The following is a 137983-nucleotide window of genomic DNA, read 5'->3' as shown; positions in this document are numbered from 1 at the left end:
GACACACTGGTACAGTATGTCAAGTCACTGACTCATTTCATCAACCCAGGATCTTCAACAGACCAGATTCCAGCATTGCTATATCCTCACCTTCCCTCCCATCCACTCCCTGTCCATTCCCTCCCCTCTTTTTTTCTCTTGACTGACATACACAGAGGTAATCATTGCCAATCTCCTAGGTCCTTCCAACCGAACTGACAAGCAAGATTAACTTACAATATTTTATTGTGACTGGTTGCTGTTGTTCGAGACAGGGTCTCATGTATTCCTGGTTGGCCTTGAACTCACTGTAGTCAAGTACATCACTGAACATTTCCCCTTTCTTTTCTTCCTTTCTTCCTTCTTTTCTCCCTCCCTTCCTTTCTCCATCTCCCTCTCTTCTTTTTTAAGAGACTTACTTGTGCATTTTATGCATATGGGTGTTTTCTCTGCATGTATGCACACCAGAAGAGGGCATTGGGTCCCATGAGTCTACAGTTATAGACATTGATGGTCATGGGTGCTGGGAATTGAATTCAGGAAGAGCAGCCAGTGTTCTTAACTGTTGAACTACCTTTCCAGACCCCAGACCTCTAACTTCTGATCCATCTGCTTCTACCCCCCAAGTGTTAGCTTGGGATACCACGCCTGTTTTATCACCGTGATTTTAATTTGTATTTTCCTTAAGGCTAAAATTTGAGCATATTTTATGTGCTTATTGGCCACTTATTTATCTTTCTTTGATAAAAATGTATTTAGATCCTTTATTTTAAAGGTCAGGAGTCCTTTTATTGATAAATTGTAATTCTTTATATATTCTGAATACCAGATCCTTATTAAGTATACTGTTTTAGATATTTCTGTAGGTTTTTTTTTTTTTTTCACTTTGTTTTTTTCTGAGACTCTGCCTCCTGAGTGCTGGGATTAAAGGCGTGCAACACTATGCCCAGCAGCTCACTTTCTCTCTTTAAAAAAAAAAAAAACTTTCTCTCTTAAAAAAAAAAAAAACTTTAGAATTTTTTATTTATTTATTTATTTTATTTGAGACAGTCTCTCTGTGTAGCTTTTGGAGCCTGTCTTGGAACTCACTGTGTAGATCAAGCTGGCATTGAACTCACAGAGATCTGCCTGCCTCTGTCTCCCGAGTGCTGGGACTAAAGGCATGTGCCACCACCAGGCTTATCTACTTATTTTTATGTGCATTGATGTTTTGTCTGCATGGATGCCTGCATGTTGGATCCCCTGGAACTGGAGTTACAGTTGTGAGCTACCATGTGGGTCCTGGGAATTGAACCTGGGTCCTCTGGAAGAGCAGCCAGTGAGTGATCTTAACCACTGAGCCATCTCTCCAGCCCCACTTCCCCATCATTTTCTTAATACTATCTTTTGTCCAGGCAAGGCAGGCACTATGCCAACCTGTCTTTGAGAGTGTTCTTTAAAAACAAAATAAAACAAAACAAAAACAACCTTTTTTAAAGGTTATTTTTTTCCAAAAGTTTATTTTTATTTTTATGCGCACGCGCGCACGCACGTGTGTGTGTGTGTGTGTGTGTGTGTGTGTGTGTGTGTGTGTGTGGTGTTTTCTTGTAGCCCAGGCTGGTTGTCTCACTATATTGTAGAGCAGCAGCTCTCAAACTGTGGGTTGCTACCCCCTTCGGGGGTCAAACGACCCTTTCACAGGGATCACATAGCAGATATCAGGTATTTGCATTATGATTCATAACTAGCAAAATTACAGTTATGAAGCAGCAATGAAATAATTTTATGGTTGGGGGTCAGCACAACATGAGGAACTGTATTAAAGGCTCATAGCATTAGGAAGGCCGAGAATTGCTGTTGTAGAGGATGACTTTGAACCTCTGATCCTCCTGCCTCTACCTGCTGAGTGCTGTGAGTAAGGTGAGCACGACCATGCCCATTTATATTAAATCCAGGGCTTGTACATGCTGGGCACTCACTCTACCCATAGATCCTTAATTTTTCTTCTTTTCCCTTTTTCTTTCCAAAGCCTGAGACCATTTTATTAGAGTTTAAAAGAGAAACCGCAGGCTAGGCAAATTGTAAATCCAGCAGCTGCCCATAGGAGGAGAATGGAGAAGAGAAGGGATAAAAAGCACAGGTTTCTGAGCTAAGCTGGCATGGAGTCAGCCACAGGCAAGGCAGCCTGTGCTGGGAGGGGAACTTAGGAAAGGAACAGGTAGCCCAAGGCACCTGAACCTCATGCTTAGGCTCTGGCCAGGATTGGAGAGAAAGAGAGGAAGAGGAGACTTGGCAGGATTTGTATGGCTATTAGGAGGCCCGCTTTCCAGTTTTTGATGTCCATATCTAAGACACCATCAGCTAGTCTAAGGTCATGAAAGCCACGTCTCTCAAAATTTATGGTATGTATACTCATATGTATAAACACAAAAACTCACCGTTTAGACGGTGCACTTTTTGGCTATCGATGGTGGCATACACCTTAGATCCCAGACAGCAGAGGTAGGTGATCTGTGAGTTAAAAGGCCAGCCAGGCCTACAACATTTAGTGACATTTCATCCATTTACCACCTTGCAGGACATCACTTCTATCTAGCTCCAGAAAATCATGATTCATTACACCATTGCTTCCCATTCCTCCTTTTGCTGCCACCCGGTGACCACTAACTTACTGTTGCCTGTCTCTCTTCTGGGCATTTTACACGCAATCCTATAATAGGTCTCCTTTTGTGTCTGACTTGTCACTTAGCATGAGGCTCTCAGAGTTAAGCCCATGCAGCATGTGTTCACATTTTGTCACCCCCCCCCAAGACGGGGTTTCTCTGTGTAACAGTCCTGGCTGTCCTGGAACTCACTCTGTAGACCAGGCTGGCCTCGAACTCAAGGGATCAGCCTGCCTCTGCCTCAAAGTGCTGGGATTAAAGGTGTACACCACCACTGTCACTTTTTATGGCTGTATAGTACTTATGATACAGATAACGCTACATTTTGTTTGTACTTCAGTCAATTGACAGGACTGGGGGTTGTTTCTAAACCTGCTATTTTAAGTGAGTGTTCCAACACCTGGATTCTTATCAACTTTTTCTTTTTCCTTCCTCTCTTCCTTCCTCCTTCCCTCCCACCCCCTCCCTCTCTCTTTGGACAGGGCTTCTCTGTGTAATCCTGTGTAGATAGACCAGGCTGGCCTCAGACTCAGAGATCTGCCTGCCTCTGACTGTTGGTTTTGTTTTAAATGGGGCTTCTGGGGAATTGAACTGAGGTCCTCATTCTTCTATAGCAAGCACTTATTGACTGAGCCATCTCCCTAGGCCTGCACATGCCCTTCACCCAAGGTTCTCACTATGTAGCTCTGGCTCTCTTAGAACCTCAAACTCAAAAGAGATCTGCTTGCCTCTGCCTGGGTGCTGGGAGACAGGGTTTCTCTGTGTAACAGTTCTGGCTGTCCTGGAACTCCCTCTATAGACCAGGCTTTCCTGGGCCTCACAGAGATCCCCCTGCCTCTGCCTCTGCCTGGAGTGCTGGATTAAAGGTGTATGCTCCACTTCCGGATACATCTTCATTCTTATATTTAGGCCTTTCATCTATTGTTAATTTTTGTGTATATTGGAAAGAAACAGATCGAGTGTATTTCTTTGCACATGGATATCCAGTTGTCCTAATATTCTTATTCTTTTGAATTGTAATGCATACATTTTGCTTTAACATTGGGCAATATGTGTGGGCAGCAGATGCTATAATAGTATTTATGTCTAGATATGGGTATGGCCCCCTGATGGACTAACTGCCTGGGAAAATTAGGTAACTTAGTGAAGAGTTGATCTGGATATAGGTTTTACTGTTGCTATGGTTACTGTAATAGAGGAGACGAGCCAATAGAATCGATATATAATTATAAAGGGGGCTTATTAGATTGGCTTACACAATCAGAGGCTGGGTAGCCTCCCAACAGCCATCTGCAAGCTAGAGATCTAGGGAAAGGAGTAGCTGCTTGGCCCAGGAATGTGGCAGCCTCAGAGCAAGGACGACCTGTGACATAGCCCACAGCGAGGCTGGAGGCTGAGAAACAGCATGGGTGGTGGACTCTGATGTCTGCAGACAATGGCAGGGCCAGAAGAAAGTTAAGAATTGGACTTACCCTGGCAGACAACTTCCTATTTATTGATTAATTGGTTTGTTTATTGATTTATTGATTGGTAGGGATTCAGGGACCTATAGCACCTGATAACACTCCAAGTCAGTATGGTAACATTAAACTATATCTGCAGTCCTTAAAAATTCCATTTTCCTCTTCCCACCTGTCTTCTTCCCCCTCCTCCTTCCTTTTGTTTTTTTCGAGACAGTGTTTCTCTGTGTAACAGCCCTTGCTGTCCTGGACCTCATTCTGTAGATCAGGCTGTACTCGAACTCACAGAAATCCCCACTGGCAGCCTCTGCCTTCTGAGTGCACTACTACCACCACCTGGCTCTCTCCTTTCTTCTTGAAAAATGATTTTGAAGCACTGGATCCCTGGAGCTGGAGTTACCGTGGTTGTGAGCCATCCAACCTGGATGCCGAGCAACTGAACTTGGATCTTCAGTGTTCTGGTGGAAGTTCCACCCCAAGCCCCCTCCCCTATCTCTCTCCAAATCCTGCCAATATCAGAAAGCATGACAAATGATGGCCCCTCCCCTAGAGATGCTCAAGACCACTCCCACAGGGTATTTAAACTATGACCCAGAAAATAGAGGTGTGGTTTTCCAGTCTCTCTTTTCTGTCTCCCCTCTGCGGGACTGGAAAATCATCTGGGAATATTTTAATCCATTAAACCTGGTCTTTTTCTAATTTGGTTTGCTTTGGACTTGTGTTGTTGGCTTATCAGGGTGTAGAAACTTTTCATCCAGACCCTTTAATCTATTATACAAATGACAAAAATTTCCTCCTGTTCTGTGGGGGTACTTTTAAACTATTTTTTTTAGTAATTTTTAAAGATTAATTTCTTCATAGTTTATGTGTATTCATGCTTTGCCTGCAGGTTTGTGTGTGCAACATCTTTGTACCTGGTACCTATAGAGGCCAGAAGGGGGCATTAGATCTCTTAGAACTGCAGTGACAAGACAACTGTGAGTCACCAAGTAGGAGCTGGGAACCAAACCCTGGTCTTCTTCTAGAGCAGCAAGTGCTCTTAACCACTGAGCCATCTCTCCAGCCTTTACTTTTTTCCTGTGTGTGTGTGTGTATTTTTTTTTAAGTCAAGAAAAGGCATTACATTTTGTCAGTTCTTTCTCTAATGAAGCAAGATGATCACGTGGGTTTCTTCCCTCTTGGCCTTGTCAGTGTGGTGCAGTGAATTGACAGACTCCTCATGTGAATTATCTTTGCATTGCAGGAATAAATCCTACTTAGTGACCACATGTAATCCTTTTTATATGCTACTGAATCTGCATTCCTCTTGCTTTGTTGGGATTTCAGGCACGTGTTCACAAGAGACATTGATGTAGTTTTCTTCTTGTGTCTTGTCTTGCCTTTGGTATGGAGGTAGCCTGGTCTGAGTCTGAGTTAGGAGTGCATCTTCCTTTCAATTTTTTCTTTTTTAACTCTAGGATTCTTGTTTGTTCTTTAACTCTTTGGTAGAATTAACTAGTGAAGATATCAGGTGTAGGGATTTGCCAAGACTTTTTAAAATAACTTAATTACTTTTATTTCATGAGCATTTGTGTTTTGCCTCCACATGTCTGTGTGAGAGTGTCAAATCCCCTGGAACTGGAGTTACAGGCAGTTATGAGCTGCCATGTGGGTGCTGGGAATTGAACCTGGGTCCTCTGTAAGAGTTGACAATGCTTTTAACTGCTGAGCCAGCCCCTTGGCAGGACATTTTTGATTACTGATTTAATCTCCTTCCTAGGTGCTATGGTTTAAAAACAGATATTGACTCTACTTTTTGCAAGACTTGCTCACCAAGGTTGTGGCAGTGGAAGGTGTTGTGGACCTTCATGGAGGTCCTTAGATCACAGTCTCTTCCGCCCAGTGTCGATCCTCTAACAATTACCATGCCACCACCTGCCACTCTGACCAGAAGCGCCGTGCTGTGCTTTCAAACTTCCAATACTATGGGTAAGTCCATTTATTTTCTCTACCCCCACATTTCATCTTGACAGATTTTTATTTTATACATATGAGTGTTTTGCCTGAATGTATGCCTGTGCACCACACAGGTGCCTGGTGCTCCAAGAAGCCAGAAGAGGGCATCAGATCCCCCTGGAACTGGAGTTAAAGCCATCATATGGGCGCTGGGAATTGAATCCAGATCCTCTGGTGGAGTACCAAGTGCTTTTAACTGCCAAACCATCTTTCCAGCCCCCATTTTGACAGACTTTAAATTTCTCTAGGCTATCCATTTGTTGGGGCACAGTTATTCATACTAGAAATGCCCCACTGTTATTTCTGACTTTAGTATTGTTTTTGTGTGTGTGTGTTTGTTTTGTTTTTTTAGACAGGGTTTATCTGTGTTACAGCCTTGGAACTCACTCTGTAGACCAGGCTGGCCTCAAACTCAAGAGATCTGCCTGCTGCTGTCTCCTGAGTGCTGGGATTAAAGGTGTGCACCACCATGGCCAGGGTGACTTTAATAAATTGAGTCTTTAATCTTCTAGAAACTAAATTTTTTTCTCTTTTGATCTTCTCATTTTCATATTACTAATTTATGTTCTAAGCCAGGCATTGGTGGTGTACGACTTTAATCCCAGCACTTAGGAGGCAGAGGCAGGTGGATCTCTGTGAGTTAGAGACCAGCCTAGTCTATAGGAGCTAGTTCCAGGACAGGCTCCAAAATGACACAGAGAAACCTTGTCCCTAAAGAAAAACAACAACAGAAAATTTTCTTCTAATCTTTATTCCTTTTCTGATAGCCTTGGGTTTAGTTTCCTTTGCTTGTTTCTTAAATTGCAAGTTAGAGTTGCTGTTTTCTTTTCTTTTTTTTAATATAAGGTCTCACTTTGTAGTTTTGGCTACCATCACACTCAACTTTTTTTTTTTTTTTAATTCAAGAAAGGGTTTCTCTGTGTAGCTTTGACTGCCCCAGCCTGACCTCAAAGTCAGAGATCTGCCTGCCTCTTCCTTCTCGGTGCTGGGATTAAAGATATGTACCACTACTACCTCCTTGCTTCAACTCTGTTTTTAACTAAGAAAATATCTATATGACTGTATTTGCTTATGCATTCTACTGCTCATGTGTGGGTCTGAGAACCAATTGTTGGAGTTGGTTCTCCCCTTCCATAGTGTGGCAGCAAGCATCTTTACAGTTTTTGTTGTAGTTTAAAGCATGTTGGATTTATCAGCTCACTTCCTCCTGGTTAAGATTTTGACCAAAAAAAAAAAAAAAAAAAAAAAAAAAGCCCCCAGTGTTACTTTAGATCCTTATACTTGTGAGTTGTTTCTCTCTTGCTGCCTTCAAGACTCTTTCACAAGTTTGATTGTTAGGTGTAGTCCTACTTTGACTGTGTTGCTTCACACCCCAGGGCATGCAGAGTCCATCATCACAGTCCAGGGTGAAATGGAGACGTTGGGGGACTGTATTTTACTGGCTTGCTCCCTGTGGCTTTCTTATATAATCCAGCACCACCACCCCAGCGGTAGCATTGCCCACAATGGGCCAGGCCTTCTCACATCAATCATCAAACAAGAAAACGGCCACAGTCCAACCAGATGGATGGAGGCAATGCGTCAATTGGGCTCCCTTTCTCCAGGTGACTTGTTTGTGTCAGGCTGACATAAAGTAATTAGTTTATTATGAACTCATCTTACATGCTGGGATTAGAAGTGTCCATTGAGCTGGGCAGTGGTGGTGCATGCCTTTAATCCCAGCTCTCCGGAGGCAGAGGCAGGCAGATCTTTGTGAGTTCAAGTCCCTCCCAGCCCCCACCCCCCAAAATGTGTTCATTGAATCTTTCAGACATTTATATTCATGTCCTTCATCAAACTTAATGTAGTTTTCAGCCATTATTTCCTCTCTTCCTTCTTTCCTGTCAGGACTGAAATATAACTCAGGGTGGCCTCAAGCTCACCAGAGTTAAGAGTGCATTACTACTCCTGTCCTCCTGCTGAGAACTGAGATCACAGGTGTTCACCTGTCTGTCCTTGAATCATGCCCTTCCTGCTACAGTCTGTAATGCGTGGGAATCAAGATTCACTAGACTCAGTGCTGTTAAAGTGGCTTATTTGGGGGAGAAGTCACTTACACAACAGGCAGGTGATCGTCCCAAGTCCAGCTCTAAGCATCCACACCGGGTTATGTCACATCTGCACCTGTGGTCAGTGCTGCAGGTGTGGACAGGGTGGATATCTTACTACAAACCTGTTGAGCATTGGGATTACAGGCATGCATTACCACATTACCTCAGGCTCCTGTGTGTGTGTGTGTGTGTGTGTGTGTGTGTGTTAGGGCTCAAATCCAGGGGCCTTATTCATGCTAGGCAGGCATTTTAGCACTGGGTTACATGCCTACCTTAATATTTACACTTCGTTCACACAGTATTTAACTTTATTCATGTCTTCCATTGGTTATTTGAGCATCTTTAAGTCAGTTATTTGAAAGATTTTACTTAATTGGACATGGTAAATGCTTAAATCCAAAAATTAGTGCTGAAGAGATGGCTCAGTGGTTAGACGTTTATTGCTATTACAGAGGACCTGGGTTTGATTCACATCACCCACAAGGTTTCGCACAGCCTTCTGTACCAGTTTCAGTGAGGCAATGCACGTGGTGCACAGACACATAGGCAAAACATTCATATACATACAATAGAAATAAATAAAACAAAACATTAAAGGGATCCCAGGACAGTGAGGGTTGAGCTAGGAGCAGTACTGTTTCAAGTTTGAGGACATCCTGGGCTACAAAGTAAGTGAAGACCAGCCAGGGCTATCTCATCTCAAAACAAAACAAAAACAAAGTTAAAAAACCCCACAGTGTCAGGTGAACCTGATATACCTCTTTCAAGGATGGGTTCCGTTGACTTATTTTCTCTGAATGGGACACAATGCATCCATCCCCAGTTAGCCTTTGGAGTCTCTCTTCTGAGGTTTGCAGATTTTGATTGCTGCAGGCTGCTTATGTGACAAGGACCAGACTTAGTTTCTCCATCTCCATCACACTCAAGAGAAAGTTTTGGGTGACGATAAGGCTTAGAACTTGCTCATGTAGGTGAGGCCTGAGCCTGGGCTCCACACAACAGGCAATCACACCGCCAGCTGAGCTACATCTCCAGTTTTTAAAGTTTGTCAGATCTTGTTCAGTGTTTTTCAGTTGTTAAATTTCATAAGACTTCATAATATTGAGCAGGTAGCACATTAATATGGTTTAAAACTTAAATAAGTGAGTATTTTGTCAGGCGGTGGTGTGTACCTTTAATCCCAGCACTTGGGAGGCAGAACAGGTGGATCTTTGAGTTCAAGGCCAGCCTGGTCTACAAAGTAACAGCGAGGGCTGTTACACAGAGAAACCCTGCCTCAAAAACAAAGACACAAAGAAAGCAAATATCTTGACACTTCCTTTCCACTGCCTCCCTTTGTGTGGTGGATTATGAACCCCTGAGGAAATATACCCACCTGTCTGATGCAACTGAGATCCTAATGATTTTGTCCTCATGGCTTTTTGTTACTGGTTGTGATGGTCTGAATGAAATGTCCTCTATATTCTAGATAATTTGAATGAATACTTGGTGCCCTGCTGGTGACACACACTTAGGTGTGGCCTTGCTAGAGAAAAGCATCACTGAGGTGGAGTCCGAGGTTTAAAAGCCATTCATGGTCCTCAATTCATTCTCTACGTCCTGTTTATGGTTGAAGATGTGATCCCTCCTTCTGCTATTCCTGGCAGTGATGGTGATGGACTCATCCCTCTGGAACTCTCAGCCCCAAAGACACCTTTTCTTCTATACATTGCCCCGATCATGGAGTTTTACCACAGCAATAGAAAAGTGACTAATACGATGGTAGAATAAAGAGATTTTTTTTTTTGTACATTCAGCTTTTATTTAGCCACTCACCAAAAATACCTTTAATGCTGATAGGTTTACAACTGCCCTTTGGATTTTCTACATACACAAGTGTACATCACAACAAGAGAATTTACTTTCGAACATTTGTACCAATTTGGTATTCTCCCATGGTTTCTTTCTCTAGAACTTTCTAAACAATGTCTTACTTACTTAGTACTTACAAGTAAAACATTTATTAGTTTTTTGGTGGTCTATCATATACAAATAATTTTTCTTTAACTCAGGGTTAAAGAAATCCCACTCAAAACTGCATACACTGATGTTTTATTTTTCACTTAGAAATCTTAATTTTGAAGTAGTTCAAAACTCTCAGAAAAGTTTGCAAAAATAATAAAGAGTTTCTGTATTCCTTCCTACAGCTTCTCCTCAGAGTGTAACTCAGAGTGTACAAGCATGCATGGCAAATTAAGATCCCTGAAATAGCTCATTGCCTTTATATTTTCTAAAAATAAAGGCATTCTCTTTAATATTCCTAATTACAAAATGAAACAAACATTATCCTTCCATAGATGACTAGCTCTTGCTCTTGTTGTGGTAGATTGATGGCTTTGCTGACTGGGAAGAAGCTTCATGCCCTCATGAGACCAGTCTACAGTTTAACTTACTTGGAATTTCTGCATCTAGTTAGTCAGAGGTGAGACTGGGGTTCTACCATTCAGTTTTATCAAGTCTGAGTAGATGTGGGTCTTCTATTTAGTTTCATGGGGTCTCACATAGGTCAGGCTGGCCTCATGTTCCCTAAACAATGATCCTCCTTCCTCCACCTCCCAAGTGCTAGGATTATAAGAATGAGCTCCTACCTCGCCCCCCCTTAGGCTGGCCTTGAACTTGTAGTTGAGGGAAGCCAAGTCAAGAACTTGAAGGCAGAACCTGGAGAGAAGACCACAGAAGAACTCTGCTCACTGGCTTTCTCCTCCATTTTTGCTATACAGCTAAGTCCACCTGCCCAGGGATGGCACTGCCCATACAAGGCTGGGTACTCCTAATTAAATTTGCAATTAAAAATGCCCCACAGACTTGCCTACTGCCCAACCAAACGGAGGCAGTTCCTCAGTTGAGGTCCTCTTTCCCCAAGTGACTTGAGTTTGTATCAAGTTGAAACTAACCTGCACATATGTACATATATATTTCAATACAAAAGTTTAATTATGGGGGGTGGAGAGATGGCTTAATTGGTAATGGCTTGCTACATGAGCATGAAGACCAAAGTTCAGTTCCTAGCACCTACATGAAAAGTTTAGTGTGCTGGCACATGCTTGTAACCACAGCCCCAGCAAGGGAGGCAGGGAGTTCCCTAGCAGTCAGCTCAGCCTCCACTCCAGTGAGACTGTGTCTCACAAACTCCAGCCCAATGGGATTCAGCAGGTAAAGGTGTCTGTCTTCAAGACCTCCAAGAACGGATCTTTATATGCATGCCATGGCATACACATCCTCCTCCTTTCTACACACCAGTAGTAACAAAGCCAGTAAATGTAATGTACTAATACAAAAATCCAAGGCAAATGGCTGGGGAACACTTGAGGCTGATCCCAGACCTTTACACACCCCCTTTACACACAAAAGTTTAATTAAAGTGCTTTTTGTGGTGAGGTGTGGTGGTGTATGCCTTTAATTCCAGCAGTGGGGAGGCAGAGGCAGGTGGATCTCTGAGTTCAGAGTCAGTCAGGCCTACACAGTAAGAGCATATCTCAATAAATACAAACACATTCACACAAAAGCCCACTGCCACCAAAACCCCCCCCCCCCCCAAAAAAAAACAAACACAAAAGCAAACCAACCAGAAACTCTCCTGTGGTGTTAGTGACAAGTTCAGCTGTCACTGAGCTACACCCTAGCCCACAACACAGACTGCACCTTTAGCCTGTTTTCTAGGGAATTGTCATTTACCCCGTTTTAAAATTTGTCGCTATGAAATTATAAAAATTATTTCCCCATTCTGTGACTATATCTAATTCCTTACTCCTAATCTTGGATTTTCATTTTTGTTATTTATTTTTTTTTTTGGTTGCTGTTGTGTAATGTTTTATTTTTATTTAATTCTTTTCTCATACATCCTGACCACAGCACATACACTAAGACTGGAACAATACAGAGAAGACTAACGCGGCTCCTGTGCAAGGATGACACTCATTTTTAGCTTCTTCTGGGCTCCTTTTTCCCTTAGCTAGTTCAGGAAATTTTTACCTATTTAACTTACCCTTTTAACTAATCAAAAAAATCTGTCTGCTTTAGCTTCCTGAGTGCTGGGATTATTGGTGTGGGTTACTACATCTGGCTAGTTAATTTTTTTAAAAAAAAATTTTTTTAATCTCCTAAACTTCAGCTTTGATTGACCATTTTCTGCTTATTCTTGAGGTCTAAATGTCTTTACATTTATTAAAATTTTAATGTGTGTATGTATGAGTTTATGTGCAGGAGCCCACAGGGGCCAGAAGGTGTAGGATCCCCTGGAACAGGAGTTACAGGTAGTTGTGAGCTGCTATGTGGGTGCTGGGAATGGAATCTAGGTCCTTTACAAGAGCTTAAATACTCTTAGGCACTCTTAATGGCTGACCCATCAGTCCAACCCCTAAATGTCCCTCCTTCACGAGTCTAAATAATCAGTACATACTTTAACCTCACAGTCCTTCTGGTTCTCCTGCCAGAGTGCCCCCACCCCAGGGACCAAGCATGACAGGCCCCTCCTTAGGATGCCTGCTGTCACCTTGCTCTGCTTGCTCAGATCTTAAGCCCGGTGCATCCCCCTTCCTGGGTACAAGTTCATAACAAGTAAAAATATATGGAATGAATAAACAATACTGTCCTATCCTAGGGCCACCCCTCCCCCATCTAATGTTCCTGGGTGTCTGTGACATGCTGGCACCATGGCAGGCTCTGTGTCTAGTAAGCCAGATGTGTCAGCATCTGCCCTCTTGGAGCTTATGTTCCAGTGACAAAGACCGACCACAGAACAAGTGGTGCACGCACGCTGAGCAAAGCCAGGTGTGCTCCCAGCACAACCAAGGGGCCTGGCCTCCTGATGGAAGTGACAGCCTGAGTCTCTACATCAGGAAGATAGCCTAGGGGTTTCCAGAAATGATCTGGTTTTGTGTTAAATGCCAGCTATTTTTGGCCACAATTGACTGTCTAATAGGAATAAGGCATAGGAGTGCACTGACCAGCTGACTTAGAGCATCTAAGGCTGTGGTTCTCAACCTCCCTATGCTGTGATCTTTTAATACAGCTCCTCATGTTGTGGTGACCCCCCACCATAAATTATTTTTGGTGTTACTGTCATAACAGCAATTTTGCTACTGTTATGAATCATAATGTAAATAGCTGATATGCAGGGTGGTTTTAGGCAACACCTGACAAAGGATTATGTGACCCCAGAGGGGTCACAACCCATAGGCTGAGAACCAGCGCTCTAAGGGCAGACTGACATCACACAGGAAGAAAAGGAAAGAAACAAAAGAGGAAGAAGCAGAAAAGGTTTAAGAAGGCCAGTGCATATGCTGGAGAGATGGCCCCTTGGTTAAGAGCACTCACTGGCTGCTCTTTCAGAGGACCTGGTTTGAAATCCCAGCACCTACGTGGTGGCTCAATAGTGCCTGTAACTCTAGTATCAGGGTATAAAACACCCCCTTCTGGCCTCCAGGGGTACTGCACGCATATATACACTCCTGCAAAGCACTCAGACACATAAAACTAAAAAAAAGAAAAGAAAAAAAAAAAAAAAGAGGCTGCCACACATTCCAGTATAAGTCTGGACTATAGGCACCAATTTGAACACAGATGAAGAGGTAAAACCAGACGTGTGTGCATGCATGTGTTACTAGATCTATTTACTTTCCTGGTGCATCAGCTGGGAGGGCCCAGAACACCATCGGGCATACCTGGTGTCCAGATCTTACTCTTGTAACATCAAGAAACCATTGGTTTATACACTGAAAGGAAACAGGACAGTGTTGGAGAAAGGGGAGCTGTGATATGGGGACTGTGAGTGAGCGCAGAACAGTCTATGGTGCTAGAACACAAGGCTGGAAGCAAGGCCAAAGCATGAAGGAGCCTGCAATGTAAGTAGGGCTGCACTGTGCAACACATTTCCTACTACATTATAACCAACAGAATAAATTAGAATACATTATTGAATAAATGAAGTAAAAGGTTTCTTTAGAAGAGAACACCAATTAATAAATACAGATCAACAAGGAACAACAAAGTCTTCATAATTAATACAGTAAACAGAACAGTAAATGTCTAAGCTAAGATGGATTCTTAACTCTAAGAAAAATTCTAAGCATGTGACATTTAAACAGCTTCAAGTATCTTCTCAGAACATTTTCATTCCTTTTTAAAATCTATTATTAATATTACTGTGTGTGTGTGTAGAACAGAGAACAATTTTTTTTGAAGTTGGTTCTGTCCTTCCATCTTTATATGGGTTTCAGGGACTGAATTCAAATCTTCAGGTTATGCAGCAAGCTCCTAAGCCATATTAGAGGCCTTAAAAAAAAAAAAAAAAAAAAAAAAAGATAGGAGCTTACTATGCTCTGGCTGGCCTGGAGCTCCCTCTGTAGACCAGGCCAGCCTAGAATTCATAGAGATCTATCTACCTGCTTGGTTCTTTTTATTTGGAGACAGGGGTTTACTATGTAGCCTAGATTGGTCTAGAACTCACTAAGCAGCATAGGGTAACCTCAAACTTGTGACTTCTGGGAGTCCAGACATAAGCCAGTATGTCTGATGTCTGGCTTGATTTCATTTGGGGGGGGGATAAATATATATAAATATTACATATATTTATTTTTGTGATGTTGGGAATCAAACCCAGGTCCTCATGCATGTTAGGCAAGGTCTACTACTGAGCTACACTCCAACCTGAAAGTTTACAATTTTACAGTAGGGAACCCTTATACAGACAACCCTAGCCTCATGATTACAGCTAACAGTTCAGGTGCTGGGAGGCAGCAGAGCAGATGGTGTCTACAAGAACACAGACCTCAGTCTCATCAGTGACAGCAGTAGACAAACCCGAGCTAAAGGACTTAAATGTCCAGACTGTAGAAGAGCAAAGAGGACACAGAAACTGCCTCAGGCAGACAGAGGAGAAGGGAATGGAAAACCAAATGCAATGTGGGATTTCTGGGCAGGTCCTGGAGCTGAAAAGGGACACCAGGGGAAAGCTGGTGAAACCCAAATGGTTGCAGACAGAGCAGGAGCATATGGCGATGCTCATTCCCTGGCCCTGGCTTTGTCATTCATTACCCCTGGTTTTATGCTGTCTGACATTAGGAGAGGCTGAGTGAAAGGCATGAGAATTTTACTTTTTTTTTGGGGGGGGGGTACATTTCTGTCAGTCTAAACAATTTCAAAGTAAAAATACAGTTATTGAGGTAGAGAGCAGCAGGCTGCCTGAGGGGCTGGGTGGTGCCATTCAGAGCTGTGATCACGTGCTGGCTTGGCCATCGCATCATGACATTCTTTTATGACCCATGGCACTGGTTTCAGCCCCATCTCTGCATCCTGACAGAAGCTAGGTAACACACAGAAGGGCTCTACTCATACCCTGTAGGTATCAGCGGCACCTGGTGGCTTCTGCAGATGATGCACAGTGACTTGCTAAGCCTTGATGTATCCTGCCCAGCAGCCGGGTTGAAACACATGGTAGCCTGCTGTCCTTAAGGGTATGCCATGCTGAGTTACAGCAGGCTTATTCCAGACCCACTTGGCTAGGAGAGAGTCAAGAGACAGGGCTGAGGTGCACTCCATGTCCACCTACATGGAGCCTGACCCCACCCTTGCTCCCATATAACTTTTCAATCCTGTACTGCCAGCCTGAACGAGCACCCCCAGGCCCTCAACTCAGAGCTGAATCTGGTCACGAGGGACCAAGATTCCATCCAGTGGAAGGCAGGAAAAGGAACCACTCAGACCTATGGGTGCCCTACAATGGCTTAGTCATAAGGCTTGACTCCAGGGTGGGCATGATGGAGAGTTGTAGGGCATGGGAAAGAGATAGCTGTAGAATAAATTACAGAGCCATCTGTGCTTGGGGGCTTGCCTTCCTCCAACCCATGGAGACATCATGGGGATGACCTGCATTAACACAAGCAGAGGGGGCATACCGCTGCCTGGTCCCTGTCTTCTTCCAGCCAGACTTTTCTGTTGCCACACTTCTGGCAAAATGGTAATGTTCTAGTGACATCACAGGATGGAGTCCACACTGAAGTGCAGACCAGGCTTCCCATTCCTTGCCTTGAAGATCATAACAGACTATGAACCTCACAACCTAGAAGGCAGGGGAGGGCACCAGGCCTTGGGGAGGCATGAGGGGATGGTAGGTCAGTTGCCATGCCACAGCAAGGGGCCTTTATTAGATGTTCAGGGTACATACAGGCAGGTGGCTTCTAGATGGTGTAGCACACCTTCTCGGGGTGCAGTGGTGCCCGGATGTCCAGTTTGCGAGTCTTGCTGTCCTTATCAATGATCTCCAGACGCAGTGTGGGTGGACGCTTCTCAACCTCAGGTGAGGGCAACTCTGGGCTCTTGAGAAGGTGCTTGTCTGAGTCCTCCACAGTGATGCGCAGGGTACAACCCCCTGGTAGGAGGTCCTGCTCATAGGCTGCTGCCAGCTGGTTTACCACACGGCGCTCTACCTGCAGGTGGTGGGAGGTGACATGGCCATCACTGCCTTGGCCTGCACCTGACCTGTAGCTTAAGCCAAGAGCTGGCTTTTGTCACTTACTGTTTGGGCAAATCAGAGCCCAACTCAGAGCCTCATTTCTTACTTACAAATCGGGCTTAATGGCAACTAGCTCACCAGTTACTGCTAAAGGGTCTATGATGTTAGTTTATGAGTCTCTCAGCCCAGGTTCTTCTAATGAGGGGTCATACTTATTCACCCTGCTTAGAGACTAATGTTTTGTTTTGTTTTTTGAGATAGGGTTTCTCTCTGTAACCCTGGATGCCCTGGAACTTGCTCTGTAGACCAGGCTGGCCTTGAACTCAGAGATCTGCCTGCCTCTGCCTCCCAAGTACTGGGATTAAGGGCACAAATCACTAATGCCTGGCTAGAGACTAATTTTAATTGATCATCTTTTATTTTTAGTTCTGAAGGGGTTTCTCTTCACTGTTGTATGGATAATTCTAGCAGCTGAACTACAGGGAGACCAGCTGAGCCTGAAAGTTGTGTCTGGGTGCACCAGGAAGGTGTAGAGGTACTACGCTTGTCTCAGGCCTCTGTGCTTACCTCATGCTTGATGGAGCGGGCACCATAGTGGACATTGTAGCCATCAACCAACACATCTGCCACCTCGCGGTCCCACAGTAGTGTGATGTTGTGCCTCTGCTTGGCCTGAGGTAGGTCAGAGAGAGGCCTGTCTGCATGTTGCCCACCTAGTACCACCCAGCTCTAGGCACACTGGACCAAGGGTGCCTTGAGAGGCTGTGCCCCCAGGACCACTGGTCCCATACCAACTTTAAGGGGAGTCATTCTTAAGAGTTCCAGATATCTTATCCCCATCCATGGGTAGTCAGCCCCGTCTTACTCTCTTGGCCCAGAAGTTCAATTCCTTGTTGACCAGCTGAATGAGCTCTGAATGGCAAAAAGGGAGGAAGTAGACGATCTCATTGATCCGTCCCAGAAACTCATCTCTTCGGAAGTGAGCCTGCAGAACCAGGTTAAGGGTAGAGGCACTCAGTGATGGTGGGTGGGAAGTTTCTGGACCAATGGGGAAGAGAGGAATTTCCATGTTTCTAGTGTGGTTCCTCTGTCCCCAAGCCCCAGCAGGAAGTCAAAAGAAAAACTCAAGTCAAAAGAAAAACTCACTTTCAGGATGGGGCGGATCACATTCTCCTTAAAGTTCTTTGAGATGGTGATCTTGTCACTAATCTGGACATCCCCTGTGAAGACAGATCAAAAAGGACTTACCCATCACACTCAGGAGCTCTGGCTTGCTGTTGAGTGCATGCAGCCATAGTCTAAGGTCGTAGGCTTTGTCCTGAGCATCTCGGCTAACTTCTGAGGCTCTTTGGCTCTTGTGGCCACAAACCACAAACTCAGATTTGATTGGGTTGAGGCAGAAGACTCATGATGAAGACCGGAGTTCTGACTCAGTAAAGAGGCTCAAGGGCTCATCCTGAGGAGACAGGCAGATGTAGTCTCTCTCTAATGCCATCTCCAAGACCCTCAAATGTAAGGCCTTGCCCTCTTTCTCTAGTCCCTGGGGCTGGATTGTAGGTCTGAAGCCATCCTATAATCCAGTGGACCCAGGCTTTACTGAGGGAGGGGGCACTCTCTCCTGTCCCCACTGTTCTCTGGGATAATATCTACTTTCTGCTCTAATGATCTCAAGTCCTTTTCTGCCCCTAGGTACACCAGTTGTCAGATCATCTCCTGCAACAGCCCAGGTCATACATCATACCAAGGTTTTCAGCAATTCGATTTCGGCTCATCTCCAAAGCTTCCTGCCTCAGCTGCAGTGCATGCTGGGCGATCTCATCACTGGCTACATTGGAAGTCATGATGAAGATAGCATCTTTGCAGTCAATGGTCTTCCCCTTGCCATCTGTCAGGCGGCCCTGGTAAGGATGAGGGATAGCATGTTTAAGAAGCTGGTAGTTGAGTAGGCTCCATCAGACAGCTGTTGCCCCCTGCTCTAAGTTCTCTGGGCATAGGCCTCACATCCTGACAAGGGCTCTACCTTTAGTGAGGTGTACCTGCTTTTGGAACCTCAAGGCACCCAGAATTCCTGGCTTCCGATGGTCAGTCTGACTTCCAACCAAACACCTTCTTTCGGAGGATCACTCTGGGTTGGAACTCTCTGAGCCATGTCATGATCCTGGTCTAGAGGGTCAGTGAGACCAGGAAACAAATGATGATGATGAAAGAAAGCCTGGGCTACTGTGTAAGTGCATCTTAGAGGATGTTATGAGGACCACAAGTAGTCACTGGTAAAAGAGATTCAGGAAGCCATACTGGGCAAATAGATAGCTGTTACTCCTATGGCTAATGAAATCTAGTAAATTCAGTTCTACATCTTTATTTCTTTTCTTTTCTTTCTTTCTTTTCTTTTTTTTTTTTTTTAAAGACAATATGTAGCTCTGGCAGTCCTGGAATTCACTATGTAGACCAGGCTGGCCTCAAACTCACAGAGATCCACTTGCTTCTGCCTCCTAAGTGCTGGGATTAGAGGCATGTACCACTGTGTCTGGCTTTTTGATAGTGCATTCCATGAACGTGTGGGTGCCTGCAAAGGTGAAGAGTGCACTAGATCCTCTGGAGTTGGAAATACAGGTGGTTGTGAGCCACATGACATGGCTTCTGGGAATTGAAAAGCAAGCACTCTTAGCCATTGCCTCTAGCTCTCGCCCTCTCCCCCGCCTCTCACTGAATGAGACAGGGTCCCATGTAGGCAAGCCTAGCTTCATACTTATTGTGTAGCTGATGATGATCTTGAACTCTTGAATCTCCTGCCTCCATTTCCCTAGTTATGGGATTACAGGAGTATGCCACCATGTTCATTTTATCTAGCTCTGGAGCCATCCTCCATCCTGACAAAGAGGGATAGATGATGAAGTTCCTCCTTTAATCACTTTAGGAAATTTTCTTGGAATGTTTTGTTCTTTCCAGAAGTAACATTGAGGAAACCATCTCTCCTGTCTCTCTTGGAGTCAGTCATGCCAAAGAATAGGAAAAGGAACAAATGGCAGAAACAGAAGAATAAAAGAACAGTGCTCTGAAAGCAACCAGGTCATACATCAAACCTCAAGGTATACCAACAAGACAGTTGTGATGGCAGTGAGCAAGGCCTCAATAAGAGGGATCAATGGAGTGAGTGTCAAGGGTGCACATGGCGAGGGCACCACTTCTGTCACCTGTCACCACAGTACTTCACTCCGCTGGACTGAGGACAGGCTGCTCGTCACTGTCCAGGACGAGGGGCTGGCCCAGGGGTCCAGCACTCATTTGCTGTTGCTTGAGTCTTTACAACCACAAAGAACTCAAGCTCAGAGTCTTGCAGCCAGAATACAAGACAACAGCCACAAATTGGCCCCAGAGTTATGCTGTCCTCTCTGCCCCAGTCTAGAGAGCATCCCAAGGGTGCCTTGTGTTTTCCTCACTGGATTTCCTTCTAGGCCAAACTTAGTTTGAATCTTTGCTTCTTACTGGAGACAAGTGTGAGGGAGAGGGAGACAATTTCGCCTGGGGTTGTCTGAGGTATGACAGAGCTAGAGAACATACCCTGGGGACAGATCACTGAGCCATGGTGGGCTCCTGCCCCAACCTAAACCTGTCACCATGTTTAGGTCAAACTCTTTCCCTTTTCCTGATGGCACCAGTGATAGCCTAAACTCCATGCATTAGCGAGTGCATGGGCATGCTGGGCATGCTTTTCAGGCTTGTTTTGCTTAGCCCAACAAAGGGGTGTGGCACTCCATGTGTTCACCTCTGTCCTTGCATTGAGGTGGGAAAGGGAAGCAGGGTCAGCTTTTGAGCTGTCTGCTCTTGTCCCTGCTCACTGTCTCTAACACCACAGAATCAGTGGGGACAGCTTGGACTGGGAGCCAAGTCTGGGTGCTTGTGTGATGTGACCAAGCATGTGCATATGGCACTTCACTCTGTTGTGTGTTCCACCCCGGCCTTCTGAGCCCATCTCTCATGACTGGGTTCACGCATTGCTGTCCTGGACAAAGCAATAACCCAGCAGTAATTTCAATGTGAGAGAACAAAGCTCTGGTTGTAACTGGGCCTCAGGATGGTTCCATGTGGGCCAGGGGAGCAGGTGCAGGACACAACTGACCCCAAGGGTAACTTTCAGTACTCACAACTCAGTTTTCTTGGCAATTAAGATGTGTCCCAAAGACGAAACTGTCCTTGTCAGCTATCCTGGCTGGGGTGCAAGCTCACCCCAGGCTTTTGGGCTGCCTGTCCGCTCTGTCAATACTGAAGGTTGGAATCCCTATGACTCCTTGGTGGGAAGAGGAGAAGGTAGCTCTCCAGGAGCCAGGCTTTTCTGGGGCTTTTACGCTTGGCTATAGCATGGTATTCACTGGAGATAATCCAAGTATTCATGGTGCTTTGGTGACAGCTTGGTTTTCTCTATACAGGCCTGGTGTGGTTCAGGGACTTCCATAACCTCCAAAGTCTGAATCACGCACCCTTATAACTGCTGTACTCGTTACTTTCCCTGAGCATAACAACTACCTCAGGTGTCCTTCTCCACTCAGCTTATCATTAACACCACAGGCTGTGCCCCTTCTGCCCTGTATAATGCCTCATGAATAAACACATGAGCTACACTCTGTGGCTTGCCTATCACTGTAGTGATTTCCTCTTTGAATCTTTTCTGATCTGTGCCAGGCTCCAAGTTTAATCTCTGTTAGCCTCTTGTGCTAAAGGCAACATGAATAACTTTTTACCAGAGTATTCCTAAGTTCTGGAGTTATCTATGGGCTGGTCCATAGGCATCTTATTCTCAGCAACTACAATTCCCCAGGTGTCACCTTCCTACAGATGGGGACCTGAATCTGCTGCTTGGCCTGTAGATTTCCTTGCTTCAGCTCATGGCTCAGCTATTACTCTGGCCAGAAATCAGCTCATGTGGGCACCTCTCTCTCCTCACAGGCAAATGTGCTTTAGACCAGGCTGCTGCAGCTACAGATGGATTCTTCTGTTGTCTCCTCACTGGGCCTCCTGTTAGGTCTCCCTTGCAGACCTGCCTTCAGGGTTTTTATAGAGTAAAATTCTAACCCTGTTGTTTAAAGATCTTTCAATATTGTGTGTGTGTGTGTGTGTGTGTGTGTGTGTGTGTGTGTGTGTGTGTGTGTCTCCTTCCTAGCTGTGTTTCACTGGCTACCTCATCTGTACCACTTTGCTCTTGCTTTCTGTCTGATGACACTAGTCAAGAGCTGTAGAACCCTGGGCTGTGGGGTGTCAGCTTTCTCCCTTCTCTGTGTTCGCCTCATAAACATATAGTCATATACATACTGAATACCAGTACTTGGAGGCAGATGCAGGTGGGTCTCTGAGCTTGAGGCCAGCCTGGTCTATATAGAAAGTTCCAGGATAGCCAGGGCTACACAGAGAAACCCTGTCTCAGAAAACAAAAATTACAGTTAGTCAACACAGCGTTTTGTGGCTTGGAGGGCTTGGGGGAATGGCTGGAGTGTACCAGTCAAAGTCCCACCCTCAATATGCATGTATGTTTAAATTTGGCTGAGTAAACTATTAACTGCAGCTTTGGATCAAGAGCATCACAAGTTATTGGGCTGGGCTGCCTGTTGGAGGAAGGAATCATGAGGCAGGACCGGGGTAGACTGGCTTTCATGGGAGGTCATTAGCATGTTCTAGATGGGCTGGCTGTCAGCAGCCACCTTACCTCTCTTGGGGCCAAGGAGGCCACCATATGAATCTGTACAGGAAGGCCAGAGGCCAAACAGGCTGCTAGCTCACCTCCCTGAACTGGCCCTCCCCTCCTGTGATGCTTCCTTGCGGACTAGCCTCCTTCTGGCCCTAGATGAAGGCAGTCATGGAGCCTGTAAGCTTTGGAGTGGCCTTCCTGGGTTAACCACCTTTAACTCAGTGTTACTTTAAGGATGGGAAGAATCGATTCATGTGCATTTCTTAGAATGGTGTGTGGTAACACACACAGTGCAAAGTCTCCAACTACTACCCTGCTCCCTTTCTACACACTTCCTAGGTTGGCAGGGATAGGTGTGACCCACAGCTGAGCTCCTGAGTCCTACCAACAGATCCTGAGTACATGTGTGTGTGTGACTGGCCCTTCTTCCTCTGCAGGCCAACTGACTGGGAAGATGGCAGCACACCTGGGGAAAAGGCAAAAACTCTGGGCCAGGAAAGAAGGAGACCGTTGCAGCTGGTGAGGACATTTAGATCTTGTGACTTGTTGCTTAAATTATTACTGTTCCCTGTGCCTCATGTGACATGGGAAGCAAAGCAAATCTTTATTTCCCCAAAGCTGGGGGGGGGGGGACCAAAGAAAAAAGTGACCCTGTCTGGCACACAGTGCTAGCTAGTACAGCTCTTAGCAAGAGAAAAGGCCCTCATCTCCACTCAGCCTTGGTCCTCACATTCTCCTGGTAGGGCAGGAACCATGGGGTGGGTAGAGGCTATCCCTCACGGTCCAACCCTGTTTCTACACAGAAGCTCAGTGGCCATGCAGTTATCATTTATACCTTCTTTTAATTTTGGTGTTTTCATCTGTAGCAATGGTGTAGGCCTGGAAAGATGGCTCTGTAGCTAAAGAGCACTGGCTGCTTGTCCAGAGGACTCAGGTTTGATTCTCAGAACCTACATGGTATTTACTATCTGTACCTCCAGCCCTGGGGGATCTGATGCCCTCTTTGGCCTCTGTGGGCAACACACACACACACACACACACACACACACACACACACACACACACACACACACACACTCACTCACTAATGCAAACTCCTTTTTTTGTTACTGGAGAACTTTTCTAGCTAGAGTGATGGTCACAAAGTCAGGAGCAAGGCTAGACCTAAAACTCTTGTCTCCCTCACCCCTACTCAATGGCACCTCTAGAAGGCAGTCTGGGAGACCATGAAATCTAGCTGGTTTCCCTTCAAGTGCCTCACCTGGGTCCTGCCTAGAGAGGGGATTTTCCAAGTAACTGAGTATATATGGGAGGAGAGGAACAGTAAACAGAGGACCAATCAATCAGACAGGTGCTGGGCCTTGGGCTCCTATTGCCTGCAGCCCCCATTAATGCTGACCACTTCTCCACCTTGGCCCAGCCTTCTTTTACCTCATCGAACAGCTGCAACATGATGGTGAGCACATCTGGATGGGCCTTGTCCACTTCATCAAAGAGGACTACTGCATTGGGGCACTGCTTTAGTTTCTTGGTCAGCTGGCCACCTTCTTCATGGCCGATGTAGCCTGGTGGAGACCCAATAAACTTGGCTACCTGGTATAGGGCAAGAACATGTTAGGAAGGGTTTTTTTTTTTTTTTTTTTTTTTTTTTTAACCCCAAGACAGGGTTTCTATGTATAACCATATAATCTTGGACGTCCTGGAATTTGCTCTTTAGACCAGGCTGGTCTCAAACTCAGAGATCCACCACCTGTCTCTGCCTCCTGCGTGCTGGGATTAAAGATATGTGGCACCACTACTCAGCTTTTTTTTTTTTTATGCTTTTAGCCTACAATATGGGGTCAGTGTGGGAAGATGGCTATATGCATATAGTATTAAGAGGGCCAGTCTCAGCAAGGATAGCCAGCTACAGGTCAGGAATCCTGCCACACTGGGAGAATAGATGGGTCAGTTACTTCAGAGCAAATTTTAAGCAGAACACAGCAGTGACTGTATTATGCATGTACCTGCCCCTCACAGGACAAATCCTAGGGCTGCTAGAATTATTGGAAGCCTAAAGGCTCAAATGACAAATCATACAAATCACCAAAGTAGCCATGATGGCAGACCCTGTGAGCCACACTTCCCTGAAGACTATCTCACCTCATGTCGTTCCTGGAACTCAGACATATCCAGTCGAATGAAGCCCTGCATGGAAGAAAAGCAGGTCTGTCAATATGAGACAGGAAGCAGAAGAAGGGCCCAGGCCAGAGCCCTCAATTATCCTAGGCCTTCAGGCCACAGCAGCTTGAGATGTCTGTCATATTCTCAAAAGTCCAAATTTTTCCTACTCTGGGCTTCTCTGCCCATTTACTTTCCCACATACCTTCATTTTCTACCTTCATAAGGCCAAATCACATCTCTGCCCTTCTAAATATGATTCAGGATGTCCCTTCCCTCAGGTAGCTTCTATTGGTCTCATTACTACATTATTTATAACTCCCATTCCCCTCTCTCACGCATTCCCAGAGGGTGTTCTACATGTGCCCAGCACTGAAGTTCTTGTCCTTGAGGAGTAGCTATTTGAGTGGTGCAGGCAGGCATGGTTGAGGTCAGCACCACCAGTGTAGATGGTGAAGAGATGAAGGACAGGATTCCGCAGTACTCCTCAACTCTGCAAGGCTGTGGGAGGCCTATGTCCTTTTGTTTTTCTGCTACAGCACACAGCTATTATTTTACATTTTTTTCTTATAAGGTACTAATGATGACTCTGTAGATCTCTCTCCACCATGGGCATATTTCTCAAAAAGTAGCCCTTTAGGGAGAAGGCCACAGTTAGTGCCAGGGAAAGAGGTGCTAGAGTGTGTGATTTAGCAAAGGTAGAGAGCCCCTTTTGAAATGGATACCTGGAGCTATGTATGAGGGCATCAAGGGTACCTGGCTACCAAAAAATTCTGCTCCTCTTTCCTTACCAAGCTCTTATAGAATGTACAGTACTGCTGTTCCCAAGAGCTGAGGGCAACATGGCACCAGGACACTCAGAAGGAGCCAGGCCACTGTTCAGGCAGCTAATTAGTGAAGTCTGAGTTGCCTGTCCTGTCACTGCATACAGGTACAGGCTGGAGGGAGGACTTAAATTCAGTGTCTCTCCCTGTGCAACACTGAGCTCTTGGCTCTTATCCTTGCCTCAGCAGAGGCCCGAGGAGAGACCTAAGCCAATAGGAAGGAAAGGGCTTAGAAAGACTACGTGGCAGGTGGTGAGTTCATGTGGCATGAGCAGCATTTTCAAGAGCATCTTAGCAGCTCATTCACAGAAGCTTCTAGAAAGGTACAGAACAACTGTGGGAAGTTCAGTGCTAACCAGAGGGAACAAAAATCTGCTAGAGTCACAGACACATTTCTGATGATAACAGTTGACATTTGATATGCTTACTACTTGGCCTGACAATGTTCTGAGAAAGGTACTAAAGCAGGACATGAAAAAGTAAGTCACAGACTGGAGTATCTTGTGTAAGGTCATGCAGGGTCTGCTGTTATGACAAGTACTGCCTTTCATTTCCCCCTCTGTCAACAAGCTGGGTTCTCAGACGTCTTCATTTGAGAGCTTCAGAGGCATGTGCTCAAAGGGACTGCCACAGGATCCAGAAGGTAGAGAATAGTGTTTTCTTACAGCAAGTGACCTCACCCCAGGTATTCTAGAGTCTATTTCAGAGTCTTGCTAAACAGCTTGGACAAGTTTTGGGGCTTAATATTCTTGGCTGGAATCTTTTGGTTACATGCAACTTTTTCCTCCCCTTCTAAGACAGGGTTTCTCTGTGTAGCAGCTCTGGTTGTCCTGGAACTCACTTTGTAGACCAGGATGTCCTTCAACTCCCAGAAATCTGCCTACCTCTGCCTCCCAAGTGCTAGGATTAAAGGTGTACACCACCACTACCTGGCTGGTTACATTTGACTTCAGCTTGGGGTTATATATAGTGAGATAACAGCAACCAAGGGCTCATCCAACATGCACTGACTATGCATTGTGGGTAGTATGTAATGTTATGAGTAATGGAGTTCAATATTTTGTATCACTGTCTCAGTAATCTAATGGGATAAGCAGCATTATGGAACTTACAACTTAGAAAACTGGTGAAAGCAGTCCCAGCCAATTCCACAGGGGAGGAGACCACATACTTGCTCTTAACCTGTAAACATACTGCCACTAAAACTCAAAAGTCTTTTGGGCTCTAGTACCTGACCTTATGATGACATCACAGAACAAAGGTTCTTTCCTAAGGATTATTAACTCTGATGAGAGTTAATAAGGCTGTCCAGTTGGGGAGAAATAGTACAGAAGCTGAGGGGAAGAAAAACCAATAAGCTTACAAACAGACCTGCTAAGAAAAATGTGCAGCTATAAATAATGTCTTGTGAGGCAATAAGGCATTAGTGTCTCTTCACAAACCAGTAAAATGAGGATCAGAGAGGCAGACCAGCGGACTCCCAGGCAGTGCTCAGCTCAGTTCATGAGCCACCTTGGGAGGCACAGGAAGAGCATTCCCATTTGTGATGGCCCGTGTGACACTGGGCTCAAACCTAACACTTTTTGCTCTATGGAGTGTCTTGAGGTATCAGGAGCACTGGCATCAGCTTATAGTCCAGGGTTTTTTTTTTTTTTTGAATTTTTGAAGGCATGTTTCAAACATGAATATCTATGGGCAGACAAGGTCCATGTAAACATTCTGTAATGAGTTGGCCCAGGGGGCTGGACAGAAGGTTTTATAGCAGAATCACCCATGATTTATTAAGTAAGCATTTTGGAGGGCCTGTCATGTAACTCATCTTTCTCTGGGAAAGAGATGAATCAAAATGTCTATATCCTCACCCCTAGAGCAGTTGAGAATAATGGTACTAAGAAAAAAGTGGAAAGCTGGACTCTGGGTTCATGCCTCCTCCTAACAAATGACCTTGAGCAAGCCTCTTGCTACTCTAGGGCTTCAGTTTTCTCAACTAAAAAGCAGATCTAACTTAGCATTGCTAAGTTCCTCATAGGATCAAGAAAGAACATATAGCAGGTGGGCATTGCTGGGGACAGGGTAAAGATGAGGGTGTAGTCTATGCAGCGTGCTAAAACCTGAGCAAACTAATGCTCACCACAACCTCAGATACCCTAAGTCAAGAAAGCTGATTTTGCAAGGAAGGAGCTTGGTGTACGAAAGCTCACTGTTAAACAGGAGGTGTAAGAAGGACATGGTGATACTTGCATTCTTAGGGAGGCATGTACTGATGGAAGACACCATCCCACTTGTGGGACACTCTGCACGAGGGTGGGGTGGGCTGGGGTGTTCTCCTGTTTAGATATACCACCTAAAAAGTGCCTGTATCATCAGTCTTTTATAGGGCCCCTTCTTTCTACAGCAGCAAGTCAGCAGATAGTCTCCTATTTCTAATGTGTATGAAGATATATTAAGACAGCATGGATAAGGAGATTATAATTTGTAATTAAATATTAACCTTTCTGACAGTATTAAAATTAAACCACTCAGAATTCTTCATCCCTAATCAGGTGGTTCCTGCCCGTAACTGCATCTTTCCTAATAGTCTTGCTAGTTTATGGCCCTTTCCAGAGTGCTAATTGTTTCAATCGCTGCCAACCTGATGAATTGTCCAAAGCTGCTATTTCGGTTGGAGCACATTAGCATGCTACACACTTTTTGCCTGCCTGCCTGCCTGCCTGTCTAGTAGGTCTGCAGTGGGTCTGGCAGAGGTTGAGCACAGCTGCTAGCAGACAGGAAGAGTTAAGTTTTCTGTCAGCCGACCCATAGAAGGGGCCCACACAGCCTGGGCTACCTTGTTTCTGTGGATTCCATGGATTCTTAGGGAGGTGTCAAGGGAGCAGGTGGTTGACAAGGGAATAGGAGTTCTAGACTCTACTGTTGGGTTACTTGGCTGGAAAGGGCCTTAGCACCCCTTCTTTGCCTGTTGGGGGTAGGGAAGATGTCCACAAAACCAGGCAAACAGTGGAATCTTGGGCAACCTCCTGGCAAATGGGGAACTTAGCCTTAATGTTGGTAAGATACTTAGCTTTTACTGAATATAGTATTGTCACCAAGGACTGCTTTCTCAAAAGTATCTCCTGTCACTCAAGGTCTTTAAAAGCAGGCGTGGATAAATGGCGCTGGAAATGGCTCTTTGCTGGGGAGAACCCAGGGCTGTGGGCTACCGGAAGGAGCAGAGCAGCAGTCCCAGTTGAGGGCAGATGCTAGATAAATAAGCAGCTGACATCATACTATTCCTACTTGTTTTCTCCAGGACCTCCCAAGTTTCTCTGCAGCACAGCTCTACCTGACTGGAACACCTACCTAGTTAGCCTTAGCTCCTTCAGAAGCCTCAATAAATACTGTATTAGCTGTGAGTACATCCAGCAAGGTGCTTGGCATGGACCACATGCTCAGCTATGTGTGGGTGAGTCTCATTTAGTTCTCCGAAATGCCTTAACTCAGGCTGGCTAAGGATGATCATTTCTATTTCATAGCTGAAGAAACTGAAGCACGGAGAGATTTAATTCCTCGAGCAATTCCTGGCTAGACCTGAGGCCTGCTTCTGGGGCTGAGCCCAGTTTTTTGACTGGCTGCTGCTTAGATTTCAGGACAACAAGCATGAATGGCAAGGTCTCCCTGGCTTGTAGACTAGACATTGGTCTTAATTCCTTACCTTTTTGGCATCTTTGTGCATATACTTGGCAGTCTGCTTGGCCAGCTCAGTTTTCCCTAGGAATAAGGGAGATGAGGTGGATCAGGATCAGATATCAATCTTTGGAGTAAAAGAACACTAGGGCTGGGAGTGGTGGCTCACATCTTTGATTCTAGCATTCAGGAGGCAGAGGCAGGAGGCAGGAGGATCTACATAGTCAGTTCCAGGACAGCTAGGGCTAAGTAGAGAGCCCCTGTCTCAAAAACAAAACAAACAAAAATAAAACCCCAACCCAAACCCATTAGAAATGCATGAACACTGACAAGCTCTTCTTCTGTTGATAGGGAGCCTCTCCCAAGGTCACCCACGGAATGAATTGTGAAGCCAGGGCCACAATGAAAGTTGGCATTGACTCCCAATTTTCCTGTAATGGAACCAAGGACTTTTTTTGTGTAGCAGCACCCTCAGAATGGTGGCAGGAGGACTCATAAGCCAACTCATCCTGTGAAGCTTAGCACAAAGCTCATCTCTTCTAGGAGTGCCCTGCTTACTTTACTGCCTCATGCTGTGCATTTTCCTTCCTTCCTTCCTTTTTGGTTTTTCGAGACAGGGTTTCTCTGTATTGCATTGGGGCCTGTCCTGGAACAAGCTCTGTAGGCCAGGCTGGCCTCAAACTCACAGAGCTCCACCTGCCTCTGCCTCCCAAGTGCTGTGATTAAAGATGTGCACCACCAATACCCAGCTCAGCCATGCATCTTTCTTAAACATGCAAGGTTCAGTCATTCAGCTAGATGCTGAAACCTCAAGCCAAGACAAGGCTAGAAGAGGATAGAGTACGTCCCACTGGCTCCACAGATCTTCTTGTGACAAAGAGGACAACTCCCAAGTGGTAGTTTGGAAGGGTTATCCGGAATGATGGTAAAGCCACTATGTGGTACATACAGCTTCATGATAAGGGTTACCAACTTTTTGTGATCTGAGGAGAGTCAGATCTATGAAGGTGCTGGGAGGGGAAGAAGCAGTAGTTAGACCATGGGGTGGGGGTGGGAGGGTAGGTAGGGGTGGAGCAAAAGCCAAGAATTATTTCAGAGGATATAGCACGACTGACTAGAAAAGTGCCCGCTTCCCACCACCACTGCAATTAGCTGTGCTGCGCACTGTGCACAGGAGTTTCCTGAGCCTCCCAAGGGTGAGCAGCCCTGAGTACAGCTCATGTGCCAGGTAGTAAAGGTGGTTCAGCTGTCCCCAGAGATGAGCCTATGGTGACATACTATACCTGGGCCAAGGCTAAAAGGCCCCAATGGCTTGGTACACCAAGTAAATTCACCCAGTTCTTGGTAGCATGGCACAGGATTAAGACACCCAGGTCTTCTTTCTTGGTTGCTCTGTAGCTGGGGCAGCTGTTTCTAGAGTTGTCAGGCTGAAGCCAGATGCTTTTCTAGCTCTCCTGCCCCAGTGCCTGATTTGCCTGTGATTACCTATTCCAGATGATCCCAAGAAGAGGAAGACCAGAGGGTGCTCCTCATCGTACCAGCCATTCTCCTTCCTCCGGATCGCTACGGCCAAACACAACACGGAATGGGGAGGGAGACAGATAAATCAATGACACAAAAGGCAGGATAATTATCACTAAGTATACAATATGTTTTACTGCTCTGCGCCCACTCAAAGTCCTCACTACCATTAGTGCTGCCTAATCTGATTAGCTGGCAAGGCCCCTAGAGATACCTAATCAGGTTAGCATGGATTTGGAAAGCTGCCCAGAGCAGATTTCGGATAAAGTTTTCCAGGATGAGCACTCAGCGTTGCCAGGGAAACCAAAAGGCGGGTGGATGGTGAATGGAGGTGAAGGGGGTGGGGGATTGGTGAAGGAGAATCTGAGAGGAGTATTAACTCTCCCTGGTCACCCCTCTCTTCACCTAGGGAAACAGTAGAGGCATGATTTTATGATGACATCTGGGGACCCAGGGAGGTGTAAGATTTGGGCTCTTTCTCATTTGGGGAAGCTAAGGACTGCTGTGTTGTGTGGTTTAAGAAGTGGAAACAGCCAATCTGGTTGCCAGTCAAGGGTCGTGTAGAGCTTGGGGTCTATCTCTGCTAACTATGGCTTCTTGAAGGCTGGGGGTGAGAAGTGGGACAGAGCCCTTCTTTAAGAGGAGATAAATGGTCAAGAGCTATGTATGAAGGCGAGGAAATTGAGTCTCAGCTATGGTGTGGGAGAATCAGGCCTCAAGTGGAAGAGCAGGGAATGGAGTTAGGCAGAGTTAAAAGAAGAGTCATTTATTGAACACACCATACACCAGGTACAACTGGAAACTACCAACAATCTACTTATTCAAGACCCACAGAAACACTGAAGGGAAAGAATTTTTAACTCCATTAAGTGGAACAGAAAACAGAAGAATGGATAAAGAAACTTGTTTAAGTTGTGTAAGAGTTGCTTCTTTCCCAAAACTTACCTTTATTAAAAAAAAAAAAAAAAAAAAAAAAAAAAAAAAAATCACAATACAGCCACTTAAGAAGTGAGTGCCAATTTGGGTCACACTAATGGAAATATGGTGCCTAGGAGCAGGAAGAGGGCAGAGCCCTGTGCAGTGTCAGGGCCTGTCTGCAGATGGAACAGTGTCTGGACTGGTCCCCAGAGTGTCAGAGGAGAATAAGAAAGGGATATATGTCAGAGCACAAGGCCTGGAAACTTACTCAATGGAGAAGGAGTCAACAGTCTTAGGGATGTGCCTGCCAATGGTGAGGAGTCAAGCTCCCCGATGTTATGCAGCTGAGCTTTAAAGCAGCTGCAGGACTAATAACAGATGACAGGGCACAGAGGCTGACAGGATCTGCAGAGGTGGCCATCACAAAGCGGGGGTTAGGGGATGGGGGAAGGACATGCCACACAAACATAAGAGATAGGTAGGAGTCTGGGCCACTTGTATAAGGCTTTCAGCCTTATACTTGTCATCTTTTTCACCTTCTAGAAACAGATGGAAGCAGTACAAACTCATGGAACCCACACTAGCCACCTGTGCTGCCAGGAGTTGCTCCTGGAGAAGGGCCTGGGGAAACAGCCTGATTGCTCCCCTGGGCTGGCATCTGGCTGGCTGGGGTTCTCTGAAGGGCGGGTTAGGAGGAGTACTCAGAGACCTCATGGGCCTGAACACAGGGATAAAGGGGAAAACCCCAAGCCTGTCTGAGGAGTCCCTGGTGATAACAGAAACATGTAGCTGGGGTGGGGGTGGGGCGGTATTCTGGGACAAGTTCAGGTAGTAAACTGGCAGAAGGTAAGACTTTGTGGATGCTATGTGTAAGCATGTATCTGTGGGGGCAGGCCTGAGAGAGGGTCAGCTGGAAGAGGCACATTCTTCCAAAGTTGGCAGATTTAAGAATCTATGTTGGGAACAGAGGAAGCCTGAAGCAGGTTTAGACTTTGTATATGTGGGGAGGCAGAAGGACCCAGCATTACTCAGACAGGTGGTATCTCTCCCCTTCCCTGCAGGGTATCACATTTGTGAGGTTCTGCTCTTGACTGTTCTTTTGGGGTAGCATCCTAGCCTACTGAGAGCTGCACATTGCTGGGCTTTGCAGCACACACACACACACACACACACACACACACACACACACACACACACACACACACGGGGGGGGGGGGGGGAGGGGAACACACCATGGAGAATGTGGAATTGAATTACGCCTGGGGCCATCTTTCCCCTTCCTTTCTAATAATGCACCTGGGAGAGAGCTCTTTATAATGCCAGGCAGACTCCACTGCACAGCTGTCCCTGGTCAATTCTGCCAGACCCAGGGCATGAGTTTGGGGTGGGCCTGCTCTAGGGTCCCTGTGAAACAGGCGAAATGCCAACCATTAAACAATTATAACTCTGGATATTTCTAATAATATCTGAAGAGAAAAACGGCCAAGCAGATGGAGTCCGACAGAATGAAAAATGAAGGCAGCTAGGAAAAAATGGGGAAGGCAAGCCCTAGGGTGTATATGGCTGGTCGGGTGGCTGAGGACTGATGCCTGGGGAGCCTGGAAGAGTCCAGCCAGGCTGGGAAAAAGGTTGGGCCACATGCATGCAGTCATAGTGCCTGCTGATACTCTCCTGTGGCTCAGCACACGTGCAACTTACATTTTATTGCACAACTTACTCTGTATCAGTAATGTCACATTTCCTCATTCTGATTATATGGGGCAAAATGGCCAGGGAACTTGATTCCTATTTTATAGGTGAGAATATACACAGACATTAGGAAACCTGCTCAAGCCACAGGAACATAATCAGAAGAGCAGGGCTTTAACCCCACCGTGGCTAATCCCTGAACATTCAGGGTCAGGAGCATATAGCAAAGGGAGGCAATCTCCAGCCCGACTCATTCTCAAATTTTCCCTCTATAGTCCTCCAATCTGGTGCACTCAGTCGTCTAGATCCTGTCCTCCCCATTCTTGGCTTTTCATAGTGTAGGGGGATGGGGAGAGGCTTCTACAGGGCAACTCAGCAGCATCCCCCTCAGTAAGCCCCAGCTCCTCAAGTTCCAACCAGGTGCCCCTTCTCTCATAAGCTGCGCTGGTGAGCATCTGGCTTGTGTCCTGTCGTGTCCCTTTCTAGATGCTTTCTCTTGGCCATGGCTGTTACTGTGAGACACCACTGAAGAGTACCTCTGTACCAAGTCTGCAGGATTAACTCCACCATAATGGCCTTAGCCTATCAGTTCTCTCATGTGAATTCCTTTACAGGGTGGTGTGGAGGAGAGGTAGGAGGAGGCTCGTTGGCTGACTAAGTAAAATACCTATTCCTTTATAGTCTGCTTCTTCATTTCTAAAATAGACAGTCTCATATGCTGTCAGCTCCCCCATGAAGATGAAGTGAGTTAATGGTTAGGAAAGCATGAAGAAAAGCTGTAAAGGGAGGGGCAATGATGAGGGTGAAAGTCATCGGAGTCATAGTGGTAGCAACGGTGGCAGTTAGTGTCGGCATTTTAAAATTTTGTTTTTTATTTATTTACGTACTTATTTATTGTGTGTGTGTGTGTGTGTGTGTGTGTGTGTGTGTGTGTTTGTTTTGAGACAGGGTTCCTCTGTGTAGCCCTGGATGTCATGGAACTCACCCTGTAGACCTAACATTCAACCTGGCCTCAAATTCAGAGATCTACCTGCCCCTGTCTCCCAAGTACAGGATTAAAGGTGTGAGCCACCACAGCACCACAGCCCAGCTCAGTATCAGCATTTTTGGTTTGTTTTTGTTTTTTGAGACAGGGTTTCTCTATGTAGCCCTAGCTATTCTAGAACTCACTCTGTAGACCTGGCCTCAAACTCACAGAGATCCACCTGCCTGTCTTCCAAGTGCTGGGATTAAAGGCATACACTACTCTACCTGGCTGGTATCAGCATTTTACAATCTTTCCTTCAACAGTGTAATAATCTCAAGAAGTATGAGGAGGAAATTAAGGAGCCAGACATGGAAAATCAATGTAAGGTGTTTTCTTCTTACCTGTGCCCTTATATCTGGGAAAGAAAGTGCCCCAACCTGAATTTGTTCTGGGGAGGCTGGTGCTGGGCAATCTAATTACTTAGGGATTATTTCAACTAGGTCTTCACTGGTTTGATTGTTTAGTGTTTGTTGATTAAATGAATTCTTGGTATTTCTGGGATGGTAAAAAAGAAGGCTGATTCTCCAATTCCCATTTTACAGAGGACAGTGGCTGGGAGAGACTCAGTCCTACGGGTGGTTTCTGCCACTCTGGGGAAAGACTTCTGGTCTCTCCTGAGCCTTCTAGGATGTCTTAGGCATCCTTTCTGCAGACAAGCTTTGCCATTTACTTGGCATGCACCCCTGAGGGAAACCCTGCCACGGAGACTGCGGGCTTGAGATGGGATGGTGTGCTGGGAGTATGGCAGAGCATTTGTACCTGGATGACACTCATGCTTGAAGCAAAAGGTAGACTAGGACATCCTGGGAAGGCTCTGGTGTACAGAGGCAAAGAGAAGAAACAGCTACCTACTCTCAGCCCAGGGCTCTGCTTCCGTCCAACTGAAGGTTCTGGGGCAGCCTGGGTAGCTGATATCAAACCACCAATGTAATGACAGGTGCTCACAGGAAGCCCAGGGGAGGGCTCTAAGTCCAGGGGAGAACTGGAAAGCGTGCTAGGGAGGGGCATGTGGTAAGGCCCTGGCAGATGTGCTGTGGAAGGATAGAGTTGCATGAGGGAGGGAGTACAAGGAATTCTGAGGATCTACTGGGACCTGGGGGAAATGTCTGTAATGCCTGTGTCCTTATACAGACACAGTTCTGAAGCTGCAGGCTAACCTGCTGCCCACTCACGAGGTCAAAGGCCAAGAGTATGGCTATAATTAACAACCTCACAAGAGTTCCCTTTCCAGTAGGCTTGTGAGCTACCAAAGGGCAGGTGCTGTAGCTTGTCTTCTTTCCTCAGAGCAGTTGACAGGGGCAGACAAGGGGCCATACCACATAAGTGAATTTCGCAAACTGCTTCAGCACCTACTGTGGAGAGTGGATAACACAAACATGTCCTGGTTTCTTACAAGGAGCCTGAAGTTCATTGCTCCTGAATTGGGTTAGCTAGTGTGTAGGGCTGGGCTGGACCCTAGGGTGACAGGAAGGCCTAGGCTGAGAGGGCAGCAGTCACGGACTCAGATGGGGAAGGCAGCATCATGTGTGTGGGAAGGCAGGGGCAGGCTGTAGTGGCTGGTGTGAGTGCAAGCAGGGGCAGTGATGGAGGGGGCAGCAACACCAGCAGTGGGCCCTTTGTGGCACATCAGGACAATAAGGACCACTCAAAGCCTTCAACAAGGGAGTAGTGTTTAGATTTGTGCTTCTAATGATCACTCTGGCCCAACAGGAACACCAGGGGAAGGAAAGGAGGCCAATGCATGGCTGGATCAGAGAGTATCAGGACATAATGGTGCATGCTGTCAACATGTCAGGTTCTAGAGTCATCTAGGTGACAAGACTCTGACCATGCCTGTGAGGGATTATCTAGACTAGGTTAATTATGGTGGAAAACCCACCTAGTTCGTGGGTGGTGCCACTTCAAGGGCAGGGTGCCAGACTCAATAACAAGGAAAAAGTGACTAAGCACCAGCATTAACTGCTTGCTTTATTAGCAACTGCCTGAAGTTCCTGTTACCATGGTTTCCTGCTATTATGGACTATATTCTTGAACTATGAGCCCAAATAAAATCTTCCTTCTGTAGACCAGGCTGGCCTCGAACTCAGAGACCTACCTGCCTCTGTCTCCCAAGTACTAGGATTAAAGGCCTGTGCCATCACCACCTGGTTACTGTTAGGTGTTTTATCACAGCAATGAGGTAAGTAAAAATTGTATAGGAAAAGTAAGAGAAGCTAAGAGTGAGAACCAGGGAAGGGAATGGCAGAACTTGATACTTTAGCTGTACTGTGTGAAAAGGAAGGCGGAGCCAAGGAAATGTCTACATGTTTATCTAGGAGATCAGTGAATGGAGGCCTAGATCTGAATATGCTCAGCAGACAGCCTTCCAAGGTGAGTGGGGCTTGTCCTGAGCTCCCAGGAAGTCTGCCAGGCAGGATGACATCTTCCATCCCTTGACTGGGTTCTGGAAGGCAAAGCTTACTTTCCATGCCCATGTAGTATATAGTTTGGCCTCATGGATCTGGTGACCCAAACAGACAAGAGCAGCCTTGGGGGCCTGGTTTGCAGGGCTGGTGCTTTAGCTCCTCCATTTGTAAGGCAGTAACTGTGCGCCAGCCTTGCTAGAAGCCCCGCAGCTGGGGATCACACTGATAAATTCACTGTATTACTTTGCACAAATCAATATCCCAGCACTTACCAGGGGTTGATGTGACCGAAATTGGTTTCAGCCAATTCGTGAGGGTAATAAATGGCCATTTATCAAATCAATTCATTCTGCAGCACTTCTCTGGATGCCCATCCTCATGGTACCCATGGGGTGCCAGGCTATGTCCCCATCTAGACAGTCCCTAACACACATGTGACACTAGCTTGGAGAATCCAGAAAGACCTGACATGGTCTTTGGATCTGCTCCACCCTCCTCTGCCTGCTGGAGTTCCTGGGTAGAAACACCTCATGCTTTGACCAGGCTTGCAGCTGTAGCCACTAGGCTGCTTACTCTTTTTTCTGGGCATCCAGAAGTTCTGGGATCTGGTCACAGGAATGAACATGGCGCAGGGCATTCTGAGTGTGATCCAGTGGCAGGGCTCCTCAGAAAGGCAGGTGTACAGCAAATGAAATAAAAAAAGGTAAAGCTCTGTACAACATGGGTCCCAAGGGCACTGTCATGTGGTAGGGTCACCAGAGCCATAGCAGGGCCAATCTATATACAATGGGGCAAGAAGTGGGCCTTCCTGGCAGCTAGTTTACTGCTGACCTCATGCAGAGTTCAGAAGACAGAGAGAGGCTTTCAGGGAATGGAGTTCCCAGGGTGCATATTCTGACAGCTCTTGGAGGTGGAGAGTAGATCACCCAGTCTGAAGCAATAGCAAAGGATGACATCAAGACAGGCACCAGAGGTCAGCTCAGTGCTGGGGAACAGGCAAGCTGGGACTGGGTGCCCAGTTACAGGTGAAAGAAATCAGCTCTGGCTTAATCAAGAGTACAGGACCCAACACAAAAAAGTATTTCGAGGACAGGGACTACTTTGTGGGCTGTATGGCAGATAGAAAAACATGGGCTTCAGAGTCATGGGGTGTTGGTCTTGGCACCTCACAACAAAAGTAAGCAAAATGATTCCAACAAAGGAAAACAGCATCTCAGTGCCCCTGTAAAATGCTGTTTCTGGGCTTGAGGGTCTGCTGAGAAGTGACGGTCAGAGGTTAAGAGAAAGTCGAAGGAAACAGATATATAAGAAGCAGAATCATTGTTAGGGTAGCTGTAGTCCAATCCGTGTGGAAGTGAGACTCCAACAAGTGGTTTGTTCTATTACGTCTTCATGTGAGGCTCCCATCTTGAAAGTGGCAGCTGGACACAGATGTGCATAACTAGAACCCAAGAGCATCCAGGTGCAGATTGGGCCCAATTGGTGGCTCTTCCCAGCATTGATAGAACCTTGCAGGTCACCTACTGACTTCTAGATGGGATGGGCGGCTTTGGTCCCTAGGCTCCATTCATCTGCTAAAGGAGTCAGGCCCCTGGTGAAGGGCTCATGAGCTCTCCTGATACATGGGGATGATGGAGAGAAGGTTAGGCTCAACATGTCTTGGGGTAACGCCATCATTTTTCAATTACTCCCTAACTTGTCCCCAAAGTGGGCAGTCTGGATTCCAGCCTGATGGCTCTTTTCTTAGTAGGCAGAGCCTGGTGAGTACTGAACAGACACTGGGCAGCATGTAATGGGATGAGATACTTAGAGACTAGAGGGGCCAGACAGTAGGACTGACTGACAGTTTAGGCATAGACAGTTTAGGATAGAGGGTTCACACTCTAGCTGAGTGGAAGATAGCCTAAAGGGCCTGTTCAAAATATAAAGACTAGGTTGTGACTTCACAGGTGTAAACCGAGGCCTGAAACTGGCTGCTGGTGCAGAGAACATCCTTGGACAATCACTTGTCTCCAGGGGATGACCCCCCTGTGTTTAGTCTGGCACATGCAATTGTTTCCCTACCTCACCTCCCTCAAGTCACCCTGAAACAGGCACAGGTCTGAGTTGTAGAACAAAGGTGAGGCCCCTCCCTTCACCAGCACCCACTGTACACACCTGCCAAGAGAGAGAGCTGTTGGTAGGAAGCCCTCAGGATGGGAATGAGCTCTTTATCAGTGGGGGAGAAGGCATTTTTTGGGATGTTTTCTGATGATCTGGCCATGTAGTTGCTGGCAAACCACTCTCAAAGTTTGGGAATGAGTCCTGAGCTGGCTGGCATATGGGAACTTAAGTCTTATCCTAGCTCAGCTGCCACCCTCTCTGAGTCTCAAGTGTCCCAGCTTAAAAGTAGGGGGTGGGGTAGTGGACCAGATAATGGCAAGAATTCAATTCCAAGCACAGGAAAGTAGCCTGGATCAGATTTCTTAAATGCAGCACCATGCCTCTGTAAAATGGTATTTGATGATGCCCATCTCATAGCATTGCTATAAGGACTAAATGACCTAAAAGATGCCAAGAGCTAAAGACAATGCCTGGCATACAGATGGTACTTGGCAAATGATAACATGAATATAAACCGCATCTCTCTGGCGTTGGGGCGGCTAGATTTGCACCTCTGTGGTGGAGCACAATCTGCCCTGACCCTTTCCCACCTGACTAGTGTTGGGGACTCACCAGCACCCACGGTGGCAATGGCACTCTCCTGGCCAATGATGTGTTCCTTCAGTCGCTGCTCTAGTGGGAAGCGGCGCCGCTCTTCTGCCTCACGCTTCCTCTGCTTCTCCATGTACTGGGGGAGAAAGAGCAAATGGTTCAGGGAGGCTGGGAAAACTGCAGATGTTGGGGCTCCAGGGGCTCATGACCATTGAAGGCTGGTCCAGATCATCCCTGTTTAGGACCCACTGTTTAGGACAAGCAGGAGGGCCAGGGCCTATTCACAAACACTTCTTGGACAGAACCAATCATGCTCCTTGGGGTTTGACAGCCTTAAGTGCTTCCATCTATCCATTTATTCACTAAATAATGCTCCTGGAAGATTTTCTGAATGTCGTAAGCCTATCCTGACTCCATAGAGCTCTTCCTAAGGGCAGGCTCTGGTTGCTTCTGGCATGGACTTTGATCCAGCAGCAGCATCTGGAGAGTGTAAAAATTAATGTAATGTGCTGGTCCAGATCATCCCTGCACACCTTTAATCCCAGCACTTGGAGGCAGAGACAGGCAGATCTCTGAGTTTGAGGCCAGCCTGGTCTGCTGAACGAGTTTCAGGGCAGGCTCCAAAGCTACAGAGAAACCCTGTCTTAAAAAAAAAAAAAAAAAAGAAAAATTAATGAAAGGGTAGACACAAAAAAGAAGATTAACAGGTGCTGGAGGAGTGGCAACTGGGCAGAGGGGGCTGAGGGTGTGGGCCTGAAGGGGAATCATTTACTGAAACAGAAATAGGCAGATCCTAAACTGAGACACAGATGCCAGGTCTTAGGTGGCCCTAGTAACTAGGGCATCTTTCTTGGGAGAGAGCTGACAAGGTAAGGCCCTGTCACAGAAGTTGTGGTTGCAGATTGTTCTTGTGGGCAGAGTGGATGAAAAATACCTGCTGCTTGGGTAGTGTTTTCCTGTTATAGTAGTGACCTTGACAGAAGTTAAAAAAAATAAATAGCAAACAATCCAATTTTGGCTGTTGCTATCAGTCTGTAACTGAAAGCTCCCATCAGTCCTCGGTTTCATATGGAGCAATAATTCGGCACCGATCCCAGTGGAGTGACGCTTGCCGGCTGGAATCCAGAGTGTCACTGTGCAGCTCCCTCAGGCGCCACATACATCACCTGGCTCTGCCAACTCCAGCCATATATCTGCCTCTTCCTCCTCCCTGCCCACAAGCCCATTCAGCACTCAGGCCCACTGGGCTGGGAGGTGCTGATGGCAAGACACAGACTCTCTCTCTCCTCTCTCTCTCTCTCTCGATGGAATAATGTCAACTTTGGACAGAGCCTGAAGGAGCCTGAAGATGAACTTGGCTTGCCAGGATTTGCTGGGCACATTTACACACAGCCATGACACTGCTGAGTTCCAGGCACTGTGCTCAGCACTTCATCCGGTGCCTCAATTTTTCAAGTCACCTCCTACCTGGGGCTCCTCTTCTGGTTGATAGTGAACCATTATGTGGCAGAATGAACAAGCATCTCTGTAGACAGATATGAACGCCAATGACCTCGTCCATTTAAGAGCTAGTGACTTGGGTAGTGAGTTTTCCTCCCACGATCTTAGCTCCCTCACCACAACACAGAGATAGTGCTCATACCTACCCTGTAGGATGCTTTAAGGAGGAAACGAGATAAACACTTGGCAAAGCCTGGCAGACAGAAATGTGGGTGGATACTAAGTGGTAGTCAGAGTGACTCAGATGTCTTCGTTCGAAGCACCTACCCTTATGAAGCATTTGAGCATATTTTTCTCTCTACCTTTCCTTTTCCTTCCAGGACTGGGGTTTGCGCCTTGGGTTCTTCCTCATGTTAGGCGAACATTTAATCCTGAGCTATATGCCAGCCCTGGCCTTGGATAATTACTACTTCCCTTTAGGCCATCCCGTAACTAACTGGCTAATCTGTCCTCTGTTTTTTAGTTTTTGGTGGGGGGCAAGTTCAGGATCCTTTTTAATTTATTTAGTCACAGGGAGAGGACCATAGACTGAAAGAAGAGGTCCTCAGGCTTAAGCGGAAGCTGGAACCAAGTCCATCTGGGTGTCCACTGTCTGGGAAGCATTTCCTGTGGCTCTCTCTTTTGGAACCTCATTCTGCAGGTGCTGTCTTCACATGGTCCACTTCTGGAGATTCCTTGATGATCTGAGGCAGCTGTCTCTGGCCACCAGTTTTCCTTACATGGTATTGAACTCTGTATCTGCATTATTTTCCATCTATGGGACCTTACAGAACACACCTTTACCTTTTGTGCCAGGCAAAGCCACCTAGTGAGACTTTTTATTCCACTTTGTTGAGTGAGGTATGACTATCGTGGTTCCCCAAGTATTCTCCAGAAAACCTTTCTTCTTTCTTTTCTTTGAGGTCAAGATTTTATGTAGCTAAAATTTCTTAGACAAAGGGCAAGAGTCTCTAATTACTATGGAAGTGTGCATGGGGCAACAGGTATGAATGACTGGTTGCTTTCTTGGCAGTTTCATAGATGGTTTTAGGAAAGGTTCCGATGAAATTAACCCCTAGATCACACTGGGATCCTCCCAAGCTCTTGTCTCAAATAGCTATTTATTTAGAAAACAAAACAAACAAACAAAAAACCAACAAAAAACAAAACTGGAAGTATATCAGATTTCTTTGGTAAAAATGTACAAGAGGGCTGACAAGATGGCTCACTGGGTTAATGTGCTTGCTTTGTAGACCTGACTGCATGATTTTAATCTCCTTCCATGGGAGGGCAGCACAACTTCTGAAAGGTGCTCTTTGACTTTTACACACATGTGCACCATGGCATACACAAATCTGAATTTATATACATGTATTATGCAAATCACAAACATGATAGAAAATGTGCAGCATGTTGGGGGTTAAATGAGGCCACATGTTACTGCTCTGTTTCTTTGCCAAGGTGTAGAAGGGTTTGAACTAAAAAGTGTACTAATTACTTTTTAATTTGTATTGTTCTACACTACTAGGGATTGAACACTTGGCCTTGTCCAAACTAGGCACGAGTCACTTTTTAAAGGTATCTGTCCTGAGCCGAACCTTGTAGAAAGTCAGTTGAAGAAAAACAAAACAAAACAAAAATCTAAATAACTGAAGAAGGAAAACACTTGATTTGCATTTGTTCAACCTGGGGGAGAGGAAGCAGAAGGAGAGGAGCTCTGAGGGCTCCATGGATGCAGACTATTGCTGTGCCTGGCTTTTTGAGGGGACCTGGAGGAAGGCTATGGGACTGAGTTCAAGGGTCTGCTTTAGTGGGGCTCCACTTATCTAAAAGTCATGGCAGGTAAAGAGCCAACAGAAGCAGAGGGTGCTGGACTAAGGTCCTGTGAAGGGACCGTCAGGAGAGCAGCTGTGGGGAGTGACCATTCTCTTAATAAAAGCCGGGTACAATTAACTTCAGACACTCTCACCTGGAGCTGGCAGCAGCCAGCTTCCCATGCTGCATCTTGGCTGGATAATCACAGCCCCTGGTTTCCATCAGTCTTGATTTAATATGGCACTCCTCCTGGCTATGAGTGCATTTACAGGAAAGGGCTGGGAGGCCTAGCTAAACTTGCTCCACTCAGAGCTGAGTGGCAAGGCTGAGTGGCACGGCAAGGGAGGGTTAGGGTAGAAGGAGTGTGACAAGCATCTTGATCACTAGGCACGCCTGAGGGGACAGGCTTGCCAATGAAGCTGGTAAGGCAAGGGCAGCTGAGGTGTTGGTAGCAGGTGGGCAGAATAAGTCCCTGGACAAGAGTGGGGTTGTGAGGTATAGAGGAAGGAACAGGAGAGGCCAGGCCAAGCTTGCACTTTCTCTTGGAGGAGAGGCAGCCAGAGACACTGGCTGCACCCATACTCTCAGGTATGCCCTAGACTTTTGATTCCTAATGCAGATCTGAACTTAGGTCATGGTCAGGAGTCTATGAGTCCCTGAGATGTGGCGATAGGAAGAACTACACAGGAAGGTCAGCAGTGGGGACGGAGGAGACGGGTAGGAGTGATGATAGCTGAGGAAATCCAGGGAATCCAACACAACAAAACTGCCTTATTGAGTTATATTAAAAAATATAGTGAGTCTGAGGGATGCCAGTCAAATGGGAACAGGAGTCTAGGGGGTGAGAGAGAGAGGAAGGGACCTGAAAGCCTCTTGAACTAGCCCATAAAATGCACTCCATGTGAAGAGGGCTGCCCACAGGGCAGGCTCCACGGCCCGTTTTTTCACTTTTCCAGTCCCTCCTCTGTTTGTGCTAGAGATGTGTTTTAAATCTCATCTCTCTGTGGTAATCCTTCTTGGGGCTGGGCCTTTTTTTGTAGGCTCCAGAGCCATCCTGACAGGGGTAGGCTGTTTCTCCTGATGCTAACAGACCTGGCTGGAATTTACTTATGTGATTCTGACCGTGTCACATCTCTGTAAATAGCTGTGTTGTTCCGAAGACAAGACTGGTGAGAGAAGGTTAAGGGCAAGTAAGTGGCTATGGTGAGGAAAGAGTTGGATGCTCTCAGATCCAGGTTGTGTGGTGCTGACTATCCCATGGCTCTTGATCTCCCATCCCCTGGGGAAGGTGGTAACTGCCAGGCTTCTCCTTTTCACTCTCCCCTTTGTAATTCCTATTTTTCGGGAGGGACTTTGACACTGTCACTATGCAAGCTTTCAGGCTTTAGTTTCTGGCATTCACTGATGGGTCTTGTCTGATCTGTGGTCAGGGTTTTGATCCTCATAGCTCAAGGAAGGCTGACTGTGTCACTGTCTGGATTGGAGAGATAAGTAAATTGAAACCAGGTCCACTGGTGGCAGGAGAGACAGATCATTAACCCTGGAAGGCTGCCTCTGGAGCCTGCACTTTCTACCTGGGGATGAGAGAAAGCCCCCATCTTCAGTGAGTTTAAGGTCTAGTTATGGAGATGGAATTTTGTTTTTGTTTTTCGGGTTTCTCTGTGTAGCTTTGGAGCCTATCCTGATACTCACTCTGTAGACCAGGGTGGCCTCAAACTCACAGATTTGCCTGTTTTGGCCTCCAAGTGCTGGGATTAAAGGTGTATACTGGCTGGATATGAGATTTAAAACACAAATTTGCTCTCATGCGTCTACTACAGGATTAGATAGTGAATTTATTGAAAATAAACACCAGTGGATGTTCCAGTCAGAAATATCTAACAAGTTGGATCAGAAGGAAACAGTAGAAAAACTCAAAATGAAGGGCATTTTACAAAATCACCAGCCTGTACTTGTGACAATGGCAAGCTCACAGAAGACAGGAGAGACTGAGAAACCAGTTCCTATCAGTAACATGACGACTGGATGCGATTTAAGGACCGCAGACTTTTTTCTTGCAAAGTGATCCTGCAGAGCTGGGGAATCTGAATACCATGGGAAGGTTATTTATTATCAATATCAGTTATTTTAATTTGATTTTGATAACTTTGCTGATAGTACATAAGAAAATGTAGCTATGTTGCTCACTGGTTTTGCACATTCTTAGTTCAATCTCCAGCTACAGAAAAAAAGCAAATCTCCAAAATACAAACAAATCCTTGTTTTAAAACAAACAAGCAACCCCCCCAACCACAGGAGAGTAAAGAATCATCATGAATATAACCTTAAAATAATTCAGAAAAATTTACCTATATCTTCATGTATAATTATATAATTATCTACGTGTGTGTGTGTGTGTGTGTGTGTGTGTGTGTGTGTGTGTGTGTGTGTTAGCAGCTTGGGGGGGTCTGATAAAAAGTTTACTGAAACTTGTTACATGATTTCTAAAATTGGACTAAATTAAAGCAGGGAAGCTAGGAGCTAGACAGGCCTGTGGGATTATTTCTTTGTCTGGAGTGTTTGTGAAAACACACAAACCATGTTTCTGGTATGTACGCCTTCCTTACACAGACATATTTCAACAAAAAGTTTCTGAAGGGGCAGGAGGAGAGATCTCAACAGAAGCTTATTCCCATGAAGCTACCAACTATGTGACCCACCGTAGGCCACACAGAGAGAGGCAAGCAGGTACCTGGGCTGAGACGTACACCAGAGAACATGGGACACTGAGCATGATGCTGGGAGGAAGATGTGCTCTCCTGCACTCCCGGGTGCCCCACCCCACCACTCGTGCAGAGCTTCACTCAGGTCTGGTGGGAGCACCCAGATTCTCAGACTGGGATGTTGGCCCAGGGGAGTATCACATCCCCAGCTACCCTGAAGCAAATGAGAAAATATAGAGATCGGAATTGTGCTTGTGATGCTGTCACTGGGATATGCAAATAAAATATATAGGATGGGCCTATCTGCCTAATATTCCTGCCAATTCATTCTCTGGGTGTGATTAAAATGAGCAATAAATTCCTAGAGAGTCTCAGTGGAGTGAAGATCGGGAGAGGAGCTGCGGCTGAGCTGCGGCTGGCATGCGCAATCCCCCTCAGCTGAATATTCATCATGGGATAGCTCCCCATATTTTTGTTTTATCTGCCATCATGTGCACAGAGATATATTTCTACCTCTCTTTCATCTCTTAGTTAGGACATGAAAATGGTCTAGGCGTTAAGTATTAAACTCTCCATGTACTGAAATCATTCACAGTGAGATCTAGGCTAACCTCTTCTATGAAGCCTGTCCTGCCCATTCTGCCAGGAGGTGGGCAAGCCACATTTTCCTAGTGCCATCCCACCCCCAAAACTCTATACATCCCTGAGGCACCTGCCAGTTCTTTCCATAATGGAGGCAAGAATGCCTGTCTCTCCCACAGTGGGACAGCAAGCCAGAGACAGTGGCTGGGCCTCTCCACTTCAGGTCTTCCAGGGGTTAAAGTAGCTTAAGCCTGGGGACTGCTGACTCAGAGCCCGAGAGCTCATTGCAAGAAATCACTTGATCCAGTTAAGGTGACAGAGATTCTGAGAGCCAGTGATATATTTTAAAAGGAGGAATAAGGTGAAAAATCAGGATTATGAATAATTTTAAATATGCAGAAATCACAAGTAGTGTGGGGGAAAGGGAGATTTAGAATCACCTTCTGGGTCAAGCAGGGAACACAAACACCTGTAGGTGATGACATAATATAGCAGAGACATGACAGCAGAGTCTATCCTCCAGCCCCTTCCTATCACTGTCCCGTTTGCCATCTGGCTGCCGAAAGTCCTGTGTCATTAAACTCACATTTTGGGGGAACTCTGGGTTGGTATATAAGAAGATTGCCAGTAGGTTTAGGTACCTATGTAAAGAGATGTGGGTAGGTCTCAAAAGAGTTCATGTAGTACCACTGAGGTACACCTGTTTAAAATCCTAAGACAGGGTTATTCCTGTGTGTCACTGCCTTCTCTCTTATCTGTTCAGTTCCCCCTGAGGTTTGTTACAGAAAGAGAGAAAGTGCGCGTTAAGCATGCAGCACAGTGCCCAGATCACTCAGTAACTGTTAGGAACAACATGAGTAGCACCATACACAGGCAGTAGGCACCATACTTCCATTGAGATTGGGCTCTGGTGACCTCTCTTGCAGGAAGTCTCTCTTGACTAATCATCCACTGATTCATTTGCATGACTGCCTGTCAGACTGTGAACTCCTGGAGGGACTTACTCATCTGATTTCTGCTATCTAGCCCACAGTCCAGCATAGACCTGCCATTCATAAAAAGGCTAAATAACATTAAATTCTCTTTATCTTATTACTAAAAGTTTCCATAATCAGACATATGATGCTAATACTCACATATTTTCTACAATGAGTGTAATTTGACTAGAGAACGGTGGGTCAAGGTGGAAGAGGCTTACTGGGTACTGAGCACTGCAGGAGGGACAGAAGGGGAGCAAGGTAAGATCAGACAAGTAGTAACTCATACTGTGCTGTTGCTGGAGTTTCTTGTCCTGCCAGATTCTGCTTATCTTCAGCCTCAAATGAACACACGTAGATGCTGTATTAATTATAAAACTGTTGGCCAATGGCTAGGGCTTCTTACTTACTTCTGCCTTAATTATTAACCCATTTCTATTAATCTATATATTTCCATGTAGTCTTATCTTACTAGAGAAGGGTCCGGAACTGTTACTCCTTCCTCTGCTACATGGTGTCTCTTCGAGCACTCTTTGCCTCTCTCTCCAGCATTCTCATCTCCTAGCCCTGCCTATCTTCCTGCCTCTACTGCCTATTGGCCAAACAGTATTTTATTCATCAACCAATAAGAGAAACATATATACAGAAGGACATCCCCCATCACCGTGCTGGACAGTCTTGTGTCAACTTGACACAGGCTGGGGTCATCTGAGAAAAGAAAATGCCTCCATAAAATTGTGCTATTGTATGCTGGGCAGTGGTGGTGAATCTCAGCTCTCAGGAGGCAGAGGCACACAGTTCTTTGAGTTCTAAGCCAGCCTGGTCTACTGAGTGAGTTCCAGGACAGCCAGGGCTACACAGAGAAACCCTATCTTGAAAAATAAAAAACAAAACGAAGAGTCTGTAAGGCATTTTCTTAATTAGTGATTGATGGAAGAGGATCCAGACCATTGTGGATGGTGCCATTCTTGGTCTGGTGGTCCTGGATTCTATAAGAAAGCAGGCTGAGCAAATCAGTAAGCAGCACCTCTTCATGTCCTCTGCATCAGCTCCAGCCTCCAGGTTCCTGCCTGCTTGAGATCTTGCCTGCACTGCTTTTGATGACAAATTGTTATATGGAACTGTGAGTGATGAGATAAACCCTTTCCTTCCCACACTGATTTTGGTCATGGTGTTTGTTTCATCACAGCAATAGAAACCCTAACTAGATACACACCTAGACACAACCAGGAGGGAAGGTCTGAACTGGAACTCCAGTACCTTCCAACTCTAGAGATGTCAGGGCCTGAACTCTGAGGGGCAGCTATTGCTTACTACCTGGCAGAGGGAGAGAGATCAGGTCAAAACAGAGCTTCTCCCACAAAAATCTGTCTTAAAGAGCTAGATCTGCTTGAAAACAAGCAGAGAAAGGAGTAAGGAGAGACGGAACAACAAACCCAAAGACAATGTAGACATCAGAACAATGAGGTGGAGATGCTGAGGGCACCTGGTACTAGGCTGATACTGTGGCCACCTCCCTTAGGTGACCATATTTTGTTAAGTGGCATTTAGTACCTCTAATGACCTGTGCTGACACTAAGATGCTTATTCGCTTTGAAAGAACCTTGGCACAACCAGCACCAGCCCACAGGTGTTCTTGGCCAAGTCTAAAGAGGAGGTGATGGGATACAGTTCCTGAGGAGATCTGGAACCAGCAGGGACTTCATGAAGGCAGTGGAGAAGCTGACCTGAATGGCAGTGCAGCTGTTTCTAGGGTGCCTTGAATTTAGCAGCTATTTTTGGTCCCAAGAATCAACTTGGGTGGGCTGTGAAAAGCTAGCTACTGTTTCTTAACCCACCCCCTCTCTTAAGAAATTATCCTAAGACAATGACTAAGCATATCAGAGATGCCCTCTTTGTATCTGAGGCTGATCACCAAGTTGTTCCAACTCTCCTAAGAATTTGGCAGGATTACTTTCTTTGCCCTAGTTTGATTTGGTAGGATTCTGTGGTTAGTTCTGGACAGTGACTTGTAGGAAGTAAAGGGTTCTACTTCCAGACTGAGTAGTCAACTGTGAGTGTGGCCATGAGTATAGAGGTCAGAGGGCAATTATGTGGAGTTGGTTCTCTCCTTCTACCTTTTACATAGGTTTTAGGGATCCAAATTAGGTTGTGAGGCTTGTATGGTAAGAGCTACATTGCCTGCTCTCAACTGAAAATTTAAGACGCTTCAGAGGATACTTTACTCTCTGGCAAGCAATCAGCAACTGGGGACAGGGTAGGATGGAGGGAGAGGGTACTGTAAAGTTGGGATCTGCGTGCCCTTGATGAGCACAGCCTGCCCTTGTTCTGCAGCAACAGTGAACATTTGCACAAGGCAAAAATAAGTGATCAAACCACTGAAATTCTGGATGTTTACAGCAGCACAGTTCAGCTTTTCCTGATATATATGTAACAATATACCTGGTTGAACCTTAGGTTCAATATTTTTCTCTCCTGGAGCTTCATGGAGGTTTCAGTGAGGAAAATGCTAGTCCCAAGGTCATATAGGCAGAGTGATGACACTAGGGTAAGAACCCAAATCTTTGCTGTCCCAGACAGGCAGAGTATCTGCCACTAGGTGGGACCCGTCACATTGAATTATCTCTTCAAACAAGACAGTGTTGGAAAAAGCAAAGACGAGGGATTAGAAGCCTGGCATTCCAGGCTATGTCCCGCCACAAAACTCATCGGATACCCTTGTGGTCAAGTGTATTAGTTTCAGTTTTGACACTAACTCACTATGGGACAAAGGCAAGCTGCATCGTAACACTGGCTTTGTATCTCCAGGAGTAAAAACAAGTCAGCAGGTGCACATTTCAGAAATTTATATCCACATCTACTGCAGTGGCTGTAGCTGCATCTCAGCAGCTGCCAGGAGGGAAGAGTGTGCTGCACGGGCAACAGTCGGGCCATCGTCCCTTCAACCAGAACAGTTCCATTTCTTTCTAATTCATCTGTTTTGCTTTTGTAAGATTTCCCATCACAGGATCTGATGACTGTCCTGGTTCCTGCCAGGTCTGAGATTTGTGAGTCTGGTTCTTGGATTCTACCCAATTGCTCCCAAATTGTAAATTCGGTAGCTGGGCAAAGCAGGAGCCTTACTCTTAATTTTTTAGAGAGTTTGGAAGTTTGGTTGAGAAAATAACATTAGAATGGAGATGGTTCTTACTGAGATTGTGTGGAGGGTAAGGGTGAAGGAGTGACAATTGGAAAGGACACTGTAGGAGGCTGTAGGGTATGTGAGGCCCGAGGAACTTTTTTTCTCCCGGTTTTTTGATATAGGGTTTCTTTGTGTAACAGCCCTGGCTGAACTTGCTTTGTAGACTAGGCTGGCCTCGATCTCACAGATATCCATCTGCCTTTGCCCCCCAAGTACTTGGGAGTAAAGGTATGTGCCATCATCACTCAGCTAGAAACTAATATTTTACTCAAGACTTCATTTGGTTAGTACCTTCTGCTGAAAAGAAGCTGGGAGGTTGTCACCTTAAAAATAAATGTGACTGCTAATTCTCTGAAGCCAAATGGCTTGGGCCTCTTCCTCTCCATGTTTATGAAAGGAAATCTCCCTATTCTTGGTAAGACCAGAGCTGGATGTGAATCTAAATAGACAATAACCATTAAGGGTTGGCTGAATGATGCATGCCTGCAATCACAGCACTTTAGCCCGTCTACAGACAACAGACTGGCTAGAAAGAGAACACGACAAAGGTCAGAAAGCCAGGTCTTCTGGGATCATCCCTACATGGAAACACACACACACACACACACACACACACACACACACACACACACACACACACACACACCTCCTTGTGATCAACTACATTTGCTTTAGTCTTGATAACTTACTGTGGGAGTGCCAGCCTTGGCTATGTAGTAAGACCAGTTGCCAGAAAACAAAAGATCATTTAAGTGATTTTGGTGTGGAACCTGAAGTAACTGAAAAAGTGGAAGGTTATGAGCTGGAGAGGTCTTAGAGCACTGGCTGTTATTCCAGAGGACCTGGGTTCTGTTCCTGGCACCCATGTGGCTGCTAATAACTGTCTGAACCTCTTGTTCCAGGGGATCTAATGTCCTCTTCCAGGTACTGCATGCACATGATGCACACACACACACACACACACACCCTTAAAAAAAAAAAAAAAAAAAGAGTAGAAGGTTAAATGACACAGTCTCCTTTCTTTACTCACCTTGGTCTCAGAAGTTTTCAGAAGCTTCATAACTTCCCCTTCCCGGGCATAATCCAATGGTGTGTGTCCCATCTCATTCCTCTGAAGGGGGTTGGCTCCTGGCAGAAAGAAAAGGATAAATGTTCAGGGCTATATGAATGATTAGCAGGTCCTCAGTATTCACCTACTGGTAGCTTGGGAGCCTCAATTTCAGTATGAATTCTCATGGAAATTTATGAGATATCAAAATGACAGCAAAGCATATTAAGTTAATCTGGAAGAAGAGAATATGTGGCCCTCCCTGATGGAGGTCAGGCCTTCATATATATGTATATGCAGCTAAACATGCTAATAAAACTCAGCAAATAAATTCATAGATTTATACACCCAACATAAATGCCAACACATGTATTCACATATATACATACACAATACATTCATTAAAATGTTCACATTTTCCAACATAACTGCATATAAAGGAACACAAAGCCATATAAAGAGTTCCTTTCTAAAACAGAATAGCCTAAATAGGAACTGAAAGGCCCTGGCACTTGATATGTAGAGTAGCTTGCCTCAAACTCAAAGCAACCTTCCTATCTCAGCCTCCTAAATGGGATTACAGGTCAGCCAAGTCCTCTGGAAGGGTGTGGACATCTCAGGACTGTGGTTCTGCCCTGCTAGCTGATGACAAAGGTTAGCTTAGAGCCACGAGACTACCTTCTAAATGCTGACACAGAGCCGTCAGTGTATGGTGTGTACTTAGAAAGGCTTGAAATCACAAGGAAAGACTCCTCTCACCTCAGTGCTACCAGAATCTTATTGCCACAGCTCAGCTCTGGGCAACTCTCTTTCTAACCCTAACCAATGCCAGCTATCTTGTTTCTGTTTTTTGTTTTTCCAGGCAGGGTTTTTCTGTGATGGAACTAGCTCTGTAGACCAGGCTGGCCTCAAACTCACAGAGATCCTCTGTTTCCCAAGTGTGTGACATGGCAAATTTGCTGTTGTGGTTCTTTTTGTGCCAGCTATCTTACAAACTCTGAAGCAGTGGAACCTGAGGATAGAGGTAGCCTTGCTTCATGGGCTCGCCTTCCAATACTATCAGAAAGGAAGCCTAGCAGGCTTAGCTATGCACGAATGTCAGTGGCAGCACTTCCTACGCTCCTTTCTTACTAGAGAAATTTACAGAAGGGGCATTTAGTCTAGTTGCTGCCATAAGAACCTTACGAGGGTCCACGCAGCACAGGGCCTGGCTCAGAGTGCGATCACTGGGGAAAAGGAAGGGCAGAGGAAACTTTTAAGTAAGAAGAAATGAAATCAGGCATATACCTTTAGTGCCAGGACTTGGGAGACAGAGACAGGAGATCCAGGGTGGTTGAGGCTACATAGTGAGACGCTGTCTCAACAAAACAAATCAACAACAACCTCCCCTACTAAAATGAAAAATAAGATCATATGTAATCTTATTTTCAATTAGTATTAAATGTTCATGTATTTTATAAATATAGAATTCATATACCATAAAATTACTGTTCCCTCTTTATTTTTAAACAGTGCTAGGAGTAGGGCCTCATACATGCTAGGCAAGTGACCTACCATTGTGCCATCTTCCTAGGCCTAGGCCCCTAAAATGCCAATGCCTGGTACATGAAGAGGCCAGGAGAGCATGTCTGATCCCTTAGAACTGGCATTATGAACCACTGTGTGGATGCTAAGAATCAAACCCAGGTCCTTGGGAAGAACAGCCAATGTTCCTAACTGCTGAGCCATCTCTCCAGCCACAAACCAATTGTTTTAAAGTATAGCATTTGGTGTTTAATCTCAGGTTGTGTAACAATCAATACTATATAATTTACTCCTCTCCAGGGAGAAACCCCATATCCATTACAAAACAACAACAAACAAACAAAACCAAAATAAAAAAAATCCCACAATGGTTGACTCTCTCTTTCTCTCTCCCCCTCCCTATCTCTCTCAGGCAGGATTTCTCTGTAGCTTTGGAACTTGCGCTGTAGACCAGGCTGTCTTCAAACTCACAGAGACCTGCCTGACTGTCTCTTTTTAATGGGTATTTCATGTAACTGGAATTATGCAACATGTGACCATCAATGTATGGCTTTTTTCATGGCACATGTTTTCAAAGTTCCTTCATGTGGAAGCATGGTTGAATAATATTCTGTTCTGCAACATCACATTTTCTTATCTACTAACTGGTCACATGTATGAACTATTCCCCCCCCCCCCTTTGGCTGTTTGGAACATTTAAAAACTGTGTAAGTCTCTATGGCATTTGTTGTTGCCTTTTGTTTTCCTGAGACTGTGTCTTACTATAGAGCCCAAATAGATCTTGAACTCAGGATTTAGTTTTCTGGGCACTTCATAGGTGTGGGGCACAGAGTATAACACCCCCCCACACCTCAAACTGGCTTTGAATACCTAGGCTCAACCATTTCTCCGGCTTCAGACTCGGAGGAGTACTGGGACTAGCTGTGTACACCACCACACCACACTCTGTTGTATGTCTCCTGTCTTTTCAGTAGATGCCCTGGAGTAACAGTAACAACCGTCTACTGGTCACTATGTTCCTGCTTGACTCTGCACTTACTAAGTGGTTTGTTTTTCCATTTAATGTTCCAAACCCTGAGGAATTAAAGTCACCAAGATACTGACATGGAAACTGGATTAAGCATAGTCAGTAGCCATAGGCCTCTTGTCTTGAGCCAGGAGTCCTACCTAGCCCTAAGTTTTCCTAACTCCAGTTCTCTATACCCTCAAGAGAGCGGCAATGCTGCACCACTGCTGAAGTCCCTCCAGTGGTCTACAGCACCAACAACAGCCAGCCTTCTTAGTGAGGTGGCTGTCTCAGCAAGGAGGGATCTTCTTAGCTCAATACTGGTGTTTACTGAGTGCACCAGTAAGGTTCACACCTCCTGCATAGCTGGCTGAACAAGAGATATGTTACCAGCACCACTTAGCTTCTAGTTTTTTAAGAACACAGAGCCTCATTCTTTGTTTTACATCAGTTGACACTCACTGGGACCTGCACACCAGCAGCACTGTGTGTGCAGGACTGCCAGGGCCAATGAGCAGTTTCTTTATATAGATTCCTCCTGGCCCATATTTACTTAATGTTGTGTGTGTGTGATATTTATTTAATATTGTGTGTGTGTGTGTGTGTGTGTGTGTGTGTGTGTGTGTGTGTCCGGGCGTGCGCTCGCCCAGGTGCCTACAGAGGTCAGAAGCATAGGAGCTGGAGTTACAATGTTGCCTCTGCTGAATTGAAAGCATGCACTCTTAACCCAGGAACCCATCCCTCCCAGCCTCCCCACACTCACTTTGTGTTTTTTTTTTTTGTTTTAGAGACAGCTGGCCTTAAGCTCACTACATAGCCCACCCCATCCTTGAACTTGATGGAGCTACCCCCCCCCCTCCAAGCACCCTGGTTTCCTGAGTGCTGGGAACCTGTTTTTTTTTTTTTTTTAATTCTTCCTTATTGTTCTGTGGTTACTGATAATCTGGCCATTGACTCTGAATTTTTTAAGACCTCTTTTCAAACCCTCCCCTCAATCCTGTGACCAGTCTTTTGTCTCTTTGGCAGACACCTTTTCCTGTTTTTATGAACAGGTCTCCTTTGAGTTTGAGTCTAGCACAGACTCAGATCTTCAAGAGCTTAAGGGGAGATGATGAGCTCATGACAGTAACGCCGAGACTGGGCTCTGTGCTGAAGGACAGGCAGATAGACAGAACCACAGAGTTCAAGAAGGACCAGAGCGTTTGGGGTTTATTGTCCTGTTTTCTGGGTGCGGGGCACCAAACAGGGTCCTGCAAGGTCCAAGGGGCCAGTGCCAGACAGCATCTTTCTCATCCTCATAGCACGGCTAGGCCAGGAGCCTCAAAGGAGTGATGGAGAGGCCTCTCCTTTTTCTGGCTGCCAGGAGGGGAGCTCTGCTATTAGCTATGTGCTCTGCAGAGGGGGGAGAAGTGAGAAGAAGGAAGTGGGAGAAGAGAGGAGAGGGTGAGATTAGCTGCTTCAAACAAGTGCTGTCAGTGATCTATATTTGCTTACAGAATGAAAAATGTGTGCCATAAACATTGGCCACTGAGTAATTTCTAGTAGGAGTCGTGTCACTTCTCATAAAGCATGGGGTGGGGACAGGTAGGACATGTCTGCACCTGGGCCAGCCAGCACAGGGGCTTCCTTCTACAGTGGTGCCAGGCCTTGGCTCCAGTCCAGCAGACTCTCAGGTCAGGCGGGGTTCTCCAAGGTTCTGGAGCCTCAGGGCAGCACATCTGCCCCACTTTAGGAAGGCTGAGGCGGGGGCACCTGGATAATGTCCATCCAATATTACTCCCCCCAGACTCTGACCCTCCCTCTGACTTGACTAATTGCTCTAATAATTGATAGAACCTGACTTCTACCACTGATCGATTTCACCTTCAAGACCAACGGCCACAAACCATTACACTCCAATAAATAACCACGCTGGGCCTCACCCGGCTGCCCTCTCCGGGGGCATCAGGATGGCCCGTGCCCTGGCCTGACCTCCCCTTGCCTCCCACCCAGGGCCCCTCCAGGCCAAGCAGCTGGTCTAGAGGGCCAGGCTTCTGGGAGCAAGTGAGAGGGCTGAAAGGAGGTGGGAGCACTAATCGCAGGCCATCCGTCACCTCCCACTGGCTGTCTGGGGCTGGGGCAAACACCTGGAGCACCCTAGGCAGTGTGGTGCAGGACCCCTCCTTCTCCTGCTCCAGATTAGTTGTCCCAGCTTATAATATTTGATAAATAGCAGCCTGGCTTCCTGGCAGTGCGGCTGCGGCTGCGCCTGCCCGCTACAGCTGTGGAAGGTCACTCATTGGGGAAATATGTTTCTGTCAGTGGTATTGAAAAAAGTTTAGTGGAGTGACAGGCCTCAATTTTTCAAATTTTATTAACTCCATCCTCTTAACCATTTGTCTTGAATTCCTTCAGATTCTGGGGGATCTGTCAATAAGGATTGGGCCCAGAAAGTAGGGTAGGGGTGCTTGGGTGGGTAAGGAGCTGGTGCTGGTTGGTGCTGCTGTGACTGGCTGGGATCTCTCTGCTCAGGTAGATGAAGATAGTGGAAGGGGCACTGGTGGGGAGGCCTGGCTCACTGGCGCCCAGAGAGCCCACTGCTCTTCACAGGTCAGTATTTGCCTTTGATCTGACATCATCACATATGCTCAAATGGGGAAACACCCTCATGTGAGTTCTAATCTCCATCTTTAAGACTGAGTTTGTCTTCTCCAGGAAGGCTTCCTTACCACCTCCCACAGGCTGTTTGGGACTGGAGAAGAACTCAGAAAAGGCTGGGTACCATCCTCTACACGCCATAGCCTTCTGCTTATCTTCATGCAAGAAAGAATTCTGTTAAAGGCTATCACTATACATGTCACTACCTTGCTATACACCAGTGCAGAGCCCCAGCACAGATGCTTATTCATATTTGCCAGAAAAAACTATCATCTTCTCAGGAGCTATCTTTTGAGACCGAGAGAACATGTCAGTTGTTCTCCTGTCTGTTGGAAAAGCCTTCCTGACAGCAAGTGTGTGAGCATGTCCTTGTTCCTGTAAGGGAGAGCCCCTAGACTCTTTGCTGGTCCCAGATGTCAATCAAATGTAGGTGAAGAGAAGCACTTACCCTCCTAGCTAGGGGCAGTAGGCTGCCCTGCCTACTTCTATGGGTTTTATGAGGATTGAATGAGACAAAGTTTGAATATTGTTAGGAAAAAAAGATTACAGTGATCTCTGCAATAGCGTTCTCATCCACTCTTCCTTTTCCACATTTACCTCTGTGCCTCTGCTCCCGTCATCCTGATGTTCATTCACGATCCTGGCGGTCTCTTTCCTGTCTCCAGTGAGAGGCTCTGATGAGTATTAGAGACGACCTTCCATGATTGGAGGTACCCATGGAGACTAGTATTTTGAGTAGTTAAGCTCCCTATCAAGGAAGCATTCAGAAAGATGGTGGAATAGGCGGTGTGCCTTCCCTGTCACATTTATTCTGGCACAGTATCTGTGCAGCTCCTTCTGACCAGAGTCCTGTTTCTTATCTTGGTAACTATCTAGATCCTACATTCTTCAAGGCCAGTGGTCAGGAATCCCCTCTCTGGGTTCTTGTTCTCCTCATTCCCTTTTCTGGTCATAGCCTGTCACATTTCAGTTGTCACTGTCAGTCTCCTTAACTCTTGAAGCCAGGCCCTCTGCAAGTCTTCTCTGTTTCCCAGAGTCTGACATCTAATGTTGAGAATGACAAAGGATAACAGTGGAAGGGCAAGAAAGAGAGTCCCCTCATTTGCAGTGTCCTCCATTGACCACTGCTCAACATGTGCACACACTAGACATATACTCTTAGAAATGTGCTGCCTCTAACCAAGAACAGTTACAAGGCATGTATCCCATGCTGCATCTCCTGCTGATTATACCCATGGTTTTAATCCTTACCAGTCTGGTGAAGGAAGCAGGGGAGGTTTTTTTTTTTTTTTTTCCCCTTTCACTTTACAGATTGCCTGGGTCTGGCAGAAGAGTAAGAGCAGAGACACAGGCTAACATTTTCTGGGTATACAGTCTTTACATACTATACCTGAATAATTCATCACATGAAGAGAAAACAGGCTCAGAATTGAAATAATTTGCCCCATGGTCATATAGCGGCAAACAGTGAAGCTAAGATTTAAAACGGGTTCATTTCTCTTTCATAAATGTTTGAAATGTTACAATTTTTTAAAAAAAGACAATAGCTTTTCCCCCATCCCACTTCAAAGTGCCACCAAAGGCCTGATGACTCAAAATGACAGAAAGATCATCTTTTTCCCCTTTCCCTTCCAATGTGCTTAGATGCTCCAGGTCCAACCAAGACAGAGGTGGTTCTCACTGTGGGTGGGGACAGATATCTCTGTAGAAGGGGTAAGGCAAAGCATTTCCTATCTTCCCATTTAGGGTTCCCGGTCTAGGGCAAAGGAAATGTTGAGTCAATTTCCTGGACAGCACCCAGAAACCTTTCCCCTGATGGAGAGCCAGAGGGGCTCCACAGCCTTCAGGAGTTTGGGGGATAGAAGGCCACCTCCTTGTGGCCTCACTCAGACATTCCATCAAGTCCCACAGCACAAATAGGCCAAGGACACGGTGAAAGCAGTGGCCTTATCTTCCAACAGGACCCAGACTGGAGGGAGATGGACATGAGAGAAACTAACACTGTTGGATGGAGGAATGATGAGATGGGTAAAGGGTGCTTTGTGAACCTCTAGAAAGAGAAGTGACTATTGGGCAACTGATGGTCTGTATTAATCATAGGAGACTAGCCTCTGTTCCTATATCAGGACTTCCTGAGAGCTCAATCAGGTAGTTAGGGCAAAGGATGACTTCATCAGACATTTGATGGGATGTCTCAGGAAAACCCTATGGTCACAGCGAAGAAGCTGGATGCCAGTAACATATGGAATGTCAGTCAGTGACTGATGACAACCAGACCCTAGGGGGACAGGATAAAAGACAGGCCAGAATAGTTTCCAATGACAGTAAGTGGGTTTGGTGGTGTTCAGCATGTTTATTTCTGATATGGCTATCATAGGGTTGGGCTACTCATTAAATGTGCAGATGTAATTAGGGTGAGAAGGGCACCTAATACATCTGACAGAAGATTGACACTAAGAGGTAAAGTATAAATGAGGAGTCATAGGTTTTGGAAGAGTGACAAAGTAGAGAGATTGTTCTGGGAAATACAGCTAGTGTGGAAATAGGTTTAGAAGCCATGTGAGAAAAATGGCTCAAGGAACTGGTTGGTGGTTTGGGCTGGAGGGGATAAAAAGTTCAGGAGACCAAGTCTGCCACCATGCAGAAGTGGGAGGTTAATAAGACGACCCTTGGATGCATTCCATGGCTGACTTGCTAAGCATCAGAATTCTGAGGACAGATTATGGCACAGCAAAGTTTCCCAGCACCAGAAGTGCTCATGTACCAAATGGGTAGCTACTTGTAAGTATACTGCTGAAATGTCATTCATATTTTTATATGAATGGGTATTTTCTTTGCATATATATGTCTGTGCACCACTTGTGTACCTGATGCCTAAGATGGCCATTTTCCTCTGGAAATGGAGTTGTATGTGAGCCAGCATGTGGGTATTGAAACTCAAACCTTGGCCCTCTGTAAGTGACCTTAATTACTGAGCCATCTTCCCAGTCAGCCCCTATTTTTTCAGTGTTAACTGCTAATGTCTCTATATATACACTCATTAATTTAAAGATACCGTCTGAGAGTCCTTTATACATCTATCAGTGTGCTAGGTATGAGGGATACAAGTGAGAAAGAAGGTGCCATTTCTGCTCCCAGGGAGCTCCTGATCCTGCAGGGAGGAGAGGGGACACACCTGTCTCCAACAGTAGCATGAGCCTTGACTGCAAGACTCAGTACAAGGAAAGTTCAGATTAAGTCAAAGAGTTCTGGCAGAAATTCTCACACATTTGGCTGCCAAATTCCCCAAGAAACTTAATCAGGACCAAATCACTCACCTTAACTCAGCACACTGTCTGTGGGAATAGAAGCGCACAGAGAAACTGCATTTGTGAAATTCTGTGCTTGATAGTTTGCTCTTGCAGCTTGAGTTGTGGTCTTTGGCTGGGACTTGTTTATGTACCTACAGCTTGTCTTACAAGTGGCTGCGGTGTCAGGGTGAAGTGATTTAGCCAGCAGGGCTACCCAACTCTCCATTTCTTACCCACCCTATGGGGACTGCTTCAGCACAGACATAAACATGCTCCTGCCGTTACCTTATTGCACTCGTCACATGGGGAGGCTAGAAGGCTTGATTCAGGGATATGATTGGATTTTAAATCCCAGTCTCACAGGATTTTAATTACTGGTCTGGGGCAGCAGGGATAGGCGCTGGCTGCCTTTGGATGGAGGAGGTCGATACACCAGTCCACAACATATTGAGCCACAATGCCTGCAGACTCTATTGCTCTATTTAATCATCTTTTGCAAAATTTACAGTGGAACAGGAGGGATCAATACGGAATTTATCACATTCTCTTGTAAATATGAGCCAGGAAAGAGTTCCAGGCAGTTTGTTACTGAGTGGGAGGGAACATGTCTGTGTACAGCTGGGCATTAGGAGATGAGACAAAATCCATACTTCTTGGCATAAGCTACAGACACTCAGCCAAGTTCCTCTTAAACCTGAAGGCAAGTTCAATGGGAAGAACACTGACCCACTCAACCCACCAATCAGCCAATCAACAGTCCAGTGTACCTACTTTATCCTGTAGAAATTCCGGCTGTTGACTGTGGAATTTGGCTGTTGAAATCTTAATCAAGATATAATACAGTGATCCTGCCATTTCTTAGAGTGAATCTGTGCAAGTTCCCAATCTGGTACCCTCTTTACACACATGGGAAATGTAGATGATAAGAGTCTGTACCTTGTGGTTAGTTAGTTATTAGAAGAGATAGAAGCCTTGGCATGTAGTGAGATTTTAATGAGTGACAGCTACTGTTATGTTTCCTCTAATTGCCATTTCTAAGCAGTGCTTCCTATAGCGAGTGCCACCTATGAATATGTGTGGATCTGTGTGGTGAGCAGGGAGCTGGCTACTTCACTTCCACAGCAGACAGAAGGGGGACTGAGTGCTCTTCCTTCACTAATAACCGGCCAGGGTTGTTAGTGGCAGAATGTGTGGAGCCAAGAGAAGGAGTGTAAGGAGAGGATGTACAGGGACCTGTTTTTCAAATCTTAACTGCGATCTTTAAAATCTGTACATTTTAAGCATTCTCAAACTGCTGTGGGGGAAGAGGGTGAGAACTGAGTCTCCTCCTGTAAGCACACCAGGGAAAGCCTGAGAGATGATGTAAGGAGTGACCTCTTGAAAGCTAAGCAGACTTGGATAGCCAGAGAAGTAGGAAAGGGCTTCCCATAGGGAAAAGTGAATGAGGAGGCTTGGAGAAGGAAAGACTACACTACTAGGGCATGAGTGGTTTAGCAGGTCCTTGAAAACAGCAGCTGCTTATTTCACAGACATCTTCCTGTGGGCCCAGCAGGTACTGGTACCAGTCTCAATGCAAACCATCACCCCTGCATCTTAGAGAGACAGAATGGACTGCATTGTACAGGATGCACGGTATTGACCTTGGGAGTGATGGAAACTGCTGAAGATTTTAGAGCAGGGGAGCCAACAGTTTTGCAGGGCAGAGGCTGAATTGAAGGAGATCCTAGTGGATGGGAGGGCAACACTGAGGCTGCTATACTGCTTTCAGCTCTTTAAGGGGTAAGAACTAAGGGGTGAGTGGGGAAACAGGAGAGATGGATCGGAGAGGAAATTCTCAGACAGACAGGGCTTGCTAAACACTGAGGCAGAAGGCACCAGACTTATTTATAATGTCTTCTTGTTGAGGCTAGTAGATGGTGACAGTGTCATTCACTAAGCATGGATGGTGGAAAACAGTACGAGGAGGGCAGGTTTGGACACACCATATGAGTTGTTTACAGAATATTAACATCAGCAGAGCTACTGGCAATATGACAATGCCTTGTTTGTTCTGAGGAAAATATGCAGGTCGGTGAGGTCAGGAGAGGAGGTGAATAACCAAAGGACTGAGTGCCCCAAAAGAGCACTGCAAAGGCAGTCTCCTGCCTCAGACGCCCGCTCACTGCAAACCCATGGGACTTTGCACATGTAGATAACACTGTGAGCAGCGTGTGATGGCACCGGGGCCCAGAAGCTCAGCTTTCTTTTTTTAAAAATTTTAGGCAAGTTTTCTAAAGTTATGAGTTTCAGACCAGCCCTATCCCCCCCCCGCCCCCCCACTCCATCCAACACATTATACCCCCAAAGGTGTCAGCCTGTTCTGGATAAAGCAGAGCTCAAAGCAGACTATATAAGAGCCTGGGTCCCTGGGCTTTGTCAGCCTTGGCTCCCTTCCCCTCCCCCTCTTGCAAATAACAGCTGAGACTAGGAAGCCAAGCTCAGGTCTAGGCTAAATTCAGCAGTTGTAATTATACTGTTGACGTTTGAGGCAGAGCCACAGTCTACAGGAGGCGGCATCTTTTGTTTATGCACTAAAACCACATCATCTTCAAACATGCTAATCGCATGTCTGCTTTTATCTAACAACATTGGAGGAGGCTGAGGAAAGGGCACACAATGCCCACACATCTGGCTAATTCAGTTAGAAGGCCAATCAATCTTGATGGGTTGTCTATAAAACACTGCTCACCCCAAAGGGCTGAGCTGACCAGATGTTTAAGCGTCTGTTGACCAATCCCAGCTGAAGTCCATAGCAGTGGAGAGAAGGCTTCTACTCCCAAGTCTGTTTCCCAAAGCTCAGTCCAGACTTTTGCTTTGAAAAGCATCAGCAGTTAAAACAATGGATGGAGCTGGCTGGGGTGGTTCATGCCTGTCATCTCAGTACTGAAGACTGAGGCAGGAGGACTGGTGTAAGTCTGAACCAGCCTAGGCTAGACATCAAAACAAAACAACAAGCAAAACAAAACAAAACAAAACATAAAAGCACCGAGTGAACCTCTAGATTCTAGAATAAGGCACATTTGCAGACTTCTGCCTTGCAGTTCAGGAAGACTTATTCATAGTTGACTTTGCAAACAAGTGCAGGAATATCCCAGGGGGATCTTCCTAGCTGTACTTACCAGTGTGAAGAGCCACAAGTGTGGAAGAGGTGTCTGTAATATGGCATCAAATGTCACAGGCAATGCCAGGGCAAAGGGGTCATTTATCTGGTGCTTCTCAGCCTCCCAGCAAGGCTGAAGGAACTACTCATCTTCCTCATAAAACTGCTGCATTTTTCCAACACAGAGGCTGCTGCCAACAACTCTTCCAGTTCATGCTCCCTCCTCTACACCCAGCAGTTACTAGGTGACCATCTCAAACATAAACACACAAAGGTGGTTGGAAAGGAGGAGTGAGGAGAGGGTGGAGAACAGGCACAGATGGACCTCCTTGCCTGGGCTGGATTATTACTCAAAGATGCTTTTCCTTAATGAGTTCTGAGGACTTTACCAAGTCTGTCCTGAGCTGAGGCTGCAGGAGAAACCAGATTTGTGACACCAAGTAAAGGACAAACTAAAAATGATGCCTTTTTCTAGTTTCCCTGAGCAGCAGCACACACATGGCACACACTTATCCAGACAATAAAAAATAAGTCTTTTAAAAAGAGAGAGAGCGAGAGCTGAGTATTGTGTATATCTATAATCCCAGCATCCAGAAGGTTGAAGCTGGTGTACTGCTATAAGTTTGAAACTAATCTGGGCCTTAAAGGCCAACCGGGACAGCATGACAAGACTCTGTCCTAGAAAACAAACAAACAAAAACCAAAATAACAAAGAGAAAAGCAAAGACCAAAATTTTGTCCTACAGAAAAATGGTCAAGATGTGACAGATAATTCACACACACAAAAAAAATCAGAAACAAGGAGATCTCTTAAGCTTGCTGGCCAATCAGTGAGATCCAGGTTCAACAAGAGATTCTGTTTCAAAAAGTAAGGTGGTGAATGGTTGTGGAAAATACCTGATGTCCACCTCTGGTTTCCATACATGCACACACACTCACACATTCTCCCCAACCCCCCCTCCCCAACAGAAACCTGAAAATGCTGGTTGTTAACAGAAAGTACAAGAAGTGTCCCCAGGCCTTCTTCCTCCATGTTGCCATCTCCGATGGGGAGTTATGGCTATTCTCTGATTTCTAGTGAAGTCCAAGAACATTAAAAACAAACAAACAAACAAACAACCCAAAGAAATTCATCTGGAACTAGTTAGATGTCTCACTGAGGAAGAGCCTTGAGGTTTTAAAAAGCCCAAGCCCTTCCCAGTGAGCTCACTGTCTTGTGCTCAGACAGAGATGGGATTCTTAGCCACTGCTCCAGCACCACACCTGTGTTCTGCTGCCATGCTCCCCAGCATGATAGTCACAGATTCTAACCTTCTGCAATCTTAAGCCCCAAATTAAACATTTCCTTTTATAAGATGCCACTAGAGACACCAATCTCAATAGCACCGCACTGAGCAGTGGAGGAAGAGATTTCTCAGAGGCATATTCACAAAAACTGCAAAAATGAGGAATAAAAGAAGCTCAGTACTAGCTTTTAGTTTCTAAGACTAAGGCAGGCACTGAACTGTCTTGCTAATGCTAATGCTAAAAGAATAAAAAGAAACATGGTGGTGCACACTTTTAATCCCAGCACTCAGGAGGCAGAGGTAGGAGGATCTTAATTCAAGGGCAGCCTGGTCTATATATAGAGTCTCAGGACTGTCAGGACTCTGTAGAGAGACCCCATTCCCCCACCCACAAAACAAAACCCCAAACCAACCAAACAATAACAACAAAAGAAAGGAGGGGGAGGGATGGTACCCTGGTAAAATCTGAGACAATTGTAGCACTAATATAATTAAAGACAGCAATGAATTACAGACATTAAAACAGTATGTATCTGTGAGTACACTCTGAAAATATATCGATATGGGGGGGCTGCATACCACAGAAGGCCACATGCTAACTGGTCACCATAGGGTGAGTGCCGGGGTTAGAAAATAGGGGAAACATCTCAAAAGTTTTGGATACAGACTGGTTCTAGCAAGAAGTTCAGAGGGAAGTCTGAGGGACTAGGGTATTTGCTTGGGATTAAAAATGTCTGTGCTGATTAACTGCAAGGAGGAAAAAGAAGAAATACAACAGAGAGACTGGACAATACTTTGGTTGAAGCTGGGGTGAGAGTAAAACTTTTATCACTGAAAACTCATTTGAAGTTCGTGATATGTGCAAATATTAACTTTAAAAACAAGAATAAAAACAAAGTGTGCATAAAATATCTCTGAGTGTTCTAGGCAGAGTATGCCCACAAAAATGTTCTTAAGTCCCGTGAACCTGTGACTATGTTATGGGGACAAGAATGAAGACATGAAGGCTGCAGACACAATTAAGGTTGCTTATCAGGTGGCTCTGAGATACCATATGTTATCCAGGTAGGCCCAACAAACCTCAGGGTCTTTACAAAGGGAGGAAGAAAGGACAAGAACGTCAGGGCAATGAAATACGAAAGAAACTCAATTGGTCATTGCTATTTGGAGATGGATAGGTCCAAAGCATGGAATGAAGGCCTCTATAACCTGGACAGGGAGAGACAACAGGGTCTCTGCTAGAGTCTCCAAACAGGAAGGCATCTCTGAGGACATTTCAGACTTACCCCTGAACGCCATGATAACACACTCGTGTGGTTCTTTCCTGCTAACAGCAACCATGGGGAGGATCATAGGAAAAGTTACAAGGCCTGCGCTAAGGAGGACCAGAGATGTGGCAGGAGCACCTCTTTCCCAGTAAAGTGCTGCATGAAACTTAATATTGTACCTTTTAAAAAGTAAATATCAGCACGGACAAGCACACACACGTGGCAATCAATTCAAAATTATTCTGATTACAAATTTACCCTGGTTGCCTCATCCCAAAGATCTTCAGCACTCAAGTCTCCTTAGCAGTTCTATGGGTGCCGTTTCCTATATTCTCTATAGGGCGTACAGGTTCAAGGCTTGTTTCATTTCCACCTCACAGAGTGACTTTGTCCTTTCCCTTTGCCTGCTTGAATTCTGTGTGGCTTAAACCTGCAGCTCCACCTCCTTGTCCCCAATTATCATGAAGGATGACAAGAGAAGGGCCTCTATATCCACTGTTATTCTCTATATTGCCTGTGCCCATTTATAAATTAATTTAGTCAACAAATACTTATTGTCATGTGCTAAGAGCAGGTGAGACGCTGGGAACATAAGCAACCATATCCATACGCTGCCTTCTGAGAATGTGGTTCAATGGGAAGGAGATACTGCAGTTCTGAATAAGGGTGGAGAAGAAATTAAACAGGATGCTTGAAGAGCACACTGAGAAGCCTAAGAGAGATGGTGGTAATCACTTGCAGAAAAAGTTAATAGTTGCTAAATAATTATGAAAATTTAGATTTGTATGTACTTGGGTAAATAAGGCAAATGTTCATTCATTCAAAGTCACAAAACATCATAATGGGAGGTTTGGGTATCACAAGCTAACTTATTTTAGGATGGGTTAACTGATGCTATGTGAAAGGGAAGGACTCAGGTCAGATAGGGTCAGTGTCAGAATGATGTACTTGCCAGTCTCCAATGCCCAGTCAGCCCTTCCTGCCACACAGGAATTCATTAGTTCAAAGAGGGTCCCTGAAGGGTTTCTTAGTAGCAAGTTCCCTTCTGTTATAATGAAAAGAATTCATTTTCAACATGCAGTTTAGAAAGGAGCGAGTGGCTCACACAGAGAACATTCTTGCTGAGTTCTTCCCAGGACATGGCCAGGCTTCTGTCCAGAGGAAAGAGCACAAGCATGCTAGAATCAAACTGCTTTTGGAATCTTGGTTCTGGCTCATCTCCAGTCTGCCTTTTTGCTGGCATTCTGTAGGATCTGACCTTCACCTTGATACCCTCACCTTGATACCCTCCCTTCCTAAAGCAGGATCTCTCTTTCCTGGGCTAAGACACATGCCCTAGAGGGTTATGAGTAAGCTGGCAATGCGAAGCTGGTCTTGGGAGCTGTTTCCAGGTACAGTGCAGGTGAATGACATGGAATGACCTGCCTAGTCAATGCTGACCTCTCCTTCACCCAGGGGAGCCCTGGCTTCCAGCTGCTACTGTTGGTGGTGATGAGCTCATGCCGGATGCCAGCCAGGCTCATCTGAGGACTGCTTGGAGCCCATTAAAGTCTTGATGAAATGCGGGTGCCTGGATGGCAGATGGTTCTGGAAAGCATGGCGACCAGACTCGTCTCCAGCTCAGCACTCAATGATGCCACAGGCCATGGGGTCCAGAAGTACCTCATCCTGGGGATGAGCAAGGGAAGCTGCATTCTGAGCTGGTTGAATGCTGAGGGCAGGACTTAGGCTCATGGAGATCCTAAATTGCACCTAATCCAAGATATGGGCTGCAATGACAATACCATAGAACAGTGGTTCTCAACCTGTGGGCTGTGACCCCCTTTGTGGTCACATATCAGGTATCCTGAATATCAGATATTTATATTATGATTCATACCAGTAACAAAATTACAGTTATGGAGTAGCAATTAAATAATTTTACTGTTGGGGTCACCACAACATGAGGAACTGTATGAAAGGGTCACAGCATTAGCAAGGTTGAGAACCACTGCTGTCAAACATCACTACTTTCTACTGCCCTAGACCCATGATTGCTGGTCCCTAAGGGTGACTAATGGCTATCTCCCTCCACGGGGCTGTCTCAAGCTAGATGATGGGTTAGTATCTTCATTTCAGATCTCAATACACATGGATTTGCTCAGAAGACTTCCCTCAGCCCCCCTGGACTAAAATAGGTTCCCATTATTCTTTCATAGTACCTCCTACTCTTTTGTAATAGTACTTATATTATTAGTTAATAATTTAATAATTATTTGTCTAATGTTTTGTTTCTTACAGACTAAGCATTGCAAGGGTGGGGTATGTAATAAATAACATAATAAGATGAAATCAATCAAAACACCATTAAGAGTAACAGAATGTTTACAGTTAAATTTTAACAGCATTCTTTAAAAAATTTTTTATTTATGAGTGTCTGTGTCACATGTGTATAGGTGACTGCGGAGGCCAGAAGAGGATGTTGGATGCCCTTGAGCTGGAGTTACAGGTAGTTATGAGTAGCCCAGACTGGGTGTGGGAATGAACTCAGGTCTTCTGCAAGAGCAGCAAGTGCTCTTAGGCGGCAAGCCATTTCTTCAGTCTCTCAATAGCACTCTTGAAAAGGAACTGACTTATATTACTGACGGTTCATCTCATCTGCCATGCTAGCTGAGGAGCTGATTCCAGTACTCTTGGCTTTCTGACTTGCTTCCAAGCAACCAGTCACCCACACAAGCCAGTATTGTTCAGTTTGGAATGGCATGAAGAATTTTTTCTTTTTCAACAGCTTTACTGAAATATAATTTACATGCTATAAAATGTGCCCATCCTAAGTATACAATTTAGTGCTTTTTAGCATACAGACAGTACCATACAACCATCATCATAATCTACTTTAAAATATTTTCATGCAAACCTTGTGCCCATTAGCAATCTCTCCCCACTACTTCCCCTAGACAACTGTTAGCACAAAGGTTTTGTATCCGTGCCAAGCAAAAGGAAGAAACTTTTTTGTTAACAATATGATCTCTTCATTTTACAGATGAAAAAATGATGCCAGAGAGGTGCTGGGATTACAAAGATGAGACGGTGGCAGAGCTGGGGGGCCTGCAGCCTCTGAACCCTCTGCCATGCAGCATTATTATGTGTGTCCTGAACCAACTACTCGAGGGCAGAGGCTATCTTATCTTCTGCTCATCTTCTCTGCCCAGAGGCCCAGTATAGCAGTGATGCTTAATGTGGGGTCCATGAACTAGTGCCAGTCAGTGAACCTCGCTACTTGTCCTCTACAAGACACTTTCATAGTGACTTTCAGAGACATTTTATGTCTATGGGAACTCATAACAAATACGGGCATGTAGTTGATATTTCTTTTGAAAACATCCTTTTTTTTCTCTAATAATTTGTTTTGACTGCATTTAAGAAAGTATTGTTTCTCAGCAAAGTTTTGGCTAAAATCTTGTATAGAAGATAGTGGTTTGTGGTAAACAGATTAAAATACAGACCAATCTTTTGTAATAGTGTGAGATGTACTGCCTTAATGTAAGAGCTTCCTTCTCCTTTCCAAGTTCCTTAGCTCCTTTTCTTGGGCTTACATCAGAGCCTTTGGGGCTATTCAGATGTACTATCCTTGAACAATGTGAGCTTTAGCTATCCCCAAGAAAATGACCACCTCCAGTCTTTCTGTTCAAACCCACCCATCCAACTGCCTGCCCTGCTAGCCATCTTGACCTGGAGCCATGAGGTTCTCTGTCAGTAACTATGAGTCACCTTCTTTATGCTCACTGTGGACTGTCGATCTAGAAGTGGTAACTGAGTAAGGTCTCTGAGGCCATGTGCTGGCAGAAAAGAGACATAATAATAATACAAACAGATTTGCAGGTGCCAAGTAAAGTGCCACGAGGAGGGCAAAGTAGGGTAACGGGATAAAGTGGCATTGGAGCAGCTATTACTAGGGTAGCTTGGGAGGTCCCTGAGAAGGGACATTTGAATTAAGACCTGAATGACAGGGTGGCCATCCTTTGGAGAGACAGGAAGGGCCACAATTTATCTGAGAGACAATGAGGGCTAGTGTTTCTGAAGACTGACATTGAGGGAGAATAGTGATATGAGGCTGCAGAGGTCTAGGTGACAGAGGGACTTCTAAGGTTCTGATAAAGTGTTGTCAATGCAACAACATGCAATGGGGTTAAAGTTTTGTTTTTTGTTTTTTTTTTTTGTAGGAAACTTTGTTTGTTTGTTTGTTGGGTTATTCCAGACAGGGTTTCTCTGTGTATCCCTGGCTGTCCTGGAACTTGCTCTGTAGATCAGGCTACCCTCAAATCACATCTGCCTGCCTCTGCCCCTTGAGTGCTGGGATCAAAGGCGTGTGCCACCACTGCTTGGCTGAGGCATGACATATTTAAGGAAAATTCCTTTGGCTGTGATTTGGTGGGAGGCTTGAGGGGGACAGGAGTAAACTGTGGTCAGGAGAGGTGATGGGGCCAGGGACAATTGAGAGTACTTACTAAAGTACTGTGCATGAAGTGGATGACTTAGGTTTTGGATCTGAACACCAAGGCAATGATGGTACCACTTAAGCCATGTTTAACACCGAGGGTCAGGAAACAAGAGAAGCGGAGGAAGCAGAATGATGAATGATTGGGTGGCGATCATTTCTTTGAGAATTTTAGTCATCATGGCATGCAAGAAATGAGGTGAGCTCTAGAGGTAGCTATGGGGCACATTTTCACACTAATGAAAATGAGCACCTAGGGAAGGAGAAAGAAGTAATGCAAGAGAGGAAGACATGAATGGGGGAGCCGAGTTCTTGAGACAGCGGAGGAAAGAGGAACCAGATCCACTGAAGGGCTGGACTTAGGAATGGATTTCATTGTTGGAGGAGGGAAGGTACCCTTCTAGAAGAGGCACGATGAAGGCAGGCAGGAAATGGAAGTGATGGTAGCAGCAGGAAGTTTCCTCCTGTCTACAGTCTACCTTCTTTGTAAAATAAGAGATGAGAACAGCTTGGGAGTTCACAAGGGTGGAGCTTAGAGATTTGAGGAGTGAAAAAAAAAAAAAAAAAAAAAAAGGCTAAGAGGCTGTCTTGGTCTAGAATGAAAGTGCTTTTACTCATGAAGTACGTGGGGGGGGGGCAAGTCCAGCCCCCATGATGTGACATTTATGTTTATACATGTGGAGTGAGTTCAGGCATTGCAGGGCTCACGGAGGAAAAAAAAAATTAAAAACATAGAAGGGTGTAGTTCAAATAGGGACCCTGGAAGTCCTTGACTGTCCTCTTCTAGTCACTCCCAGTGTCCTAGAGATTGTCACTATGCTGACTTCTTACACCACTGATTCACTTTGTCTGTTGTAAACTCTAAGCGCAGGTATACAGTTAAGGCATGTGACCCATGTGTGTTGACAGAATACAGGTCCATTCATTCCTACTGGTGTGAGAATTATACAATTTAGTCACCCATTACAGAAGCAGATAAACATTTTGGACACTGGAAAGAGGATCAGAAGTTCAAGGTCATCCTCTGCTACACAGAAAATTCAGGCAAGCCTAGAACACATTAATATCATGTCTCAAAACCAAACAAATACACACACATACACACACACACACACACACACAAATCCACAAAACCAGAAAAGTTTCTCCTCTAAACTGTCATCATTTGCCACTGGAGGGAAAGTTCAACATTTTTAGCCAAATCTTCCTCAACCGGCTTTTGCTTTTCCTTCTTGCCCTCTGACACCTCACTCTTCTAAACTACCTGTATTCTATGGAACAGTCCATCCAGCTTCATCTTGCATGCTCTGAACATATGCCCCCTCTAGTTACCACCTTTGCCTACTGGGGGACAGGACATCCATCCTTCAGAGTAAATACCATCTCCTGAACCAGGCTTTCCTTGCCCTATTGAGACTTAGAAAATTCTGTTTTGTGACAGGGTCTCATTGCACGGCCTAGACTGCCTTTGAATTCAATATATAGTCCTGCTGGCCTCACACTTGGGATTCTATTGCCTCAGGCCCCCAGGTGCTGTGATTATAGGTATGTTCAGGCTAGCCTCAAACTCTGAATCTTCCTGCCTCTATCTCCTAAGTCCTGGGATGAGCAGTGTTCCATTATTTTAATATGTAACATTCAGAGTCATTGTTAAATGTCTGTGGTTTTTTTTTTTTTTTTGGTAAACTATAAGTTCCATAATGGCAACACCAGGTCTATTGGCCTGGTGCAGAGGTTGGGGTCTGTGACAGGAGAGATGCTCAGCAAATTTTCACTTGTTACCTTGATTAGGCCAAGAAGCATCGAGTAAACTGCTAAAACATCCATAGATGTGCCTGTGAATGAGTGTCCACAGAGGATTAGCTAGAGGGGAAGACATATTCTGAATGTGACTAATGCCATCACATATACTGGGGTTCTGGTAGAATAAAAGACGGAGGGAGAAGGCCCACTAGCAGAGTCTGTTGGGGAATATTGTTTTAAGGTGTGTGACTTTTGTTTATGCTGCATTCGTTTAACTCTGTGAAGCTGTGTTACTGTCCCTGTCTAAATGCCTAGTGGCCCTAAGAAAGAGCTGAACAGCCAATATCAAGGCAGGAGCAAGGATAGGCGGAACTGGCAAGCAGAGAGCATAAAAAGGAGAAAGAGGAAGGCGGGGCAAGAGAACAAGCAGAGGAGGAGGTCAGCCACCCAGCCACCCAGCCACACAGCAATCCAGGAGTAAGACTAAGATTTACAGAAGAAAACAGGGAAAGCCCAGAGGCAAAATGTAGATGGGTTAATTTAAGAAAAGTTGGCTAGAAACAAGCTAAGTTAAGGAGGGACATTCACAGCTAAGAATAAGCCTCCACGTGTGATTTATTTGGGTGCTGGGTGGTGGACCCCTCAAAAAGGGCTAAAAGCAAAAAGAATAAAAAACATTTCATTCTACAATAGTCTCCCTCCCTCTCCTGTCCTTCCTACAATGCTTCGTCATACCTTCCCCACCATGATGGTCTAAAACCTCTGAAACTGTGAGTAAAGTGAATCCCCTCCCTTTAATATTTATACAGGATATTTTCTCACAGCAATAAAGAGCTTGACTACCACAGCAAATGCTTGATAAATGATGGAAAAGACTTGTCCAGAGGCTTCCCAGAATACCAGGCCTGGAAGAGGTCCTTGAGATCAGCTTCGGTAGCTGCTCTATTTTATGGAGAGTGAAAAGGGGTTTGCACAAAGGAGAATTTGTAGGTGGCAGAAGCAGAACTTCTGATCCTTCTCTGCACTGCTGGGTGTGAAGTTTCAACAGAGGGCAGACAGCCTCAGGCAACGAAAGCTGACGATGCAACATCTGCTGGTATAGACAGATGGACAGACAGTGAAGTGGAACAAGAAACGGAAGACTAAGTTTTGGTCCTGATGATGGGTTAACAACAGGCTGCTACAGGGAGGATGGCAGCACTGGAAAGGCTCTTTGCCTTAGGCGAGCTGTGGGAATTTAGGAACTCAGTGGATGCTGGCAGGTTAACACTGACAATTCAACAAGGTACTGAGAGTTGGGGTCAAAGAGAAATCTTGAAAGTGGGAAGGAAAGGCTGAGGGAGGCCCAGGGAAGGATAGATTAGGTTTCAGAAGGGCCAGCCATTTCTGAGTTAAGGAGCACTAGTGAAGAAACAGGAAGAAGCAGTAGGAAAACAAGACATAGAAAGAGGTGGCTCAAATGGAAGGCAGCAGGACACTAAGAATGGGCAGGTCGGGAAGCCATGCAGGGCTTTTGGAGATCTGTTAACATATCCATAAATGTACTCAGTAGGGCAGCAGTGTATAGCTAGAGGTGGAGATGAAAGGCTAGGTATACTGTTGGTGTGCACTCTACCTGAGTTTAGTAGGTGATGCTGTACTCTAGTTCCAGGGGCAGGGAAGATGGCATCAGGAAGGTGGCCCAAGAACTGGTGATTGGCTGTTAGAAAGAAGTCCATCGGCCTGAGAAGGCCTCAGGACACAAAGGGCAGAAGCAACTGCAGGAGCAGAGGGGCAGCACTAGAAACACTGGATGGGTGCTAGAGGCTGGCTAGAGCAGCTAAGTGTCAGGTTGATAAAAAACAATTTTATCACTCCTCCCAAGAGTGGCATTTACCTTGTACCATTTAGATGCCTCCAAGAAAAGTGAGTTCCTTATATACAATGAATGCCTCAGGGATTTAGGGCTTACTTCTCTGAAGGAACTAAGTAAAAATACCCATCATGATTAGAGGTGTGCTTTAGGCAGACAGAGCTACCCATGGGAGGATGTCCCTGAGAGGAAATGCAGCTTAACAACACTGGGTGCACTGAGATAAGGCAGCTGTAGCCACCTCTCAGTGACTTCTCTTTCCAGGTGTGCTGCCCACCTGTCCTCCTCCAGCTTTTCTTGTACTTACAAGTCAAATATGGAAGCAGTCTTCCTGCTCTAAGCGAACAACAGGCAGAAGCAGCAGCAGCAGCATCAAGGATGAAAATATGTACCATTAGTGTACTTCTTGTAGGAAAGTAATAGACTTGACACCAGTTAATTCAAATCCCTACAAGAAAACTGTCTTCCTATTACTCTTCCTGGAAGGGGACCACCCATTCCTCCAGGAGTCTTTCTGTAACTTATTCCACCTCCCTGCTCAGTAACAAGAGGACATTTCCTCTTTCACAGCCACAGAGCCCCCATTGCCAAGATCTGTTTACACATCTGTCAGCATGAGGCTGTCAGAGTCAGGGTGCCTGATCCTTAAGATGTCCTGAGGTTCATAATCTCAGAGACAGCAAATAGTTTAACATATGCTATAACAGTGACGTGTTTTAAAGGCAAGCCTGTCTCCAAAAGCATGTACCTTTTCATGTTTATGGGGTCGCTTGAAGTAGAAAAATGATCCTGAGCAATCTGTGGTAAGCTCTGGCACATCATGGTCCAAGTTCACAGGAGGAAGTAGGTGAACGAGTAGGAAAGGCTTCCCAAGAGAGGGAGATGTCTGAGTAGTCAGGTGAGAAGTGAGGAAATACAAAAGCATTATAGGCAGTGTGGGGATGCAAAAGGCAGAGATAGAGTTAAGAGTTATGGAGTTATAGATGCCCACATGCAGAGTATGATTCCATATCCAAGTCATAACATAACTGCTACAGAAAACATGTTTGTCTTTCAGTTTGGGTCTGAGAATCATACAGGCACATAAAATCATTTCATACACGCCATGAAAGTAGAAGTGAAACTGAGGGAATGAGGCAACTAGTAGGACAGCAGGAGGGAGAGAGAAAGGCACTGGGGGGGGGGGGCTATGGTCAAAGCACATGAAAAATGAAATCCACTACTATATACAATGAATATACCCCAATAAAGATGGGGGGAAGGTAACTACTTGTCACAGAGCATTCTACCATGTGCCTGCCAGGGACTTTGCACCTATTATTCATCTTCACATACTCCTATGAAGGGGGTGTTATCTGACATAAAACAACCACAGTTGGGAGAGTTAGGATAACCTGTCGGTTATTGGAAGCCAGGATCCCAACCCAGATTATCTGATTTTGAAGCCTGTGGTGTCTTTTCTACTGCTCCATGCTGCCTCCTACAGGCTGGAGGGTTTCCACATCCTCAGCTTGATGCTGTTGCCCGAGCCTCTTCATAGCTCAGAGAGCAAAAATGGCCGCTCCCTCTACCCCTAACCATAGATTTAGGAACTTAAATCCCTGTAGACCTTGTGAGCAGATGGTCTTTGTGCCTAGGCCTGCCTTGGGTCTTGCAGAGAGAACCTCCCTCTAGGTTGCTACAGCAAAGCTGGTGGCCCGAGCATTCTGGTAAAGCTGATGGGCAAGAAGGCAGACTCTTTGGTAAAGGTCAGCAGAGGTCAAAGACTTTGGAAATGTTACAGACAACAGCCCCTAGGACAAGAGAGCAGGATACTGCCTCTTGGTTGGCTGGTCACACACACTGGTAGACTAAGGGAGGTCAAGAAGGGGAGAGGGGTCAGAAGTTGGCAGGCCTGAAGGCCCTGAGTGACAGCAACTTGTTCAGGTCTAGAAGGGAGAAACAAGTGGGCTAATGGTTTTGACCCTTGAGGCTGGGAAACTGTGGCAGGGGTATAAATGGATGACTCCTAAAAAAGCAGGTGGGAGAAATGCAAAGATGGGGGCTCAGGGCATCCGTTCCAAGTCAGTGAGCAGGAAAGCGTGTCCCGGGAGCAGCTCAAAGGGCTAGCCTTGGCCTGGGGGGCTGAGGGTGGAGGGAGCCTCATAAAAGGTCCTTGCCTCTTCATTTTAAAGGTGTTTGGTCTGGATGAGCAGTGGTGAGGGCCCCTTGTAGAGTGAACTTTGACTGTGCAGTGGCTGGAGGAAGCAGGGATATGAACCAGGAGATAATGACTGGGCATATTGATTTTAAGGCATGGGAGAGAGAAGCCCCGGGTGCATGCTCTGATGCTTAGCTCCAAATGTCTCACTAGAGAGCTTTCTAAAGGACAAAGTCAGAAGCAGCCTCTGCTGGGAGCAGTAGTCCTAACTCCAAAAGTATCAGTCACCCCAGGCACAGTTCCACACTGCAGAGCGGTTTTGCTAGTTACAGTTACAGAACAAGGCATATTTTGGGGCTGGCCCCTTGAAGGTTGAGGGTACTGGCTGATTATGAAACCAGTGTGCCTATGGCTGATTGGCAGTGGCAAGGCTGAGTCCCTGGTAATTGTCCCAAACCAAAGGACATGACATGGGCTGGAAAATGATTGGGATCCTGGACCTGGAAGGCCAAGACTGTGACAGAATGAACTTCTGTGAAGGCTGATTGTGTGATTGTGGAAAAAATGGTTAGGTTGCAAACAACAGACAGTTGGTAGAAGACACAGAGCGATCACAGTTCATTAAAAAGTGTTCCCACCAGTCACTATGAAGCAAAATGGAGCTGACCACCCAAGGAGGGAGTGGGGACCCTCAGGCCCTGACAACCCACCCAAGGGAATGCCTACCAATCTTGGAGAGATTTCTTCTGTGAGGGAGGAAAAATCATTTGAGTGACCCAGAAGCCTTTGAAGGAACTGTCTAGTTCTCATGGAGAAAGAACCTTGACAAGGAGAATCCCAGGTTCCAGCTCCAAAACTGGATCCCTGGCCTTCAAAAACCAGCAGGGAGTGAGTGAATAGGTATTCTTATGCCATTATGTCACACAAGGACCTGGGTGCTCCATATGCTGGCTCTATTCTTCCAGAAGCTGGATAGGGATAAGGGAAACTAAGAAGGAAATGGCCACCTGAAGATTTCTGGCAGCGAATTCTACCAGACTTGGATAGGACCAGCTCAGCCAGAGTCTGGCATTCTCTGTCTCTGAATGAAACTGACGGTCTCAAAAGGGGGACATTTATTCATTCAGAGACTAGTTTCGGAACATTCACTAAGTACCAAGAACTATGCTGGTCCTAGGGATACTTAATATGTCAACTCTCAAGTCAAAGGAGAAGCCCTCCACTTTGTTACTGTTGCTAGTTTTGGAGATAGGATCTCAGTTCTATAGCTCAGGTTGGCTATAGAACACTATGAAGCCCAGGTTGCCTTCAAATTTAAAATCTCCCTGTCCTATCCATTTAAGTTCAAGTATGAATGTGAACAGGACACCATGGCTTAGAGTAATAAAGAGGCCTAAGTGAGCTTGCAGTGGGGCAGAGATCCAGGGGAACAACTGTGATATGGGTTAGTAGAGCTTGACACAACTTCCCTTGCCCCCCTGGTCCTGCTTTGGATGTCACAGGAGAAAAAGAGGGCACTTAGGGGAAGAGCTATCAATAAAGAAAACTGAAGTGTGAAACAGCTCAGTAATTAATGGCACTTCCTGCTTTTCTAGAGGACCTAAGTTCAGTTCTTAATACCCATGCTGCTTCTGTAACTCCAGCTCCAGGAAGATCCAGTGCCTCTCACCTCCACAGACACCTGCACTCACATGCATATACCTACTCCCCACTAATTAAAAAAAAAAATCTCACAGCTTAACACACACACACACACACACACACACACACACACACACACGTACGCCCACAAACATACACCAACCGCCCGAGGGCAATCACACACTGACAGTTATTTTTGGGAAACATGTCCACTCCCTTAGCTCAAGGAGACACTAAAAGTGTGGACTAGTCTCCCCTACCAGCTACAACTTACAGCTCTCACCTCCATCCAGAAGTTCTTTGACAATGCGGTAGTCGTCAGCCAGGACAGCATAGTGCAGGGCTGTGCAGCCCTTGAAACTAGCACGGTTGTTTAGTCGGTTGTTGAAGTCATCCTCTCTAGTGACTAGGACTGAGGGACCAAAAACAAAAACAAAACAAACCTTCCATTAGCAACAAATAAGTCTGTGCATGCTTACGCGCCCCCTTCTACTTTCCCTACTCCCATCTTCCTTTTGTAGGGGTGTGTGTGTATGTTGGTGTTGACAGGGTCTCACTATGAAGAGCAGGTTGGCCCAGAGCTAGCAGAGATCTGTCTGCCTCTACCATTCAGTGCTGGGACTAAAAAGCATGTATCACCCACCTTTTCCTTTCTTTGGCCTTGTGTTTTCTTTTCTTTTTCTCTGAGACAGGGTCTCATTGTGTAGACCAAGCTGGCCTTAAACTCATAGATCCAACTGCTTCTGCTTCCCAAGTGGAATTAAAGGCCTGTGCCACCACCTGGCTCTCTTTGGACTTTTAAGATAGTGTCACTATGTAGCCCAGGCTGGTTTTTAACTTGCAGGGATACTACTGCCTCTATTTTCCATGAGCTGGGATTCAGGTGTGAGCCACTATGTCCAGCTTTATCTGCTTTTTTCATTTTTTTTTTTTTTTTTTTTTTTTTTTTAACCTCAGTCTTGTCCTTCTGTTTCAGCTGCTTGAGTGCCTGGCTCTTCAATATTTTAATTTATCTATGTACATCTAAATGTTAAGTAGCACCTACACTGTGTGCCTGGCCATCTGGGCTGGGCAACAGGAGTTAAAACAGCCTGGTTTGTTTCTTTCATGAATGTTGACTGATATCTAGGATTCCTTTTGGGGACAAAAAATGAATCATTATAGTCCCTGACCTAAACTGACTGACCAAAGAGGCAGATGATAAAAAGATATGTAGACTGTTGTTGCAGATAAATCCTATGTTGGGGTACAATGGGATGACACAGAAAGCCAGGGGACAGTTGAACTTAGCTTGAGCATAAAGAAAAGGTTCCTAGAATATTGGGCAACTCAAAGGATGAGGAGCCCAGCTAATACAGAAGGGGAGGTGGGACGGCAGGACCAGGGATGGGGGTGGGGCAAAAGGCTGTTCTGCACAGAAAAGCCACACACCTCTATAGCTTACAATTCATTAACTGAAAGATTAAAATTTGATTTACAAAACAAGTAATAAAAATGGAAACCACAGAAGAGTACAAAGAAGAAAACAGAACTAATATCTCAACAACTTGAGAAGGAACACTTAACTCTTTAGGGATTGCATATTGTGCCTTGGTGTGCATTCCCTACAAAGTCAGACCTTGTTGTATCTATAATTTGCCTTTTTGTCTGTTTGGTGGCACTGAGTGTTGAACTTGGTGTTGGGCACGACACAGTTCTACCACTAAGCTCCATCCCAGCTTCTGCACTCTATTTTTTTTTTACCCTTAATAACTATCTATAAACATTTTTCTGAAAGCTAAGGACAAACCCCCAGACTTACTTTAGTCCTGTCTTTTCTCTCTTCCTGAAACTGCTCCCATTTTCAAACCTCTGGGTTGGTGGTCATACACATATCTGCTTATATACACATATCACACTGGTTCTGGCTTACACTGCTGTCCAGACACTTTTGGACTAGCTAATGAACTAGAAGATTCCACCCCTCTGGGACATATCCTGGGAGACAAGGCCCCATAGAGCAGTTTCTAGCCTGCTTGGGTGATGAGGTTTCTGTTTCCCTCATGTGGAAACTTCCCCGGAACCCAATTATCTTTAGTGCTCTCTCCTGAGCTCAGTTTGTTGAGGCAAAGTCTAGGATCCAGGACCTGCCTCCCAATGTCAGTTCTCTCTGATCCCCTGGACTAACCCTGAAAAGGGCAGGCTCCTCTTGCCTCTAGAGGGATAAAAGGGCATGTACAAGGCAAAATGTGACTTGCCTACATAGCAGCATCAGACAATCTTTCCACTCTTTCCAACTGTTTTCAGAGGAAAGTGAATGTGTTCCCCTCTTGTTACACTGAAGACACTATGTAAATAAAGTTTTAAAAGCCAGCAGACTGTCTAGTAGTCAAAATCCAGTCCCATTTTTAAGACAAGAGTGTGGAAGCTCTTGGCTAGTTAATGGTGTGTGAGGAGCTCAGAGGCTGAGGTGGAAGGACTGACTGCTTGAGCTTGGTACTCACTGCTGGTGCAGTGAGAACCAGAACTAGGGTGAGTGCCCACACTTCCCTCATTGTGCCAGGAAAGAATCCAGCATAGACAGAGAAGCAGTGCTGGATGTTGTAACAGCCTTAGCTCCCAGTATTCTTGTCTTTTCTTGCTCTGGCAACACTAAGACATTTGGTGGAACCTGACCTCACCAAATGACAGCCTAGACACGTGTAGCCAGCACCTTAACTGGCTAGCTTTGGCCAAAATGAAGATGGTAGAGCTTGGAGCTGGAGACCAGACCACACTGCTGACCCCTGCAATATTATGTGACTTTCTCTGGGGCATCAAGAACAGGAAAAAAAAAGTTTTTGAGCAGCTAAGATTAGATTAGGCTCTGGGCACCTGAGGCAGCGGGGGTGGGCACATTGTCTGGATTAGCCTAGCCTCTGGGATTATCTAGGTTAGCATAGCCTCTGGGCATACCTGAGGGTGGTTATCTAGATTAGCCTGACCTCTGGGCACATTTGAGGGTGGTTATCTAGATTAGTCTGGCCTCTGGGCACATTTGAGGGATTACCTATACCAGCATAGCCTCTGGGTGTGTATAATGCTTTCTATGCCATTTAGGAGCTCAGTAAGAGTGACCAACCCTTAGTCACATTTCACACTAGTTACTCTTAGTTATCACATCATACTGAGGATCTTGTTTCTGGCCTATTGCAAATTAGGAAAAGGAAATAAGGCTGAGGAGGACACTTCAGAGTCAAGCAGATTGATCACAATCAGACGCTGACCAGGCAGGGAGGGAAAAGAACAGGACAATGAAAAGCTGAAAAAGGATTCCAAGCACAGCACCTCAAAAGGCCCTAAGGGCATCTCTGAACTGCCACACAGGACATTAGCTGCTGGATATAATGATAAACCTGAAGAAAAGTGATAGTTGGCTCAAGAAAGCAAGAAGGGTGTAATCCATTTTACAAAGAAAACCCATCATTCATTCAACAAACAAGTGTAATGAGCACCGTGTGCGGCGGTAGCTTCTGGAGATGCAATAATGAATGAATAGGGCAATTCCAGATGTTATGAATTAACTGTCTGATTTGAGAATCAAACCATTAATGTTTTTTTTTTTTTTCCCACAAGTATAATGACAAGGCTATGCATACATGGTGCTTACCACAAAAAGCAGGTGTCTTAAAATTTTAACACAGGAGGCTATTTCAGGCAAATGTCAGCAGAGGACCAGTATCATAGTACTGTTCCTGTACTGTCCTGCTCACCTGGGGGCTCACCTTTCACTATTGCCTTCCTAATGCTTGTTCTTATCTGGAACTTCTCAAAATGCTATTCCAGCTGGAACCCCACTCATCCCTTAACTGTCACTTGGCTGGCTAACTCCTTTCTGGGTCTCTAACAAAGGGTCACTTTATCCTGAGTTGAGGTAGGTATTGCTCCTGAGGGCTTTTCTAGCATCTCCTCCCTCTCCCAAAGACATTCCACAGTAACCACCTGCTTTTGTGGCTATGTTTTCCCACTGCCTGGAGGATAGGCAGTGTTACAACTTTCTTCACTATATATACTCTGGGCTACAGCCCAGAGCACAGCACAGCCAAGTCATAAATGTCTGACAAATGTTTGTTGTATCAGCAAGTAGATATAAACTGAGTGTCTCTTTCATGAAAATCAAAAATCTAAAATACTCTTGAAATCCAAAAACCTTTTTATTCCAAAACCCCTTTCAGCACTGACATCTGTCTGGTTTTGATTGGGCCTGGTGACACACAGGAAGCTGAGGCAGAAGGCTTACAAATTTGAAGCTATCTGGAACTACACACGGAGACCTTGTCTCAAAAAAAAGTTCCTGATTTTGGAGTTCATAGTTTTGGATTAGGGTTATTCAACCAATAAAACCTACATACAAATATTCAAAATTTCAAACTACCAAATCTGAAATTCTTCTGATACCAAGCATTTTGGATTATATTCAACATCTTACACAAATAAAGTCCAGATATTTCTGTTTGTGGAAAACATCTACAAACAAACATTTAGTGAAGGCAGCAGAGAATAGCTGGCAATTGAGCAAGCTCTGGAGCCAGACCACTTGTGCCTGAATCCTGAATTTACCATGCAGGTTCATAGTCTGCTTGACCTCTCTGTGCCAAACGCCTGTCTGTAAATGGAAAGAAGGCCAGGAAGCTCTTGGTGGGTGCTCTAGATGTGCTAATATATCGTCTATTCTCAGTGTCAGCCATTACCCTTTTTACCTAGTTGCTCAGAAAGGCACAGGAGCAGGACATGCAGGTGTGAGGTAGTGACCACCTGTTCTGCTTAGAGTTCTTCAGATCTGCTTCAGAACTGCTCTAAGTTTAAGCTCCCACTTCATAGGGGAACCCTTATGTTCAGAAGGGTGACATTTGGTGTCAAGCAGAACCTTCTAGTTCTACAGGGCCCATTCTGTGCCTGGCATAAAGCTTTCTCTATACATTGCCCAGTGTTAGCAGCCTGTGGTCTCCATAGACTTGGATTTGAATGCTAGGTTCATAGCTGGCAGAACAAGTTTGGGAAGGATTAGGAGGTGTGGCCTTTCGGGAGAAGGTGTGTCACTGGGGGGTGGGCTCTGAGGTCTCAAAGGCCTATGGCTGGCCCAATCTCTTTATCTTTGCCTTCAACTTGTATTGTAGCTAAAATGTAAGCTCTCAGCTATTGCTCCAGTGCCACACCTACTGGTCTGCTGCTATGTTTCTTGCCATGGAGTCACACCTCCTCCATCCCTGAAAATGTAAACAAGCCCCCAATTAAATGGTGCTTTGTTTTATTTTTGCCTTGGTCACAGTGTTTCTTCATAGTAATAGAAAAATGACGGACACAGTCCTACTTCTAACTGCTAAAAAGACCCAATCCTGAGCTATTACTCTTAAGACACAAAAGACGGATGGAGCTGGTAGAAAGGGGGTGGAGAAAAGCAACAACACCCCCACCCCCGTGGCCCCAGAGTAATAAGCAAATTCATCCAAGGGAGCATCCAAGCCTGTCTCACCAGCTGGCCACCAAGGTGGTCTCCTGAGACCCAGCATTTAAGGCTGGCCTCTAACCAGTGAACCATCTCTTTCTCAACAAAGACATCTTCCCACCTGTCTCCAGCTGGGAGAGTAGGGAGGCATGCTCCTCTCCCAGAAACTTCCTCTGGCTTTGTGGGAGGTCCAATACCCCTCTGGCCACAGGAGGAGTGACAGCTATTACTCTGCTCACTTCTGCCCCTACCTCTGCCTGTGAATGTCAGGAAGTCTATGCCTCAGGAGTCCACAGCCAGGGCCCAGCGGTGGCGGCGGCGGCGGCGGCGGTCAGTAGCAGTTAGAAAGAACCCCATGGTCTCCATGTAGCTCTGGCTACTTCTCAGCACCACTCAAACACTCAGCCCTGCCTCCCATGTGGAGAAATAGTAAGATGAAGATGTCACAGTCTGCCATCTTAGCTCTGTCATGTGCTAAGTACTATGTAAAATGGGTATGACAAATAATAATTTGAGGAATACTGAATAGTTAGTGTTTATGGTACTGAAATACCAATACTTAATTAATTATAAGTCTAAAATTTTATAATATAAAATAACTACATTTTCCTTAAAGATATAATTCTTTAAACCCTGACATAGATTGGGGGTGTCAACATGTGCTCCAGGTGGTACACAGCACTCATCAGCAGAGGTAGGTCCACATCTGAGTGCAAGGCCAGTCTAATGTACATAGTGAGTTCCAGACCAGCCAGGACTCCAACAGCAGATCCTATCTTAAATTTAAAAACAAAAAAATATTTAAAGTATACAAATTTTTTAATATTTATGTATTTTATGTGCATTGGTGTTTTTTCCTGTGTGTATGTATGTATGAGGGTGTCATATCTTCTGGAACTGGAGTTATAGTAGTGAGCTGCCATGTGGGTGCTGGAAATTGAACTTGGGTCCTCTGAAAGAGCAGCCAGTATTCTCAACCACTGAGCCATCCATCTCTCCAGCCCTAAGAGTACACAAATATTTATGGCCATGTATTCATAAAAACCCAAAGGTATAAACAATATAACACCCATCAACTGGTGAATAGATAAACAATATGTAATAGAATGCTATTCAGTCATAAAAAGGAATGAAATAATGGTATTTGCCACAATATGTATGAAATGCTAAGTAAATGCTAAGAAAAAGAAGTCAGTCACAAATGACCTTATGGCACACAGTTCTACGCACACAGAAATGTCCATTTTAGGCAATCTATAGAGACAAGGTAGATTATGAGTTGTCAGGGACTTGCCAGAAAATGGAGAATAACTGATAATGTGGATGAGGCTTTTCTATGATGTGATGAAAATGTTCTAAAATGGATTTGGGTGATGGCTGTATAACTCTTGTGAATAAGAATAAATCACTAAGATATATATTTCACATGGTTAACTTCACTATATGTGAATTAAATTCAATAAACAGTTATCTTTAAAAGTATAAGCCAAAAAAAAAAAAAAAAAAAAAAAAAGAATTAAAGTGATTGCCACGTGTCGTGGCACATGGCCAGTAATCTCAGCACTTTGCAAAGGCAAGAGGCTTGGGAGTTCAAGGCCAGTCTGAGTTCCTATCTCAAAAATAAAAGTGTCTGTAGGAAGCTGGGCATATTATCTGGCATTCAGGAAAGAGTCAACAAGTGATAAGTTTATATCATGTTCTTTCTTCTGATGCCATCCTGCCTGCTGGAACCATCCCTAATACTAATGCTAGAAAATGCTGAAAATATTCAGTGGAGGGTCACTCCACTTCTATTTTTTGCACTCTATGTATTAGAGATCAGGCCAGGCACTTAATCAACTAGTTTCCTCACACGAATGCACTAGGCTGCCATTTAATAAATGAAGATGCTAGTCTCAGATCATGCAGATGGTTTAAAGTGGCATCATCAGGCAACGATTATCTGTCCAGCTCAGATACTTGTCTTTTTTTTGTGTGACTATGACTTCCCTCTGGCCTTTTATTTACTTATAGTGGACTCACACTTTATGAATAATCAGCCTGAGGTCATAACCTCCTTTCCTCTATGCATTCTAATAATGTCTAGTTCACACCAAACATGTTCTTCTGCATGAGCTTGTATATTCTTACACAGTTTCATGCACACATTCTTAAACATGGCAAGCGCTCAATAAATACTTTAGTGAGATGTTAAGCTTGTTTTCCTAAGCAGAACTAGGTTCTTGAAGTATGGATATTGTTATCAGCTTTATCCTTTGTAGAATGTATGAGCCCATGGTGGCTGAGGCTGGCTTCAGGTCCAGCCTCCACTCAAAAATGGCTGTCACGGGTACCATGCTCTCTGTTCATGGACTCCTTAGGAACAGGATCCTTCTTGGCCCATCACCAAGTATAACAAGGGAGCTCCCACACACAGGCTCAGAAAAGGTGTGACAGTTTAAAGGAAAGACTGGGCCAGCAGCCTTCTGACAGGAAGCACAGCTCATCTCTTCTAATCCCATGACAAGGAGGACAGGGAGGCTGGCAAGAAACTTAAGACTGCTTATTGACTCAGCCTAGAGTCCTCCTTAGCCCAGGACTCCTTTACCAGAGAGCCAGGTGAGGCTTTTCAGAACCATGTCACACCTTCCCATCATCAAATGTAAAAAGGGGGTGAACTCCTGTGAGTTCGTTACAGATATGTATCAAAACCCAAACACTGCTCCTCACACCTTGCCTGATTCCTAGAGTAGCATGGTGCTTGGTGGTCTCCGGACCCCTTTGCTTTGCTCAATAATTACCCCACATTCATCCTTTCCCTTCCTAACTAAGGCACATCCTTTCAGCTCCAGATATCTTCAGGGACAAGCTGGCAGCAAGAGCAAGAAGCCTGCTTCTCAGCAGCTATACAACCTGGCTGGCCCAACTTGGTCCCTCAGTGATACCCGTCTCTGCACCTGCTTGCCTCTCCTCTGCCTTTTCTTCAAGATGTTAAAAACTTGCAATAAAAAACAAATACAAAACGCTGTAATTAATAGCCAATTCCAAGCCAACCAAGCATCTCTACTAATAAACCTCAACACTTGCAAAAAGAACAATAAATTCTGCCCCTCTCTGGTTCTGAGGTGGTCTCTTTTATATACTCTGTGTTGTGTGTATGCATGTGGATAAGCGTGTCTACATATATATTTATTTTCCTTTATTTCCCATCCAGGGAGGGGCAGAATAATGAACTGCGTGCGTCAGAGAAGATGAATCTGAGATACTAGGGAGCAGTGCAGTAAAAAGATTAAAGTGTTATTATTGTTGGTTTTTTTTCCCCCATGGTCCATTGTGACAGCTCGACCGTCATCTGTAAAAAATGTCTCAGCGAGAGATAATCATCGGAAACTCAATAAAGCGTCAGGGGGAGCCTCAGCCCCCATCAATCACTGGGTGCCTGGAAAATTTCAGCCCTCTGTCTCCCTTCCTGCTATCCATATAAATGTCTCTAATATATTTTGTGTGGTGTGTGGGACCCAACCCTGATTTGGAACTTTTGATGAAAAAATATTTATACACAAAATATGTAAATCAGTTAAAAATCACAAGACTAGATCTTTGCCACCCCATCATACTTTTTTCTTATTTTTATAAATGCATTGAATTTATTCTTTTTAATAAAACATGTCAACTACTCTCTCTTTCTCCTAAGAGAGAAAGACATATATTTCTATGTAGGTTTAGAGGGTGAAAAGTATAGAAACAATTAACCTAACTGGCTAATACATTTCATCTTGAAGTTGGCCAAAATGCCTGATGGAGTGACAGATCTCTGTCCACCCTGCTGATTCTGTGGCAGTGCTGAGAAATGGCTTACAGAACTACTGGCCCTGGAGGGGCAATGAGACTCTTGAGTGGACCTGGACAAGGATGAAGAAGAATCAGGGCATTAATAAAAACAACTTGCCTAAGAGCTTTTAGGCGGCTGGTTTCCCAAGCCTCTAGAGAAGCCAGAGGTCTTGGCACATTCAGTGAGAGGCACATGTAGTCTGGTATGGTCTCTGAGTTCTATACTAGGGAAGGAAACACTTTTGTTGGCATTGGCTATCGAATGCTGGCACACATATTTAGCCTCAGAGGTCAGAAGAGGGAGGCTAGAGTTATAGATAGTTATGTACTTGATGTAAGTGCTGGGAACCAAATTCTAGTTCTCTAAAGGAGCAGTAAGAGATCTTAACTGCTGGGGCATCTCTTCAGTCCTTGGACATCACTGTTTTTGCCTTAGTCTCCTTTAATGAGCACACAATGTTGAACACAAGATCAATAAATGTTACCTGCTGCTGCCTGAGCTATTGACATGGTGTGACCTCATTATCACACCCTCCCAGCAGTCAGTTCCTGAAGCCCCCTCTACTTTGGAGAAGCCTCTCATTTGATGATAAAATCCTGGTGTCTTGATGTGGTCTTGTCTACTAATGCTACGTTGCTATGGCTCACCACTCCCTGAAAGGAGATCATTTGCTACAGGGATGGTGTACCTGAACATGTTCATTCTCCAGCCTGAAGCAGGTCTTCTCTATTCCACACCTCTGAGAGTTCTGGACATGGCACATCCCTGCTGCCCTCACACTTATCTGTACCCACCTCTCTGTCCTCTGGCAGTTGCCTCAAATCTTCCTAGACTTTGAGAATTAAGGCTGATTTTATTTCCTTGACTGCTTCAGCTCGACATTCTTTGCTCTGAGCTCTGCTGTGATCTCTACTTGTGAATGGACCCTGGGAAGTGTGGTCTTGGTTGTATTTAATCCTTATTATTATTAGCTGCCATTCTTAGCACATTATACTTGCATGATATTTTGTTTTTCTTCTCAAGTGCTTTCATAAGTATGTAACTGATTTTCTCCCCTGGGGTTGGGAGCACAGGGTCTTACGATGTAGCTCAGGCTGGCCTTAAACTTTCATTCTTTCTGCCTTGGCCTCCTGAGTGCTGGGATTATAGGCATGCAACACCATACCAGCAATCAAATGAGTCTTATAACGAATATGTAGTATGAAAAATATTCTCTATAGATGAGAAAACCAGCACAGAAAACAGGATGAACTGCCCAGGATCACATCATTAAATAACAGACAATCCATTTCTTAGACTCAAATTAATATTTGGCTCTTTAAGGACAATGGGTCAAAGACCCTATAGTTTCCTATGAACACAATGAGACTAATGATCATGAAGAGGTACAAACAGAGGTACTCACTTTTATTTTACAAATTAAGAAGGTAAGCTTCTGAGAAGTCTATGGAACTGCTCCAGGTGTCACAGTTACTAAGTGCTCTACAAACCCACCATGACTTAAGCTCATCTATGAGTGAAGACGAGAGTGGCAACCTAAGGTCTCTTCTCTAGGGACAACAAAGCCAAGATGTGTTCTTAAGGAAATCTAAGCATTAGACTACAAGTAACACCTATAATCTAGATTGTGCTATTCATGGGAGGGGGAGAGAGACTGGCATACATGCAGAGACAAGTCTCAGGGTAAGACCAAAGCTCTCCCCTGGGAGTCTCTGTATTCCCATAGTCTGGATTCTCAGGGGTCATGCATTCTCTGTTATGCCAGGGAAGGCTTGGTTGGGCACATGGTGCTTAACTTATACACCGGGTGCTTATGGAATGGGTGAGACCACACCTAGCATGGTTTGGGGACAAAAAGAACTATTGTAGTATAGAGAGCAGTTCCATTACCGCCAGCAGGGACTCCTAGCCACCTCCTGAACTCCAGGGCACTTGTCCACTGGTTTGTGATGCGCCAGCTTGCACAGTCTTGTCCCCCATCTGAAGGCAAGAGATGGGGAGGTCAGCTGGAGCAGGCCAGGACCTGTCCCCCCATGGGAAGGGGTTCTTGGGTGGGAGAGCTTGGCTCTGGTAGGGCCAGTATGACAAGCCTTTACCCTAGAAGAACCCTATGCCAACCCAGTTCTTCAGGACTCATCTTTATTCAGCTGCCACTTGGAGCTGAGAAGAGAACCTGACTTATAGCCTGTTCGGGCCACGTTTCTACCATGTTTTATTGTTTTAATTGTACATATGAGAGGCACTTGGAGTGCTCGCTTGCATTTCTGACAGCACCAGACACTGAATGTTTATAACCATTACTTATAAGCAGCCCGCGGCATCCACGGCTGGCTGACTTGTTTAGTGTTACCACTAATTTAATGTCTCCTCCACCTGAGGATCGCAGCCCACTGCCCAGCCACAAGTGGAAGTCTCCTAGAGTAAGCAGGTAGGCTGGGGCTCTGAAAGGAATGTGGTTAAGACAGGAAATGAGCTGGCAGAGGAACAGCTATAATCCCACCTGCCTGTCATATTTGTCCCATCTGTGTCCCTTTCTTAGAATGTATTTCCAAATGTATTCCCTTCCCCCTTCCTTTCAACCCTGAAGCAGCTCAAATCCCCCTTCCTCTGAGCTTATTACTTGTTCTATGTGTAGCTGAGTATTCAGAACCATAGAAATCATACAGTTACGGAGACCATTGGCCCATATAACTCAGTGACCCATGGCAAGAATCTCCTAAGAAAGCCTTGGTGGGCAGACAACCAACCTGTTTGTACTCCTTAGTATATTGCTTACTACTTCCTAAACAGCTGATCTGACTTATACTCAGCCCAAACCTACCTTCACAGAGGAACTTCACTGACTTTTACATACATATGGTTACTGTTTGGGTACTGCTATCCCTGTATTACAGAAAAGTCTGAAAGTCCAGGACTTTATGTCACTTGCCAGGATTACACAGTCAGTGACAGGGCTTAGATGGACCCCGGCTGGGCTGCCTGGTAGGATCTCCTGAGCTTTTTATCAGGACATTATTATGACTCTGAAGACACCACTCTGAGGGCTGCAGAGAATAGCAACAATAACAAGGAGATTTCCATACCAAGTACTCCTGGGTCAGCTGTGCTAACAAGCCCAACATAACCCCAAAACACCAACCTTGATATGAGGGCACGAGTTTGCAATGTACCTGGCTACGCAGGCTTCCTCAAGGAGCCATACTGGCATGGACCTCAGCTAGGACAGCAAAGACCTCCTCTGGCAGTGTGTGTTCTGGGCAAGCAGTGTAGATACAAAATAATGTCCCCTATCTTTTGGTTTCCTTGCTGGATGGTTTTTCTTAGACAACCTGACAATCTCCAACTCACCCTTAAGACCCAATTCAGAGTCACTCACCCAATGACATGTCTAAGACATAGCCTGATCTTTGAAAAAAGGCCATCAGTTCCTCATTCTGTGCAACTTATATTTTTCATAAAGTTAACTACCTTTGCCTTTACTAGTCTGTAATGTGACTCTTTGTTGAGGTCCATCTTATTTGGCTAAGAGCACTGCCAAGGGGCCAGACTATGTATATCCATTTAGATATTCCCAGCATCTGGCAGAGGGCCCGACATGCAGTAAAAGCAAGCTGAATTATAAATAAATGGAACTAATAAGCAATTATAACTATAGAGAACTTTGTAATTCACACAACACATTATTTTATATCTTGATCAACACAGAGATACTGACAGGCAGACAAAGGGTATATTATTGGGGTTAGGGAAATTGGGCCAAGGTTACAAATTACAATCCACCATCTTCCCTCAGTACCAAGGATAGGTTGAGACCAACAGAAATAACAATTATAACATATAGTGAACTTTGGTCCTGACTCTGCTCTGACAGCAAGGACTGTCTAGTTGCCTTAAGCCTGTGGCTTTTCTGTGATACTGAGACTCATTCTTCTAAATTCTTCCCCTCACATCTCCCAGACACACAGATACACAGTCAAAAGAAAACAATGAACCACAGGGATCTTACGCTTGTATCTCACCCATGAGGATGACCCAGAGCTAGACTAACAGAAGGATGAAAAGACAAGGAATCTTTGAATAGAGAAAGGTGTGAAAACATGGTGAAGAAGATGGCAAAGGATTCAGGGGCATCCAACCTTTTGATACTGGAACCTGACATGTGATCTAAAACACGGGCCACCCTTACAATTAACCTGCAGCTGAAGAAGAACCCTGAGATGACATACACGAACTGTCATCATCCTAGTCGCAGCCAGAAAACAGAGAACAAAATACATCTAAACAGATATACCTAGGAAAATAAACTGTGACAAAGGCAGTCAATGAAGGGGAGGGGATTTTATAAAAGCTACCAGTACTGAGTTTACTAATGATTCCTAACAAAATTCTACAATTAAAAACAAAAACAAAAAAACAGTGCTGAGGACTAAACTCAGGCCTTCATGCCTACGAGCAAGTACCCTACCACTGAGCAGTATTTCCAGTCCTAGGATGTATTTGTTTGTTTGTTTGAGACAGGGCTTCTCTGTGTAGCCCTGGCTGTCCTGGAGCTCACTCTGTAGACCAGGCTGGCAATGAACTCAAAAATCCAACTGCTTCTGCCTCCCAAGTGCTGGGACTAAAGGTGTGTACCACCATGCCTGGCCCTAGGATGCATCCTTTAAAAAGCTTCTTAAACACTTTGATGATTACTGAAAATCTAGTGGTTCCCTAAAAACATGTCCTTAATGTGCAGGAGTAAGCAAAGGTCATTAGGATAAAGAAAGAAAATGTATGTGGGACACATTTTTTATTTTAACAACAAATGGTAGAAAAAAGTCTCTCAATTTGTAGATAAAATAAAGAAATAGAGGATGGGAAAGAAGGGACTTGATACAGTTGTGGGTATTGACAATACATCAAAACTGCCTTGTCACACGCTGGAGGACCCAATCATCAATGGCCTTATGGTCATTTGATCTAAAAAGTACATGATGGTAGGGAGTATGTCTGCCTAGAAAAGTGCTAGCACACAGAAATGTGATCAGTAAGTAGTTTTGAATAAATACTGACTCTATAGAAAGCCCACTGTATTTTATCTTTCTTTCATGGCAGCCTTTCCTAATAGTTTTATCATCTGTCTACCTACTTATTTGTCTACTTGCAACGAGGGCTGGATGCCATTAGAGTTAAAAAGAACTCAGGGAAGCTGGTCAAATGAATAAATGAGCAAAGTCTGTTCAGGCACCATCATGGTTGCTTCAGTACTGAAGAGTGAGGCTGAGTAGTCACACCAAATGGTCCATTAAGTAGAAATTTATACAATTTGGCTATTCCCAGAAAAACAAAACAAAAACAAAAACTGTTGACCATTATTGCATTGATCTAGAATGAATCTGAACATCAACTTACAGAGAAACATTAGAACACAAAGCCATCAGGCTGAGAGCAAAAGCTGGACTGTGATTCTGCAAAATGTGCTAAAATTCTCAGAGCAGAAGAGAAGGCATTCAAAGAATTCCCACTCCTTGGCCCCACCATCTGACAGAGTCTCTGCTTTCTGGTGAGAGCACTCGAACAGTTGGTAGACTCAAGGAGGAAGCTGTGTTTGAGTGACAGGAGATAGACCATCAGCTGAGTCCATTTTAAGCAGCAAATATATGGCAAGTTTGGTACTCTTGAACTTCTCATCTGTTGGAAGTATAACGTAAGCACCCTTTCAGCTCAGGGGAACTCATAGAAGCACAGGTCATGATCTACACAAGGAACTGTCAGCTGGGAAGGAAAGAAAAGACATATGGGCAGGCACGAGTTCAAATAACTGCAGAAGAGGCCAAGATTTAAGGAGCATTCAGAAGAGCAGCTGAGGGCAGGGTAACTTCACACTCCATCCACATGGGCAAAGTGCCCTGATGCTCTTGGGTACTCCCCTCATGCCACTGATCTGAGAAACTTTCTCCCTGGGGCAGCAACAAAACCTCTGCACTGGGCCACCATGGAGCTGTTCAGAGAGCTGCATGCAGAGTCTCTCTGTCGATTCTCCTCCAGGATTCAAGTGCTGACTTTTAAGGCAATCAGCAGGGCTACTGTCCTGCTCTTACTAGTACTGATTCTAAAGCAACCACTGCTACAAGTTGTCCTGTCACCAAATCTCAGAGGAATAGCAGTCTGTCTGGGTGATAGCTGACAATGGGCAGGAGGCGGCACAGTTTGCACAGGAAAAAAAAAAAAAAAAAAAAAAAAAAGCTCAGATATAAAATATACATTTGTCTGCAGCCAGTGCAGACCCACATTCTTCTCAATTTCATTTTTGAAGGACTACTAACCAGAGACAACAGACTGATTTTGACCAGGTTCACTCCAACAGACAGGTGCCATAACACCTCTTCTGCAATCCGATAATCAAACCCACACCCACAAGGTATTAACAACACGCCCACTTTTACAGCTCTCAGAACAAAGCACAAAGATCTGTTCCTTGCCCTAGGTCACAGCAAAGCAAAGGGCCAGTCCTAGAGATCAGACCGCACATTGAAAAAACAATATTCACAGTACTTGGAAAGGTCTATGGCTAAGGGGATCACGACAGTATGTCTAGTATTGGGGCAGGTGAGCCTGTAGGAAGTGAAAGGAGCAAGCCCACATTCCATGCAGTATCCTCAACCATTTCATTGAAATCTGTTCCACTGCTTTCCCCTCTGAGGCTCCCAGTCTCAGAAGACCAGGTGAAATATCCCCACCTCAATTAGGCCATGAACTCAGGCTCCAAAATCTCTTCCCCCCAACACTTTCAAAGTGGTGAAAGGAACCGCGGGAGGCATCTCTTCTAAGCCCCTTTGAGATACCCTTGAGTAGCCACTGACACTAAGCAAAGCCTGTGGAGGCCACAAGTGGAGGCACCCAGAGCAGTAGGGTAGCCAGACCTTACCTTCCAAGGAATGGACTCCCTGCTCCTTAGCAGTCTTGTAGACACTGCTGAAGTCATCCCCAAGGTTTGGATCAGCTCCAGCAGCAAGCAGGACCTGCACCACACTGGAAGCAATTAGAAAAGCAGGTCTTAGGTCTGGTCTTCACAGCTATAAGACAGACAAATCATTCAAAAACAACTTATCAAATGCCCACTACATTCTACTCACTTGTCTATGGGCTAGACATGGAACTTACAGACTCCAGGGAAGGAAGCAAGTGTACCTTTACACCAAAGTAATATAAATAGACATTGATGTTGAAATTGTGTTGAAATTGGGGAAGGAGTGAGAACAAGGGTGACAGGGAGAAGAGAGGGGGTGAAGGCTGAGAGGACCAATATATTACATATTTATAAAAAATTGCCTAAAAACAATTTTAATTAATAAAAACACCTAGGAATAAATCTTCTGAAGCATGGGGAAACATTACAGCAAAGTGTGACATGGGTTGGGATGGGAAATACACGTGCACTAGAAGGGTGACATGGGTTAACACGAGAAGTACATGTGCATTATGAAGGACAGCACACTACAAGTGAAATGTCTTAGAACACAGCATATTTAACTTTTTTTTTTTTTTAAGGAAACACATATATAATTTATAGTAACTGGGTCATACACAAATTCTAAGTGCATGTACCCCTTTTCATGCAGGTCAGAAACATCATTTGTCATAGTTGTAGAATATTTTATCATAAGATTATTCTGTGTTTGCTTTGTTTTAGATTTTTGGGACAGGATCTCTGTCATCCTGGCTGTCCTATAATTAGCTATGTAGACCAGGCTAGCCTTACCTCACAGGATCCTCCTGTTTCTGCCTCTGTAGTGCTGTGATTAAAAGTATCCACCACAACTAGTTATTCTTTCTTCTAATCAATCTTTTATTGTAAAAGAGAGTATCTCCAATATTTTGATGATAAGCAAATTACTAGAAAATACACTTCTAGGAGAAAGTATAAGGAGCTCTTTCTTCTCCCCACCGAGACAAGGACTTGTTATGTAACCTTGGCTATCCTTAAAACTTGTGACGATCCTCCTGCCTCAGCTTGAGTACTTATCTCGCAAGCATATGGCACCAAAAACACTAGGATACACACTTCAAAGGACTTTGATAAATATTATTAAGCTGCCTTTCAGAGGTAGGACTAATTTTTATTTTCACTAGCCAAGTATGAAGCACGCAATAACTCTGCCTTCTCTACCTCAGACTTTTTTTTTCTTTCTTCTTTCTTTTTCAGATCAGATCATGGAGCCAAACTGCTACTCCAACTTTCATTTCTCTGATTCCTAGCCAAGCTGAATTTCTAAAAACTCGGTGTAATAGTTCTCTGTCCCCTGTTTCATGATTTCCTTATCAGTGTCCTTTGCCAGATCTTCTCCTTTTGAAAGGTAATTTTTTACTTTTTCTGAACTGATCTTTCAAAACCATTAACACTTCGAAAGGCATAAATGGCAGGTGTGTCAAACAAATACCTGGGACTATCAGAACTATCGAAAAGCCAGACTTTAGTTTCAGTTTTCTTTTGGTTTTTCAGTATTTGCAGCCAACAGTGCTGCTGGCTTTTCCATGTATCACCTGGTTTGCACATTGTTATCTTCAACTGGTACAACGTCTGGTTAAGTAAAATCTGGGACAATCTGGGCATGATTACATGAGTAGTGACAATAATGGTAAAATTAGGAAATGAGACAGAGTTTTAATTGTAGATTGAAAGTACAAACACTGGTGAGTAAAAGCGTTATCAGATAAGTAGAGCTTACAATATTTTTATGTCTATACAAGAGTTGTAAGAATCCATCAAATAAGATGCAGTGCTATGAGTCCATATTTAATTCTAGCACTCGGAGGCTACAGAGTCAAGATCATCCTCAGACCTCAGCTACACAATGTGTTCAAGGCTACTAAGGGATACAAACAATGCACATGGCAGTAAACTCAACAGTGGGGAGGCTTAGGCAGGATGATTTCAAGAAATTTGAGGCTAGTCTAAGTATGAGATATTGTTTCAAAAAAAAAAAGGCAATCTTTTATTTTTGAAATAATGCCTTTTTCTTTTTTAATTTATTCTATGTGTCTTTTATATCATGTATCTTGATCCTATTCATTTCCCTATCCCTTTGCATCTACCCTCCGCCCCTGCACCCCCCCCAATAAAACAAAATTTAAGGGAAAAACGGAAAAAAATTCAAGAGGGGGAAATTAAAAATCTCATCATGGAAGCTGCAGTGTGACACAGTGAGTCATGCCATAAACCCTTTGTCCGTATAGCTTTACTTGCAAGTGTTGATTGCAAATAGTAGTTGGTCTGGTTTGAGGCCTCTGGTTGCTACTACACTATGATGCTGGGTTCTCACTGGGATTCTTGGAGATCCTGTAGCTTTGGGTTTGTGTGTCAGATCCCTTCATGTGCTCCAGCAGATCATAGATAGGGTGGATGCTGGGGTGGGCCGAGTCATAATCCTGGTTCTGGGCCTGGGCAGCTGTACGGTTGCCCCCAGATGAGAAATGGGGACAGCTCTCCCATGTTTACAACTTCAGGGCTGGCTCACCCACACCTGCACTAACAGGGATAGCTCTATTGTGTTGCTCCAGTGAGATGCAAGGCCTGCTCTCCTGAGTGTCCCAACTGGTGGGGCTCAGGGTGGCTCTTCCACTTTTATGACCAAAGGCCCAGTTCTCCCATGTGCCTTAGACATTGATGGGCTGGGGGGAAGGGCACTCCCATCCGTCCATGCTGCCATAAGACAGATGAGGAATGGGAACATCTGTCCCATGCTTACAACTTTAGGGCTGGCTCACCCACATCTCTGCTAACAGGGTTGAACCAAGGTTTTTTTTTGAAGCCCAGGCTAGCCTTTGACTTGCTATATAGCCAAGACTGGTCTAGAATTGCTGTGTCTGCTGCCTCTACTTTATGAGAACTAAGATTACAAGTATGCCACCCCTGGCTGGGAAAACTGTAGGATGATAACTAATAGTTGCAGCAAGTTCCAAAATTAGGAAATTACCATTTATAAATTTAAATTTCTTTATTTATTTGTGTTTGTGTGTGCAGCTGTATGTGTCACAGCATCACATGGAGGCCAGACAACAACTTTCAGGAGTCAGTTATCCACCATGTAGGATCCAAGGATGGAACACAAGTCATTGGGCTTATGAGCTAAAACACTTAAACTGAGTAGATAGCATGACACTTTCTAACATGCATGGGGACCTAGAATCCAAATGCAGTTCTGTCTTTTACAGATGGTGTCTTGGACAAGGCACTTGACCTCGAGCCTCCTCTTCCTTACCAGAAAGACAGAGATCACAAGGCTTCCTAGCAGACTACGAGGGAAGGAAACTCTATAGTGCCTACAGGTATGTGGAAGAAGCTGCTTATACATGAGCCTATTCTCTTGGTTGGCACTATCCTAACAATAACTTGAATCTGGGCCTGAACTGACCACTCCCAGGATGTATGCCGGCACAGCCCTAGACTAGGTAGCCAGTTCTTCTACAGTCTGCACAAGTTGACATGTTTTCAAGTTCAAATGAGAAGGGTTTGTCAATCTAAATTCAAAGAGACATAATTTGGTTAATCCTCAGCTGCTGTGTCCAATCACTATTCAATCACACCCCCTTCTCATGGCAGACTGTCCCTTCAGGCAGCTAGTGTCACTAACTGTGCTACCTGGGCCTCTCCAGGTTCATGAGTATTGATTCCATCTGTCCAATTTGCAGGCTGCAGGATGTGGCCAAGCAACATGTATGCTGCCCTTGGCCCTGGAGGGCAGACAGTGGTCTGGAAGGATGGGGAGAGGAGAGTGGCTGGGAATTGGCCCTGGGGCTGCTAACCCAATCAAAGAAATAGGCAATTCACTTCAAAAACTTGGAAACTAAAGAGGGTAAGCAATCCAAGATAGTGACTCATCTACAACCTTGAGATGATTCCCTTCATTTCTGATAAAACTCAAAAGGCGGCAGCCCCACTGAGGGAAGATAGACCTTTAGGAAGCAACTGCTCTGCTCCAACCACTGCTCCAAAAACCTTGCCAGAAGGCTATGAGACTTTCTCTCCAGCAATGGTCACACCTTACAGAGCACCAGCACAGAGCACTGAGCACCAATCTTTAGTTAGCATCTCCTTGTAGAAGCTAGCCCAGCCTGGATTAGAAAACCATTCACTTCTAGCTTGGAGGACCAAAGATCCCCACTGCACTGTGGGTAAAGCAACACAGACAGGCTAGGGGGTGAGCCAGGCTAGAGAAAGCCATCACGAGACTGCTGAGGACAAGCTTAGCTATAAGTCAGATACAAGGATTGCTAAGAAGTCCATAGCAATGAAGGGATGCTGGGAACGAAGAGATTTCTGCTACAAGGGGAAGAAACTCCCTGGTCCAAAGCAAAAGTGGGAGGAGAGGTGAGCACAGGGAGACAGTGGGTCAGTCACAGTATGAACAGTAGGGACAAAGCTGACAGCCCAGTATCAGATAGGGTCTACCAACGGGTAAGTGGGCCCTCTCCTCTGTTCTGGTATTGGTGTGCTGGCTGACAAGCTGCAGGCCTAAGCTCAGCCACCACTGCCTTAAATTTAAGTAGCTACTATTAAACAAAAAATGGCCTACACTGGATGGATCTTAATCACTTGCCTAAAGGAGGCAGAGGACACCATTCAATTTAATGAGTTTTCTTTAACTTTCATCTCTATTCAAAGGAACTACTCAAACAGTCCTCACTGGTCTTGGGTTCATCAGCATTTCTCTCAGGCAGCTCAGGATCTGGCCTCTGGTAGTCTATAGAAAGATCTGCCTATCTTAAAGCTAGAGATCACCCCCTATTTCCCTTACTTATTCGAAGAAGCAGAGAATGTCTAGTATGAGAGGTATGCTACAGCGCCCTCACTTCCTCATACCAACTCTCAGCTATCAGTCTGTAGTAAATTTGAACAGACAAGCAATGATTGAGGAAGAGACAAACAAACAAACAAACAAACAAAAAACCCAGCAAGGATATGAAATCATTTTCCAGAAGAGGACACCAGAGAATAGATTAGAAAGCATATAATAGTTCTCAAGTTTGTCTGTTATTAGAAAAAACGCAAACTAAAGCAACAATGAGACACTTCTTTAAACTCAATGTATTGACAAAAGTTAGAAAGCTGAAAAATACCAAGTGTCAGTGAGGACATGGGAACCTGGGATTCTTCATGCACTGTCAGGGTATAGACTGGTACAGCCATGCTGTTCTGGAAGCTTCTCTTGTAACACTTCATCAAATTAAGTGCCTCATCCTGTGCAATCTGCTCCTGAGTATATATTCCTAAAGGAAAAAAATCTCATACAGGCCTATAAAAGGAAATACAGGACTGTTCATCTCAGCATTCTGCAGCAGTAGGGGTTATCCAGAAGCAAGTATATATCCCTGGGGGACGGAGCTTTATGACATGATGCAGTCAGGCTGATACACACATAGCAACATGGATATGTGACTTTTTAAGGAGGATTGAGTATCCAGTTTGGCCATTTGTTGCAAAGGTTATTACTTATAGGAAGTTTCCTGAACTATAGAATTTCTAAGTCTGATCTCTTGAACTGAAGAATTAGGGACACAATATAAATAAACAGTAGACTCTGAAGGATACCAAAGGTCAAAGATATCACTTTGCTGTTCCCCGCTACAACTGGCAAGTACTCTTTCACCTTTGAGGTACCAACTGGCACCACCATGAACTCAGTGATGCCCTCTGACCTCCAAATTGGGGCTTCATCCTTCCTCTTTGCTCAGCACCCAGGTGGCCTTCATGGTTCACAGTTGCCTACTGACTTTTATTTGCTTTCCCATCAGAAAACAGAACAAAAGCCATGTCTCAAAACTTATTTCTCAGCCCTGTACTCAGTGCTGGCACTCAGATCTTGTGTATATTTACTTTGAAATATGTAACTGTGTATCACACTAACCAGTGCACTTCACAGATTCGGTTTTCTGAATGAGTGTATGAATACATGAATGAGAAAGGAATACATTCATTTTATTTGATGGGGAATGAAGAGAAATTGGGAGAAAAGTGACTGTTCTGCCTAACCGTCTGAAGGTCTGAAATAGGCTGCAGGTTAGTTGTGAAAACCTGCATCTTACTTTCCTAAGTACCAGGCCCTTTCTAGCTTGTGGATACTTCCTAGACAAAACTGAGGACATGCCTGGGAGAGTGGTTCCCAAGTGGCAGTTCCTGGGACTCGGGGAATTCCCTTTAGAGCCACAGCTAATTAATTTGTTGATCTGGCAGTAATTAGATTAGAGGTGGGAGTGCTTGTCGGAAGTTGCTCATTCTGACCTCAGTGAGCTGTTACTTTCAGGCCCCAGTGAGGGAGAGCACTTTAACACTTGCTTTCTGGATTCAGTGGCTGCAGTGGCTCAGCAGCAAGATGGCTGCTGAGAAGCTGGAGTTGATGAAGCAAGGGGCAATGATCCCAGATCCAGGTCATTCCTGCACAATGTCAAGCTTCACAAGACATTCCATGTCCTCCTCCTCTTCCCCATCCCACATCGAATGCACATATATGGCCACTGTGTATGGAGAGCATAGAGTAACCTATTCTCAACCCAGCCCACACCTCAATGAGCAAGCCAAGAAGTCAATCTGGGAGCTGGGATGGAAAGTCAACAGGGGGAACATTCAGTAGCCTGGTCACAAGGCTATTTGCAAGTCTGGGCAGTCTGACCACAGGCACTGAAGTGTGCTAACTCTAGAGGCCCTGTGTCACTCACTGCATATGAACTGGGAAGGCAAAGGACAGGGACAGAGAACAAGTTTTCTTTGTAAAGTTGGCTTCCTTACAAATGGATTAAAGAAAGGTAGCAAATAAGATACCTGTGGAAAATGTGTTACAGTTTCTCACTGGACAACGATAAGCTTCTGTGCAGTTACTATGGAACCAGAAACTGTCCATTATAAGCACCAGTGTAGTAGACACTTCACAGAATCACTAGTTTGGATCTTTACTGCCCTTGTGAAGAAGGGCAGTGCTATTTTATAAAAGAATAAACTGAGGCTCACCAAGAGCCAAATGTATACACTAAATAAGCCAAGATGCAAAAACACAGGTCAGGTTGGGTCTAAACCCAGGCACATCCTTAGGCCTCAGTGGCTCTTGTCAGTTTGTTGTACTATCTCTGTAGACAAGGCTGGTCTAAAACTCAGAGATCCACCTGCCTCTGTTTCCCAAGTGCTGGGATTAAAGGTGTGCACCAACACCATCACTCCACCCCTGCCTAGCTGTACTATCTCAGTTACTGATCCCTACTAGGTAAATGAGGACAGTGATATTTTCAGATGGCAAAGCAGAGCAGGTCACAGCAGCTAGCTGGGACAAAGAGAATATGCCCAAAATGGACAAGGGTCAAACTCAGTGGTGGTCCAAGATAGGTAAGGCTCAAACAAACAAACAAACAAACAAAATAAGGCAAGAGCCAAGGAATGAGGATCACCCAGCACAGCCTTCCAGGACCAAGATGACTCCATGGCCTCTAGGCTGTGGCTCATGTATGGTTACCAAACCTTGTTGTCAGGGCTTCTTCCTGCAGCATGGGTCTAAACTAGACTCTCTGGGCAAAGGACACATCAGAGTATGAAAGGCCTGGGCAAGGAAAAAAATGACTATTGGGAAATACTATACTATCGACTTACACTGGACACTGTCCTGAACATGGCACACAGGCGTTTTAGTCAGTACTTATCTAAGTATTACCTTGATTTCACAGGAGTTTTGGTTTAACTATCAACCTGTACATTCACCCCTCTTATTTTTCCTTTTTAAAATATTTAACTTTATTTTATATGCATTGGTGTGAAGGTGTTAGAAGCCCTGGAACTGGAATTATATACAATTGTGAGCTGCCATATGGGTGCTGGGAATTGAACCTGGGTCCTCTTAAAGAACAGCCAGTGTGCTCTTAACTGATGAACCATCTCTTTAGCCCCCTTTCTTTTTCTAGGATTCACTTTATTTATATGTATGCGTATCAGTGTCTATCAGTGTATGTGTGTGTTTACATGAGTGCAGATGCCCTTAGAGTTCAGAAGGCATCAGCTACTTTGGAGCTTGAGTTATAGGTGGCTGTGAACTGTTGGACATGGATGCTAGAAGCTGAACTCAGGTCCTCTGAAACACTACAGGCAATTTTAACTCCTAAGTCATTTCTCCAGTTCCTCAACTAATTTTTTATTTAAAAAGGAATTCTTAGGGGTCCCATTAATTCTTGTGTATTAGTTATTTTTCTTCTGCTGTGATAAAATACCACAACCAAGGGAAACTGTCAAAGAAAGTATTTAATTGGGCTTATGGTTTCAGAGGGTTAGGTTCATGATAGCTGAGTGAAAATATGGTGTAACACAATTTAATAAAAGACAGAGAGACAGATACTGGGGTTCAAACTTCAAGCTGATGGTCATTAGCTCTCACCTCAAGCTCAGGCTGGAAGGGCTGTCCACACATGAGCTCTTCACCAAGCCTCAAACTGCTGCCTCTCCTCAGTGTGGCTGGAGAATGAATGCCTCCTACTGAATACTGAAGTCCCTGCTTCTATCTTTTATACCCCTCTGGTGCTGGAATTAAAGGCATGTGGTCTGTTACTCTTTTAGACTGATTCAATCTCATGTATCCCTGGGTGGCCTTGAACTCCGAGAGATCAGTCTACCTCTTAATCCTGAGTCCTAGGATTACAGGTGTGTACCACCACCTCCTAGCTCCTGGCTGCTGGGATTAAAGGTGTGTGCTTGGCTTCTATGGCTTGTGGTTGACTTTGTGTTCTGAATCCTCAGGCAAGCTTTAATTTAATAAGTCATAAATAATATATCACTACAGTATGGCAGCAGGAACAACTGAAAACAGACAAATCCAAAAGCAGGAGGCAGAGAGGCACAATGGGAATGGCTTTAGTCTTTAAAACTTCAAAGCCAGCCCCAAGTGACACACCTCCTACAACAAGCCACACCTCCTAATTCCCAAATAGTCCCACCAATGGGGAGCCAACTATTTAGACAGAGGAGTTTAAGGAAGCCATTCTCATTCAAACCATCATAGCCTATAACTCTACTTCCAGGGGATAAGACACCCTCTTGCTTCTGTGGATACTAGGTATATATGCAGACAAAACAACACACAAAAATAAATCTTAAAAAAAAAACTTCTTAGGCTGGGGAGATGGCCCAATCAGAAAAGTACAGCATAAGGACTTGAGTTTAGTCCTTGGCACTCATATAAAAGACCAGCTGAGTGTGGTAGCATATGCCTATATACTAGTGCTGAAGATGAAGCAGAGAAAGGAAGATCCCTAGTGCTTACTGGCCAGCCAAATGGTGAGACTGTATCTCAAAAAACAAGGTTTAGAACCACAAAAGAAGACACCCAATGTTGACCTTTAGTACATGTGTACACACATACACATGTAGACACACACACACACACACACACACACACACACACACACACACACACAAAGAGGAATTCTTTCTGCAGTGCTGAGAATTAAATCCAAGGCTTTATACATGACATACAAACACTATAACCCTGAGCTTATACCCTTAGCTGCATTAATTTTTACCAGCACCAATTTAAACCATTGCTATAAACAATGCATTGAAATAACGTTCTTTCACCTAGCCTATCAGTATATCTTTGCACATCATTTAATCTGCCAGTTTGATTGGCCTCAATGAAATCACTGATGTAGCTACTGAACAGAACATAGTCCCATAGCATCACATGACTCTGGCTCTGTAGTCTTCTGTCCACTCATACATAAACAACTAACCATTTATTATACTGCTTCTCACACCGTATTTTACTCATGTAGATGTCACACTGCTGGAACTTGACACACTGCCCTTATCTAACTCAGATCCCTGCCTGCCCCTCCAGCCTGGGAGCCCTACTCAAATGAGTAGCTTATGGCATAGACGCACTGGAAGATGTCTCTTAAAGAAGAGATATGGGTCTGGACCATATCACAGTACCCAAGATGAACATCCTTTTCTCAGAAGCTCAACCAGATGGCACTGAATGCCTCCCTGCCCCAACTGACACTCTCCAGAAGAGCACTGAACATACAACTCCAGGATAGGATACAGAACTGAAGCCGGGTGGGGAGGGACTGATACTGTCACGTTAGGCAAATGAGCTGGCACAGCTTTCCATCGAGCAGTGTCTTGGGTTGCCTGAGGTCGAGTCATGCATCTGCCAAACTAGAAACGGAGCATGCTGCAATTGGAATATCATTACCACGAAACAGGATTATCATGAACAACGATTCCAAATGGGATTAGAAATGATTCTTTGTTACTCAGAGATAATCGGCCACAGCAGCAGCAGTGGAGAAGTCCTGAATACTTTCCTGGGGGCATGGCACTGGCATTCCAGGCACTTGGCCAGCACCCTTGCCCACCCTTCCTTGCTGGGAAATACTGGGCACTGTCCTGAATTGGGCAGAGGGCCACCTGGGACAAAAGATGACTACATATCAAGGAATCTTACTCAGGGATCCCCTGTTATAGACCCAGCTTCTTAGAGGGAAAAAGAATCTCAGAGTCCTACTAATTCTTAGTCACCTAAGAGTTACTGATGAGGCAGGTACTACTGCCACCATATCTAAGGTAGGCTTATCTGAAAGGCCTTCTGGGGAGGTCCATAATAATAATAAAGTCATGTAACCCCACCATAGCTTGCTATATGGCAGACCCTGTTCTAAATAATATATATATATATATATATATACACACACACACACACACACACACACACACACACACACATCTACCTCTACATTTAAACCTCACAGCTTTGAGGTAGACCTGTTTATTATCTGACTTTATGGCTGGGGAAATAATCACATAAAAGCCAAGCACCTAGTGAGTATGAGGCAGAGTTTGAATTTAAACCCAGTATCTGACTCTAGATCCTACATTGTTTATATACTAGCTAGGGATTTCTAACCTTGGGACACTAAGATATGGTGGTGCCATCTTCAAATGTCTAGGGCTGCATTTACAGATATCTTCAGAGGAAGACTGGATATACCTGTGCTAGACATGTAGTCACAGCCAGAGAGGAGGTTGGCCAAAGCTTATAACTAAGGTCTTTGTGCTGAATAGTTTTATGTCAATTTGACACAAATAGTTTTTAGGGAACTTGACTAAAGTTATTTAAGAGAGGGGACCCTCAATTAAGAAAATGCCTCCATAAGATATGGCTATAGGGCATTTTCTTAATTAGTGATTGATGGGGTAGGGTCCTCCAGCCACTGTGGATGGTACCATCCCTGGGATAATGGGCCTAAGTTCTGAAAGAAAGTAGGCTGAGCAAGCCAGAGGATTCAAGCCAGTAAGCAGCATCCTCCATGGCCTCACTTCCTTCAATGATAAACAGTGATGTGGAAGTATAAGTCAAATAAGCCCTTTTTGTTCCTAAGTTGCTTTGGTTATGGTGTTCCATGACTTCCCTAACTGTGTCTTCCCTTAGCATTCTTTGGTCCTAGATCCTGCCATCTCCTCTTCCTGCTAATGTATAGGGACAGAGATGCCTTGCCTGCTCTACCTCTGATCCAGGCAGCAGCAAAGGAGACACCAGAGTCCAGCAAGGGCCGCACTGGCTTGCTGGCACAGAGACCACCTGTGGAGCCTCTGGGTGCACAAGGGAGACAGAGGCCTAAAGAGCCTCCTCTATGGGCCAGCACCCTGACAGCGACTGCTGGTTTCTTATAGACAGGACGTAATGGTCCTCTTCCCTGGGTGAGGTGGAGGGAAAATAAGCAAATGCTAAAAATAAATGACTGCTCTGAAAGAGAATTAAATGGTCATCAGCCAAGGATGGCAGCATCTGAAAATTAACAAAGCCCAGGTACCACATCCAGGAAGGCCTTGGCAAATGCGTGTTATCCACTCATTAGCTCAGTTCCTCAGGGACGCCAGCCAAGCAGGGCAGGCAGTGCCGGGAACCAGTCCTTCCGATGCTGATGAAGTGCACTTGGGGGATGGGGGTGAGCAAGACAGGGGAGGAGGGAGGATCTCATGGGGAATTTCAAACAGTTCTGCTGGGGTCCTTACTCTCTATACAACTCTCACCTTCTCTGAGGCAGGAGCTTGCAAAAACAGGCTGGCTCAAGAAGACTCAAGTCTAAATGTCTACACCACAGGTCTCTTTCAGGCTCCTAATAACAGCCTCACTATTTAAGGGTCTCATCGACAGGCAGCCTAAGGGTAATGAGCCCAAGAATGGTGGGGGAAAGGCAATGCCCTCACCAAATAGCTCAGACTTTCTCCTTATTGGAGCATATGTAAACCCAATACATGCTGTGACAAAGATGACTCTCATGATTCATCAGTAGCAATACTTCATGAAATCACTGACTTTCATTCTCTACTAACCATTAGAACATAGCATTATATTGCTGGACACCACCAATGTGGACATAACCAGATTGGTCTTAACCTCTTAACCTCGCTTTGTAGCTGAGGACAACTTTTCACGATGTATGACTTAAGCCCGGAGTTGGTGGCACACACCTTTGATCCCAGCACTTGTGCAGCAGAGGCAGGTGGATTTCTGTGAGTTCGAGGCCAGCCTGGTCTACATAGGGAATATTCAATATTTTTCATCCTAAAAGGTCCTTTATACCCTCTGCACTTCTAAACCCAACTACTTATCTGATTTCTGTCCCTAGAAAACTACCTTCCCCAGAATATGGCCTAAGTGGAATTTTATAATAGGTGGCTTTTGGTTTGACTTTACTATAGCATTAGGCTTTTGAAGAAACTTTTTTGTTGCATATATGAGTAGCTCCTGTTTTCCCCTTTTGTGCATGCAGAAATTGGAGGATGACTTGGGTGTCATCCTCTGTGGCATTCTGTTTTATTCCCTTGTGACAGAGTCTCTCACAGTACCTGAAGTGGCATCTCAGGATGGCTGGCTAGTGAGCTCCAGGCATCTGTGTCTCCAACCCTTCAATACTGAGGTTACATGGATGTGCACGCAAGGCCAGGGTTTTGTTTTTGTTTATTAATGTGGGTACTTGGAATTAGAACTCATTACTTGCACAAGCAAATGCTCTTACTGACAGAACCATCTCCCTAACTCACCCTTGCTCTATTAAAAAAAAAAGGGGGGTAGATTTATTGCCAGGGGCATGGCAATGTACACCTTTAAAAGAAGAAGAGAAAACATCTCTTTTGAAGCCAGCTAGGCCTACATGAGACCTTAACCAAAGAACATTTATTTTGAGGTATGTAACGTGTGCATGTGGAGTCCAGAAGGAGGTGTTCCATCTGGAGCTGGTGTTACAGGTGTTTGTGACTGACTGATGTGGATGCTACTGGTAACTGAACTCAGGTCCTTTGTAGGAGCAATATGTGCTCTTAAACACCAGCTTCCCTTGCCCTGAGCCCCTAAATTATGGAATATTATTCAATTGTATGGATGTACCACAATTTGTCTAGTCACTACTTAACTGCCAGGCTTTGGTTGTTCTACGAATATAAAGCAGCTACATATATATGCATACACGTCCTATTTCTCTAGGAGCTAGTATCTCTGTGCTACGTGGCACATGTTTGCTTGCCTTTTGTAAACTTGCCCAAGTGTTTTCTGATGTGGCTATATCATTATATGTCCTATAAGCAACACACGGCAATTCTTTTTACAACTTTTCTAGGCCTCAGTACTGTCAGCATAGCAATATAATTTTAATTTCTATTTCCCTAATGACTAACGCTGTGTCTTTTCATGTGTACATTTTTCTTCTATTCCTTATTTAAGTGAAACATCTTAAGTCTTTTGCCCACTTTAAAAAATTTTAGTTGCTTATCTGATTTGCAAAAGTTCTTTATATATTCTAATACTACTCCATTATCAGACATATGTTTTCACAGCTTGTTTTTTGAGAAATTAGAAACTAAAATGATCTAAACCATGCCATTTTTTAAAAAGCCACATCGATTCTCTCTGCACATAGACTCTATGAAGGGAATAAGAAAGACTTAAACTTTCAATTTTCATATCTCCTTGGCCTACTGAATCTTAAGATCAAGTTGTACTGGTGTCTGCTAACAGAAGGCCATTTTTATCTCCACTGCATGCTCCCAACGACCCCAGGCCTTTAAGGAAAGCTACATCTGGAGAAATGATGGTCTTAAAAGCTCTGCACTTCCCAAAGCCTGTTCTGGTTCACCAGGCTTCTGGAATGGTCAACAGTCGTCACACTCCATCGGTGGCCATTGTCCACTGGGAAAGGTGGGAGGCTCCCAATCCATCCTCCAGTGAAAGAGCAAACAGTGGAGCCTGTGGCTGCTTGGACATCAAAGTTGAGCAAACAGGCCTGGTAGACCCTGCCTCTCCGCCTACAGATCCTGCAACTGCCATCTGAAGGAGCTTCTCCAAGCAGGTCATGACTTTCAGCTTGTCATCCCGCACATCAAAGTTTCCACCACACACGAACTGGGTGCACAGGTTCGAATCAAGTCGCTCGACAGCGGATACTCAGACATTGTGTCTAGCTTTAATCCTGTGTTTTCCCAAGTAATTAAGCCTTCTTGCTTATGAACTTGTGACTAAGTAAAGCATCACTGAGAGGTTGTAACATCAAAGTGCTGTCCACCGTCTGTCCGTGTTTGGTAAAATTGGATTTCTTTTCCTTTTTAGAGAAAGACTAATCGAATTTCACTGAAAGCTCCATATATTTGCACTAGCTGGTGAAGGGTATTCTAAGTCAAAGTGATCATCCCAGGACCGTGTGGCTTAGCCTTTAGTTTGGCTGGGTCAGAGTGCAGCACAGAATGGGGCACCCGGACTCAAGCTACACAAGTGCCTTGTGGCAGGAGGCTCAGCAAGGGTTCAGAAACCATTGACTGCTACTGTTACTATTCTACCCAAGCTGTTACTAGGGCTGACTAAGGGATGGTCCTGGTGAAGTGTTAGTAAGTCTTCGGCTATTGAATACAATGTACAATGGCCATTATATTACTCACGCCTTTGATATAAGCAGTCAAACTCTGTGTGTGAATGTGGTATGTATACATGGCACATGTATGTGGAAGCTAGAGGCTTATGTTGAATGTCTTCTTCAATGCTCTCTAGCTTATTTTTTGAAAGAAGATCACTCATTGACCCTGGGCAGGCCAGATACCTAACTATTTTTTTCCTTACTAGGGCTGAAATTATAGGCAGGTGGGTGCGTTGTCCTGCCCAGCCTTATATGTGGTCTTCTTACTTATGTAGCCAGATTTTACTGGCCAGACCATTTTCCCACTCCCTCAAGTAATGTGTTTTAGGATGAAGTTTGTGATCACTTACTCTCTGAATCTTCATGTGGCTAAGCACATCAGCATCTGACACATGAGTGTTTAAAGGGTTTACCGGATGTAGGAAATAATATTAAAAGAACTTCAGAACAAAGCGTCTCTCTCCAGAAGAACAGAAACTCTGAATTGATATTTGGCTTCATTAGTTATCTAATTTACAGTCAATACAGCAAACTCCCACTCACGTTAACTATGACTCAAGAACTAATCTCTAGATAGAAGGAATTTGGGAGATTGACACATTCTCCTCAATATTATTTTTATACAAACAACCTACTTTTAGAAAAGAAAGCCTCTGGTTCAATATCCTGATACAATTATCTTTCCTTTTAAAAATATTATTTTGATCTTGATCCAGTTTTAAGTCTTTGATATATATTTGTATTTAATTAAGTCACTTTAAAACCTTTTTATAAATAAAACAAAGGAGTAAGTCTTAAATTAAGCTTCTATGTGTACTTATAAAATTCACAGTGATGACAACGCATTTCCTATTCAAAACTAAATAAAATAAATGCATTCAGAAATCCCAATTGGTGAGCAGTTAAGCTCCTTAAAGATTTGAGGTGATTATGTTTGAGATCCCTATGGACTTAACATGTTAAGCTGATGCCTGAGGGTGAACTGGGCTCTCTTTGGGTCCACAGGCGGCAGACAACTAAAGTAAGCAGAAGGCCTCTGTTGTCAGCCTTGAATCAAGGGGCAGTGCCTCTCTGCTTCCCCTTAATACCTTTGTCCAAAGAATTCTATATGACAGAGATCTGTTTATCATTGATATTATTTCAACTACACAGCAAAAAGTAAGGACCCTAAACTTTCATGATATTAATGAATAAAACTAACCAGACAAATGCTATTTTCAATAAAAGTTGGACAATGGAAGAAAGAGGAGGGCATACAATGGATATTTAAAAATCTAGTAATTGTGGCTGGATGGCTCAGCGGGTAAAGTGCTTACTGTGCAACCAAAAGGCCTGAATGTGGATCTGAGTATCCATGTAAAAGCTGGGCATGGTACCATGTCTATAACTCCAGTGCTGAAGGTAAGCAGAGACAGATGGGTGCAGAGGCTTATTAACTAGTCAGTAAAATCAGCAAGTTCAGTGAGAAAAATACAATGTAGAGTGATACAGAAAGATGCCCCACTGATTTCTTTCTTTCTTCCTTCCTTCCTTCTTTCTCTTTCTCTTCTTTCTTTCTTTTCTTTCTTTTTCTTTCTTTCTTTCTTTCTTTCTTTCTTTCTTTCTTTCTTTCTTTCTTTCTTTCTTTTTGAGACAGAATTTATCTGTGTAGTCCTAGCTGGTCTGGAACTCATGTACACCAGGCTAGCCTCAAACTCAGAGATCCACCTGTCTTGTGCCACCCAAGTGCTGGGATTAAAGGTATGCAACATCACTGCCTGGTCCAACGTTAACTTCTAGTCTTCATTAGTACATACATCAAGGAGTGTACATGCACACATATATACACACTGCATATAACCTTCTTACCCACCCATATTTAAAAAAACAAAATGCTATTAATTAGGCTGGGCATGGTGGCACACACCTGAACCCCAGTAGTCAAGAGGCTAAGGCAGGAGGATAAGGAGTTCCAAGTCATTCCGGGTCACATGAGACCCAATTTCAACCCATCCCAAAAGAAGACCCTAGGTTCAATTTCCAGCATTAGTTAAAAAACAAAGCAAAAGAAAGGGAGAGTTCAAGGCTATGCCCAATGTATATATAAAAAATAATTACAAAGATAAACAAAAAACCCAAAACCAACTAGTAATAGTCTTAGAAGCCAATACTCATTTTGCTCAATAGGTATCACAGATTTGCTAATGCCTCCGGAGAAGGACAAAGCAATCAGTTAAACCAGCACCTCATTAAACTCAGAGAGCAGTGTCCCCAAAAGCACATCCTCTAGCTCCCTGGTCACTAATTGAGAGTGTTCTTAAGAAGAATGCTACTTCCTATTTAGTCCCAACTCTGAAAATACCACACAGAGAAGAAACACACTGTCTGCTCCACCAGCACTGGCTCTTCCCCACACATGGAGGAACTGGCAAACTGGGTGTGTGATAACGTGTGCTTATGTATAAAGAGATAACATGTGTACTTGGTCACCAGAGAGTAACAACTCACCATTTGTAACCTGTAGCAGACACACTTTTTTTTTTTAATTTGTCTCATAAGAAACAGTGAGCCATCTATCTATTCTGCTTCCAGACAGATCCCTTCACCCATCCACCTCACACCCTGCAGACCCTGCACCCAAATCACCAATTGATTGTCCTTCTATTCTCTTTACTTGCAATTCTTTCCCACATTAAATTATGAACACCCCAAGTTTTTAAAGGTTATGTTTATTTTTATTTTATGTACATTAGTGTTTTGCCTGCAAATATTTCTATGAGGGTGCCAATACCCTGGAATTGGAGTTACAGATAGTTGTGAGCTGTGGGTGCTAGGAATTGAACCTGGGTCTTCTGGAAGAGTAGCCAGTGCTCTTAACCACTCAGCTATCTCTCCAGTCGCACTCTCCAAGGTTTGGTTCTTCAAAGATTAACAAAGCCCAAGAACACATATTTACTGAATGTTTATAAAAAATAATGTCTCATGGAAAGAAACAGAATCACACTGGATTCTCTCAAAAGCAAAAAAAAAAAAAAAAAAAAAAAAAAAGCTAGAGATTGAATCCAGGGCTTCAAGCATGCCAGGCAAGCAGTCTACCACTGAGCTACACCACCAGTGTACAGCTACTATCTTTAAAGAATAAATGCTTGGGGCTGAAGATGGCAAATAATAACTGATTGACTCAGATCAAGTTCACAATAAGAGCATAGAGAGAGCTATCCCAAGAAGAGCTACATCTCCAGGTGGTTTGAAGCAGATCACCTCCTAAAATTTGAAAATCCCAGTTTTGTGGCTTTTCTCCACATTTCAGGTTCTTTCAGAGTGGCCAGAACTAGCAATAAGAGCTTTAAAGACCTGCTTGACCAGAGAATTAAAATTGGTGAGTAGCTGCTACTAAAGGGTCCAGTACTTCTCTGAAAGCATTCCTGTATAAGCTGGTGTTTGCCACACATGCCTGAAGCCCTAGGTTCAATCTCCAGCACTGGATGAAAAAAGTCTAAAAACATTTGGTGGTTGTTGCACAATTTCTTTCTCTGCCTCCTAAATGGTAGGATTTAAGATCTATGCCACCATGCCCAGCCTAACCCACCTGACTTTTTGAAACAGGTTCCTCATCTCATCAAACCTAGAACTCTGACTCAGAGTGGCTGACCAATGAGTCCCTGGGATTCATTTGTCTCTGTCCCTGCAATCTTCAAAGTACTGGGTTACAGATGCATTTGGCTCCAAACTCAGGTCCTGATGAACTTTAGTGACTGAGCTAACTCTCCTGTCTCTACTTTTTAATCTTTACATGATAGCTATAACCTTAAATGAAGGGAAAAGTAGGTGAGAAAACATCACAGCCACAACAGGAGGAAGGGATGGAAGTCTCCAGATCTTCAAAAGGAAAATCCATTAGAAGACTTCTCAATATAGTGTACGCACGTGCGCGCGCGCGCACACACACACACACACAAACACACACACACACACACACAATCACTTATAATCTGTTCTTAAACATGTGACTGATATGATAACACCAGTGACTTGCCTAAGGTCACAAAGCCAATGAATGGTACTGCTGTGATCTGAAACCACATGTGACTCTTCACACTATTACATAGACCCATACCCCAGGTATAGTCCCCCACCTTGGACTGCCTGCCTCAGAAGAAGACAGCAGGGGCAGCAAGGCTGGGCCAGCAGCCAGGGACAGTCCAAAGAGACCTGTCTCAGGGGGCCCTGGATGGAAGGAGATTCTTACCTGTCATTTCGGCTGATGGCTGCCACCATCAGTGCTGTCCAGCCAAGTTTGTGCCTTGCGTTGACATCTGCACCTTCTGACAACAGCCTGACAAGAGACAAAAGAATATTTTCAGAGCATGGCTTATCATGGACAGGAGTGGAAATAATCACAGAAAAGTACCTAGGACATTTATTTGGTGCAAAGCCAGCCTGGACAACATAGTGAGAACACTATGCCAAGAGAACAGATAAACACAAGTATGGAGGCTGGATGAGGCTGGAAATAGTCCTTTGAGTTCTAATCTCAGCCTCAGATCACTCCCCTCACCAGAGGCATCCCTCGCCCTCCTCTCATTCCCAGCTCCCTACTGTCATCCTCTGAAGCCTTTTGAAAAGGAATTTGCCTTCTCTATCTTAATAGTGATACTATGACACTCCTACTTCCCTGGGCTGAAACCTCTCAGACCCTTTGCCATGTCAAAATCCTGCCTCCAGGTCATGTGATAAACACTTGGTGCCCACACCCTCTCCCTTAACTTCCCCGTGTTTGGCACAGAAGACCTAACAGGTTGTCCATGTAGTTCCCTGTTCACAAAATGACCACATTCCTCAACTGTATTTATTTTATCATGGCTGTTTGGAAAATACAAATCTTTCAACTCAAAGAAAGATGGAAAAAGAATTTCAGAAATGCTAAGTTAGGTTCTCACTAGAGCCCATGCACACCTAAGGATCTACACGCCAGGTGCCTAGAATATAGGAGTAAATCGACTGTCAAGTAAACCAACAAGGTCTAAAGTGCATCACTGCAAATCTGAATTCTGGGTCTGGTCCCTACAACAGAGGGCAGACAGGGACAGGTGAATAGAGTCATGTCTCACTTAACACCTTGTAGAGCATGGCCTGCCCTCCTGGAACTTCTTGTTCCTGAGTTTATTTACTCTTCACAAGCTTAAGGAGCAGATAGTAAACTCTTAAATGGACTAGGAAACTGGAGGGAAAATGACTTGTGAAAGGTCACACAGCAGGTTGGTAATGGATTCTCCTCACCTCATCTCCTCTCATCAGCTTACCTCCAGACAGTACCCCTCTTCATTTATGGTTGTGAGCCTAGCCTTTAACAGCTGAGCTAACCCTCCAGCTCAGTACCCCTCTTCATATACGACAAAAAGGTCCTGTGCTAGACTCTAGATGTGGGCAAGACATGGGGTCTACTCTAGGAGGATCCAGGACAGCAGGAAATCAAAGACCATGGTGCCAAAATCAAGAATTTAATTCAGCCAGGCATGGTGGTTCTTCATGAACTCAAAGCCAGCTGGACCACATAATGAGTTCACACACACGGTCCATCCATTGGGCAGGTGTCCATATGAGAAAAGGGCAAAGGATTTTCCCCATCCGGTCCTGACCTTCTATCCTACCGAGTCTGAAGCTTCCTTCAGAATCACAGTGAGGACCAGTACTTCATCTCTTAAGCTTCAGAGCCAAATGTTTCGATGACACCATATGGTTTGCATAAAAGGAGATTCCCCCTCCCCCTCCCCACACAGAAACAATGTGCTTTAACTTAGCTGCTTTAACATCCATGACCATGAAACATGAGACAGGGGATCAGAATAATTCATCATACTCTTCTCTTCCCTCCCCCAGAATAACCACACCCAGGTAGTTACCAAGAACAATGCTCAAAGGACATCCTTTCCCATGTTTCCTGGGACCTATGTTACCATTCCTTGGGAATGGGACCACTACATATTAGGACATACATGCATGTGATGTGAATAACAGTGACAGCATCTGCCAGGACAATGACTGCTCTGTGGACCTTTATACCATCAGGACAGGGGTGTTCTGTGCATGCCTCTTCTTGCAACACTTGCCAATACTAGGCTTCTTTGCTTTTGTTTGTTCTTTTTGAAACAAGGTTTACTATATTGCCTATACCAGCCTTGAATATGCTAAGCAGCCTAGGCTGGCTTTGACTCATGAACCTCCTGTTTCAGCCTCCTGCATGCTGGGATTATAGGTCTAAGGAGTAAACAGGATATATTGCTGTTTTTAACTTATGATGAACAATTATGAACTAGTTATATATGGAGCTATCTTACTGTGAAGATTTTTGGTTAGTTTTTAGAAGAAGACACTCTTGGTGTGTGTGTGTGTTTTTGACTTGCTATCATTTTAGTGAAACAATTTAAGGCCAGTGCAACATGGTAGTACAAAACTCTTATTGGGAGACTGAGCTAGTAGAATTGCTGCAAGGTCAAGGCCAGCCTGAGATAAATAGTAAAACATTGTCTCAAATAATACCTAAGCTTTGCCACCTACTATCCTAATACCCTAAGCAGGCATAGCCTCTCACAGAGCTTCAGTGAGGTCAGTGAGGACATATGGCAGGGAAGGGCTCTGCAAACCTCCTCCGTCACATAAGGTGAACCATCGTGTTCTTTGGTGAGACCAGCTCCCAAGCCCAGCTCCCGACCGAGCATCATTCTTTGCACTCTTGAGCCAGGGTGTCTAGATTCAGGCTCTGCATTCATCTGCTGTGAAGAAGAGGATGCTGACCGCTCGCTCTTGTGCAAGGTGGTTGTCAGGATTGAGAGACATGCCACACTGTGGGTCTCTGAGGAAGAACCCAGATAACCTCACCAGCACCATAGCAAACCTAACCACAGACAACTTTTCTTCTTATAGTGCTGAGTCAGGGGTGCTTCCCCCCCAGTGCAGAGCAGCCCTCAAAGTTAGGACTTCACAAACTAGACCTCCCTATTCCGTTTTGTTGCTTCACAAGTGAATGCCCAGCAGGCACTCATTTCAAAGTCCTGAGCCAGCTGGGGGTGGGGTGGGGTGGGGTGGGGCGATGACTGCCTGCTGAGAGTGGCTGAAAAGGCCTCTGAGGCCAGAGAAAGCCACCCTTGCTCTCCCCTGCGATTTTCACCAATGGACAAAATGCGGCAAGTGAATTAATCTCTTTTAAAAAGAGCAATGCTTGTGACAGAGCACGGTGTCTCCGTAAAGGTTAGGATTCCATCATCCCTGAGATGATGAGTAGAATGCTTAATGCTGGCTGCCAGTCAGGGCAGAGCAGCCCGTGTCATGCAGGGGAGGGGGTGGGCACAGCAGGCTTTCTTGGGCTCACTCTAGACTTGGGGCCAGCCCTACCTAATGAACTCTCTTGTTTGGCAGGATAGTGGTGGGTGATACTAACTGGGGATGGCTCAGGGTAGACAGGAGACCACAGCAGACACCTGGAGTTGAATCCCAGCTCCTGCACAACTCCCAGGGTATATAAGGTAGAAGAGACTCAGTTCAGATATGGCCGCTGCCACTTACAGAGGAAGAACCCATGGATAAATAAATGTGTGACTTGGCTTCTCTGTTCCCTCCCAAAACAGCTCCTGCTTTCTATCTTTATGTTAGAGAATGTTGACCAGGCAGTGATGGTGCACTTGGGTGGCATAAGACAGGTGGATGGATCTCTGAGTTTGAGGCCAGCCTGGTCTACAGTAGACTAGGACAGAATGTAGTTCCAGGACAGCTACACACAGAAACCTTGTCTAGAAACAGCCTAAAATCCCCAAGCAAAGCAGTCAGTAGCAGAGCCTAAGAGCCAAGAGGGAAAAAACATAGTCTCCTCTAGTAACCAGGGATGTAGGAGAGGCCAGTAGACCAAAGACCAGAGGTGATATTATCACTTCCACTAGGGAGGGAGAGAGGAAGGATGCAGGCCAACTTTCACTTTCTGCTTGGAACACTCCTTACAATAGAAAGTTCTGCTGTTGTTTTCACAGCAGTGGTCACAGTATTACTTCTTTTCCTTAACCAAATTAGGTTTCATTCTTTTAAAGTTTCCCTAAAAGGATCTGTTGCCCCCAAGCCCCCCCCATGTTAATCAGCATCAAAACAGTCACAGTTGGCTGTCTTGTCCGACTTCCTCAGTCACCAGCATACTCCAGAAATGACCTGTCACCCCCCTCCCCCAACTTCACTCCCCACAACTCCTGCTTCTGGCAGTTGGCACATGGGAGTTCTCTATAGTACCTGCAAATACCAATCTGCCACCAATACTTCTGTCTTGTGGTGGAAGACTGGTGGCTAACAGTCTTTTTCAAAGTACTTAGGCTCCTGTGTATAAACACATGAGAGGCATCGCAGACTCAGGAGTGGGTGGGGACATGGCCTGGAAGTCTGATGGTCATGGGTTCAAGTCATGGTTGTCAGGTACTTGATATGGTGCTTGGGATAAATCTACCTCTTCGAGCTTTATTTTTCTCTGCAGGAAAACAAAATGAAATCTCTAAGGTACCAATTACTGCTAAAATCTTATTTTAAATATGGATAGCATCTGGAGCTGGAGAGCTGGCTCAGCTGTTAAGGGAAAATATATGTTGTTCTTGCAGGGGACCTGGGTTTGGTTCCCAGAACCCATGCAGTGGCTCCAAACCACTTGTAACTCCAGTTTCAGAGAATTCAACATTCTCTTCTGACCTCCATAAGCACTAGACACACACACTGTGTGCATACATGTACACAGGCAAAACAATCACACACATATTGATAAATATATCTAAACTATAAAATGAAAACTGAGAAGTGGATTCCTAGCAGACCTGACACTGTAAGACTTCCAAACACAAGACAGTTCTGTAGGCTTGTTGCTTGCAGGAGGGAAGAAGTCCTAGTCAGGCAGAGGCAGGTGTAAGTCATTCTGACTAGCTCTTCACAGGGAAAGAAGATACCACTTCACTTTTCTTCCTTTTTCTTTATGACCAATCAATACAAAGCGGCCAGCGAACTTCAATCATGCATTGTTCCAACTGATTTCCTGATTCTTTGCAGGAACTGGCCCTCAGCTGCAGCAGGGGAGGGGCTGAAGAGTGGGGAGCCCTGTCCCACCTGCATCAGAGGTCTGGAAGCACTGAGCCATGCAGACCCAATCATGATCACTATCTGGGCAACAGGACCCTGGTTGGAGCCGCCCAGAAGGCCCTGTTTACAGTAATAACAGCACCAGGCCCTCTGTCTGAGCAGAGGCAAGGCGCCTGGGGCTAGAATCCACAGGCAGCCTCCATCTGTGCCTTATCTCCCAGTCAGCCAGAGATCGGGAGGTGGGGGGGGGGAGGGTGGCAAAGGCTGTTCTTGGATCCCAGCCTGGGCCTGCAGATTTCAAGGGAAAGGCCCTGTGCTCTGACTGGACAGGCACAGGGCCTCTTAGGCTTCTTTTACATTGGCTATGTGAGCACAAGCCTCTGCAGCTCAGCTAAGTGCCCCCTCCTCTAAGAAGCCCTCCAAGTGCCCTTGCTTCCAGTGCCTATCAATCTTACACGTGGCCAGTCTTAAGAAAGCAAAGGAACAGCAAGAGAGAACAGAGATTGGCAAGTGGATAGCATCCACAACTTAGATGAAGGGAATCTGCATACTTTCTCTGGTTCTTTCCTACTACAGTTAGCTTCAGTGTTTTGGAACCTAATGAAGGCCCTGCAGAATTAACAGTCCGATCTTTAACACACAGATGAGCAGGTTCACAAAGCCTCACTTGGAAAAGTCTGACCCAGAAAGGCAGATCCAGCTAAACCTTTCACAACCTTGTCCCTCTTACCTCATCAGTCCGCCAGAACCACCTAACAAGAGTGTCAATATGACCAAAGGAGATCGTCTATGTGAATGTGCACGATGTTTCTAAACAGTTGCTGCCGCTACCATAATTGTTCTACATGTTCAAAGGCAAATGGTGAAAGAGTTGATCCAAAACCTAAATGACTCTCGCTGATCTAACAAAATAAAGCCCAATGCTGGGTGGCCATTCTTTGTTCTATTCTTTACAGATACATGTTATATAGTAATGTGCACAGAATTGCTATTGTTAAATTGCTAAACTTAGAAAAAACAGTTACAAAAACAGCACCAAAACCCCTTCATAGATCCTTCACATGTATCCACTTTATATTTTGATTCATTAGGTCTTACCTCTAATACATTTTATTTCCCCACATGAGAATTAATTTCACATATTATGCCCCTTTTCTATGAATACTTCAGTTGTATTTCTTAGAACAAGGACAGACTTCTACAGAACCACCAACCATAATGGCCAAAGTCTCAATGTGGCAGAGAATCAATGGAGTGCAGATCAAAAATTATCAAAAACAGAAAAAACAAAAAACTCTGAATCTATATTGAACATATACAGACATTTTTGTTGACATTATTTTCTAAACATTATAGAGTATGACAATCATTTACACTAAATCATATATAAGTAATCTGGAAATGTCTTAATTATACAAGAATATATACATGAGGTTTTATGTAAATACTATGACAATATATAAAGAGCTTCAGCACCTGTAGATTGGGGAACCCATGGAAGATCCTGGAACCAACTGATTCAACAGGACGAGCACTTTACCTCATAATTTTACCTCATATTCTACCTGTGTTCAAATGTCTCCAGTCATCCTAACAGTTTCCACAGCATCCAGAATCAATAGAAAGACCAAACACTGCATCTCTGTCTTTTCATCTAGAATAGCTCTTCCCTTCAGTGATCTTAATAAGGGCATGTTTTTCACAGTAAGGCCAGTTTCTGTTTCCCACTGAGCTTTGAGGCACTTCTTCCTATGCTCATTCATCACTGTACAAACTCTTCCTGGGGACTGACGACTGCAGGACTCTGAGTGGGTGCTTATCCAGGCCTTCAAGGAAGCTGTGGACAGACACATACTTGGCAAACAGCGAGTGCCATGTGAGCGAAGATCAGGGCAACAGTGTGACAGGAATGACTTTCTGGATCTGCCAGAGGGGATAGGCAGAAGCAAGGATTCCTCTAATAATCTCCTGGGATACCCCTAACACATTGCCAAGGCACCTCTGCTTTACCAAGGAGATGTGCCTGGCTGAGATGGAATGAAACATGAAAATACAAGTAAAGGGACAGGAGTGACCCAGGACACCCTCAAGTGGCACTTCGGCCCAGGGCTACAGCCTGTCAGCAGCTGCCTTAGTGACTTCTTTGGTCCAGGTGGCTGAGGTATGGGAAAGGGTTATGAGCGCCACCTACTGGCCACAAAGCAGGACTTTGGGCTGCAGCAGAAGGCAGCTGGGCAGCTGGCTGCTTGCCATTCAGGAAGCTTGTCACAATTCAGCCTGAGAAACAGTAGTGGGTCCAACTCTTCAAACTGAACTAGCAGTTGAACCACTACGATCAAGCTACATGTATATCCACATGAGATTTTCAGTGAGACTGGGCAAAGCTGACTGTAAAACCTGGAAACCTCAGTAAACAGCTTCTCAAAGTCATCCTCTGTGCTGGGATTGAGGACCTACAATGGACCAGACCTTGCCCATGTGAGAGTGCTCAGTTTGAGCTTGCAGAAGGGTAATGGACAGGTCTTGAACCCCAAATAATGCATTAATTATCATGGGTCCTTTGATATGTCTTTACAGGACAGCAACAATAACATGCTGGCTCATCATATCTGGCACACTCTTGAATGGAGTTTTTGTTTTATGAGTACTGGAGACTGAACTCAGGGCCTCCTGCATGCCTGGTAAGCACTCTATCACTGAGATCACTGAGCTATAGCCCCAATAATGTTTACCTTTTCTTTCTTTCTTTCTTTCGTTCTTTCTTTCTTTCTTTCTTTCTTTCTCTCTTTCTCTTTCTTTCTTTCTCTCTTTCTCTTTCTTTCTTTCTTTTCTTCTTTCTTTTTGGTAAGTGTGTTTGTCTGAGTCCACATGGCCAAAAGAGGGCATCAGATCCCCAAGAACTGAAGTTACAGGTTGTTGTGAGCTGCCTGATGTAGGTGACGGGAACTAAATCCACATCCTTTAACAAAAGTAGTAGCACTCAATTGTTCAGCCATGTCCCCCAACCCGTTTAAACTTCAAATAGATGTCCAAGCTGCTTATGAACTCACTCTGTAGTCCAGATAGGCCTGAATTTGTGATCATCCTGCCTCAGTGTCCTAGCAGCTTGGATTAAAGGCCCAAATAATGGACTCAAATAATGGAGTTCTAATGGCTCATCTTTCTTGTGCTAACTGCTGTGCCTTAGGCACTTGATATTTATCATCTCATTTGGTTCTGAGAATTAGACAAGCAAGCCCATCTCACATACTGACTTCGGATTCCAAAGCAGAGAGCGGGTGGCAGCTTGGAACTGTAGCCCTTACTCTGTGCTTCACAAGGTACCGGCCTGTTCTTTCTGCACACAGCATGGGACAGCATACCCAGCTGTGTGACAGGACCATAGGTGACACATAAAGGAAAGCCTCTAGTGAGATGTCATCTATAGGTTGGAGGTACTAGGACTAGTTCTATTTCCTAGAGGCTTTCCCCCCTCCCCCAAAAGAAAGAAAGAAAGGAAGGAAGGAAGGAAGGAAGGAAGAAAGACAGAAACAAAAAACACCCAAAACTCTTATGGTTTCAGCATGAGAAAGCCCCCAGGCTACCTGTCTCCTCACTACCACAAATTACAGTGTATAAGCAGTGTCTTCAGTGGCTGTGTCTTTGCCCCAAACCAAGTAAACAAATAGATGTGATCAAATGTTTATAGAGTGTAAGCACCCCTGATCCTCAGCCTGATCAAAACTTAATTATAGGAATCCAGTCACACAAAGGCAAGAAATCTAATGAGGGATCTGGCCCTATTAATAGAAATATAGTATCTCTAGCAAGGCTGTGACACCCTTGCCCCTCACAACAACAATAATACCACACTGGAATTCAGAGAGGACACCAAATGTCCCCAGCCTTTTCACTAGAAAAGGTCCAGAACATGGTGACTTGAAACCACAGCTTAGGGAGCCAGGTGTAGGTAGAATGACATGGCCTACAAATATTTGTCTCTTAGTAGTACCATCTCATCATTTAAAGACCTGAACAAGGAAAGGGAGCCTTGTGAGTAGTCCCAGAGGGCAGAGCTAGAACCATGAAGTGGCAGCTCACTGTGTTGAGTGTTATGGGAATGCCTGCCACTCTCATGGAAATAATTACTGTGGGAAAGATTAGTCAAAGAATAGAGATTAATACAGTTGGAAAAAATTTAGAAGGACACTGGACTTATCCATAGTAAGATATAACTGTCGATCATTTTCTCATTGTGGAAACATGTCTGTCAACTGATGGAGTAATCAAATGTATTTTATGGTATGTGGAATATTACTCAGCTTTTAAAAGGCAGGAAAATTGACAATGTGCTACAACACACGTGAATTTTAGAAAGAAGCTAAGCTGAAGAAGTCAGATACAAAATCCACAGATTGTGGGATCTCATTCATGTAACATGTCCAGAATGGGCAAATCCAGAGGCAGGAAACAGACAAGCAGCTGGGAGGGAGGGAGGATAGAAATGATTCCTAATGAAATGGGGGGAGGGAGTTAGGAGTAATGAAATGTTCTGGCATTAGACCATATTACTTTTACTCTTATAAATGTATTAAGAGCTACTGAATTTTACATGTTAAGGGGTGAATTTTCTAATATATGGTTATATTTAAAAAGAGGGAGAGAGAAAGACTAAGTGAATGAGTAGATGCTTGTTTAATCAAAATCTACTTCTCCAGGAGCTTAGAGCATCTGAGGCTTAGGGGTAGAATAAATGTGCCTAAAATCCTGGTTGACCCAAGCTGGGACTGTGACCTAGCACTCACCAGCCAACGAGGAGCTTCTGTTCCACGTGTTGTATTCCAAGCCTTGACTTCTGGGGAATTCCAGGGGCCTCTCTAATTGTACTTTACCACCCATCCCTGCTCACTGTCCATCTGCAAAGCCTGGTCAAACACACAGCCTTCTCTGGAGGCCAGGGTGCTAACCCCAAACAAAAGGCCATTGAGATGGAAGTTTCAGCCCAGCCTCAGAAAGGATTCTTATGCAGGCTGGCAGGGCCCCCAATCCACATGAATGGAGAGTCCTGGCCCAGCTGCTGCCCAGGGCTGTGCTCTCCTACTGGGTAGTCTTTGGAGAATAAACAGTACTTTAATCAACTAATCAATCAACAGGCCAGACTCTGTACTCTGTTCCTTCAGAGTGCTCTGAGAGCCACATGTGACTTGCTAAAGTGAAGAAGGCAGGAGAAGCAGGTACCACCTAGTGTATTCAGATAGGGTTCACAGCCAGGTAAAGTGAAACACATGAAGTAACTGGAGAAAAAAAGGCAAGGAGGTGAATCACTCAGCCTTTAAGATCCATATAATTTGGTAAGAAAGATGAACATTCAATATGAGCTGCTGGGGAAAAAAGCGCATGCTGTAGATATATGTAGGTCTTGGTATAAATCACAGTGTACACTGGCTGGGAGACAACCAGAAGAGACTGAGTTTATGTAAACACTGAGTTTTCTCATCATAAGGGACACACACTGTATTTACTGTCGGCTTGCCAGAGTTTACAGCCAATGAACAACGATGTTATTAGCCAGAATGAGCTTTCTAGAGAAAGCATTTGAGGACTGCATGGCCAGAATCTAGATAGGCAGGAGAGCTTGAGGCTGCAAAGCCTTGGGGCAGTTTGCCCATAGGAACCCGTGGATTCAAAAAAAAACCTGGCATCAATGACTGTCCCAGTGGTCAGCTTCCTAAGAGGAAATGGGAACCCAGGCCACCCTTTCTTTGCCTTCCAGCCTCACAGACCCCTGTCTGTCAGATAAGAATAAGGGCTACTTCCCAAGTGGGCAGCTGTGAGAGGCTTCCTTAAGAAGCCTGAACTTCTGTGTCATTATCTGTGAAGGGGGCTGTGTTACTGGCAATGTTGTGACATGTTAATGTCACACAGCTGGTTAGTAAGTATGACAAAAGCAGACCCCAGGCCTTCTAATTCTGCAACTCTTGCATTCTTTCTATAATATTACTTTGCCTTTCAAAGTCTTAGCATTCAGGACACCTGGAATCCTCAGGAAGCACAAACTATCAAATTACAGAAAGTGATGTTGTTCAGGTCTTTACCTCGGCTGGTCTGAGATAATGATTGTTTCAATCCACTGCAAGTCACAAAGACATTTACATATTTACCGATTAAGAGAGCTGAATGTTTTGGTTGCTCTGATGTCATCATTAATATCTTCCCATCCAGCCAAAAAGATACAGCGATCGATACACAGAAAGCCTCTCCAAGGCCCAGAGACAGGCAAATGTATTTACCAGGCAGGACTTTTGTTAATTAGATAAAACCCCCACATCAATTCTTAGAACATTCACCTATGTTGGAGCTAAACACATTCGGGACACCTTGATCTTGGCACACAGACAGCAAATGCCTGGAGCTGGGGCATCAGGGGACAAGAGGCAAGCCAAACCATCAGTGCAGAGCTAGAATAAATGTGTTTATCCTCAACAAAGCCCAACCTGTTTTCTCTCATGAACTGTCAATTTTTTTCCAAAGCCACCTAGTAAACCAGTTTAATCCTTTATTTTCTAAGACCATCAAATCAGAAATCAAAACAGTATGTCAAAAGAATTTCCAGATAAATGATAAATCTAACATGTTTATTAATCAGAGACAAGGTCTGGAATGCTACATAAATTGGGCTGGCCTTGAACTCCAAAAGATCTACCTGCCTCCTCCTCCTAAGTGTAGGGAATACAGGCATGTGTTGGCACATCCGACTAAACTAAACTCAGTATGTTTTGGGGCTCGAGAGACGACTTGCTGCTTAAGAGCTCATGTGAGTTCAGTGCCCAGAACCCACACCAGGTGATTCAAGATTGTCTGTAACTCCAGCACCTCTGCCTTCCACATCCATACTTCTACACATGAATAAAATTCATAAAAATAAACCTGAAAAACAAACAAACAAAAAGGGACCAGTATAGTGGCAGGTGGATCTCTTGTGTTAAAGGCCAGCCTGGTCTACAGAGTTCTAGGACAAACAAACTACATAGTGGAGACTGTCTTGAAAAACAACACACACACACACACACACACACACACACACACACACACACACACACACACACACACACCGGGGAGGGGGGGCACACTTCAATTTTTTTTTACAACTCAGTTCCTCCAAATCATGTGGCAACACATGAGCTCCAACCAGAAAAATGGAAATCCACTAGCATTTCCTTTCTAAATTAAACATACCTAGTCCTCTTCATTCATTCGGCATTTATCTGTTGAATATTTACTGTGTATCAGACTCTGAATCAGGCATGAGCACTGATTGATCTAACCCTTACAGGCTAGTCCAGCTAACTCTCCCCATCTGTGCCACTAACATCTTAGCCCAACCCCACACATACCGTCAGTTTGGACTCTCTCAGTAGCTTTTCTTTTCTTTTTCTTTCTTTTTTTTTTTTTTTTGGTGCAGGGATTGAACCCAGTTTACAGAAGCTGGGCAAGTGCTCTGCCAATGACTTATATTCAGCTTACAGCCATGTGTTAGCCAGTCTTCCCATACTACTATAGCTGTAGACCAACATGTTTCCCACTAAGCACTAAAAACTTTAAAAATTATAATCTACAAACATGTCTGTATGCATTTTTCCCTCTTATATATACACTGGCTTTAAAAGTCCAATGTGGTATGTATGGTCCTCCCTTAAAACTATCCAATGTCATTTCAAAGCACCTGTCCTTGCTCTCTAGAGTCCAGCCATAGCTACTGCTTCTCCCTTTCAACACAGGGTCCTCCCTCTGTAGGCCAGGTTGGTCTCAAATTCACCAACCTCTTGCCTTAGAGTTCTGGGATTAAAAGTGGTAGCAGCCATACCCAGCTAAGGAAGGAGTCATGCCTGTGCCAAACAAAGGACCCAGAAAATGGCAAGTACTCAGTAAGTGTTTATCAAATGAACACAGGAACTGTGAAAAGAAAGAGCAGCCAGTCATTAGAGGTCCAAAGTTTTTGCTACCAGGCTCTCTTCATCTGAGACTGTTTGGGTTGATGAAGGACTAAATGGCTCTCAGTTCAGTGAAGGGAAAAGAGAGGCAGGATGATGTCTATCAACGGTGTGATCTGAAGGAAACATGATCTCTAGCAGAGAACAGGTTTCTCAATCCTGTCCCTAGCCTGACAGGCCCCACATGGCCCTGCCTGAGCCCAGACAGATGTGCTGCAGCCTGTCCAGTGCCCTTGGTCTTGGGTGAGTGGCTCAGTGTAGAAGCCAGGCTTGGAGGGGGGGTCACCTGCTCTCACAGCTGCCAAGCAGGGCAGGGGCCGGCCTCCTGCTCCAGTGGGAGTTGGGTGACCTTACAAAGTTTAAGTGCTTCAAGGAGACAGGAGGAAATGGAAAGGATGCAAGAGCCCAGCCTTCCTGTGTGCCAGTGGGAGACTGGAACAGACCGGCCTCTGGACTGCCTGCTTCTGCTGTATTCCAGTCAGTCACTGTGCTTGCTGGGGAATAGGAACAGGTGAGAGAGAGAGGAACAGCAGATTTCTGTTCTTGCCCCTGGGGAGGCATACAATTGAATGACTCAAGGTGAAGGGTAGCTCACAAACTTTTGTTGTTTTGGTGTTTGTTTGCTTTTGTTGTTTTATTTGGTTTTGAGTCAGTCTTGCTGACCTCTAACTCACTGAGTAGTATAAATTGGTCTTAAGCTGGAGAGCTTCCTGCCTCATCCTAAATGCTAAGATTACAGGCTTGAGTCAGTATGACCAGCTCAAACTCCTTAATACAAATAACATGAAACCAGTGAGATGGCTCAGCAGGTAAAAATGTCTGCCACCAAGTCTGAGGACCTGACTTTAATCCCTGATCCACACGGAGAAGGAAAGAACTAACTCCCACTGGTAATCTTCTAACCTCCACATATATGCTGAGACACCAGTGCGCCCAAATACATGCACACAAAATTAATAAGTAAAATGTAAAAGGAAAGAATAATGTGTGGCAATGGTAGGTCCTGGCTTGTCCTTTTGATCAAGCAGCCACCCTATACACAATTAGCCAGATTCTCATAAAGGAGTAGACAGGACCACAGTCCAGAGCTGGTAGGTATTTAATTGTCATTACAAAAATATGTATTTAGGGAAGGAGAGAGAACTCAGTGGTGAAAAGCACACAATGTTCTTCAGGTTGTTCACAACTGTCTAACTCCAGCATCAGGGGACCTGACACCCTCTTCTGGCTTCCGTGAGCACCTGCACACACAGAGGCATACCTTTTTTCCCCTTCACATACATATAATTTAAAAAAAAAATCTTAAAAAATAAAAATGTATCTAACAAGGTGTGTGCATGTAGAATCCCAGTACTAGGGAAGCAGGGGCAGAAGGAAGGAGGGAGGAGGGAGAGAGGGAGGGAGGGAGTGTATTTGCAGGCATGATAGTGTCTGCCTGTAATCACACACTTAGGAGGCTAAGACAGGAAGGTCATGAGTTTTAGATCCCTTTCTGGACCAAATAGGAAGAAATATCTCAAAAACAAACAAATAAACAACAACAACAAAAAACCCAAACCCCAAATCAGACAACAACAAACCCGAGCTGGTAGGTGCCTTCCCAGCAAGCACAAAGTCCTAGGTTCGATCCAAAGCACCACATAAAATAGATCATGGTGGTGCACACTTGGAATCACATCATTCAGAAGGCAGAAGCAGAAGGATCAGAAGTTAAAGGTCATCCTTGGCTTTATAGTGAGTTTGAGGCCATCCTGAATACATGAAATCTTGCCTCAAAATACTCAAACTAAAAAAAAAACCTCATAAATTTCAGAGCCAAAATTATCAACCCTTAGAGTGGGTCTTGCTAAAATAAGCTAGAGTCAGCCCCCTCAGATTGCAAACCTACTGTCTACACTGGACTTTGGGGTGGGAAGCTGCAGTTACCAATAGTCCGGAGTCAGTAAGCCAGTTTCTACTCCTCGCTTCCCTATAATAAGGCTCTAGAAAGCAAGACATGTGTCTGGGGTATGAAGATGCCACATGCAGCTGCAGTTATGAATGGCCCTTATAACAACAAGATGACATCTGTGCTCAGTTTTTAAGATGCATCATCACATGTTTATTAAACTATTGCTCCATCATATTTATTTGGCTACAAAACAACTCCCAGCCTATACTTCCAAAAGTGCTTTATTAAAAACTAAGCCGTGAACATTAATACTCAAAAGCACCCTTGAGAATCAATAATAATGCCGCAGATAAAATGAAAGGGAATCGAAGCAGTAAGTCTTGGTGGAGCTGTGGCTGCCTTTTCACACTTCCTTATGTGTTGGAGTGGGGAAAGGGTCCAGGGATGCAGGGATAACTACCCCAAACACTGACCTCCTATCTAAAATGTGAACACAACACCAGGCATGGTTGCCCACACCTATAATCCCAGCACTTAGGAGGCCGAGGCAAGAGGACTAAAAGTTCAGAGCCAACCTGGGTTACATAAAATCTAGTCTCAAAAAAAACCAAGGGCTATGGGGCTGGTGAGATGGCTCCAAGGTTGAGAGCACTGGCTGCTCTTCCAGAGGACCTGGGTTCGATTCCCAGCACCCACACATCAGCTCCCTACCCTCTGTTACTCCAGTTCTAGAAGATCCTATGCCCTCTACTTGCCAAGAGCACTGAATGGACATGATACATAGAAATACCTATGGGTAGAATGCCCATACCCATAAAATGAAAATAAAGTTGGCTAGTCATGGTGGCATATGCCTTTAATCCTGGTACTTGGGAGGCAGGCAAGAGGAACTCTGTAAGTTTGAGATTAGCCTGGTCTACAAAGTGAGTTCCAGGACAGCCAGAAATACATGGAGAGAAAATGTCACAAAATAAATATGAAAAAAAAAAAAAAAAAGAAAACACTACAAAACCAAGGGCTAGAGGAGCTCATTAATAGAGCAATTGCCAAGTATGTACAAGACCTGTTCAGAGCCAGCATGGCAGAAGGAAAAAAAAGGGGGGGGGAGGGAGATGGCTTAGCAGTTAACAGCACCAGCTGCTCTTCCTGAGGACCCTGGTTCAATTCCCAGCACCCACATGGCTGCTCACTGCCTGTAATTCCAGTTCTAGTTACCTGTCTGTAACTTCAGTTCCAGGGGACCTCATATCTTCACACCAATGCACAAAAAATAAAGTTAAATAAATTATTTTTAAAAATGTGAGGTAAGAAAGGAGAGGGTCGCCAGGTGTTGGTGGCGAAGGCCTTTAATCCTCCCAGCATTCGGGAGGCAGAGGCAGGCAGATCTCTGTGAGTTCAAGGCCAGTCTGGTCTACAGAGCAAGTTCCAGGACAGGCTCCAAAGCTACACAGAGAAACCCTGTCTCAAAAAACAACAACAACAACAACAACAAAAAAGAGGAGATGGTCCCATGGCCACTTAGATCTATTTGAAGCAAGAGGGATGAATATTGTCTCTAACAACAGCCTATAACTGATTCTCTAGATGGGTTCCATTCTCAGCATCCATTCTAGATGAACACTCTGCTATGTCCATGGTACTAGCCCAAGGCTTCCCAGATCAAGATGAGTCTTCCTTGTTCTACAGGTCAGCCTCTGTGCTGAAATTAACCCCCCTCCCCCTCCATTTGAGAAACACAGGAGAGCTACGTGAGCCAATGAAGCTGAAAAACTATGGTCTGCCTCTGGCAGAGCCCAGCATGTCTCAGTCCTGTAAGCAGGCCTTCTTAGTTACATAGGACCCTTGGGCATAAAGAGCTCCTAAACCTCAAGCTTCTCTAATAATGCTTACCTACACCAGGTCCAAGTGGCAAACATTAATACATGGTCACTTCCACAGGAAAAAGAACAAACTGGAAGATTCACAGAGTTCACGGATTCCAAGCCATTGCCACCAAACATTTAGGGATATTTGGGGTTCCTCAACCATACCTAAAATAGTAAAGTCTGATCTGGGCCAGGAGAGCCTTGTTGCTGTGGCTACAATGAACCCTTGGGAAACAAGTCCAGGCCTGGGAGAGGTTTTCTCAGCCCTTCTGTATAAGACAGCAATGCCCAGACACTCACCTTCTGACTTCCTGCACATTGTTGGCACGGGCAGCTTCCATCAGAGCGGCATCTGAAAAGAGATGGAGTACTGGTCAGACCCCTGGCCAGGACCGACTACTTCTCAGAGTCAGTGAAGTTCCTCAAAGTGAAAGGCTAGCACGAGAAAACCAACCAAACCCCTTCCCCAGGTAAGATCCACCCCGCTTCTGCTCTGGGGATACAGGTAGATGCTCCACCATTCTCAAACACTAAGGCTCAGGTATGTGGGTCTCCCTAAGAATGGAAAGAACCTCAATAGGAAGTCATGGACATTGGGATCCAACCGACTCTGCTGTTACTGTGTGGCTGCTGCAGCCCTTCTTCCTCAACCAACTTCCCATGGTATTTGGCAGACAATAATTCCTGCCAGAATCCTCAGGATTCTGAGGAGATTAAAAAGGAAAGAAGGAAGGAAGGAAGGAAGGAAGGAAGGAAGGAAGGAAGGAAGGAAGGAAAGAAGGAAGGTAGGTCTCCAAAATCTGTGGTGCAAACCCAGAGAAGGTAGACCCAAACAATTCAGTCAGATCCCTGAGGACTCAGGCCTCGCTGAAGCCTGGCCTGGTTGTTGGCACCACCTTGTGGCCACTTGGGAAAACTCACAAGTCAACACAGAGGCACAGTTGGCACTCCCTATGCTCAGCCTGGTTCTGGGCTATATTGACTAGGCTGACTTCTCCCCAGCCCTCAACATTCAGTAGCCATGAGACCCATCAGGTAAATGTCAGAGAAGTCACTAGATTCAGAGGCAGCTAAGCCTAGCTCCAGCACCAGCACTAACGATTACTTGCTGTGACCTGTCCAATTCATCTAAACTCCTGAGCTGCAGCTTAAGTGAAAAGGGATAGGACACCAGCCTCATCATGTGCATTAACCATCTTCAGCTTTTGAAAGAGGGTTTCTTTTTTGTAGACAGGCTGTCCTGGAACAGAGATCCACCTGCTTCTGCCAGGTGTGGGAGTGATGGGATTAAAGGTGTATGTCACCATGCCCAGTGATAACAGTTCCTTTCTACCTAGCCTATGATTAGGTCTGTGACTAGAGCCAGGTCTGTCCTACTTACCATAGGGATTCTGTTTTTTAGTTTGCTTTTTGTTTGTTTGCTTGAGATAAGATCTCACTATTGTAGCCCAGGCTGTCCTGGAACTCATGGGAGATCCACATGCCTCAGTCTCCAGTGCTAGGATTAAAGGTGTGTGCCATCCTGCCTAGCTCTCTTCCATACACCTAATTGTGCCCAGACAATCTCCAGCTGGGAGAAGAACAACACTCCTTATACTTATCAACTCTCCTTGATTAAGTATCATTCTCCAAGGTCACCAAGGGAGGGAGGAAGGAGCTGAGATTTAGCCTGGGAATTCTGGGCTCACAAACTTTACTTGGCTTTCTACTACCTACAGCCGAATACATCTTGGCTCCTGAAGGGACCTGTTGCTCAGAACTTTGAACTGAGGGACTCTGTTCAAAATCCCAGATCAGGCAAGTTGGAAGGGGAACCACCCATCGTTTGAGTCATTTTATTAAGTCACATCACTGAAATCACAAGCCATAATGCCCAGCCTAAGTCTTGGACCAGATTTCAGATTCATTTCTCCTGTTTTTTCGAACACAGTGACTGCTGGACAATCTTTGCTCATGAGCCTTCATGGCTCTATACTGCCTACAGAATTCCAAACACTCCTGCCTGGCATGCAGGGACCGTCTCATCTTCTCTTGCCTCATTCCAAAGACCTTGTCTTCCACCCTCACCCACCAAACTGCTTGCCCCTCCACACCAAGCTGGCTGAAGTCCAGGTATGGAATACAATCCAACCCAAGACACACTTGTTAATTTATTTCCCTTCCATGGTCCACACACTTGTGGACAGATGTTTAGTGTTAGGGAAATACTAATAAAGATGCAGGTCTGGCTGTCATGGGATGAACACACACAAACTTGTATTTCCTGTGTTATCCTTCAGATTTCAAGTTCAAATTCCCCATCTCCTAAGGATTGCCAGTCCTCCAGGAAGGCTATTCTGACCCCACTAGCTCTCTGACCCTCTGTAATGCTCACTAGCCCTGTATGGCCAACTGCCTTAACTGGCTTGGTTTTAAGCTGGGACTTTTTGAACACCTAGCTCCAAGCTAAGCAGAGAGACCACCACCTCTAAGCACACACATGCTGCAAATCATATATATAATCGCTGCATGTAGGGCTAGAAGGGCCCAACTTCAGTACCCTCATCAATAGAAACTGAGGACCAGCACAGAACAAGAGTCCAGCTTCACAAAGTAAGTAAGATGGTACAAAACAAGATCCTTGTGTCCTCATTTCTCATCCAAAGCCATTTCTCACCCAAAGCCCTTTCTTTTCAGGTGGTCACATCCTACTGAAAAACAAATGAAAGTCAAGGCAGTCTCCAATCTTGTTAACAGTCTCAGAGTGTGGGGTGTACGGAACCCACTAGAGCCATGCTTTAACAAGTTCCTCACCAGCAACTGAGAACCTGAGAGGTTGGGCTCAGCCTGGCCACTCGTCCAGCACGTGCTCAGCTCTAAGCATTTAGGTAAAAATGCCAATCTGGGTTATACACCTCCTATCTTATCCCTCCTACTGCTCTAAGTCTCCAGAGAGCTACCTTCCTTCTGCCAACTCCCCGTGCCCCCAGGCTCCACCCCCCCATAATGTCCAGCATGACACTAAGCATAGCAAACACTAAGGAACTTCTGAACACACTCTCAACTCCGAGAGGTCAAAAGGCCAGTCTTAACAGAGTACTGAGAAAACTGCCTTCACTATACAGTGGGTTAACTAAGACTAGAGAGGAGCGTGGGGGGTCAAGCTGGCACCAGAACCAAGTGTCCTTCCTCGGACCTTTAATGCAGGCAAACATGTCCCTAAAGCTTTCTGGAGACCTCTTCAAAGACTAATGGGTCTGATATAATACTGGTAATATGAAAGCACCAGGCTGTAATTAGATTCACTCCAATGTCCCCATTATACAGATACACAAACTGATGCCCGAATAGGGGACTAGACCTTCAATGAGAAATTATGTAACGCCAAGCGGTAAGCTTTTAGGTCAACATGTTGCCCCGGCAGCAGACGGTATGAGGGTGTCTCCAAGGGTAAGGTTATGGGGGCCTAAATTTACAAACACCTTCACGCCTTCAAAGTAGTCAGGACCTACTCCCCACACCTCTCCCTTGAACCCAGACTGGCCCCATACTCACCCTTGTTAGAAGGACTCTTGTTGTAGCAATGAACCACCAGCGCCGTGGCCAAGGCCCACATGCCCAGTCCTGCCTTGTTGGGGACCCCATTCCAGCTGTCCTGTCCGGGGAATGTTTCTTCGGGGCTAGGGCCGCGTCCCCACCAGGCGGCTGCCAGGCATGAGATCTCGGTGCGTTCTCCACGGCGCCCCCCGGTGGCTGCCCCCCGTCCAGGGAACAAGGTAGAAGATGCTCCAGGGCGCACCCAGGCGGCAACTCTCAGCCGCTGCGGCTCTCCACGGTCTCCGATGGTTACGCTCCAGCCGTAAGCACTTCCCCGGCTTTGGAGCGAGGGAGACTTGAGTAACCCTAGGAAGAGCCGCGGCGCCGGAGCGGTTCTCCTCAACACCGCGGACAACATCATGACACCTGCTTCTATAATCCCCTGGTGCCGGCCCCTGTGCTAGCCACGATCAACATGGCTGCCGCGGCGCGTTCGAAGACGCCGCTTATGGGGTGGGACTGCGCACTACCTCACGGGAGTGGTAGTCCACGGCCCCAGATCTTCCCCGAACTGGAAAAAGAACAAACTACATTTCCCTAAGGGCTGTGGGATGACGTCACAATGACCGCTAATTTAGAGGCGTTAGGAGAATGTTGGGAAATGAAGTTCGGGTAGAGGGGCGTGGCAAAAGGAAAACTGATGGGGCGTGGCAATTAGAATTCAAGATTCCAGAACCAGATGTGTGTTGACACAGAATTTTAACCCCAGTTTTTGGAAGGTGGTAATTTGGGAGATCGGAGTTCAAGGTCAACTTGGTCTAGGTCATCCCCTGCTGTGTAAAATATCAAAATAAGATATATCCGAATCTTAGAACCAGTTCCCTACTGAAACACACGACAATATTTCTCACTAGTATTAAAATAAAATTGTGCCTTTGGCAGGGCGGTGGTGGCACACACCTTTAATCCCAGCACTCAGAGGCAGAGGCAGGCAGATCTCTGAATGCGAGGCCAGCCTGCTCTACAAAGAGTTCCATGACAGCTAGGACTGTTAAACAGAGAAACAGGTCTTCAAAAACAAAAACAAAATAAAAATATATCTTTGATAACTACTTGTTAAGTAAGTTGTATCCCCCCCCCTTGTTTCAGATTGGTAAGGCTTTTCAAAAAAGATAGCTGGGGTTGGGCATAGTGGTTCAAGCAGACATCTGTGAGTTCCAGGACAGCCAGGGCTAGGTAAAGAGGCCTTTTCTCAAAAGAATGTGTGTGTGTGTGTGTGTGTGTGTGTGTGTGTGTGTATACATACATATTAGGAAAGGGAAATCCTTAGGTTTGGTAGCAAGTGTGTTTACTAGTCAAGCCATCTTGTCTAAGTGTTGTATAGTAGTGAATGCTACAATATATTTATTCCTTCTGTAGTTGGTAGACAATTTAGCCATTCACATATTTGTGTCTGCCTGTTGTGTCTCAAAGAACTACAGAAGGCAGTTTGGGATCTTCTGAGGTGCTGGTTCAAAGCTGCACTTCCTGCTGAGTTGTTCCTGATCTAGAGGCTACAGAGAATGCTCCCTGCTCTTACAGTAGAGTCTCTTGGGCTGGATTAAGGGAATAATCTGACTTTGGCTGCCAGCAGTCCTGATGGACCCAGCCAGCCACTTTGGTTGGTGTCCACTGCTGCCTAGATGACTTTTTGAATCTTTATAGCTGACTTTTGGTGTTTCCTGATGGTTGAGGACTGAGAACAAGTGATAGATAGCTGGTTTGCATTTGTCCCATTCAAGGGTCATGTCTGCATGCATTTACTTGTACATGGAGCACACCAGCTAGCATCAATTTCCAAAGAGTGGCCAGTGCCTGGCACTTGTCCTACTCTTTGCTTTTTCTTCTCCACTTCTTGGCTCTTCATAGGAAGTGCATTAGTCTGTATTAAAACTTACAGGTGTTTCTGTAAGGAAAAGGGGGCAACTAAAGAAACACACCCTAGCAGAGCCAAAGAAACACACTTTGGCCTGCAACTAGAACCAAAGAATTACACCATGACCCTGAAAACAGTGTCAAAGAAACACACTTCGTCCCTGGAATCAAAGCCAACGCAAAAAAAGTACACCTTGGTCCTAAAATTAGAGCCAAAATAACGCGGTTAAATAAGGATCAGGATAAACAAATAGGCCGAATAGATGTTTATTCAGGGAGAAATAACTTACAACCTAGACAGATGAACACCAGGAAATTCAACCCGATCCTCTCCTGTCCAAGTCACGCCAGTCACGCCAGAAAGAGAGCGCCTTTCCTGGCCCCCTCCGACCTCCTTCCACAGGTCACTCCGCCCATGGCTCCACCCCCAATGGGCGTGGTCAGTGCCACAGAACTATCTCACTACACCAAAAGGCTAAAAAGGACCAGTGAAAGAAACACACTTTGGCCCTGAAACCAGAACCAAATCTGACCCTAAACCTGTGCAGAAAACCAACCAATCCATGAGCACAAGATCTAGCCAGTCTGAGCCCAAGGATTGAAATCTGACCAATCCCCACCCTGGAAATCTCCCTGGGAAAACTCTACCCCCCCCCCCAATAAGCCATATATAAACCCAGTGTGTTCAGCTTGTGGCTGTTTGGCCTCCCTTGCTGTCTGTCCTCTGCCACCCTAGCAGAGGGCAGCCCCTCTCCTGGATTCTTCTTTCCCAATACATCTCTTCAATGAGGCTTAGGTGAAGATCTTTTGCAGCAGAGCAGAGACAATCCTGGGCAGAGCAGAACCTAGAGGGCTGTAACACTTCAGCTGGGGAAACTTCCCCTGGCAGAGTGGATATGCTACACTCTCCACTCCCCCTGGGGACTGGAACCGAGCTGTAACAACTTCGCAGGGAAACCCTCTCCTGCCAGAGCAAAGATGATACACTGGAGAAGCCTTTCCCTGAAGCAAGGCTGTAAGCTGCTGTGTGTATTGTGATCTGTGGTATTCCTTGGCTCCCGAGTGCCAGAATACCTTTCCATTTGAGCTGTTACACTCAGCATTCTGGCTCCCTAGTGCCAGAGTCCCTGTCCATCCCATCTGAGCAGTCAAAATGCTTACAGTTTCTTCCTGATTTGCCACTTTGACATTGCCTGTATTTATCTACATGGAATTTTGAACAATATTTTGAAAGGCTTTCCCATACCCAAATCATAAAGCAACCACACACTTTTCTCTTCATATACTTGCATGACTTCATGTTTTATTTCTGGCTGCTGGTTTACTTGGGGTTTGCCCTACACTGCACCAGGTCAACACAAGGATCCTCAGCAGGGCTGGTGTTGCTCTAGCTGGAAGCACTGTGTTACTTAAACTCCTTTCTCAGTGTGGGTGTGTTGTTGATCTTCTAGCATCTTCCCCTTTGATTTCCTTTTAATGCCACACTATTAGGTCTGAACTCTTCAGTGTGTGTGTGTGTTTGTGTGTGTGTGTTTGTGTGTGTGTGTGTAAGTCTCATTTCTTTTATGTGTATGAGTTTGCCTACCTGTGTCTGTACGTGTGCCATGTGTATGTAGGAGCCCAAGGAGGCCAGAACAAGTTGTGGGACCTCCTGTAGGTGGAGTTACAGGTGGTATTGCAAGCTGCCATAGGGTGCTGGGCACCAAATCCTGCCTGGTCCTCTGCATGAATAGCAAATACTCATAAATGCCGAGCCATCCATTGTTCCAGCCCCTTTTTAATGTTATGTGGTAGTTTTGTTTGTTTGTTTTATTTTTGTATTAGTTGATGGCAATTAGACCCAGGACTTTGTACATACTAGGGAAGCACTCTACCACTTCTTGGAGGTTTTAACATGTGCTGGGGAGAGCCCCACACCCCTGACATTGCTAACAGTTCCAGGGCTCTCCTGACTCTTCCTTTTTATGTCTTCATTTTTATATGGACTTAGAGTAAAGTTAACTGTGGTTCACAGGAGAGGCCTCAGCTCTGGAGCCTTCAGCTACTTTTCACTGCTGTCTGACTCTTGTCTCCCTAAGGAATACTGAGTTCTCAATTTTATTTATTTATTTTTATGTTTCTGTTTTGTTCCTTCAGGAATGAATTCTTGTGGTGTTTTCTTGGTCCCTTGCCTTGGGTTTAGCAGAGCTGTGGTCTGCAGTGGAAACAGCCTGCCTCTTTGTTTCCGGTTATTGTGTGTGTGGGCCTCCCACAAGATGTTAAATGAGACATGTGCTCACCTAGTCTCATTCCTAATTGTGGTGGGAATGCCAAACTGTGTACCTCTAAGACATGTCTCTTTCTGCTTGTCCATACAGGGGAGGGAATAGAGCTCCTCCTCCCAAGAGAGGAGTGGTGGTGGGATTTTCCCCTATGGAAACTTTTAAAGTGTGTCCATGTAAAGCTTGGAGTTCAGGGAGCAGCTACACCTTTCCTCCTGAATGAATCTGTAGAGGTTTCTGGTATTTACTTACTTAATTTTTCTAGGTCATGGATACCTATCTTTTCATTTTGGGTACTGAATGCTTGGGCCTGAACAACAGCAGTTGCTCTCATGTTCTCTCTGTGTTCAGGAAGACAAAAGCCATTGTCTGTGTCCTTGGAGCTGGGGATCCGGGATCACTGCAGGTGACTCTGCACTCATGCCAGGGCTGTTCTGAATCTGCCACGGGCTGATTGGTGTACTCTGCATGTCCTGACCTCAGGGGAGGGGAGCTCAGCAATGGCTGCTGAGTCCTTCAGAGCATCATCTGCACTGACGAGGCTCTGCTGTGTGAAGAGCAGATACAGTGTGCTATTCTTGCCTCACTTTCATCTGTATTGTGCAATAGAAGGTCATGATTCTTACTATCTTTTAAACCAACTTCATAATTCAAAAGTTACACACAATAAAATGAGCCCATTTCAGAAGTGCCTTCAGATGTGGTGTGACAAGGCCAGAGTCTTTGTGTCACCTGTCAAAATCAGTTAAGTATTTGCATGACCCTGGAAGAAACCTATCCCCTTCCCAAGTGTCCTCCCACATGCCAGCTAGCAGGGACTTCTATGCTTTAGGTTAGTCCAGCCTGCTTAGAGAGCTGAATCTTAGAAGAGGCACCCAGTGTGTGTCCTGCAGCCTGGATTCTGCCACCTAACAGAGCAGGGTCCCCAGGTCCACCCGATGTCACAGGTGGCAGGTCCTGCTCATCTTATTGCCAAGGTGTTTGCCCCTATGGGTGAGGGAATAGAATGGTTGTCCCTTGTGTCCTGGTTTGTCTGATGTAAACTCTTCTGAGCACGTCTTGATTTCTACCAATGTTTCCATTCTCTTGGAAAAATACTAGAGAAAAACTGCTGGATTGTAGCAGTGTGGGTCATTTCCATTTAACAGTTTGAGAAGCTATTGGGGCTGGGTATAGTGGTGCAGGCCTTTGGTCTCAGCACTCAGGACGCAGAGGCAGGTGGATCTTTGTGAGTAAAAGGCCAGCCTAGTCTATAGAGTGAATTCTGAGA

The 137983-nt window shown here is 45.0% G+C and overlaps 1 protein-coding gene and 1 non-coding gene across 4 annotated transcripts; one reads left to right on the top strand and one right to left on the bottom strand.

Moving 5' to 3' along the window:
* The first annotated feature begins 12044 nt into the window (after window positions 1–12044).
* Window positions 12045–12149, top strand: LOC127229004 (U6 spliceosomal RNA). The gene has a single exon (XR_007835093.1). It is a non-coding gene; the product is annotated as a U6 spliceosomal RNA (small nuclear RNA).
* A 4168-nt stretch (window positions 12150–16317) lies between these two features.
* On the bottom strand, window positions 16318–133150 carry Clpb (caseinolytic mitochondrial matrix peptidase chaperone subunit B). Of its 3 annotated transcripts, XM_051192398.1 has the most exons (17): window positions 132557–133150; window positions 129323–129374; window positions 112447–112533; window positions 93208–93311; window positions 88191–88280; window positions 77309–77437; window positions 51005–51102; window positions 39260–39374; window positions 30470–30547; window positions 29013–29068; window positions 24480–24524; window positions 23769–23930; window positions 18399–18555; window positions 17804–17877; window positions 17523–17642; window positions 17225–17329; window positions 16318–16631 (listed from the first exon to the last, which is right to left on the bottom strand). In XM_051192398.1, exons 1-17 carry the CDS (start codon window positions 132957–132959, stop codon window positions 16383–16385), a joined length of 2124 nt encoding a protein of 707 aa, XP_051048355.1. In that variant the 5' UTR covers window positions 132960–133150; the 3' UTR covers window positions 16318–16382. The 3 variants fall into 3 exon arrangements, with proteins under 3 accessions (XP_051048355.1, XP_051048356.1, XP_051048357.1); XM_051192399.1 differs by lacking the exon at window positions 88191–88280 and having other exon boundaries at window positions 132557–133148; XM_051192400.1 differs by lacking the exons at window positions 77309–77437; window positions 88191–88280 and having other exon boundaries at window positions 132557–133149.
* Between the last annotated feature and the right edge of the window lie 4833 nt (window positions 133151–137983).

Source organism: Phodopus roborovskii, unplaced genomic scaffold, assembly GCF_943737965.1.
Source record: "Phodopus roborovskii unplaced genomic scaffold, PHOROB, whole genome shotgun sequence".
Lineage (NCBI taxonomy): Eukaryota > Metazoa > Chordata > Mammalia > Rodentia > Cricetidae > Phodopus > Phodopus roborovskii.
This window is presented reverse-complemented; position numbering and strand designations above follow the sequence as displayed.

Bases quoted from the DNA above. Each gene is read 5' to 3' on its own strand.
- Clpb (XM_051192398.1), bottom strand. From the start codon at position 132,959: ATGATGTTGTCCGCGGTGTTGAGGAGAACCGCTCCGGCGCCGCGGCTC. The intron at 112,534-129,322 runs GTGAGTGTCTGG...GTCTCTTGTCAG, and splicing joins AATGTGCAGGAAGTCAGAAG to GCTGTTGTCAGAAGGTGCAG. The intron at 16,632-17,224 runs GTAAGCACAGAG...CACCACCTGCAG, and splicing joins CCCGCTCCATCAAGCATGAG to GTAGAGCGCCGTGTGGTAAA.